Below are 144,179 nucleotides of genomic sequence, written 5' to 3' on the forward strand. Positions count from 1 at the left end.
AAAAAACATCATCCTTTGGGTACATTGGGAAAACACCCTTACCAATACTTGAAAATTATTATCTAAAATATACAAAGAACTCAAAAAGCTATATATCAAGAGACAGCGGTGGGAGCTACAGTGATGAAAACAGTGTGGTACTGGCATAAAAACAGAGAAGTCGACCAATGGAATCGTATAGAAGACCCGAATTTTGATCCACAAACTTATGAACACCTCATTTTTGATAAAGGAGCCCAAAGTATACAATGGAAGAAAGAAAGCATCTTCAACAAATGGTGCTGGCATAACTGGATGTAAACCTGTAGAAGAATTAAAATAGACCCATATCTATCACCATGCACAAAACTCAAGTCCAAATGGATTAAAGACCTCACTATCAGTCACAACACACTGAACCTAATAAAAGAGAAAGTGGGAAGTACCCTATAAGAGATGGGCACAGGAGATCGCTTCCTATGTGTAACCCCAACAGCACAGACATTAAGGGCAACATTGAATAAATGGGACCTACTAAATCTGAGAAGCTTCTGTAAAGCAAAGGACACTGTCACCAAGACAAAAAGGCAACCTACTGACTGGGAGAAGATCTTCACCAACCCCGCAAAAGACAAAGGTCTGATCTCCAAAATATATAGAGAACTCAGGAAACTAGACTTTAAAATGCTAATTAACCCAATTAAAAAATGGGGCACTGAACTGAATAGAGAATTCTCAGCAGAGGAAGTTCAAATGGCCAAAAGACACTTAAGGTCATGTTCAACCTCCTTAGCAATCAGGGAAATGCAAATCAAAACAACTTTGAGATATCATCTTACACCTGTCAGAAAGGCTAAAATAAAAAACTCCAATGATAGCCTTTGCTGGAGAGGCTGTGGAGGAAGGGGTACCCTCATCCATTGCTGGTGGGAATGCAATCTTGTGCAACCACTTTGGAAATCGGTGTTTCGGTTTCTCAGGAAATTCAGGATCAACCTACCCCTGGCGCCGCAATACCACTCCTGGGAATATACCCAAGAGATGCCCTATCATATGACAAGAGCATTTGTTCAACTATGTTCATAGCAGTATTATTTGTAATAGCCAGAACCTGGAAACAACCTAGATGCCCTTCAATAGAAGAATGGATGAAGAAAGTGTGGAATATCTACACATTAGAGTACTACGCTGCGGTAAAAAACAATGACTTCTCAAATTTTGCATGCAAATGCATGGAAATAGAAAACACTCTTCTGAGTGAGGTAACCCAGACCCAAAAAGATGAATATGGGATGTACTCACTCATAATTGGTTTCTAGCCATAAACAAGGGTCACAGAGTCTACAATTGGTGATCCCAAAGAAGCTAAGTAAGAAGAACCTTCATCTGGTGATGGATGGAGATAGAGACAGAGACCCACACTGGAGCACTGGACTGAGCTCCCAAGGTCCCAATGAGGAGCAGAAGGAAGGAGAACATGAGCAAAGAAGTCGGGACTATGAGGGGTGCACCCACCCACTGAGACAGTGGAGCTGATCTATTGGGAGCTCACCAAGGCCAGCTGGACTGTGACTGAAAAAGCATGGGATAAAACTGGACTCTCTGAGCATGGCGAACAATGAGGGCTGATGAGAACCCAAGGACAATGGCACGGGGTTTTGAACCTATGTAATGTGCTGGCTTTGTGGGAGCCTAGCCAGTTTGGATGTTCACCTTCCTAGGAATGGACGAAGAGGGGAGGACCTAGGACTTACCACAGGGCAGGGAACCCTGACTGCACTTTGGACTGGAGAGGGAGGGGGAGAGGAGTGGGGGGAGGGGGAGAAGGGTGGGAGGAGGGGGACAAGGGTGGGAGGAGGGGGAGGGAAATGGGAGGCTGGAAGGAGGTGGAAACTTGTTTCTTTTTTTTTTCTCCTTTTCTCAATAAAAAAAATGGAAAAAAATGAAATAATTTGGATTTCAAAAAACAAAAAAAAAAAAGAAAGGAAAGGCTATGGTTTAGCAGTGATTCATCTGTGTTTTGAGTTGACAAGGGGTCAGTTATGATAGCTGGATTTATATCAACTCGACACAGCTAGAGTATTTTGGAAAAGGGAACCTCAACTGAGAAAATATTTGCATCAGATAGACCTGTGGCCTAGCCTGAGCACACTTTCTTGAATGATGATTGATGTGAGAAGACTTCGCTCATTCTAGTGCCATTCCTGGGCTGGTGGTGGTCCTGGATGCTGTTAAGAAAGCAGGCTGAGTAAGCTATAAGGAGCAAGCCAGTAAGCAGCATTTCTCCATGGTATAACAGTTTCTTCCCAGACTGAAACACTACATCCTATAGGGAAGCTCTCTAAATAGGAAGGGAAACAATTTAAAGTAGCTAAGAGTTTCTCCTCTCAAACCAAGAGAAGCTGAGCTACAGAAAAAAAGAACTGAACCCAGACCCCACTACCTGAAAGAAGCGAAAGCCTGAAGAGCTGCCTGGAAGGTTCAGACCAGCTGAGCCACCTGGGAAGCACACTGCCCACCCTGTTAAGCTACCTACAGGCTGTGTGTTGTGCTCCAGGTTCCCAGGTTTACAAGCTGTCACTGCTGCTGGGGTGGGCTTTGCTGTTAACAGCTGTCTTGGAGTCATTTCTGCCCCTGTGAAATCAATAAAACCTATTGGTTCACCAAAAAAAAAAAAATACAATTTAATAAATGAGGAACAGAAATAAACTGTGTGTTCCCAGAATAAGAAACACAAATGTCTAAGAAACACTGTTAAAATTTTCAACATCCTAGTAATTAGAAAAATCAAATCAATACTTCTTTGTGATTTCTTATTATGCCAGTCAGAATGGCCATGACCAATATAACAAATAACAGTTCATGTTGGAGAAGATAAGGGAAAAGGGGGACACTTACCTTTCACCAATCTGAAACGTCCACTGTTGCCAAGGTATCATTTGCTTTCCAAGACTGATGGAACGGGCCGACTGTTACAGATAACACTTACATATCTCATTGAGTGGGGGGAAAGTTGAACAGATGCCTAAACAGTGCTCTTACCCCTATTGACTGGTCTTCGTGGAACTGGAAGGCATTCTGTATGCTTCCAGAGTTGAAAGGTAATGACCACCCCAGCTATAATTGTGTGATTTCCAGAGGAGAACTGCCTGTAAAATATGCTGGTGCAATAATACCACATAAGTTGTGGGAGTTACTAACCATTCTCTGAAAGTCCACTACATAAGTTGGAAGCCATATTGACACTGCCAAATGTCAAGTGCCAAGGTAGCCAAGAACTTAAGGAGAGATTGGCCGGGGACATAGGGGACGATTCAATACTATTTAAGTACTATTCTTCTGTTAAGTGATCACAATATGATGTGGGAGTCCCCTCTGTGTGCTGTGATTACCATTAATGAATAAAGAAACTGCTTTAGACCTATAGCAAGGCACAACTTAGGTAGGCAGGGAAAGCTGTTGTTCAGTTAGTGTTTGTAGGCAAACTAATAAGTTCTCATAGAGAGCAAAATTCATTGTCATTGAGACATGTCATGAATCAAGTTTCAAACCTCATAGCTATAGCTCAAATAGTTACTGATACTCACAACCTGTAGTATTAAAGACTAACTGGTTTATGAAAATACCGACAGCTAAAAATGTGAATTTTGAAGTCTAAGATAGTTATTATAAAACAAACGGGAGAGAAGTACAAAATAAAGGGCACATGCAGACAGAAAATTACAGTCTCTAGCTAAATCAATTTTTATTCTAACATTTTTACCATGAACACAGTCTTAACAAAGTACATATACTGAAAACTAATAACTTCTGGAATCAAGATTTATAATATCCATCCAGTATTAGACATCTTGTCTTTCTGCATGAAATGCTGTCAGAAGAGAGGTATATTGTGGAATATTTTGATTCAATCTGTCCTAATGACTCACATTTTGGAAGCTGTCTGTGCTTAAGCCTTCCAGAAAGGGGTGCGTGACAAATTGGGCAAGAAGTAAGCATCTCATTAGCTCTTAGCAAATGTCAAACTCATTTACACATTCAGAGAGTTAATGATGTGTTTGTAGATATTTTCCTATAAATTACTATTTTCTACCTAACTTTAGAACACCTAAAGAGTCATAATTTTCATTTTCTAAATCATAACAATTAAACTTTTTAAATAATTTAAGTAATGCTCAACTTGAGAAATCTGTGAGATCTATTACCTTAAATGGTGTTCTGTACCAATGATACATGATGTTTATATAGCATATGATAAAATAATTTTTTTTCTGTTTAAATTGCAATTGAAAATACATGAATGATGTATGATACTGAATACCTACTTTCAGAGTTTGTATCTTCCTAAGCATGTGAAGAGCTATGTAAAAAATGGCAAATGAATTATTTCTGTATAATTTATATTTCATAATCTCTAATTAGATAGAAATGAGTAGGTTTCCTTTATCGTAATTACTCATTTTACCAAAAGAAATATGTAAGCTATACCGTATTCCCTCCAAAATTTATTAGAATAAAGGGTAACCTGATGAAAACAAATGATAATATGTTATAAAAGACTAGGTTTATATGATACACAGTGAATAATTTAAATATCCAAAGAATCTTAGTAAAGAAGCTTAACACCAGACTTTTTTTCTAGAAATATTTCCAACTTTATCCTCTTTCATCATACTCATGAATGCTTCTTACAACAGCATAATTGATACTGTTCTTGTACGAGGGCCAGGAGTAGACATATTTTTTTATCAATCAGACTTTTATTTATGTCATAATTTCTTGATGAATCTAAGAGGCAGTTCTTTGAGAAGATAAATAATATTGGGGAATTCATTGTCAATTTAATCAAAGAAAGAAAGTGGTGACCCAAAATAACAGAAATAGAGATGATATTATAGGGAAATATAGCAACATATATCTAAGAAATTTACAATATTGTTATGAAATTCTATAAAAATCAATACTCAATTTGGTTAGAAGAGAAGAAATAGAGGAATCTCTAGATGCATCAGAATCATCAAAGTTAAACAAAATAAAAAATAAACAGACATGAAATTTCAGGAACTCGAAACTGTAATAAAAAGCATTCTGATAAAATAAAAGGACAAAGGAAGTAAACAAAATACTAAGTTACAGATATATTTATACCAGAATTCTACAAGACATTCAAAGAGCTATAAGCAATACTTCTTATGCTATGTTTTTTTTTAATCAAGAACATTTTAAGCTCCTTTTACAAATCTAATACTACTCTAATACCAAAATCATAAACATGCAATAAATGTAGGCCAGTATCTCTCATAATCAGACATGCAAAAAGTTTCAGTGAAGTACTTGCAAACTAAATATAAGAAACATCAAAAAGTTCAGAAAAGTACTAGGTATATTCAAGACTGAGGCCCAGGCATTGTTAGTCTCTAATTGTACATGTGTGTGTGTGCGGGGGGGGGGGGGGGGGGGTGCTGAGCTCTATTTCAAAGTAAGCACAACATGGAATCTTAGTCACTGATCACTCTCCCACTCTCCACCCCCTTGGGTAAGAAATCTTTGTAGAACCTTTGATCAAAGTTTTTAGATTTTTTTTTCCTCTGTTGTTTTGGATAAATGAAATATGAAAAAAAAGCAGGTTGTTCACATCTATAAAGTCTCATGTTTTTGTCTTTCCCATCTATATTGTTTGGAAAGTAGATTAATCCAGGGATATAGTAATCTAGTAATAGTTTCAATAGAGCAGCAAAATGCAACATTCATTCTAATAGAATCTACAGTGCTTTATTATCCTTCACAAATTGTCAGACGTGAGCTATTAATTATTTGTAAAGGTAATTGTTAAGACTTTCCCAGGCTTTCTGGTGTCCAACCAGCATTTCTAGCCCGAAGATTTGCGATTTTTTCCAAAGCATCAGGGTGTGTGCACTATTCTCTGCTTTGGTCAGAAGAGATGATAACTAAGTGTTGTTTTATGCTCAGAAAGACTGGGAAATTTTATTTTGGCATGGGTAATTGAAAGAAAATTTAATTCTAAAAAGGCTTCATGGCCATATCACTCTAAAAAGGTCAACAATGGACATTTAATAATAAAATTCAATAGCATTCTTTTTATACATAACTGTAAATCATTTTCTGACTCATTCTTTAAAACAGGTTGTCAGTTTGTTATCTGGCTTCTCTGGGCTTGTGAAAAACATTTATAGATCCTCCTGGAAATTGGAAGCAAACAAGTTTGCAGGTGTGAGCATGGAGATGGGGCAGGGGTGGGGGTGAGGTTGGGGGAAAGGGAAAAGGGGGAGAGGGAAGGGAGAAGGGAAGGACTAGCAACAGCTTTGGGGAGTGGGAGGGTGGAGATGGAGGAAGGGCGGATATAGAAGTAGGGAAAAAGATACCTACATTAAGGGATCCATTTTAGGGTTGGCAAGAGAATTGGCTCTAGAGGGGATCCCAGGTGGCCACGGGGATGTCGCCAGCTAGGTTTTGGACAGAAGAGGAGAAGGTTCCTGAATGGTCCTTGCCCAATTATCACGCTGATGATTATCTCGAATATCACCATAGAATCTCTCACCAGCGACGGATGGAGATAGAGACAGAGACCCTCATCAGAGGAATGGACTGAGCTCCCAAGGTCCAGTTGAAGAGCAGAAGGAGGGAGAAGAAGAGCCAAGAAGTCAGGACCACAAGGGGTTGGTCCACAAACTGAGGCAGTGTACCTGTTGTAATGGGAGCTCACCAAATCTAGCTGGACCGGGTCTGAATGAGCATGTGATCAAACTGGACTCTCTGATTGTAGCTGACAATGGGGGTTGACTGAGAAGCCATTGAGAAAGGCACTGGGACTTGTTTTTACGGCATGTTTTGACTTTTTGGGACCCTAGACTATATGGATGTACAGCTCCCTAGGCCTAGATGTAGTGGGGAAGGCCTTGGACTTACCACAGGGCAGGGTTCCCTGCCCTCTCTCAAGCAGGGTGGGAGAGGGAGGAGTGGATGTGTGAGAACAGGAGGGGATTGAGAGGAGGGAAGGAAGTGTAAATAATTAAATGGGGAAAAAAAAACAGGTTGTCAGAATTTGACAATTGCTTCTAACTCTTGAATTTCTTCTAATTCATTCAAAACTGGTTCTTTAATTTTTGTTTTCCTCCTTTTATTATTTTTTTTTCTGCTCTCAATGTTTGACTACCTACCTTTGCTATTTTATATTGTGGTCAGTTATATTTTTTTCTTTCAGCAATTTAATTATAAACTCATAAGCAACTTAAAAGAACCATTCTCTCGTCGTTTGTACCAAACAATTGAACTACATCTATTTTAAGAGATAGTTTTTCTTCAACAACAATTTCATGCAAGAATCTAACAACTCTCCTACTCTTACCAAGAATTTAGCATGGTCATTTTATAGGATTGATGAGTGTCCATAATTATTTTTCATCAAAGAAAGAAATAAAACAAAAGATTACTGAAGTGATGTGTTATTGTGTTACAGTTTTCCAAAGTGATGAATCTTTTCTCCTTGATTAAAATCATAAGCAATGGTCAGAATATAATGTTATCAAATCATATATTTTACACCTCATACTGTGCTATTTTACTGTAATACTATTAGTAGGGAAATATCACATTTGTTATTTTCTTTGTTAACTATGTTTCTAGTCTGTGTCTAGGTGTAGGTACCATGAATGAATCATTTTATTTTCCCTCTTACCAATTGCACTGTTTCAGTTAATCTGTCCATATTTCTTACACTAATGTCTGAACCAATCACATTTTTCCATAAAACAGTTTAATAGATATATGTGTAGCTGAAAATATATCCATTGTTATTAACTCTAGTGTACAGGTTCATTCAACAAATATGTGTAGGGATAAGCCCAGCCCATTAGGGGGCGTGTTTGCCTTGGGCTAATGTTTATATATAAATTTGGCGAGTGTGAGCCCGCCACCCCTTCTGTTTTTCTGTGGGAACAGGTGGTTCTGTAAGTCTATTTCCCCATTAAAGCTGTATATATTATTACAATCTGTCTGCATTCAATTACTCCGATACATTTTGGTGCCCAATGTGGGGCCTGAACCCACGACCCTGAGATTAAGAGTCTCATGCTAGGGTTTTAAAATATTTATTTTACTTGTTGACACTAGGATAAATTACATCATTTCTCTCCATTCCTTTTCTACCTACAAATTGTACAACATAGTCCCCCTTGTTATTTTTCAAATTCATAGTTTCTTTTTTAATTGCTGAATATATAAATTTATAAATATTCATATGTATATAACTATGCTTATGTGCATTCACATGTATTCCCATGTAAACATGTATATTTGTATGCATATATGGGCATATAAACGCACATATACTTACATAAGTACCAATCTAAATACATTAAATACAACTTGACCAGTTTTTGCATGTTGTGTTAAGAACGGCGGGGCTACGTCCCTGGCACCCGGCTGCCCACACGGCTAGCTTTACCCAAAATAATTACACGGAAACTGTATTCTTTTAAACACCGCTGGGCCCATTAGTTCCAGCCTTTTCTCGGCTAACTCTCGCACCTGGACTAGCCCACTTCTAGTAATCTGCTGTAGCCCATGAGCTGGCTTACCAGGAATGATCTTAACCTGCATCTGTCTGGAGTGGAAGAATCATGGCGACTCCCTGACTCAGCTTCTTTCTCCCAGCATTCTGTTCTGTTTACTCCTCCCACCTATGTTTTAACCTATGAGGGCCAAGCAGTTTCTTTATTGCTTAACCAATGAAATCAACAGATAAAAAGATGACCCTCCTCCATCATTTGTAGTTTTATATGTATTGTCTATTTGATTGGAATATGGCCTACTACATGGATGAAACAAAATTTGTGGAATGTATTTGAGAAGTTCCTGAGAAATTTAGTAAAGATTGTAGGACCTCTTTGAAGTATTGGAAGTAGTACACACTGTGCTGATATTTTAGATTGAATAAAAATGGGTAAAGGAAAAAGAATGAAAACCATTAACCTACCACTTTCTTTCTTTTCTCTACAGCACTATTGTCTAACAACTCTTGGTTGTCTCTTGGTTGTATGCCTTCCCACCAAGATGGACAGTATTCAATTGATCAGTGGAACAAAATAAGTCATTTTACAGTTTTTTTTTTGTTTCTTTGATTTTTTTGTCAAGTATCTGTTCACAATGACAGAAAAATAAATAAAATGATTTCTTATTTTCATCATATTATCTGTCTATAAAGGATAATGCAACCTCTTCCACAGTAGACAATGTCATTCCAAGAAGCTTGAATACAGTTTCTTGGCACATGACAATTCATACTCAGCATGGTATAAAATGTTTTCTTATTCCATTAAAAATTAATTTGTTTCTTTATTGGAAGAATATTTAAATAACTTTCTAATAGTCATTTGGATTTGGCTATGGAGGCTGAGAAAACTCATTATCAACAGTCAAAATTTAGGCATGCAGAATAGCCAATGATACAGTTCCAGTGCAAGTGCTAATGCTTACTTGAAAATCTGATAATTGCTGTTTCAACACTGTTCTTAGTGCAAGAACCATAATAATAAATCATGTATATTAGGTATACCTCCAACTATGAAAACAGAAGAATAATGTCCCATATGGGAGACAATCCCTCTGAGAAAGTAAATTTTCTTACTCACATTCAGATGAGCAAGAATATTATCTAAACCTGGAAAATCTTGGACGAGGTTCACTAAATCATGCTGTGCAAATAGGTTTTCATTTTAATATACTAATTGCAGTGTTAAACTCTCTTAGAAACATCTTCACAGAGAAAGTCCAAATAACATTTAAGTAAATATATATCTACTCCATGGTGGAAACAAATAGATGATTGACAGATAGGTGCATAGATAGGTAGGTAGACGCATAGACAGAGAAATAAATAATTGTTGGCTTTTGAAGAGTTCCTCAAAGATCCTTTGTTACAATATGGTTCTCAGCTGTTGTGACAGTTATAGTACCTTTTTGATTCAGAGAATAAATAGGTCATTTCAATTATTTTATAATTTTAAACTTATAATTAATAATGTAATTAATGATATTAATTATATCATTTTAATCTATGACTTAATGTAGTCTTACATCAAGTCTTAATGTTGTCTATTCATAAAGTTTTGTTATGTCAAGTGTATACTTCCTGTCACCACCGTTAATATCACTAGAGAACTGGTAAGAAGTAAATAATTCTAAGTGATATTCTGAGATTATTCATTCAGATTGCATATTTTAACAGATTTACTCCATATAATTTAAGTGATTAGATTCTTCTTACCTAAGGGTATTGTATGCATGAAACTATGCATGCTCTAATCAGCTTTTTACCAAAAATGAACTTATTTTAATATTTTTATTAATAATATTTTAATTTGACTTCTAAAAATGGGTTTGGATGTGCATTTGAAATTCAAATTGAGAAATGGAATATGTGAAAATTATTCATTTTTGTCTGCACTTACTCTTTGGTGTCATCTCTCTGCTAACTATCACCTCAATCCTTAACAACAGAGAAACTACAGATGATGTCAAAAGTTCCTTGACTTTGCCACATATACTCCAACTTTAGCATTTTTTTTTAATTCTGGAAAACAGAGATATGCATTTAGTCATAAATTTGTATTATACTTAAATATAATGCAATGACATTTAGATTTATAACATTTTGGATATTTGAAAAATAAGTTAAATATTATACATTATCCGAAAGCCTACAAATCTTATTCCATTTAACTATGATATAATATTAAATATATCAAAGTCTATCTAGACTATTTTTTTAAATCAATTTTAACAAATGAAAATTGTAAATGCCTGCCTAGACTATGGAGCTGAGCCTTTACTGGGCATGCCTGAGGCCATGTGTTTAATCCCCATCAGAACATAAGAGCGATTGACTGATTAAAAACTAGAACAAGAAAGAGGAAAGAATAATTATCTCTGAAGGGAAATATATTATTTTAAAATTTTCAAAAATTTCAACATTTTGGTTACTTCAGTATGTCTACATTTGCAGATAGATATCCTAATTTCAAAACTAGGTCTTATTGAACAAAACTTTCCAACTGCATTCTGATAAAATGTATTAACCAAACTAAGTTTCTTGTATATTTTTCTTTTCACAACTCTCTTTAGAACATTCTTTTTATTTATTTATTTATTTATTTATTAAAGATTTCTGTCTCTTTACCGCCACCGCCTCCCATTTTCCTCCCCCTCCCCCAATCGAGTCCCCTTCCCTCCTCAGCCCAAAGAGAATCAGGGTTCCCTGCCCTGTGGGAAGTCCAAGGAACCCCCACCTCCATCCAGGTCTAGTAAGGTGAGCAGACAAACTGCCTAGGCTCCCACAAAGCCAGTACGTGCAGTGGGATCAAAAACCCATTGCCATTGATCTTGAGTTCTCAGTATTCCTCATTGTCCGCTATGTTCAGCGAGTCCGGTTTTATCCCAGGCTTTTTCAGACCCAGGCTAGCTGGCCTTGGTGAGCTCCCAGTAGATCAGCTCCACTGTCTCAGTGGGTGGGTGCACCCCTTGCGGTCCTGAGTTCCTTGCTCGTGCTCTCTCTCCTACTGCTCCTGATTTGGACCATGAGATTTCTGTCCGGTGCTCCAATGTGGGTCTCTGTCTCTGTCTCCTTTCATCGCCTGATAAAGGTTAATATTCAGGAGGATGCCTATATGTTTTTCTTTGGGTTCACCTTCTAATTTAGCTTCTCTAGGATCACTAATTATAGGCTCAATGTCCTTTGTTTATGGCTAGAAACCAAATACGAGTGAGTACATCCCATGTTCCTCTTTTTGGGTCTGGCTTACCTCAATCAGGATAGTGTTTTCTATTTCCATCCATTTGCATGCAAAATTCACAAAGTCCTTCTTTTTTACTGCTGAGTAGCATCCTTAAAATGATGATGTAATTAATAACATAAGATTAATCTCATATATATTTGATCATCTTATCTATCTATCTATCTACTATCTATCTATCTATTTATACATACATATATTTATTATGTGGAGGCATGGCCTTTCAAAAGAAAAGATAATTTGGTAAATAATGAAATGTCATATAAATTACTACTTTTCAACAGAAAATAATTTGCTGCTGAGAGTGGATTGGAAATTCTCTAAATAGAAAATAAAGTCTTTGAAGAATGCACATTGATGGGCGATTGCATTTTTTTTTTTTTGGAATGGCATATTGTTCCAAAGGTAGTATAGGAGACTAAGGGAGCTCATAACACTTATAGGATTAAGAAACTAAGAAAACATTAGCCTCAAGCAGTCCTTCTCCATGATAAAGTTAAGCTGTGAAAAACCATTGAGGGAAGGGCAAACACAGGTAGCATCAGCAATATACTGAGGGAAATATGGTGATTCATCACGATTCAACTCCTTTGAGGGAGTGGGCTATTTGAGGCAGCTGACCCAGTAACCCATAATAATCCAAATAGCCTCATTAATTCACTAAGTGATATGTGGCTGGAATCAGAACTCTGGTCTTTTGTTGTCCAGTCTATCTTAATTGAAGAGAAATAGAATCAGCAGGAACCTTATAACAATAAACTCAAAATGATAAGGACATGACGGTAGAAATGAAGGAACAGTCTATAGAAACCAACATCAAGAATACAGTCATGGACTGGAGAGTATGTGGCACAGTGAAGGACAAATCAGGTCAATGAGAAAAAGAAAAGTAGAAAATACCATAGTCAAGGAGTTATGCATGGATTTTAAGGCAAATTTAATAGAAACCATGGAAATGTTCAAGGAAAAGAGTTAAATATGACCTTAAATGTATTGCAAAAATATAACTTTTTCTGCCTGAGAAGAATAAGTATAAGAAACAATGGGATAGGGAAAATGAACCAAGAAAACTGCTGCAAGTATTTAAATAGGTTGGAATTTATTTCATATCCATTGGTTGGCATCAAAAACAATTTTTTTAGTAAGTGTTTTAGGATCAATTGATAAGTATGTCTAATGTTTGGTCTTTCAAAGCTGAAGTCAACAATGTTCACTGTATAAATAACAATAATTTCTGACTTTTCTCTTTAAGTAATCTTTGCTAGAACATGTCTTCTCATCACTCAATAGTATACTTGGAAATAACAAGACTTTTATTTCCACATATTAAAAAAATCAAATATCAAATATTACAAAAGTTGACCTTAATTAAGTATATACATTAAAAGCAATTTTGAATGTTAAAATCTGTTCCTGACTGACTTGAGTCTGAGTTAAAATTTTGACAGGTAAGTAGAAAAAGGCCTTGCTGATTGCTTTATCATATCAGGTTGTACTTAGTCTGCCCCACTGTATCATAGTAAAATTACTATATTAGGAAACAGTATTGCTAATACCATCTGATTAGCAGTTTAAGCTCTAATATTGGTGAATTGAGAACAAATAAGTAAGTTAGATAATGCTTAATTTTATTCATGTGATGAATTGAAGGTTGGGAAATTTGCTTGCTTTTTCTGCCACAAAGTCTACCTCAATTGCTGTTTCTTTCAAAAGCGATGCCTTTAATGTTTCCCCCAGAAGAGAGCTTTGCTGTTTTCTCCAGAGGTGCAGAAAGACAACAGCAACTGATGTTGGATGCAGCTGAACCTGTGTAGCACCACGAGACTCAAAGAAGAGCTATGTCACTGTGTTTGTAATTTTTATTATTAAAAAATATTTTTTATTTTACATACCAACACAAATTTTCTTTCCCTCCCCTTCTTCTGCCCTAGCATTTTCCCCTTTTCATCTCCCAGCTACTCCTTAGAAGGGTAAGGTCTTTCTTGGGTAGTAAACAAGGTATGACATAATAACCTGAGAAAAGACCAAGACCCTCCCACCTGTATCAAAGCTGAACAAGGTATCCTATCACAGGAAATGGGTACCAAAAATTCAGTTCATAGTGGCACTGCCAGGAGCAACCCCAACAGATCAAGCCAATCTCAGGTTTGGTCTCATATAGGATCCTCACTGTCAGAACATAGTCCGTGAGCTCCCACTAGCTCGAGTCAACTTTCTCTGTGATTTTCCCCCACCATGTTCTTGACTACCCTTGTTCCTTCATATGATCCCTCCAGCTTCTCTTCAACTGAACTCTAGAGCTCAGCCCAATGCTTGTCTGTGGGTCACTGTCTTAGCTTCCATCAGTTACTGGATGTAGGATCTATGATGAAAATTAGGGTAGTCACTAATCTGATTTAAAAGGAAGGCCATTTCCCATACCCTCTTCTCTATTGCTAGGAATCTTAACTGGGGTCATCCTTGTGGATTCCTGACAATTTCTCTAACACCAGGTTTCTCCTAAACTCCATAATGGCTCCCTCTATCTCTTTCATTGTTATTCCCCTACATCTTTCACCCAACTTTGTCTTCGTGATCCCTCATGTTTGCATCCCCCATCCCTTCCCTTCTACCCCTTACTAGATTAAAAAAGATATCAGAAAAGGAAACGATGTCCCATGCTCTTGGGTAGGTAGGATTAACATAGTCAAAATGGCAATTTACCTAAAGCAATCAACATATTCAATGCAATCCCCTTCAAAAATTCCAATGCAATTCTTCACAGACCTTGAAAGAAAAATTCCTAACTTCATGCGGAAAAACTAAAACTCAGACTAGGCAATACAATCCTGTACAATAAAGGAACTTGTGGAGATATCACCATCCCTTACTTCAAGCTCTACTATAGAGTTACAATTAAGAAAAAAAAAGCTTGGTGTTGGTAAAAATATAAGCATGTGGATCAATGGAATTGAACTGAAGACTATGATACTAATCCCTATACCTATGAACACCTGTTTTTTTTTACCAAAAAATCAAAAGTGTACAATGGAAAAAAGAAACCATCTTCACTAAATGGTACTGGCATAACTGGATGCCGACATGTAGAAGAATGCAAATAGGTCTGTATCTATCCCTACACACAAAACTCAAGTCCAAGCGGATCAATGACCTCAACATACATCTAGTTACACTGAACCTGATAGAAGAGAACGTCAGAAGCACCCTTGAATACATGGGCACAAGAGGCCACTTCCTAAATATAATATCAGTAGCCAAACACTAAATGCATCAATCAATAAAGGGGACCTCCTGAAGCTGAGAATTGTCTGTAAGGCAAAGGACACAGTTAATAAGACAAAACAGCAATCTATGGAATGGGAAAAGATCTTCACCAACTCCACATTTGACAAAAGGCTGAAACTACAATACATATAAAGAACTCAAGAAACTAGATATGAAAATACCAAATATTTCAAATAAAAAATGGGTTACAGATATAAACAGAGAATTCTCAACCGAAGGAATTCAAATGGCTGAAAGATATTTAAGGAATTGCTCAGTTTCCTTAGCCATCAGGGAAATGCAAATCAAAACTACTCTAAGATGCCATCTTAACACCTGTAAGAATGGCTAAGATCAAAATACTGATGACTGCTTATGCTGGATAGGATATGGAGTAAGCGGAATACACCTCCATTGCTGGTGGGGCTATAAACTTGTACAGCCACAATCAGTATGGCAGTGTCTCCGAAAATCGGGTATCAATGTACCTCAAGACCCAGCAATACCACTCTTAGGCATATACCTAAAAGGATGCCCAATCTTTGTAACAAGGACATTTACTCAATTATGTTCAAAGTAGCATTGTTTGTAATAGCCAGAACCTGTAGACAACCTAGACGGCCATCAACCAAAGAAAGGATAAAGAATATGTGGTACATTCACACAATGGATTATTACTCACTGATAAAAATCAATGACACCTTGAAATTTTCAGGCAAATAGATAGAACTAGAAAAAAAATCTTACTGAGTGAGATAACCCAGACCCAGAAAAACAAACATGGTATATGTTCAATCATATGTGGATAATAGATGTAAGCAAAGGATGGCCAATCTACAACCTACAATCCGAGGGAAGTTATGTAAAAAGAGGAACCCTAAAGGGGACATAGTTGGAGGGCCCCAAAAAGTAAAATAGTTAGCATTTTCTGGGTTTGTCTGATGAACTCTCCAGAGTGTCAGAACACGTGCTCATACAATCCATTCCCACATGTATTTATAATAACAAAACAAAGCTTGCCAAGATTTGTCAGAAAAGGAGATGTCTGATTTGAGAGGAACTGTCAATCCTGTTTATTATATACCTACAACCCATTTCCTTAAACCTCTTGAAATTCACTAATCAAACTTTAAAATAATATTTCCTAACCACATGGAGAAAGAAAGGAGTGATTAAATGCAGTGGATTCTTCCAAGTGTTTTCAAGTCCATAACATCTCTGTCTGTCTCTCTCAAATTTCTTGAATATCTAAATTTTGCCTTATAATCTAAAAATGAGAAATGGTAAACATGTTATCCCTAGTGTTGGATGGCTTTTAGTAAAAGTTCCCATTTGTATTTTCTCAGCTCTTTTCCATTTTATTAATAAGTCTTCCCACGTACCATTTAACATTTCACCCTTCCATTAAGGGACTCTCTGAAATCATCTGAAGTTGCCCAAATTTACATCTAATTTTATCATGATAATTCTAAAATTGCAATTTACTTACTCACCTTTCAGTATACAAGCTTATTCACAGAAAGCATGAAAATATGTATGTACATGTATTTATGTAGTATGTCAATAATCCAACCTAATGGTTTTTGCTTCTGACAGAAAACTTGCATTTTCAGTATTCAATAAACTTGAAATATGGCAAGAACTCTGATGTATTTTGAAGGGTGTGTCTTAAACAGAGTAAAATATAAAACATATATTTCTTTCTTTATCCACTGAAATTGTTTTCAACAGTTCCCTTTCCAGCTCATGCAGTTCCCTCTAAATAGAATCCGAGGAAAGGAATCTCTTCTCAGATCTTGACAAATAAGTTACGAGATAAGTGAGCTGCAGTTTCGTTTTAGACTCAGAAAGGAGAAAGTATAATTGAATATTGGCTTCATTGAGCATTTGGGAGTTCTCCTAAAAGAAACAAAAAAATGAAGAAGAAAGATCTTTAAAAAGATTATCTGTATCTGCTGTTTATTTAGTATAGCTTTAATATATTATTTGTAAAAGAGTTATAAGCATTTAATTTCAAAAGCCCGTGCAATGACCAAGCTGAAAGAAAAGAAAGAGGAAAAACTACATCTATTATATGTCCTTTGTTCACAAGAACCAAATGTTCTGATCTGAGACACTCACCACCCACTCGTGCATGTCACTAGGAAGAAAGCGTCTGCTGGAGTGCTAGCGAAATACTTGTCCTGAAAATCAACAGTATGATTTCTTCAGGAGTACCAGACAAAGACAAGTATCGTTTATATCCTGCTGGAGCAAATGAGGTTCATTTTCTTTAAGTCTCTAGCTTATCTAAATATATGAACCTAAAGCATTGACATATTTCTGTTTGACATTAACAATGATGCATGTAAAAAGCTACTAATTAAGGTTTTTAATCAACACAAATTATTTTTCTTAGATATAGATTGTGCTGGATGCACAGAACTGGAGAAGATTATGATATGGGAGACAGACTTATTGTCACAGTTCTATAAAATATATATTAATCGTCTACTTAGCAGCCAACAATACTTACTAGAGGAAACCTTTTATTATCAGTAAAAGCTCCATTTACAAAATATATGCATTTACATATATGTACATGTGTATGTATAAATATGCATTTACAGATATGTGCATGTGTATGTATAAATGCATGCACATGCATATATGTGTGCATAATTTAGGATGAGGAAAATGATAAAAAAAATTGCAGTTGCCTTGCTAATTATAAAACTTTGATATTAACAAAATTTTTCAAGAGTGTAAACCACATAATTTATGACATTTTTAAAAGTATTTTTGGATACTGAATTAGCACTTTATGTACTAAAACAGCAATGTACTGAATGATACTTCAGTGATCTGCTTGAAGCGGTAAGCTTGCACATGGGTATCATCCAGATACACACAACAAAGTATGATACATAATCTAGCATTATATGGGAAGCTACAGTTTGGGAAGTTGAAATTGTCAGTTCTCAAGAAAATAATTAAATCCCAGTGTTCCACAGAATGATAATTGAAACTCACTTCCCCAGAAAAATATGCATGTGGGAGGAAAACAAAAGGAAGTTCTGTTGTTGCTATTTTCTAGAAAGTCGAATGCCTGGAAAGGTACAGTGTGAAATGTAAGGAGCAACACAGTTAATGACGTGCTTGGAAATTCTATCTCAATCACAGTTATAAAATAAGAGCACATTCTGCCAAATGCTCAGTGTGAGTGAAAATATTAAAATAATATTAAAAACAAAACAAACTTTTCTGAGAGATTTTTTTTTAAATTATAGGTTCAAGATACTTTCTAACACAGAAAGTTATATTATTTTGCTGTGTTCCAAACGACTGTTTTTTTTTCAATAACCAAAGCTGCTCATATTAATTAAAAACCTCCATCAATTACTATCTCAGGTATAGGGACAGCATCAGATGCATGGGTGAATTCATTATTTCGTATATGTTCTACAAATTTAAAGTAAGGACACTTGTAGCGTAAAATGGTGCATTGACTCATCTTTCAGGAATTGTCACAATTTACCTCACTATATTGTATAGTACAAAACTATATTGTATCAAGTCACAGTAAAATAAACTTTGAATTATGAATAAGTTATGGAAAAATGAAGTCATAATAAGAATAGCTTTTTCCTTAATATGTTGGTGATTTTGAACATTGGTAGTCTATAAATTGAATCAACATTATATTTTATGTTTAATAGTTCTTTTTAAAAACATATTTAATACTTAAAATCAAGTACTATCAGGTGGTTCAGAAAATTATCCTGAAAAATAGGGTGGTAAGCAAGAATTTAGGCCAATTCCTAAAGAAAACTGAGATTCCTCTAGATGACATCTTGCCATCACATATTCAGATTTTGAACTAATGCAATAATTAGAACTAAGGAGGAAGGATTACGCATATTCTCTATTCATAAATCTTCTTGTAATCAAACACTTAAACTTCCATATGGAAAAAGAGAAAAGTATGATAATAATAATTTTAGACTTGTCTAGTTTACACACCGACAAGAAAACACACAAACGCACACACATATATACACACATGCATGCACAAACACATACACACATACACACACATCTTCTCCAAATGGGCAGTGTCAACAAGCTGATACTGTATTTAGAGAATGTCTAGTTTTGCTTCTGTTACATCATAGTTTCCGAAATATTTTTTCTTTTCGAGCACAGGGACACTTTTATTATCATTGAAACAAAAACCTCCAGGAAAAGCAAGTGATAAGTCAGAGCAGCTACCGAGATAGGAAAATGTAAGAGAGATGGAGAAAAGCCATTTCATTTTAGTTTAGACAGCATGGAGGCCTATGAGAGTGTAAGAAAGCCCAGAGTATGAGAAAATTCATATAAGAAAATAGAAACGGAAAAGCAGAAGGAAATGGAAAGCGGTCGCAAAGCTCATGCCTAACACATGGTGGTGCAGGGACTGCTCTGATTTCCAGTAAATTCTAAATCAAAGGGCTTTGTGTACTTCCACACTTCTTTTCTCTATCAGGGTTCAATTTCCATTCAATGTATAATATAATTAATTATAGTGATAATTTTGCTGTGAGTAAAGTTGGCACACATGACATTAGTTATATTAATTAGTCTTTACAATATTCCTTAAGAATCAGAGCTCTTGAACAGACTTTTGTTTCTAGACTGTGATTGTCAGGGATCAGAGTCACTACGCGAGGCATCTGTGTCATCTTAATCTCTTTTTGCAATACTCATAAATCATAATGTAAAATTTTATATTAGTTTAGTATTTTTTCTGGGGGTGGTAATTTTTTATTGGCTATATCTGATGTGGAACAAATTATGTCAATTGTATCAGAAATTTCAGTATTCAATTTGATCTAATAGGCAGGTCATCTGTGAAAAAATAAACAGAAGACTTTACAATTAAACAACACCATAAATAAAATGCACCCAACAGATTTCTACTGTATATTCTACCCAAACACCAAACGTTATACTTTCTTCATGGCAGCTCACAGAGCTTTACTAAAACAGTCCACATACTGAGACAGACAACAAATATTCAGAAATGGAGAAAAATTGAAATAACGCCATGTATCCTATCTGATTGCAATGCAATAATAACACTTAAATACAACAGCAAGCAAATGCCCATAATTACCTAAGTTCATGGCACATACTGAATGATAAATTGGTAAAAGAAGAAGTAAAGAAGCAATACAATTCTTAGTATTAAATAAAAATGAAAACATTATAAAATAAGCTCTGGGAAATATTAAAAATAATTTATATTACTAAATCCATAGATTAAAAAGAATCACCAAAATGACTTAATGATGAAAGTCAAGAAGTTAGATAAACAATTATAAAACAAAATCTAGTAGATATTACTGTATAATAAAAATTAAAAAATAAATTAATAAAACATAAGCAAAGACAACAATATAAAGAGCAAACAAACCTAAGTCATGGCTCGACAAGAAGATAAACAGGTTGTCAGATTTGGATATTAACTAAAAGGAAGAAAATGATGATCCAAAGTTACCAGTACCAGAGATAATCAGGTAAACTGGATACTAATGAAATCCACAGTATTGTGAGAAAATACCACACAAACTTTATCTAGAAAGTTAAGAAATCTAAAAAGAAAATTGAACTATTTTCTAGATTCATTGACCCCACAAAAGTTAAAGCAAAAAGAGATCTAAAAATTAAACATATTCTTTACCAATAAGAGACTGAAAATTTTCCACTAATTTAAAAATTCCAAGCCTAGGTGAATTCACAGAAGTCTAATTTATTTTCAAGGGAAAACTACAATGAATATTTCTTAAATTATTGAAAAAAATAGAATAGAACAAACAGAATTGGTCCAAGATACTTCTAGAGAATAAAAACTATATATATAAAATTGTAATACATATATTTTTATACTATATATGTATGTATATGTACACAAATACTAGAATTAATGAAAACAGAGCCTGTGAATTTGAACAAGAACAAGGAAGAGTGAATAAAAAATATTGGAGGGAGGAAAGGGTAGAAAGAAATGATGCAATTTGATTATGACCTCTAGAAAAATAAGGAATAATCAAAAAATTAACCTCTAAGGAAAACAGTAGAAGACACTATATAAAAGACCTCCCATGTTCATCAATTTTTAAAAATAATATTATGAAGCTGGCCATCATACCAAAATGATTTATGGAACGAATGTATCAGCAAGCTAAATACACACAACATTCTTCAAATAAATAGAAAAAAAGAATGCTAAACTCCATATGGAACCGTCTAAAACTCTAGACAGCAAAAGCAATTATGAGTACAAGAAAACAGTGCTGGCGGGATTTCATACCAGATTTCAACCTTTATCACTGGACTACAGTAATAAAAGAAAACATGGCACTACTACAAAAAGAGACATGCAGAACAAACAACCAAACAAGACCCAAGCGTGAGTACATATAACTATAGTGTTCCGGTATTTGACAAACATACTGCACATATGGACTGCAGAATCAACCATATTTTTGGGAATAAGTAAATGTCTGAAATAGAAGAAAGAAATTAGTCCCATACTTATCACCATGAATAAAATTAAAGTCTAAATTCATCAAATGTTCAAGAGAAAAGCTTACTGAAGTCATAGTGTCCAAACTTCAATCTAATGACATATTTGTTTTTTTTAAAAAAAGAAAAGTTTAAGAGAGAACATAAACTGTCAGATGAAGAAGTAGAGATATAAAAACAAAAGAGATGTGTGAAGACAAAAGTTAAATTCATGATGCTGTAGTCCCAGTATTCCTAGCTGATTTTGATAAACTGGAAAAGACAGATGCAGTTTCACAGCTAGAGAAATTCAAAGAAGTAAAGCCCTGCTCAGCCTGTTGAAATGAGAGTATGGTATTCAAAAGTATAATCATAATTGATACCCCAAGACCCTGAAATGTGGCATATTGCTATGGTAACTCTGAGAGCCCTGCCCAGTCACTGTGTTATAGAGTGTCCCTCACACTACTTCGAAGTATAATTATCCTTGTGTGTTTATTAATAAAATTTCAGAATACTCTAAAAGAAAAAAGAGAGGATAAAATAGAACAAAAGGGTGACCTTTCCTACGATTATAATAAATCTTTGTTTTGACTGGGATACCTTTTCTTAGAAACCAGAACATACTCATTACTTCACAAATGTCATGGAACTATGTTACCATACGTTAAACATAGTTTACATTGTTTTTTCATTAAGCATGAATTTGAATGATGCATAAAAATTATCTTGATTCTATGGGTAAATTTACCTACCATTTTCATATTTTGGTGTTTCAGTTAACTCTTTGGAACTTTATGAACTGTGTTTTAGTCATGTTTAGGACTTTTGCTAATTACTCCCAGATCTATCAAGTCTAATATTGCTTCCCATTATTCCTGGCCTTGTGTCTTTCACTGGACACGGTCATCTTACCAAAGAAAATACCCTTAAAGAAAACCAACACTGTCTCCTAGTATCAATCAGTTATCAATAATCCCTCTGTTAGAGGTAGGACTTTACGCTCATATCTATGTTCCATAGTTGAGTTTCTTCCAATGGGAACTTGTGTATGTTGTGAAAACTTTGTCATGTCAACTGGTAACTGCCCTGTTCTGTCAAGAATTCACAGTTTTATTGTAGTCATCCGCCATCCCTGGCTTACACTCTTTCCACACCCTCCTCTGCAGTGATCCGGGAACACTGGGAGAAAGATATTTACATATCTCATTTAAGGATGAACATTCTGCAGTGTTTTATTATATGTGGCTTGACCGGTTGTGGTTCTATGTTTAACGATCTATACTACAAATAAATAGAAGCCTTTTTGATGAGGGCTAAGAGATGAACTAACTTGTGTGTGTAACGATAAGCCATTAGGACTCAGCTTACTATTATGTATATTTGTCTCGATGCAGAGCCGGATGCTACTTCATGTTAACACTAATCTCCTTATCTCTTTCAGCCCCAGCCTTGGCCACAATCATAAATTCCCTGGTTCCCTTTTTCTCCCCAACTATACATTTTATATTTCTTTCTCCCCCACTTTCCCTTTCGTAATGTAGACCTGCATATGGAATTCAGTAATACTTATGCTAGAGTCAATATAATGCTGACTTAAAATTTTTTATCCAAATAAATTACTTTATTATTGTTTTATTCAGCCTCAGGAAATTTTCTGGAAGTGGGCATAGGAAGCTATATTTTTTTGCCAAAGGACCCCATGAATGCCCTTTAGCCAAGTTGCTTCTAAATTTCTTGTTTCCCCTTTAGCTCTTATGATTACAACCTTCACAGTACACATTGATTTTTAGCACCATGACCTTCTAAGCTCATCTAAAGTAGGCTCTTTAATCTGTTTACAGAATTCAACTGCTTTCCTAGTCCAAAATAGCAATGTAGTCCACATTCCTCCAAAATCCAATACAGCCAAGTTTCTCATAGTAACTGTGCACTTTCTCTTGCCAAATTCTGCATTAGTTACTTTTCTATTAATGCGATAAAAATACAATGTAAAACCAACATAAGGCAGAAACTTATTTGAACTAACAGCTTCAAAAGATAAGAGACCATCGTTGCTAGGAGACATAGTAGCTAGTAGGAGGCACGGTGGTCGTAGCAGGCACGTGAAAGGTCCCATCTAACAGAATCATGAAACAAAGAGAACAAAATGGAAGAACATTGAGGTTATATAATCTGAAAGCCCACCCCAAGAGACAAACTTCCTCAAAACTGCCTGCACCACAATGTCCATTAGCCAATATAGCCAAAACAAATATATTTTACCTTGATACACCTGAATGCCCAACCTGACAGTCCTCACGTCTTCTTCCTATGAAATATCTTACCATGTAAGCATTCTCTGTTACAGCATTTTAAAAGTAGGATTTAAAATTTCATTTTATCTTATTGTCTTTATTTTAATATTCAATAAAATAAATCTTGAGGATAATTCATGTTTCCATATTTTTATTATTGTTTTTCCCTTTTAATTTTTTTTCATTCTGTTCCATTTCTTTCATTACACAAGCCTATGGCCCAGGCTCTGCCTGACTTGATTTCTCTCTGGATCATCCTAGCGTTTACCATATTTAACATTTTATATAATCTGAATTCCTCTTTTTCTAATATCTAGAGTGTGGAAAAACTAATGTCATTTAGTTTCATATGTTCTGACTCACAAATTGATAAGCATTTCTATGTACAATCCTGGGGTATGTGCAGTGACTTTTCTTTCGTGAACTGGAGAACATATTTTCCTCTCTGGAAGTTAAGAATCTCCACCAATTGGGAGAGAGGCCATAGGTGGAGTTGAATTTCGGCAGTGAGTGATGTCCATTTTCTTAGTTTAGCCCAGTGGCATAAAATGTTCCCTCAACTTCTCTCTGATCTTTCCCATGAAGCCCCAAAAGACAGTACAGCTATTTCCTCCACATTCACAACCCCGAGTGACTCATTGTTCTCCTCCCAGCTATTCTTCCAGAATTTACTGTGCCTAACTACAACTTCTCACAGAATATACAGTCTTGAAAGAAAGATCTGTTCTAGGTGAAAGACTTCTTTAGGACCCTTCTCCAAGGTCTGAGATGGCCTAGTTATGCCACACTTTTAAACACCAAATATCTCTTGGAAATACAGGTAATTTGCAGCCTGTTCATTTTTTTCCATTACCAAGATATTATATTTGTGCAGACTACTTTGACATATCAGCTTTTAATTTATTTGTTTGAATTTTGGAGAATAATATTATTAAAGGAAAATTATGAAATATGTGAATGGTATTATTTATGTATCATATGACTTATAATTAACTTAATGCCTTGTACAGGGAGGAAAAAGCAAGAGAAGAAGACAGGAGAACTAAGGGGATATCAATCCTGTCAGGATTTCTAAGCGGTTAGAAATACAGTTGTGAATTCTCATATTCATTTGAAATTAAGATAATGTTACTTACATAGAATTCACTAGGCTGAGACTATGTCATTCTTCCATAATCTAAACTTTGTACATGTCAGGCCTCTTTACCCCCAGTGATAATTCCACTACAAGGGAAATTTAATTTTAATTTAAATAAATTGAATATTTATAAACTAAAATTAGTAATCCTTATCACTAATTCTAAAAGTAGTCAGACTTCATATTTTGCCTGATTCTGTCCTTTCTCTTACAGTGAACATCTGCTAGATGTTTGGATTCTAATCTCATAAAGATCTTGTAATTTATAGCTACTCAGTAGAAGAGAGAACAGTGAACATGAAAAATCAGATATTCACTACCACTTCTGAAATATAAAACTTAAATAAATGTACTAGGTTTCTAAATCAAGTAACCATGAAAAAGACAAAGAAATTTATCAATTTTTCATGATGAAAAGTTATTGCAGTTAGCTCCACAGAGAATTTCAAATTCAAGTCACTTGAGGTCTAAAAGCCTGCTTAAGGAAAATGGAAATTTCAAGCCACGGAAAGGCAGTCTAATGCCAAAATTAATTAGTGGCTACAAATTGATAACAAAAAAGGAAAAATGAAAGATAAAGTGGAAATAAGTAGTGTTGAGGGATAAAAGTTCACCTAATTTCTAAGCAGAAGTCTTCATCCTTCTCTGTCTGAGTAACGCAATGGCTATCATACCTCTCGTGTGTTGTCTACAGTACAACTCAGAGCACAAACCCCTTCCATTTTTACTCCAACAGTAATAAACCAACAAAGTAGAAACACTTATAACCTGCTTTTAAAGCTCAGATTGGTCTGTAGCATATTAGATGTAGAAATGGAAGTAAGGGGGCCAAAGACGATTTCAGGAAAAGCTATTAACTAGTCTGCGTATTTTACTTGTAATGTGACAATGGCCTTGCTCTCTCAAGCCACCTTTCATTAAATCTATTGGCACATTAGTTTCTCAATTCTCAGTTCTGCTTGCTCCTAATGTTTGTGTTTCTCTCAGGACATTTTGTCACATGGAAATGGGTACACATTAAAATACAGGAGAGTTGTTTCCCTAACGTTAAAATTTTCTCAGTTGTATTTTTTAATGCTTTTGAAAATGCTTCCGCAGGTCTTATGACAGATATTTAGCAAATAAAATCTTATCTTATCTCCAATAGCAAAATATAATAAGCATTGGAAATATTTGATTCATTTTGGAAACAGAACTAAAATTGCCTCAACAAAGTCTTTAATTGCTACAAAGTTCTTTTAATATGGCCATTATACATTTTGGGTACAGAACATCTTTGATTATGGAATAGTGTCTGCAAACCTATTCAGATATCTTATAACATGTGGTATGTTTATCAGAATACATTTTGTTGCAAATAACATATATATATGTGTGTTTTTATATTTTATTTTTATATATTATTTGCACTAAAATAAATATTGCATTTCTAAATCTCAGTAGCCTAAAGATCTCCAATGCTAAAAATTTGTGTTTGTTTGCGACTAAGTCATGAACCCTAACCTGCACACACAGAATTGCGTTTGAATTTTCTTCCAACACGAGAACCCTTGCAGGGCCATTTTTCATGCTAGTTCACAGTTGTCAGTTTCAAATCCAGGATCTATTTCAAGGCAGGCCAGGAAAGCCAAGAACATTCTGAGCAAAGGGATTGTTAAAAGGAAGTGAAGCTGTAAGTATGTTTAAATTGAATTGTAAGCCAACTGCAACCTTATTTAGTGGAGCCCAGACCACAATACCCTGAAACTACAGTTTACTTGAGAAAATCAGAGATGCCCACAGCAGAGAGTGTTTTCCTGGAGTCCAGAAGACCAGAGAAGAAAAGCAGTGTAAATGAAGGGGTAATTTTTATACAGACAATCTGTTTGATGAACTACTTCTCTTCATTTGATTGCACTTTCCTTGATTTCTCTGCTATATACATGAAATGAATCAAAAATTGACTTGAATGTATATAATTTTAAAATAATATTACAGATTTCAAAAAACTTATATAAAAATACTCTTTGACTACTAAAATAAACATCACTTTTTACATTATAAAATAGTAATATTCTCTGACTAGTAAAATAAACATCACTTTTTCCATTATAAAATAGTAATGCAATTTAATTATTTTAATATGTGATTTCAAGTGTCATGAAAATGATATATATTTTATTTATTTTGAAAGGAGTACTTAATATTTTTCTCAAAGCAGGACAAAGTAACTCTTTGAATTATACCTCCAATTTCTCTAGACCAAATTCTAGTTCATTTCTGTGTTAGATATTTTCAAGACTTTTTTTTTTTAATGCAAGTTACAAATACATCTTGTCTCTCAGAAAGAGGAAGAAAATTAAACTAACTCTTTGGGCACTTTACAACATTATTCTAGAGAATTCAATTTATTTTACTTCTTCATGTCTTAAGTTTTCATCATCTCTATCTTACAGAACAAGGACAATGTTTTGCCTTAAATTGTAAAGTTCTATCTAGTTCAGTGCATTTTCTACCTCAGGCATTACTTGGCAACACTATGATTATCAAGCTGAATGAGAAGAGAAAGTGGCTTCTACTCCGCTGGTTGAAAAACAATGTCATTGCAATCCTATTTATTGTTGAACGTTAGCAAAGATGAACAGAAATTGTCTCTGGTGATCCAAATGACAGCTCCAAGAGTCTGAAGCCCAATATCAAAAGCACCTCATTGCCTTCTTACAATATATCAAACTGAAGCCTCAAATTGAAAATAAATTATATCTAAATGATTCCATCTCAACACATGAAACCGTAAAACACCCATGGGTCTTTTGCATTTCCCTTCTTTGTTAGGAAACCTTGTTGATTCTGATTGTCATTTATAAGAGGACAGTATAGGGCTTGAGAAAAAAAAATTTCAGTGCTCAGGGGTGGATGTGTAGCTCACCCAGAGTGCATAGGGATTTGAATTTAACATTAATCTCTAAAACACGAACAAGCACATACATACATTTTTTTTCAAGTATGACATATCAACAAAAGGTATTAAACAACACATTTTTGGTTAGCCATTCATTATAATTGTTATGAGGAATAAGGCAATTTTACTAAAATATGACAGGAAATATAAAATCAAGGTATATTTCATGATTTATTATATTTTAATTATACATATGTGTCATTGTGCGTGGGTAACCACATAATTCCAGGTGCTCACAGAGACCAAAAGAACCTGTTCCTCCAGGAGCTGGATCTCCAAAAGATTTAAAGTCTTCTGGAGTGGGTACTGGGAAAGTAACCAGGGTCTCCTTCAAGAACAGCACACGCTCTATTGATGGGCCATTTCCCCAGGCATAGAAAATTTAGCTTGTATTTAGCAATTGTGTTTAGCAAGCTAAATTGATCATGGCAATATGACAATAGGCAATGTGCTTATGACATTGCATATCATGAACACATTGAAATTTACCTTCAGATCAGACCATCTTGTCATTTTTATTTTATATTAACATATATATTATATATAGAAATATATAGATATATATATAGGATATTTGCACTATATGTTCTAATTTTACTATAAATTTTGGCAACATAAGAATTAATATGATTGCCTATAGTGCAAAATACAGATAAAATGACAGTTTTTCCTTAGAAACAGTTCTGACCTATTACAAAATTGGGTGGCCTTAAACTCATTATCCTCCAGTCACAGCCTCTAATATGCAGGAATGACAGGTATATACAACCATGGCTGTCTAATTATCAATTTATTGAATAAACAAAAGAGCAATGAATTTGTCAGATAATTAAATAATGTATAATTTTTCTATTGCAAATAATTCAGATATTTTGGATAATTATATTGAAAACAGAAATGGCAAATAAAAAACCATAACAATCTGTACATGTTTGCTGTTATTGCATGTAAACAATGACCTAAATCTGCTTTTATTTTCCACAGTTTGAAAAAATTTGAGAAGATTCAAGTTTAAGTAGGATACACTCATATCATCATCTATAAAGAGATTTCTAAATAAAAATAGACTTATCATAACAAAATCAATGTCTTAGTCATATACCGTGATGACTAATAGTACAGATTTAGAATCAAGGTGGTTAATAAATGATGCAGTAAAGTTTCTAACAGAAATGTAGAAAACCATCTCTGTGAAGATAGGACTGTGGTAAAATGCTTGCTGTAAGAGAATGGAAATCTAAGTTCAGATTCCATGTTAAAACCAGGCCCAGATTTATCTACCAATAATTCCAGTACTAGGATATAGGACAACAAGATCCCAAGAGCTTTCCGGCTTGTAGTGAGCTGAAGGCTTAGTGGGAGACATAGAGATAGACTAAACGTAACCAGTGCTGACACGTGGCCTCCAAAAGCCCGCAAACTAGTGAGCAGACAAGATTACACATGCTCTCACACACATACAAACACAAGAGTGAGAGACAGAGAAAGGCAGAGATAGACAGACTAAGCAAATATAGAATAGTTTCAACTCTGAGAACTTTTCTTGAGTTAGTTGGAATTTCTAAGTTCATCTATGGCATTTATTTTCTCCTCAAGTGATATTATTTAATATCAGCCAAGAAACTGAATTATTAAAATTTACCAGCTTTGGAATATATTAAAGCTAACTGAAGTTATTTAAACTCTAAATTTAAAACTACTTTTTATTTATTTAAATAATTATCTTTATTGAAAATTTTAGATAAGAAGAGTAATAAACACACATGTAATTATGTTTAGTTAAAATGAGGAAAATAATCTTTTAAAATATTTTGTGTGTGTGTGTGTGTGAGTGTGTGCGTGTGTGAGTGAGAGAGAGTGTGTGTGTGTGTTTTGCATGTAACTCGTGCCTTTAAGTAGGCAGAAGTCAGAAAAGGGCAACAGGTCCCTTAGAGTTGGAGGTAAAGGCAATTATGGGATGGCTGGCTTTTTTGGGTGGGAATATCTAAACCCTTGAATTCATGACAAGGCAATAATTTGTCTTTACCAAAGTTATCTTTTCAGGCCAGCAAATTCATTTAAAGAAAAAAGTGTATTATGTTATGTCACGTTGTGTGGTTTTGATTCTTATATGTGTTGCTGTGTGTATATGAATGTGTGTGGAGTGTGCTTGGATACTAAAGGTTAAAGACTAGGTCTGTCCTCTCTGCCTCATGCTCTTAGTGTCTGTTATAGGAACTCGTATTGAATCTGTTTGTAATATATTTGGAGAGACCATGGTCAGTATGCTCCAGAAATCTCTCCTTATATACCCTTGTTCTGCTCTTAGTACATTTACAAACTTTCTTTTAAACTAGGACACTGGGATCTGGACTCAGGTGTTATTCATGTTTAGCCCCTGAGCCATCTTGCCAGCCCTAGCATTTTACTTTGGTTGTATTCTAATCCATTTAACGAATAAGCATCTTAAGTGAGTTTTCAGTTTTTTATTTCAGTTTGGGCTTCTGAACTTAGCCAACATTTTCTTCCACATGGCATCCTGCCTACTGCAGTAACTTACTGAGTCTTTTCATCAACTTACCCTTTCAAACAATGCTTCACTGCTGATTACATTCAAATAAAAACTGAATGACAAAGACTCAAGTATATTAAATTGGACAGAAAACCAGTAGCCACCTGTCCTAATTTATATTTGTATTCTATGACTCATATGTCCAAGACATAATTTGTCATACTCCATAGTCAGATGCATCCCACTACTGTCTTGTAACAAACAAGTTGATGGCATGATTTTAGAGGAATGGAGACAAGTTTTGCTTCCCGGGTTTACAGATATATTAGATTTTTCTTCATCAAAATGATTAGGGAAGTTTTAGTGGCAGTCATAAGCATGGTGAGGGTGGAAAATTACACTCATGTTGTCTAAAATGTTGTCTAAATGGTTGGTGTTTTTCCTTTCTCTGAACCTTCAGAAAGTATGAATTCAGACTCATAAAAGCTGAGTTTTTTTCAGACAGCTTAGCTTCACAATTTATGAACATAACTGGTTTATCCTTTTAAAGTTGGACACATGGTTTCTTTAGCCTCTTCCATAAAATCACACTGTGGTAAGCAGACCTTACTCTGTTAGCATTGGTTTTTCTATAATTGTGTTATAGGTAGACTGCTTAAGTAGTTAGCCTAAGATTGGACTCAGGTGAAATTTACCATTTGATGCTTTAACCCTGGAGTTTTATACATAGTATATCCCAATGTATTTTTATCTAAATTAAAAACTATGAGGCTAAAATGTAAACATAAAAAAAATTATGAGGCTGTTTATCTCATAGATATGGATGCCAACTACCATAACAAAATTATTTTTGTTATTGTAAAGAATTTACAAAATATGAAATGAATAGAAAGAAATTCAGTTTGCATTATTTTCAAAGAACTACCTAGGGAAGTCAGTATGAATTCAACTTCAGTGGAGTCAGAAATAATTTAATGTCCAATATAGAATTGTTTTGAGTAGAAAACCCAGTTTGCTGATACATGTATGTTAACAACAAAATGAATTTGAGAAGAGAACATGTTGCTGTAGATAAAGATATTAGGCAGAAGGTTTTGGCTTCAAGAACAGAGAGGAAGTGACAGCTTTTAAGAACAGGAACAGGAAGAAATAGCAGAACTTTGAGATGTGTTGCATGAACAGCCTGGATGTGGGAGAAAAAAAATGAGTAATGTTTGTCAGTGGTGCCAAGGTAAAGTGGTTGAAAAATGAACTATTAAATAAACAGAAAGAGAGAGAGAGAGAGAGAGAGAGAGAGAGAGAGAGAGAGAAAGAGACAGAGAGAGAAAGAGACAGACAGAGACAGAGATCAGGAGAAGGTTGGTCAGCGCAAACCACTTGACATAATGAGTGCATTGGGGTAACTGAGATGTAAATCTTATGATTCCTTTTCTTCTATGCAAGAGAGAATAAAATAGATCACACAACTATTGTGGACAGAAGAAAAGGCTACTCTTGGCATTGCTTTGAAAGCTTTAACTTACTTAACTGTATATGTTATTTTAGCACTTGAAGGAATTCCATATATAGAAAAAAATATTACCACCTGAGTAAATAGAAATTCACAGGAAATGCTAAAGAGGTATTAAAAATGTTAATCATTTATACTACCACAGGCACTCAATTATATTAAATTAATAGTGAATGTGTCAGCTTATGTACTAGCATTTCAATTTTATTTTACTAAATAAAGTTTGCCTGAAGATCTGAGAGTAAAACAGACCCACTGGTCAGTATTACAGATCAGGTTATAGTGGCATGTACCTTTAATCTCAGTAGCCACTAGAAGCCATAGAAAACAGGTGATGCATGCCTTTAATCCCAGTGGTGCACACCTTTAATCCCAGACTAAGAAAAGATGGAGAAAACAGCTCCCAGACACAGTTTCATTCGGAGATTCCTGGAGTCAGAATCACCATTTCACACTGAGTTTGATAAAAGAGCCAATGAGTGCCTGTTTAGCTTTTCGGGTCTTCAGATTGGACCCCAATTTCCCTCTCTGAGTTCTTAATCATGTGTCAAGCTCAGATGTTTGTTAAAATGAATTATATGAAAATACAGATTCTACTCCAATCTAGAAATCAGTTTTTTTTTAAGCACACATTAAGTGAAGAAGAAGGAATGAACATGTTTCTATGAGTGTTTCTAAACCCTCAATGGAGTAAGGAAGGATAGAGGGAGCACCATCAGGAATTGTGAATCCTCTTACAGTATCATTTCCACAATCATCTTAACGTATTTGCTATCCCATGTAAAAGGAGGATGTAATAATGGATAAGAAGAGTCAAGGATCATCTGATGCTATCTTGGTTTCTTATGCCACAGTGTGTAGTCTCTGAAAGCATGGTTAGTACATGTTAAAGCATCAGTTTCATTATAAATGTCGAATTTGCAATGCTAAGGTAAATGGACAGTCTGTCATCTCTGCAGACATAAAATATCATCATCTATTTAGTCGTTCAACTGCTTTTCAAACAAATGAAGACTATCCACCAAACATTATTTAAAATATTAGGAATTGAGAAATGCATAAAGTAAGAAACCAAAAAAAAAAAAAAGAACTTTCTCTTTTGAAGCTTCCAAACTGAGTAGGGAAGACAAATAATACAAAATATGCAAATTCTATGATGTGCTACATGGTATTAAATAACATTTGGGAAACTGGTATCAGGAATAAATTTGCATGCTAGGGACCTACCACAGACTATGCTTGTGTGATTTGTTAGCCAGAAATTCCTGCATACTCAGGAGGAAGTGTGGTAACTTACATAAAATGAACAGAATTGTACAGTGAAGCTGATCAAGAAATCTGGGAAGTGGTTTTCCCCCGAAGAGTTAAGCACCAGCGTGCCGTTTTATTCATGTCAGAAGTTAAGAGGGAAAGCAGGATTTAGCCTACCTTCAGAGCAAATAATGATTTGTGTCTCTGTCCAGGTTAAATTAACATGTAGGGTTGGCAATGTTAGAGGAATGTATTTGTTTGGATCAATTCTTAGTGCAAAGGAGCTGCCGCACAGGGTCCACATTTGCCAACATGTCAAAATGAGTATGACAGCTCCCACGAAGGCATTTGTGGCCTTCTCAAAACACACACAAGAAAATCTCAGTAGCTTTTCTGTTCGATCGAGAGATATTCTAGTTAGTATGTCTCCCACTCTTGTCTTGAACTCACTATGTAGCCCACACTGTCTTTAGAATTATAATCCTATTTTCTTTTTTTTTTTATTTTTAAATTTATTTATTTATTAAGGATTTCTGCCTCGTCCCCACAACCGCTTCCCATTTCCCTCCCCCTCCCCCGATTAAGTCCCCCCCCCCTCATCTGCTCGAAGAGCAATCAGGGTTCCCTGACCTGTGGGAAGCCCAAGGACTGCCCACCTCTATCCAGGTCTCCTAAGGTGAGCATTCAAATTGCCTAGGCTCCCACAAAGCCAGTACGTGCAGTAGGATCAAAAACCCACTGCAATTGTTCTTGAATTCTCAGTATTCCTCATTGTCCGCTATGTTCAGCTAGTCCGGATTTATCCCATGCTTTTTCAGACCTAGGCCAGCTGGCCTTGGTGAGATCCCAATCGAACATCCCCATTGTCTTAGTGTGTGGGTGCACCCCTCGTGGTCCTGAGTTCCTTGCTCGTGCTATAATCCTATTTTCTTGGCCTCACCAAACCCAGGATAAAGGTATGATTCAAAACACTCGACTATTTTTTAACATTGAATGTAAGAGTTTGTTCCTTTCCTATATGACGGCAGAGAAAAAAAAAAAAAAACCATAGGGGGCTGAGAACTACTTGAAAACAGCAGTCACACATATTTTCACATCACATTGCATTTTTATGTAGGCACAAGTTTAACTTGCTATTCAATGCAATTATAACTGTGATCAGCCTCTTAGGTATTTCATTCTTTAATCTACTATCCACTTGGAGGTAATATCAGGCATCAGTTAAAAATGAACATTAGAAAAAAAAAACATTTAAAAATGCTTGTAAGTTGTGAAGAAAGGATCCTTACATAAGGTTAGTAATATAAATTAGCACAGCCAGTCTGAGGAGCAGTAATGTTGTTTTTTGAGAGACTGAAAAGAGTCTCAATTATCTTAATCTTGAGATTATATTTAAACATGTAATATTTTTACACCAGAGATTCCTGAGCTATCATATTATCATGGCTGTTGCAACACTAGGAGCTTAGTTAGCAAATAAAACTACTTTATATTCTGTAACCATATGTATACACACACACACACACACACACACACACACACACATATGAGAGTGAGAGATATGTGGCAAGGGAACTAAATAATAATTCACTCTTTAAAACAATGTTATCATGTTGTTCTTTTAGAAGGTGAAACTAGATGACATCTTGAAGAGTAAAAAATGAAGGTCACAGAAATACAAACACTAAAATTCTTTCTTCTGTGGACATTATTAAGGGTAGATTAGAACTATATTAATGCATATTAGAGCTTTGGATAGGGAAGATTGGAGAGCAGTACCCTGAACAGTTGGAATCCACCCACAGTTAAATAAAAAGCAAAACATTCTAATGTTCTACAGTGCAGAAAATTATAAAACAGTTTCTGACATTTTAAAGCTATTTGCCCTGAAATACACTGCACTCCATTCCAATGTATTTTATATATTTATGAATTATGTATTGTGTTATAATTTAATGTCTTGAATTTTTCAACATAATTTATTTTTTGTGTTTGCCATCCTAATAAATATTTCAGAAATTTTTGACATTTCCAAAATATAAAGCTCAGCTTGTTATGAACATTTTCAGACTAAGTTTCAAATTTTTCAAGTACTTTGCAAGTTGGAACGTTCTCTTTTCATTGAGATAATAGAATGGAAAAATAACTTGTATTTTCATATATGTAAATTAGAGAAAATCCAAATTGACTGTCAAGTTTCTTTCTTTCTTTAAGAACTATGTCAATAATAAATAATTTCATCATGAATTTCGCATAGAAGAATTCATTTTAATACACTGAAGTGACTTTTCTTTGTTTCACACTAAGTTATTTAGCTTTGTCTCACTTTCTGCAATCTCATTCAAATGGAGATGAATAATTTACAGTACTCAAGGGGACAGGGTAAGAGCATGTTAATTTTCCCTTAACTGATGGAAGAATTAAAAAATGTGACACATATCTTTTTAGCCATATACAAGAATTAAATTATTTTAAGATGTCAGAGAAAAATTGAAGATTCTCATATGAAATGAAATAAACAAAATTCAAAAAAGCAAGTTCCTGATAATCTTATTCATCTGTATCATGAAAAAGGGGATTTTAAACTTCTCCAAGTGATTATTGGAAATGGTGAGGAGAAAGGAAGAGCAGGGTGGTGTGGGCAAGTGTTTGATGAATGAATACAAAGAAACAAATAAACAATAGCAAGTGTCCTATTACTATATAGTACAATGGTCATGGACAATAATAAGATGTTGCACATTTTAAAATCCAGAAGGAAATACTTATATACCTCAATACATTATATATACAGACATATTAATGTTGTCTATGTACATCTGATCTCCATTAAGCATTATACAAAGTATCTTTATATTTAAACATTGCATGAGGGTTCATTAGCATTTAGCAATTTATGGTTTGCAATTTTTGAACATAATTTAAAATCAAGTGTATTTAAAAAAAACATGGTTCAGTCTTTTGAAGTATTGCCTAACAATAACAATTCCTTCATTAATATTTAGGCATATATCTTTGGTATAGAAGGTTCTTCTGTCTGTGTATTGTTTTCATTGGTTAATGAATAAAGAAACTGCCTTGACGGCCAGAATGAACAAGTGGTTCCTCCTTGCTCCATGTCCCTGTATAACTTTATAGTTGAGTTTATTTATTTATTTGGCAACCCATTTATTGTAAAAAATATATGAGAATTTAACAATTGAGCAGATGCCTATTTGTTTCAAATTTCAACCTGCATCAGAATGTTGGAAGTTCAAGATTTCATTACTTTCTTAATTAAGTTTTAGATTCTTTCTTAATATTTTTATTGATTCTAGAACAATTTGCTTTCCATCAAAGATAGTTTCTGAAATGTCTTTTGATTGTCTTATTTTGACTCAATAATTTTGCTTCTAGCAAGAATGACTGAAGACATTTTCTTTTCTAAAAACCGCAGAGAAACCCTGTCTCGAAAAACCAAAAAAAAAAAAAAAAAAAACCCTCAAGATCTCATTTTCTATTTATCCTATGGTGTTAATACAAAAAGTATCAAGATTAAGATATGCTCCATTGTAACCAGAGACTGCTCTTTTGTTCCCAGCCTCCCAAACCCAAAAATCACAAAGAAACTGTATTAATTACAGCACTGTTTGGCCTATTTGCTCAGGATTCTTATTAATTAACTCTTGCATTTTAAATTGACCCATTTCTATTAATCTGTGTATCACCATGATACTGTGGCTTACCAGTAAGGTTCTGGCAGGCAACTTTCTCCTTTCACAGCTGCATGACATTTTTCTGACGCTGCCTACTCTCTCTATATATCTCTGATAGGGTATCCCATGTGGCTTAACTCTGTTGAGTCATTGTCCGAAGCAGCTTTATTCATTAGCCAATAAAAGCAACACCTACACAGAAGGACATCCCATATCACTCCATGCTTTATAACATATAAGAAATGATGTGTATAAAGATGGAATGTAATAGCTATTATTATGCAAAACCAGAAGTAGTATCCTAAGGTCATGACTATTTGTATGTCTTCAGTGAGTTGGCTGTGACACACATTTTTCAAATTTTGAGTAGCTTTTGCCTTGGATTTCCTTAAAATCAATGAAATTATTACACAGAAGTGAATCCTTACATATATTAAGATATGACATGTACCATTATTAACAAAAAGTATTTCAATATATATTCATGCTTTGGGGTTCTTTTAAAGTCTGTTCCCTGCAATTTGTAGAATGAATAGATATCATAAGTGTGTGTGTGTGTGTGTGTGTGTGTGTGTATGTGACAAAGAGACAGAGAGAGAAAGAGAGAAGTTATTTTATTTCATGAGAGAACCAAGGATTTGTTGTGAGAGTATATACTAACATTCATACAAGAAAGTGGGGTAGATCCAGTTTGATTATTCAGTTGTATTATAATTATTTATTAATCACTTTCTACACAAATATCAATCAATATTAGTAATTGGTCAATCTTTTTTGAACATTCCAGTGAGTTAAAAAATATATTAATTAATTTTAATTCAGGCAATTAGATAATAACCCATAGTAACTTATGATAATTGATCTATTTGTTTGAGTTCCAATTAAGAGTGATCTTAATAAAAGTTATTATTACTATTAGTCTTAATAGCATTAGTGATATCAAAACAGAAACTTAAATTTATAGTCAATACTATAAGAAATGCAAACAAAATATAAAGGAAAGTATGTTATCATATATTATGTTATTCTAATGATTCTAAATTTAGATTATTTATGCATTTTAACCATAGGAATCATTACACACATGAATAAATATTAAAACCTTATTTTGCACATCTTATATTTTTTGAACAATTAATATATATTTCAGTATACCAGAAAAATAAACCTAGGCTATTTTGGCAATATTTTAGTATTTTTCTGTATAGAGATAAAGAAAACTCAGTAAAGTATAATATTTTTCTCCAAATTTATAAATACTTTAATCATTATTTTTAATATACTGTGTAGTATCACATGTATTTAATTTGACTGCATGTCTATTTTATACTTTCTACACACATTTCCTATGATTATGGGCTAAAATTTTAAAGTACAGTAATTATAAACTTTTATTACTAATAAAATAAGACAAGTATAATCAGTGCCTAGGTCAACTAACATCAAAGAAGGTTCCTCCTGAAGGAGAAGGAAGCAAATACAGAGACCCATAGTTAGTCATTATATACAGTTTCATCTTTATATTTTTATTTTGCTATTGCTCATGCCGATGAGACTAGAAGATTGGACTTGGAGAAATAGAGAGAGTGAGAATCGGCCCTCAGCCTACCTGCTTCTCTGACGGGAGAGTTTTGTGTGTTCTCACGGAGTGCCTGCAAGAGATGGAAGCCAGGACAAATCAGTGCTAGCAGGGGAGATAGGAACAGGACGGCAGTATCCTCCAGAGATGTTGGTAAAAGGGGAACAGACAGTTTAGTAGATCTTCTGTTGCAGAGTTGAAGATGAGACTGAGGGATTATATTTAGGACAGGAGCAGTGAAGGTCTACCTGCTGCTAAACTACCTGCTTCTTTGTATTTAGTGTGACTGTTTTCTTTCTTTCTTTTTCATTTTAAAACAACCTTATTTTACATACCAATTCCAGCTCCCTCTCCCTTCCTTCCTCCAACTCACCTTTACATTCTCCCCCCCCTCCCCCCCATCCCTCCTCAGGGATGGTGAGGCCAGGAGATTAGAGGAATATACATGGCTCCCCCTCACCCTAGGAAGTGGAAGTAAACTGCCTTCTAAAGAGACAGAAAGGAAGAGATTCTTTGCTCCTATTCTCACTCCTCCCACTCTTCAAATAGACTTTGGGAGCTCAGCTCAAGTGCTCAGCTGTGGATCTTTGCCTCTGCTTCCATCAGTTGCTGGATGAAGGTTGTATCCTGACATTTAAGATAGGCATCAATCTGAATACAGGGCATGCCCAGTTCAGGCACCTTCTCCACTATTGCTTAGGGTCTTACCTGGGATCATCCTTGTGGATTCTTGGTATTTCTCCAGTGCCAGGTTTTTTGCTAGCCCCATAATGGCTTCCTCAATCAAAATATCTCTTTCCTTGCTCTCATCTCTGCCCTTCCTCCATCTCTACTAATCCATTCCTTCACGTTCTCCACCATCCCCCCTCAAATCAATGTGCTAGACTTTGTTGACTCCCCATGGAAAGCCTTACCTTCTCTGAGCATTGGACTGGGCCTGGGGTAGAGGGGGAAGTTAGAGGGAATGGAGGAGGGGTGGGAATAGGAATTGGGATTGGTATGTAAAATGAGAGAAAGAGAAAAGATAGTTTTTTAAAAAAATAAACAAATAGAAAAGAAAGGAAGTGGTTCTGCATGTGAGGAGAGGCGCAAAGGCACTGGGAGGAGTAGAGGAAGGGGAATTCAAAATTGTAATAAGAATACTGAGATACGTGAGAAAAAGTATTTTTTCAATTTAAAATAGAAATGTGTTTATAAAAATTATTTTGTAATTAGAAATCTAAGAAAAATGGTATGTACTTCTACTGGCTATTTATGGCAATATTTCAAATAATTTAATAAAAATATATTCAAATTTTAATAACCAATGTACCATTGAAATTGCCTGAGGAACTTAAAGATTAGCTAGTTACAAGTCCTCCTAAGCAAACTAATGTATGTGTTTTACAGAAAGCATACCTTTAACCAATGAATAAAACCAGATTTTTAAAAATCATATATTACAATTATTTCTACTTCATAAATTATTCAGGGAAAAATGGATATGTTTGTGACGATTCTAAACCTGAAGCACCTCAAGTTACATGTCATTACTAAGACAAAAAATATGAAGTAGTACACTATTGAGAGAAGGAATCCAAAGTGGAAAACATTCTCTAGTTATTGCTATTGCTTTGTGTGTAACTCGTTTAGAGCCATGAGTTTCACAAGTAATGGTGCCAGGATGTAAAAAAGTTTGATTTTCGTCACTGACAGAAAACTCTCAGTCTTTGGATGGAGAGTGGGAACAGAATGAGCATACACTAACCCATTTCAGCTAAATTGTAACTCAGGGCTTCTGACACAAGCTAAACCAATTCTAGCAGAGGTCAATAATACAACAGGTACATTGTATTATTGAATGGAATAATAAATATTCATTATTTAAGGTGTTCAGTGAGATATTTATTAATTGTTTTGAATCAGGCTTACTTGTAAATCAGGCTTCCACAAGATCAAGATGTAGCCACAGTTGGCATTGGCTACTAGCCTTCTGCTTCCATATCTCGAGTATGGGGATTACTGGGGTGAGCAATCACCCTTTACTGAATGACATGTTTCATAGTGATGTTTTGACAAAATCTGAAAGATGCAACAGATAAAATGGTGTGAAAGTTCAATGTGATTAGAAAGTCCTTCCAGAAAGCTGAAAAACTGCATATAAAATATACATATGAAACTTTGAATAAATTTATCATTTCTCTAGGAAGCTGTCGCCAATGCATCTAATAGAAGCTGGTTTTATTTCATCAGAAAATTGTCTGGCAAAATGTTAGTAATGAGAGCTTCATTTGGAAAGTCATGACAAGATGACAAAATGGACTCTAAAAGGAGCTGGGGAGTTCATAAACATAAATGGGAAAATGAGAAGAAAGATAAGGTTAAAATTTGTTCTCAACCAAATGAAAGTTGTTACCAGTAGAAAGCAGCATCTAGAGAAAGATCAAACCAAGAAGGTGTCATAAAACAAGCCATTAGGACAGAGGTAAAATCAAAGACTGGGAAAGAGGATTCAGGCATTTCCAGTAGGCAAATGATGCTTCAGAATATTTTAAACCAAAAGTATCTGTAGTCACGATGAGAGACAGAGAGGAAAAAGGACTGGAGAGGAAAAGAGAAGGGGCACTATCTCAAAGTGTGTTAATGACATTTCAATACCCAAAGTACAGATTGTGAAATACCTTTAATAACCTCCAATATTTTGCAAGCTAGTTAAAAGGACAACATTTTGAACAGGGATTTTGAGCTGGGTTTCCCACATATGTGAATAATGCTGCACTCAGATGCCTTGTTTTCTAGGCAGAAATCTCACATGCAGACACAAGCTACCTTCCTAAGAGTGGCTGGCCAGAAAGGCCTCAGAGGCATCCAAAGTCAAGCTAGGTATTACTGCTGCTCCTTGTTACTGACCAGAAGTAGATAAAATGAAGTAATGCTAAACATGCCACACATTTTAGTAGAAAGGCACAAAGAAATCACTCTTAAACTGGCCAATTAATTCTCCCAACTGTCTATATTCCATAGTGCTAGAAGGTGCTATGCTGGCTATTGAGAAAGGACATCAATAATCTCATTCAACACTAACCCGGCATGTCATAATACCAACCCAGTGGCAATGTGCACACTAACACAATAGTGACAGTACTGTTTACGAGGATAAATAACCACCCTCTTTATTGGATTTGAGACCTATTGCACAGAAATGAAGCCATGTCTGATATAGTGTATACAGGGGTAAATTTTTCAGAGAAAGTGTCTTGAAAATATGGAATTTAGAAATCAGACATAAAAATTCCCATGTTGAGACATTCATCTAAAAGAAAGCATCCTCATTTTCCTTAAGAAGAAATATGACAATCTTAAATCTGAAAGCAAGAAGCATGTACTACTGATTTTGTACTGGTAGCCAATGAACTGAAGTTGCCTAGAAAAGGTATATTCTCTATATTTATCCCAGAAACAAAGACTAATTGAATTTATACAAGAAGTCCAATCAGGGAACTGTTTCCATTTATAAGCTATCAAAATTTCACAGTGACAGCACTTATATTACTTATCTAAAATAATAGATAAAGTTTCTCTCTCTCTCTCTCTTTCTCTCTCTCTCTCTCGTGTGTGTGTGTGTGTGTGTGTGTGTGTTTGTGCAAGTCTGAATATAATACGCTTTTCAGAGTGCACACAATAGTCAGAAAACAATTTCAGGCATCTGTCCTTGTCTTCTACCTTGTTTTTGCCAAAGTATCTCTTTGTTCCCTACTGACTATGACTAAGTAGCTGCTCCACAAGCTTTGGAGAATTTTTCTCTTCCACTTCCCATCTCACTCTTGGAGCACTAGGATTAAGAACCCCTGCTACCACATCTAGTTTTGGATGTGTTGTGTGGTGCAAACTCAGAACCTCCCACACTTGTGTGGCAAATCCTTTATGCACGACATCATTTACATAGTCAAAAATTCTTCTCTTGTAGTGTAAAATGAAGGTAGAGCCAGAATTAGGACTTCTTTGAGGAACTTAGGAGGAAATGAACTTTTAAAAGTACTAAATTATCTGCAGCTTAATTGTACAGCAGTATGAGCACAGAATAGAAGGCTCTGGAAGACTTTGACTCTGACCATTCATGTCCATATCATTATTTTGGAAATACGAATCACTAATATTTCTAAATGCTATATGTAGTGAGAATAGGACATTTCTAAAATATTATCATTTGCTGATCTGGTTTATGGCCAAAATTAAAAAATGTTTCTATATTATGAAGACTTCGTAAAATTTGAACTTGTCCTCCCTAAACCCATTTTTAGAGACAAGTTCTCATTAAGTAGACATGGTTGGCCTGCAATTTACTCTGGAGACCAGCCTGACCTCAAAATTAGAGGTCAAACTGTTCTGTCTCCTGAGTGCTTGGATTAAAAGTAAATGCCAGCATTTCCCAATAGTTTTCCCTTCTTAGTATTCACAAAGAGAAATATGAGGAAACATAACAGCAATTCTGAAACATCTAATTATTGCAAATATTTGAGACTCAGAGGCACAGAAACAGATATAGTTCATAGTGTTACATTTTGGTAGAACCCAAGCTTATAGTGGGTATAGGAAGAATTGAATAGTATAGTTGCCACATAGAATTGGGGGGAGGGAAAAATATTCTTGTGTAGATAAGATGTCAAGATTATGCTGTCATGAAGAAAAAGAATTAATCATCTTTCAAAGAAACAATTTCTTAAGACTTCATTTGGAGGAATATTTATCTCAACGAATAGAATATATATTTGTAGATGAGAACTGGATGCAAAATAGGTGTGTACAAGAATGTTCTACAGGAGTAACTGAAGGTGACAACGGCTGCTGAAGGAAGAAAAATGAAGTTAATGAAGCTAAATAACTGGCTTAACAGAGTTTATTTAGGAGTATAAGAATGGAGGATGAAAATAAGAGAGCAGAGCTGGGAGTTAGAGGTGACTCTACACATATAAAGTCTAAAGGAAGCTGGGATGTGGATATAAAAGGAAATGTAGACCATTTGTCTCAGGTCTGCGCTTCTCGAGCATCCTTAGTATGAAGTAAGACTATTGGAAAAAATACATACTTAAAAAATAATATGTTGCTACAGTATTGAAAACAGCTTGGTATTGGCATAAAAACAGAGAAGTCGACCAATGGAATCGAATAGAAGACCCTGACATTTACCCACAAACCTATGAACACCTGATTTTTGATAAAGGAGCTAAAAGTATACAATGGAAAAAAGAGAGCATCTTCAACAAATTGTGCTGGCAAAACTGGATGTCAACCTGTAGAAGAATGAAAATAGATCCATATCTATCACCATGCACAAAACTCAAGTCCAAATGGATTAAAGACCTCACTATCAGTCAGAACACAGTGAACCTGATAGAAGAGAAAGTGGGAAGTACTCTACAACACATGGGCACAGGAGACCACTTCTTACATACAACCCCAGCAGCACAGACATTAAGGACCTCATTGAATAAATGGGACCTCCTGAGACTGAGAAGCTTCTGTAAAGCAAAGGACACTGTCACTAAGACACAAAGGCAACCCACTAACTGGGAGAAGATCTTCACCAACCCCGCAACTGACAAAGGTCTGATCTCCAAAATATATAAAGAACTCAAGAAACTAGACTGTAAAAGGCTAACCAACCCAATTATAAAATGGGGCATTGAGCTGAACAGAGAATTCTCAACAGAAGAACTTCAAATGGCCAAAAGACACTTAAGGTCATGCTCAACTTCCTTAGTGATCAGGGAAATGCAAATCAAGACAACTTTAAGATACCATCTTACATCTGTCAGAATGGCGAAAATCAAAAACACCAATGATAGCCTTTGTTGGAGAGGTTGTGGAGAAAGGGGTACACTCATCCATTGCTGGTGGGAATGCAAACTTGTGCAACCACTTTGGAAAGCAGTGTGGCGGTTGCTCAGGAAATTTGGGATCAACTTACCCCTGGACCCCGCAATACCACTCTTGGGAATATACCCAAGAGAGGCCTTATCATACAACAAAAGTATATGCTCTACTATGTTCATAGCAGCATTGTTTGTCATAGCCAGAACCTGGAAATAACCTAGATGCCCTTCAATGGAAGAATGGATGAAGAAAGTATGGAATATATACATATTAGAGTATTATTCAGCAGTAAGAAACAAGGACTTCTTGAATTTTGCATACAAATGGATGGAAATAGAAAACACTATCCTGAGTGAGGTAAGCCAGACACAAAAAGAGGAACATGGGATGTACTCACTCATATTTGGTTTCTAGCCATAAACCAAGGACATTGAGCCTATAATTAGTGATCCTAGAGAAGCTAAATTAGGAGAACCGAAAGAAAAACATATAGGCATCCTCCTGAATATTAACCTTCAGCAAGCGATGAAAGGAGACAGAGACAGAGACCCACATTGGAGCACAGGACTGAATTCTCAAGGTCCAAATCAGGAGCAGAAGGAGAGAGAGCACGAGCAAGGAACTCAGGACCATGAGGGGTGCACCCACACACTGAGACAATGGGGATGTTCTACTGGGAACTCACCAAGACCAGCTGGCCTGGGTCTGGAAAAGCCTGGGATAAAACCGGACTCTCTGAACATAACGGACAATGAGGACTACTGAGAACTCAAGAACAATGGCACTGGGTTTCTGATCCTACTGCACGTACTGGCTTTGTGGGAGCCTAGGCAGTTTGGATGCTCAACTTACTAGACCTGGAGGGAGGTGGGGGGTTCCTTGGACTTCCCACAGGACAGGGAACCCTGATTGCTTTTCTGGCTGAGGGGGGGGGGACTTAATTAGGGGAGGGGGAGGGAAATGGGAGGCGGTGGCTGGGAAGAGACTGAAATCTTTAATAAATAAATAAATTAAAAAAATAAAATAAAATACAAATGAAAAAAAAATAATATGTTGAGGTCAGTGGTGATGGTGCATGCCTTTAATCCTAGTATTCAAAAGGTAGAGGGTCTCTGTTTTGGGGACAGCCCAGACTACACAGTGAGCTACATTACAATCAGGGATATCTAGAGAAACTCAGTCTTGAAAAGACCACAAAAGAATAGAACCCAATATGATAGGAGAAAAAAATCAATGTAGTGATGCCTCACAATATTCTGCTATACTCAGATTGGTACCTAGCCAAGTTGTCATCAGAGAGGGTTCATGCAGTAACTGATGGAAACAAATGCAGTGACCCACAGTCAAACATTCGCTCAAGCTCCTGGGAATCCTGATGAGTAGGGGGAGGAAGGATTATAGGAGCCAGAAGTGTCAAGCACACCACAAGAAAACCCACAAAACCAACTTAACCTGAGCTCCCAGAATCTCACAGCATCTAAACTGACAACCAGGGAGGTCTGCATGGGACCAACATAGGCCCTCTACATATATGTGACAGTTGATAAGCTTGGTCTACTTGTCTGACTCCTAACAGTGGGAGCAGGGACTGTCCATAAGGCTGTGATTGGCTTTTGGGAACCTTTTCCTCATTCTAGGTTGCTTTGTTCAGTCTTAATACAAGGGGAGGTGCTTAGTCCTAATGCAACTTGGTACGCCGTGTTTTGTTGATATCCTTGGAGGCCTGCTCCTTTCTGAAGAAAAGTAAGAGGAGTAAATGAGGGTGCAGAGGGCAGGTAGGGTGATGGGATGGGGATAAGGAGGGAGGGGAATCTGTGGTCTAGATGTTAAATAAAATAAATTTAATTATTAAAAAGACAAAAAGAAAAAAACCAACTCCAGTTATCTGTGTGCATCCTGAAACAACCTGTTTTACATAACTTTTCTTCAACATTGGATTCAGGTTTACTATAATTTAATTCATAAGTAGAAATATTCAAACAGAAATTATTTTAATGTTTCTAATTCTATTAGTGTAGACAATTTTCATAATTTTGACTTTAAATTTTATTTCTCTAAATGAAATATTTTCCTTGAATTAAATTAAATTAAATTTCCTTAAATTAAAAATTATGTTATATATAAGAAATTATATATTGAAATTATTTTCCATTTCAATGTTAATTATGTATGTTGAATAAGGTATGGTTGAGAGACTTAATTATCTAATCCCAATACCTCCCATTTATTAGATGAACTAAAACAAATGCTTATTAAAACAGTAGATTAACAATAAATTCAAAAGGATAATTTAAAAGTGATATATTTTTTTCTTTATTATCACAAAACAGGCAGTGTCTTTTCTAAAATAGATTAACACATGAAGGATACACAGAATCAATGACAAAATTGACTACACAAAACTTGTAATTTTATATCACAGAATTATATAAAACATAGCACCAAACCGACCAGATTAGAGAAAATATCACTAAAATGTAAAAAAAAGAATACAAACTGTTAAGAATGTTTGCTGAACATATAAACAAGAATTGAGTCCCTAAGTGACCAAAACTACTCACAAATCTATAAAACAGCAAGAAACAGTTAAAAACATAATCCACAACAATACAGAAAATTCACAGAAAAGAAAACATAAAGGCCAGTAATAATCTATTTCACAAATATGTACTGAAAACCATGACTACTCAAAAGTGCTTGGCGTATCTGAGAAAGCAAAGCAGGGACAAACCCGCTGCACTTGAGTACATTCTGTTGTGGTGGGTGGTGATGAGAACTCATCACCTAATAGAGACATCTAATAGAGAAGGAGTTAACCCCCGTTTACAACTGTGGACAATATTACTGAAGACCAAACATCCATTAATAATCAATGATAAACTCCAGCATAAGCTATTTAAGCTACTACTGTTTAATTGTGATTAATCAAAATTTATTTGATAATAATCTTCAGTTGTTTTGTGCATTGGCACTGCAATTTGAATGTAATTCTTGGATTTTTATCTAATGAATCTCTCTCATCTATTTGTAATGTAGAAGATAAAATAATTTATTTACCGTTTTAGCTTATCCTGGGATACCTCTGTTTATTGTAAAACAGGTGGGAAAGTATCTAATAACACAAAGCGTGAGTTTTCATAGTGAAAATCAATAGGGAAAAACTCCAATAATGAAGACTTAATAAAACATAAAGTTGGAAGGGAGATAATTTGGGAGAACTAAGAACAATTAGAAGGAGGTATTGGCAGGTGAATATGTCCAATAAATAATATATAATTGCATACACCCAGAAGCTACTAAGGGGTTCTGGGATTTTCAAGAGAAGGTTGATAAAATACAGGTACACAGGCAAATAATGGATAAAGAAAGATTTAGTATGATGGAAGATGCTAAGGAGTTATAGGAGAGAGTATTTGAAGACTCTCACTAAAGACATTTGAAAATGCCACATGAAAACCTACTGTAAAACACACCCAATAAATAGACAAAAGCATGTATAACAGGTTGTTTCTGATTTTCAGATTTTTTTTTCCAGTTTCTAATAAGGGAGAACATCACCTCCCCACAGATACTATAGGCAATCAAATAAAAAAGCCAAGTGCAGGATATGGGTTACTTATTTTTGTTTGTTGGTCAATAGGGTCCCATACAACTCACCAAAATAATGGAAGCTACTTTCATTACTCTTGGGTTACCCTCAAAACTCCATAATAAGATCACAATTCTGAAGAGCTCACATATTTGTGTTGTAGAACATGACAAAGGCAAGCTTCTGTTCAGCGCAAAACACCATTCCTACTGACTATTGTTCATAGCTCTGTACAGTGCTTGTGAGGCAGAAAAGCAAATGACAATCACATCTACTTGGGACTTCTGCGAAGAGCAGTTGTCACTGGTTTGAGAAGCTATACCTTCTGCAATAAAGCTGTACGTCAATGAGATTGTCTTTAAATTTGATTCGGAAATGGCAAGCTATTGAAAAAGCTTGATAAACATGATAACATGACAGCCAATTGAAATGTATAACAAGCTGCTGTAGCATAATCCAACTTCCCTAATACACACAGTGCATGAAGAAATGCTTATTGCTCTATTTAAGGAGAAGGAAACTGAAGCATTTTTTATAAAACCTGCTTACATTCACTGTGCATGTAACTGACGCTTTGAAATTAAGCACACGGGATCAGGGTTGATGGTTCACTACCATTCACACATTGGCAGGGACTTCTTTAGGAAATAGAGCCTCTATGCCTTCTGTTCTAGAAAGACAGCTAGAAGATTATGATGCAGCAGAGAGTTGGGAATAGTATTCTATACTAATATAAAATGTTCTCTTATGTATCATTTCCATTGCACATTTTACTGTTTTACTTATTAAGTTCATTTCTGATATAAATTCAACTATTTCTGATTGCAGACATTAGTAACATTTCAGTAATTCTTCTTGTAGACTGAATTGCAAATTAGCATTCTTACCTAGATGGATGTTTCTTATTATCTAGAACAGAGACTATTTGATTCTCTTCTATTCAAATTACCTTCTTCATTTTCAGAAATGCTAAGAAAACACCAATCCTTACTGGTCTTTTACAATATCTCTCTTTATTTTTTTAAAAAAATATTTTATAAAGAACAAAAAAGATCTCTTGTATATATTCTGTACATAGTACTTTGTATATATAAGGATGATTTTTAAAATTATATGTAAGACAAATAAAGCATGTTCTCTGCCTTATCCTCACCTTAACTTCTCATATTTTTTTAAGTTTTACTTCTATATTTATGTTTATGTTTGTGTATGTGTGTATGCTTCTGTGTATGTGTCTGTGTGTGTGTCTGTGTGCATAGTGTGGTTTGTGTGTCTGTGTATATACATATATCTGTGTGTGTGTGTTGTGTGTCTGTGTGTATGCTTGGGTGTGATACGCTTATATATCTGTGTATGTGTGTGATGTGACGTGTGTGTGTCTGTGTGTGGTGTTGTATGTGTCTGTGTCTGTGTGTGCATGCACACACAAAAACATACAAAAATACCAGAGACTATAAGATAGTGTGAAATCCCTGGGTCAAGGGTTACAGGCAGTATTGACCTGCCTAACATGATTTCTGGGAAACAAATTCCAGTTCCTTGTAAAGAGTAGAGAGATCTCTTAACTTCTTAGATGCCTTCCCAGTGCCTCTAATCTTTTCTATATGTATCTATGTGGGAATGAGAACACATAAGGCCAGAAAACTACAAAGAGCCCATAAGAACACATGTACATACTCAGGATTTAAAGAGGAAGGGCATAACAGATATATACGCTAAAAAACTGAAGAAGTCTTGGAGATGGAAGCGTTTAAGTAATGATGGTGGTTAGGAAAAAGTAGAAAGAGGGAAAGGAACAATTAATCAAATTATTAATATTCCATAAACTTAAACATGTACATAATAATTTTAAAAGCTCATATTTATGTTATGTTTTCACTGTAACTTTTTACATAAGTTTTATTATCTTCCTTTTTATCCCTTTTCTTCTTTTTTATGTATATATATACAACATGTTATATCTAGGTATAGTCCAAAAGTTGAAAATTAGAAGAAACACAATGTTTACCTCTCTAATATGCCTTTCTAAGATGAAGCTTCTCATAATTGCTGCAAATGGCCTAGTTCAGTTCTTCCCTGAAGAAAAAATGTACACATGAACTTTTGTTACTTCTTCCTTTGCTGTTACATACCTAGATTGGGTCCATAGCTCAGTTTTTGTAGATAGTGCAGCGCAAACATAGATAAGCCATAATATCTGTGATATGTTGTATTGGAATTATTTCTGTAAATACAACAGAGTCATGTCCATAATTATTGGTAGATCTTGGTGATTTTTGAAGAAGGCCTTTACTGAGTTACACTTTTGTGGAATTATTTTATAGTTCGTTTAAAATAAATTTATATTCTTATTTATTTATTTATTTATTTATATTGGTGATTGTCCACAATTCTTTAGGTTTTTTTCTCCATTTTCTCTTTTATTGCACAGAAGCTGTTTGATTTATAAACCCCATTTGTTTAGTACTGAAATTGTATGCAGAATGAAATCTTATTCAGAAATTATTTACCTTTGCTTTGTGTGTGTGTGTGTTTACCCATCAGTCTCAGAATTCTGGATCTATCCTAAGGACTTTGATCCATTTGGAACTCAGTGGGTAAGGCTCTAATTTCTTCCCTCTATACTCTAGGTATTCAGTTTCTAGCACCATCTGATGAGGAGGAAGTATTGTTGTCTCTAATATATGATTTTTGCTTTTGCCAAAAGTCACTATCTACATCATAGCTAACAAAGTTCCGCACTCTCGGGAATAAAATACGCAACAGGTATGGAAATCTAAAGAAAGCATGAATCTTGGGGTATTTTGTTTTCCAATGTCATCTCAAATATGGCTATCATCAAGAAACCATCCTTCCTTTCCTGAAATCCAATCACACATTTAATCTCAGAAGCCACACTAATTGCCACAGAAACTGGGCAGGGCATTCCTTTAATAACAGTGGTGCATGCCTTTAATTCTGTCCCTAGAGAGGATTACAGAATGGGAGGAAACAGCTCTCAAATTTGCAGTCTACTCTGAAATTCCAAGAGGCAGGATCGCCTTTTTAGACTGAGGTCAAGGTAAGAGTCAGTGGCTGGCTGTTTTGCTTTTCAGATCTTCAGGTTCACCCCAAATTTCTGACCCTGAGCTTTTATTAATCGTGATTCAGTCAGTGTTCTGAAGGAGGCAAGATCTGAGCTGTTCCTCTGTCAGGGGACTAAGGAAAAGAAGGTATAATCTGAATAATCAAGCAAAGACATGTAAATTAATGGATGATTAGGGGACACAATAAACTACAGAATAATTGCATACTCACTAGAAATTGAGAGCAAGAAGAAATATAGAGGCAACATTTTAGTCAAGATTCCTGCTGTTTCAGACTTATTTTGGAAACAGAATATTAAAATAATATAAAAGGACTAAATTGGTATGGTGATATTTTGTTTGTGATCAAACAAATAAAGCTTGCTTGACGATCAGAGTGAGGAGCTAGCCACTAGTCATCCATAGAGGTCAGGCAGTAGTGGCACATATTATAACACCATTAACACCAACACTTGGGGGCGGAGTCAGATGGATCTCTGTGAGTTCAAGGCCACCCTGGGATACTGAGATTGATCCCGTCTCAAAGACAAATGGAGCCAAGTTTTGGTGGCTCACACCTTTAATCCCAGTACTTGGGAGTACATGCCTTTAATTGCAACAGTAGGAAGGTGGAGACAAAAAATGGATATGGCTGGGTGGAGAGAGGAGCTGAGGATATTCAGTCTGAGGGCTTATAGAGACAGCCTATCCCATTCAGTTTGAGGGTTCATCGAGACAGGATCCTAGCTCCTTTTGTCTGAGGATTCTGTAGAGGTAAAAATTCTTTCTAGTGGCTGGTTTATTTGTCTGAGGATTCAGTAGAGGTAAAAATTCTTTCTAGTGGCTGGTTTATTTCTCTGATCTTTCAGCATTTACTCTGATATCTGATACTGGGTTTTTATTATTAAGACCAATTAGAATTCGAGCTACAATTAGCTTGGAAGCTTAGTAGTCCATGACTGACACCTGATTATAAAGAAAACGCTTGGAACAGGATGGAGACCAGCTTCACTGTTGGAGTGTTGGTTAGTGAGACTCACCTGCGAAGCTACATAATTGTGTGTGTCATCTACCAGAATGGTAAACTCACCAACAACAAGGGGCAAAGGTGCATTGAAGAAAGGGACTAGTGTCAAAGAGTAGATCAAGAGCTGAATCTTAAGGGCTATGGGAAGTACAACCTTTAATGCAGGTTGAATAAAGTAATCCGTATTCACGGTGTGCACTCATTCATTTGTGCCTGGACACAGTAGGTAAGGAGGATTTTCAATGGACAAGTAAAACACTGTTATTTTTTTTTTTTTTTTTTTTTAAAGATGGCTTTAGCTTCATAGGCTTTCATCTATTCTATTAATTTATGTAGTTAATCTTTCAGTACTATGATGTTTTCATAACTATAGCTTTGCAGCATAAGTTGAAATTAGGCATAATATTTCACCTAGTACTTCTTTTTATTCCACATTACTGAGACTATGTGGAGTCCTATGATTCTAAATGAACTTTAAGAGTTTTAAAAAATATTTTGGTAAATGAAGTTAGAATTTTGATGATAGTGTGCTTTACCTATGTAGATTTGTTTTTGGTGGTGTGGCATTTTCACAATATTAGCCATGTCAACCCACGGTCATGGGAGACCTTCCCATCTAATGTCGTCTCCAATTTCTGAATGTATTCTTCTAAATCTTTCATTTCAGTCATCTTTCACATCATTTGTTCAGTTTGTTTCAGTATGCATTTCTTACCTACCTCAGGGATGGAAAAAATGAACCACTTCTTTCTGATTTGCTCTTTCAGCTTAAAGCCCTCATGGTAAATAAGTCGTGGTGCTTGCAGTATGTAGCAGCTCTTGAAGTAAGTGCATCAAAAATCAAGACTCGGAGAACACGTGTTCCCCTTCTCTCTCTGCCCATGTTTTACTTTACATTCTGTCCAGGACTCTAGGCCATAAAAAGTGCTGCCACATTGGGTGGAACGTTTTATCCTAGTTATCAAATCTAAATTGTTAATCACAAGTATGGTCAAAAATGAATTAATCCTAAATAATTTCTGGTGTGGGAGGTCCTTCTGTCTATGTGTTGTAGAAGCTGTGTTGGTGTGTTGATAGGGCAGAACTTAGGTAGGTGGGGAAAACTGGACTGAATGCTGGGAGAAGGAAAGCGTAGAGAGGAAGACACCATGGAGCCTCTGCTGGGGATAGACACGCTGAAACTTTCCTAGTAGGCCACGACCTCAGGGTGATGCACAGATTACTAGAAATGGGTTGAATTAAGATGTAAGAGTTAGTCAATAAGTAGTTAGAGCTAACAGACCAAGCAGTGTTTTGATTAATATAGTTTCTGTATGATTATTTTGGGTCTAAGCTAGCCGGCAGCCGGGAGGGATAAGCAGCCCCTCCTCCAACAAATTTCTAGCAGGTATGTGGAAAACCTTCTGTTGTTTGAGTAATTATAGATCATATAATATTAATGATATTTAATAGTCATAAATACTCTTTTTTTTACTTTTTTCCTCCTTTGAGGCAATTTTTTTCAATGTACTAGAGTGAAATTTATTGTGCTCAAAAAACAAAGAAAAAAAGGATGTTCTTTTATGTTATGCTTCAAAAGTGTTCATTGACATATTTAGATAATACACTGTGTTTTTTCAGTTGGATTCATAATAAGTGATACATAAAAGGTGATCAGACAAAGAAAAACAGTGCATTCATTATGTCCAACATTTAGTACGTGTGTTACTAACATTCAAAATTATGTTTTGGAGCTGTAGAATGACCTATTGCCAATGACAATCACCATAATGTGCTGTCCAAAGACTAAGCACATCCATCTTCTCTAACTGCACATTCATTACTCAACATCAAGCCGTTTTCTGTCTCCTCCTTGCTTGTGTTCTTCTCAGCCTCTGCTAACTATTCTTCTAAGAATTAAGCCCTTAAAAAGGATACTGATAATTGATCCTGATCTCTTCATCCAATGCCTTTTAAAAGGACCCTTTTCAGACAGCACTATGCTAGTCATTCTTGCTTTGAGTTTCAAGCCCTGGATGTATTTTACAATCATGTCATCTCTCTCAGGTTACCTCAGGACTTTATAGGAAACAGACCTTAGTAGGTTTTAAGTGGCTACCTTTTTTGGGGGGGGGGGTTAAGACAAGGTTTCATTATATAGCTTGGATGATTTGAACCACAGTATGTTGATCAGGCTGGACTTGTTTTTAAGTCAAGTATTTAATGCTCACCCAGATGATCAAGCATGAATAGAGTATTTCATGAGTATTCCTTTTCTCCGTTTGAGTCTTTAACATATTATTAGTATGTATCATTAAAACCAGATGCTAATTTGATCAAATAAAAATTTGAATATATCTAAGTACCTGGTAAGGTTTATAAAGCAATTTTTAAAGGCTATCCTCTATTATCCTCACTGATCATACATAAATGTAAGATACCTAAGCCACATTTTCATCATATTCTATTATTATAAAATTATATTTGATGAACATAACTCTTCATTTTTTTTAATTAAAAATTTCCACCTCCTCCCCTACTCCCATTTCCCTCCCCCTCCCCCCACTCCTCCTCCCTTCCCTCTCCAGTCCAAAGAGTAGTCAGGGTTCCCTGCCCTGTGGGAAGTCCAAGGTCCTCTCCCCTCCATCCAGGTCTAAGAAGGTGAGCATCCAAACAGATTAGGCTCCCACAAAGCCAGTACATGCAGTAGAATCAAAACTCAGTGCCATTGTCCTTGGCTTCTCAGTCAGCCTTTGAGGCAATTTTTGAAGAATTGTTTTTCCTTATTTCTTTTTCAATGTGTTCATGATTGAAATAAGAAAATTGTTGAGTTTTGTTTTGCTTTCTAATTTTGTATTTGTTCACTTTTCAATGTGATTTCTGTTACTGCTTTCCAAACCCAAGCTCCCAAAGTCCAAATTCTTCCAACAAAAAGCATGGCCAGGCCGATTGTAACAACAGGTACAAACTTCTGTCTTTGTTAGAGTTTCTATTATTGAGACGTGACACATTTACAGTGGCAATTCTTACAAAGAAAAACATTTAATTGAGGTGGTGGCATTATAGTGGCACATGGCATTATGAAGACAGACATGGTGCTGGAAAAGTAGCTCAGAGTCTTATATCTTGTGAGCAACAGGAAGTGAACTAAGACATTAGACAGTGTTTTCAGCATATAAGAGACCCAAAATCCTGCCTCCACAGTGACATACTTCCTCCTCCGAGGCTATACCTATGCCAACAAGTATAGTGTCACTATACTTGGGGACCATATTCTTTCAAACCACCAAACTGTTTGATTAATGTGAAGATAATTAAAACTTATAATATAAACATCCTTTTCACCATAACTATGGCCTATGCATGTTCCTTTTGCATTATATGGGTCTCCACTGAAAATATCACTTCATTAGAAAACTAACTTATAAATATGCTTGCTTTTATTCCAGCATTATGTAGCAATTTCCTCTTAGGTTCATGGATACTCAAGAAGCTGTCTGAAGCAAGATGTTTTAAGATTAGGAAAATTCAACAAAGAGACTTATCAAAACCCAAGAAGTAAACAACTAAACTATCTCTGGAAATCCCTGAAATTTACTAGATACATGAGTCCCTTCTTCTAAAAGTTTATGTAAGTTGTAACAGCTTATGAGGATCAAATATTAACTGAACTGTCTGAGTCTCAGACCAGTTAAGTTTCCTGAATGCTTCACTCCCCATCTGATGACCTGCACATATGTCATGCAGTCAGCTCCAGTGTTCCAGATTTCATGCTGGCGTAGGCTTTTGGTAATTCAATCGCCTATGCGTTATCTCTGTTCCTGTATGTAAACCCTCAGCCATATTTCTCTAAATAACTACAGTTTAGCTCATTGATTCATGAAGTTGGACTTTTGTGCAATGTACTCCTGTACAAAGTACAATGGGATCTGTACTTTGGTTTATCACTGGTTCTGTATCTGTGGTGGGTAGTTGCTTATTCATGTATCCTCAGGAACAGTGTGGCACAATACATATTAATATATAAATTATATATTATAAGTTATCTTTTTACTTTCGAAAAGTATGTACTGTATTAGTATCTTTTTTCTACTAAGAACCAGTGACTGGAGAGACCATTAGCTCTCCAATAAAGCTATTTAAACATAAATTTTTGCCTCGTTTATTTCAATGCCAATATTAAGATCATGAAACAAATGTAAAATGAGGCTAGCAATGCAGCTCACTTCGAAGAGGGCTTTTGCAGTAAAAGCCCAGGGTTTTAATTCTAGCACTGCATAAAAAACCAGTTCTGTGTGTGGTGCATTCAGGTAATCCCAGAAGTCAAGAAGATCAGCACCTCAAGGTCATCCTCAGGAAAATATGATGAGCTTGAAGCCTCCCTGTCTTACATGAGACCCTCACTCTGTCTAAAAAAAATAGAATTTTCATGTTTTTAAGATACCAGAACCTCAACTGAATTTATTAAATGATTCTCATTGAAAAAGAAGCCTCTTCCACCTCCCTTGAGACACTAATCATTGTTTATGATACAGTTTGGATGTAATGAAATTACCTTTCATGATAGAAGCAGAGAAGTAGGAAGGAGGGCTTCATGGCAAACACATTTTATTTTACTGTTTTTTCATGGAAATGCCAGAAATATCATTGTGAGAGTCAAAAACCCATTTCTTAAAAATATTAAACTAGTAAAGTGTGAACTGAGAGGATTTCAACATCTTTATAAATGTATCCTTCAAATTGTTACATTATCTTCTATAATTGATACTACAATTAGACTGCACCCCATATGCGAATAATTCTTTTTAAAGATATATTTTATGAACTATATTAAGCACTAGCATTGTTGTCATTTCAAATGCAATAGTCATTTTAAAATTATTTGCCAAGAAGTAGATTTACATCGAGATTAGAAAATAATGACAGTAAAAGCTTCTAAGCCGTTTTTTAAAAAAAGAATAAAATACACTACCTGATGACTTTGTTCTGCCACCTATTAAATATGTTGGAGACGGAAATGTCTTGTAATTATTTCCTTTGACATAAACTGTGCTGATCAAAGCAGCATCAGTACTTTGGGGGTTTTCTTCCAGACATTTATTTAAATGACATCAACTTGATGTAGTGTAAAACAATAAAATTGGAGAATAAACAGAAAATGGAGCAGAATAAAGAAGTCTACAAAGTAGTGATTCTCCACCTTCATAATGCAGTGGCTCTTTAATACAGTTCCCCATGCTGTAGTGACCCCAAACAAAAAAACCATTTTTATTTTTATTTCATATTTAATATTGTTACTGTTATGAATCATAGTAGAGATATCTGTAATTTCTGATGGCCTTAGATGACCACTGTGAAAGGGTTTTTCAGCTCACAAAGGGATCACGAACTACAGGTTGAGAAGCATAGCCATAAAGTAGTCAACATTAAATTATATACAGGGAGTGAATCTACACTACGTTTGCCAATATGTGAATTTTAACAGGTTTTGAGTTTGTATTTGTGTGTGTGTGTGCATGTGTGTGTTTGAATGGACAGTATCCCTCTTTAGCACATGGCTGTGGCAGGCTTTCTCCTCTCCCATTTCCTCTGCCTGGCCAAAAACTTTTAGGTCACACTCCTAAAGCTAGCCCTCAAGATCTATTTCCTTTTTTTCTCCACTTTCTACTCCTGAGGCTAACTCCAACATCCAAGTATAGAATCACTGAAGTCCAGCAATCAAAAGCCCCCTTTGGTTCACCTGATTAACAAGCCCAATTAAAGTTAAACACCTTATCCTAACACAGGATTTCCCCCTTTACCTTCATAAATCCTATTTCCTTATGTGCCAAGTCTGTTTCTCTCTATCCAAAGGTATCATTTGTTTCTCTGGAACTCCATTTCCCCAGTTCCTTGTTCCCTATCTCATTTACCACTGCTGCATCCTAGCCCATTCTAACACAGACCTTCCTTTCTTTTACCCTTGAAGTTTACATTTCCAAGATGATTAGCTGACGTTTTCTACCTGAGTCAAAAAGCTTACTGTGTTTTCCAGCTTAATAAAGAATTTCTCAATGAAAATAGGTGATTTGGGTGTGTTTTGTGCCTAATGTGGTATCCTGGATGAAGCCCCTGCAGTGTGGGGTCCGCTTCCCGCTTTACCATTCAGTGTGTGTGTATATGTGTGTGAGAGTGAGTGTATATGTGCGTGTGTGTGTGCGCGCGCACACAAGCGTATGTATGTGTGTGATTTGTGTACGTGCATTTTCATGCATGCAGAATCCAGAAGAGGGTGTCAGATATTCTTGACCTTAAGTTACAAGCCGTAGCAAGGATGTTTAAACTGGTAAGGACAATATAAACAGAAGTCTTTTAGGACTCTTAGTCACAGAACTATATCTCAAAGGCCCTGAAAATGATACTGTCTGTTTCGTTCTTGGTAATATGGGTTAATCTTGGTGTTAATACAATTGGGAAAGTTTGAAAAATCAAAACTTAATAGTAGTCTAGGAAGGTGAACATCCAAACTGGCTAGGCTCCCACAAAGCCAGAACGTGAAGTAGAATCAAAACCCCGTGCCATTGTCCTTGGCTTCTCAGCAGTCCTCATTGTCCGCCATATTCAGAGAGTCCGGTGAGGACTTTGGACTTTCCACAGGGCAGGGAACCCTGACTGCTCTTCAGACTTGAGAGGGAGGGGGAGAGGAGTGGGGGGGAGGGGGAGAGGAGTGGGGGGAGGAGTGGGAGACTGGGAGGAGGCGGAAATTTTTTTTTCTCAATAAAAAAAAAACTTAATAGTAGTATCTGATAGCTGTTTACTTTAATCGTACTTACAGCAACTGCAAGTGTCCTTGGTAGAACTATTATACTACACACATAACTCTGGCCAAAGTCAATTATCTAACCTCATGTTGTGATACTCAAAAACCACAATTCTCTTGTAATCAAATTCTGTTTCAAAAGAGAATACTTTCAAGGGAAAGAGATATATAGGAAAGAGAAAATGGATGTTAGAGGGAACTATTTAACAGGAATTAATAAATAATTTGATTGTGATCATAACTGACAGAAATTATGAAATTGTTATAGGAACTGGAATAGACTTATAATTAATAAAAATTAGTCCAGATCACTTTGAAAATTAATTTTCATTGTAAATTTAATTATCCTTAAATTTATTTGTAGTGTTTATCATGTATTTATTTTGCTTGTAGTTGAGATGAGAACATATCAGTGTACGTGCATGCCATGACCTTCATAGACTATTAGAGAATCACTTCCAAGTGTTGCTTCTTTCCTTCCTGCTGTGGACTCCGGATATTGAAATCAGTGGCCCAACTCAGTGGCCCTTATATGTAGCTTTTTATATAAAACTATATAATATGCATAAACAAAAGCTTAATCTCAAAACAATTCTTCTAGAGAATAGTTTTGAATTGAAAACATCTATACTATTAATGAATTATTAACTGAAATAACCAAGCAATTTTATGGAATGGAATAAATCTACTCTACAATTGCAATTGTCCTTAGAGACACATATCACATCGCTTCAATTTTTTGGATACTTACACAGCTAAATGTACATAGTATTATAAAAAGAATATCTTTCAATTAACACTGTTTATTAATTGATATAAAGGAATGCTTTATTAATAATTTTATTTACTTGGTTTTAGTTAGTTTTAATGTTTATTGTGTATCTTTAATGTATCTTTTTATAATCTGTGTGATCAATTAGTGATTTATCATAAAGACATAAAATTTAACATATTCAGATATCTCATTATTTATTAATGTGAATAACAAAATAGGAAATAATTTGTTTTGGCAATAAGTCTTTTGATCAGAACCACATGTGTATCATTTTAGACTTTTGCATTTACTTTGGCAACTTTTACATCCATAAATGAATTTAGCTGTCCATTTTCATTCCAGGTGTGGAAGCTAAATGCTAAGTACTTAATCACAGCTAGCAGCAGATGGGAGGCATTTGCTAACAGTGGGACCAAGATCCTCAGTGAGCTATTTATTATATAATATCGATATACTTTAGCCTTGTAGTCCTAAAATCAGGTGAAATATGATGGATGCAGGTTGGAAATCTGCATGAAAGATTCACAATGTTACTCTTTAAACTTGGTAAAGAATTGCTACCATTTAAAAAATAAATGATAAAAGATATTTCCTCAAACATAATGAAAACGAATCTGTACATTATTGAAAATGGCCTACTTACCCGTTTTGTTCAAACTAATAAAAATTGAGTTTATGCATACTACTGAGTAGAACTAACCCAATAACATGAAAATGAAATTGTGTGATTCTAATAGGACACTTGCAATAGACATAAAAGTATAAAATATTCAAGGAAAGGCAATTATGATCTTATTCCATTATGTATTCTTTAGTCTCTGGGGCTGCATTGTATATGCACTGATTTTACTCGCTAATTTTACTCTCAAACTTCTAAAACCTCACTTTAAACTCCAAAATCCCATTAGATAGACATCATAGCATACTTTAACCCCTCAAGTGGCTAAATTTTGTATGTCTTAGAGACTCTGAAATCAGAAAATCTATTCTATTATATTTCAATTTGATTATGTTCTCTTATATTTATCAACTTTTAATTGCATTATAATCATGAACTCACATATGGTTATTTATTAAGCTCTCACTATTTTTCCACCATTATACTGGACTATCATCATCTTGTGAGTATAAATATTTATATTTTGCCCAATGTTTAAAGTCACATTTATTTCATTTTAATATGTGTTATTTTTCACTTTTTATGTACTATACCATTGCTTTTAAATCATGTTCAACAAACATCTTTTAGCCATTCACCCTAATATTATTAGGCTCAATAATACTATTTTTATAATTTTCATTAATATATTCTTAAGAGACTGTCATTTTTTTCTTATTGAAATTTGCCTACAATAAATGTATCTTATTTTGTATATTCAGTATATTTAAATACCCTATTTTCATATCTTTGAAGCCTTAAGCATTGTGAGTAACTTTCCTGGCTTCTCTAAACTATGTGCCCAAGACCTTTTCTGCAATTTACACCTTGTAATGACTTATGCAATTGTGGTTATGCATCAAGTAAAGAAAGAGTTTTATGGACTTAGGTTTAAGTTGAATGATTCTCAGCTTTATAATATTGAACATATAGAGTATACATATAGAAGGATGCACAGAGTCCAATTCCATACATATGAAGTATGGAATTACAAAAATTAAAAAATAACATATATTCCTTAAGGATGAATTGTAGCAATGAAGAACTATTGAATGTTTAATAATATCAATACAAAAAATAAATTAATTCTTACTTGAAACAAGTTATTCTTAAGAAAAATGTAAGTAGTCATGACTCAGGAGTATGATTTAACGCTGTTCCAAATACAACATTCAAATTATATAAAAACCTCTTGAGGATTATATAATTATAGAATAAGAAACATATGTAAATCAAAAAACTTTTAAAATATGGGGATCAGTTTAAAGTTATAGAGAGTGAGGGACCGCTCTGTTGTAGGGCTCAGATGCTATCTGATAACATTCTCTGATTTTCAGCTTGTGTAAGCTGAAGACTTGCTAACCCTGTCTAAAATTTTCCTAACAAATACAAGGATGTTAGACTGAACGTATTTACCTGGATAACGTATGGCATAAAGGACTAAAGATAATCTAAGAAAAGTTAGCTCTATATCTTCAGCTTTCTGACTTCCCATAATCACGGACATTCTAACAAACTGATTTTCTTCATAGAATATTTCACATTCATGCTGGAAGTCCTAGTTTTTTGTATAAAGATGTGTAAATGCTTTGAATCTGCAAGGGGGAAGGGAAGTGTTGGTCTTTTATAAGAGAAAGCTATAAAAATATTTTTTGATATGTTATTTTAATTCAGTTCTTAGTTTCAATATCTGTGCTATAAAATTGATAAGCTATTGATACATGTATTATTCACTTAAAAAGCAAGGCATATTGAAAAATTTTAATAAAATGGATATGAGCACATACAATGCAGCGCACTGCGCCCCCGTGTCTGCGCTCTGAGCACTGGCACCCAGGTCCCGAGCTTTGGGCAAGGAGGCTGGAGGTTAAAATACACAGACACACACAGACAGAGAGAGATCAACACGGGTCAACCTTGAATTCCCCAAGAATGCCCCCTTTTTGTGTTTAGGGGCAGATTATATAGAGATAGCCATACCCCAGGCAAACCCACCAGAAACCACTCTCGTGCCATCAGGAATTCCTGAAAGTCTTGTGCTCAGAGCAGCTGTAGGCACTCAGATGAGGGGATTACAAGAAATTCAGGATCTGGGGTCTCACTGCTCCCAACAATACAATATGTATTCACACACATGTTAAATGCCAGAGCATATTAAAATAAATCCACGAGATAAAAAATTTGTATGAGCTCCTATTAGAATAATTTGAGTGATGTAAGTGGTAATTAATCTTCAATTTTTAAAATTTATGTCATATTCTGGCTTATATATACATTCAGGATTCAACATGATAAGTCATTTAAAAAGTTAAAGATCTTGAAGTATATTGCAAACTAGTAACATTAAAGAAACACCATTTCTGCTAAATAGCAGTGTATTGTTAATCAGATTTTTAAATACTACTCTTATTTTAATAGTAATTAAACAAATTGAAGATTCTTAAATAATGTTTAGTAAGCAATTCATTTTAGTATAAAACCACTACGTTGTTTAAGAAGCCTAGTTAACTTAGAAAATGCATTCATTTCATCATAAAAATATGTAATTATTCACCAGAAAACAAGGTTTAGACAAAGTAAGTCACAATAAATTACAACAAATTCTACAAGAAAGTAAACAACTTTAAAGGGAACACTGGCATATATTTTGAAAAGCGAAAACATCAGAAAAAGAATTTTTTAGCTTGCGCACAAATCATTACTTGACACACTTACAAGCTCACATATTTAAGTAGCACTAGTCGTTGGTAGATATTAGATAAAACAGAAACAATTCTCTGTGGTACTTTTGTTCTTGAGTAGGCAATGGCAAACTGTAAGATTTCTATGCACATTGCATTCAAGTTTTCTCCTGAAACAGCTAATGAAAATGTTATATGTTGTAGAAATTAATTTATGGATGCTTCTGAAGCCTGAAAGGCTCTAAATTAACCATGCTTGAAGGAGAACTCAATATTCTAATTCATTAAGGCTTCCAGCTGTACCCAAGTAGAGGGCAGGAGACAATATTCTTGTGTATGAAGACTCCCAGAGCAAAACTCTTTTTTAGAGTCCTTTTTTTATTTTAATTCTCAAAGGAAAGAAATTTCTTTACACCTGACCAATGATATTCAGCAATTTGTAACAATAATTCTTTTTAATCTACAAAATAATTCATTATGCATGAATTCTAGGAAATAGCTTGGAACTTTAACATTGCATTTTTATGCTAAGAAAATATAAAACAAACAAACAAAAAATGCTTTGCCACTATTGAAACAGCGGATACACCTTTCCTAGTAGTTTAATAATGTAGCTTGCAGGGTCCAGTTCTTGTTACGATCATTGATGCCATCCACCTACCTCAGCAGCCTTAATAGCACCTCCAAGTACAGTGAAAGTTTATTTCATAGCACAAATGCCATGCCCGGTACATTGTTCATTAGAAAGTCATAGAGGGCAAGTGAAATATTACTGATATGTTGTTAAAAGATTATTTTGTCAAACTGTTTTCTAAAAATGTTTGTATATATCACTAGAGAGATATCTTCCATTCACATTTTTTTAAATTTTATTGTCCTTTTTCTATTAAGAATTTTTTAATACAATCTTATATCATTTTTCATACCTACCCCATTTTCACTCCTTCCCCTCCTCCTCTCCCACCCTTTCCCCATTGACTCCTCAGAAAGGGTAAGGCTTTCTGTGGGGAGTAAACAAAGTCTGACCCTTCATTTCCAGGCAAGACCAAGCCCCTCCCACCTAAATACAGGTTGAGCAAAGTATCCTTCCAAAGACAGCACGCTAATATACACCAGTTCAAGCACTAGGGATAAATCTTGGTCTCACTGCCAGTGATCACGCGGAAGAGTCTAAAAATCCAAAGTGGTGGATGTCTAGAAAGAAAACACATTTTTTGGACACACAATTGTAACTGTACAGATGAATTCATCTTAGCTTTGAGTGTACTCAAAAGACCTGTGAACACTCAAGCCAGATAAATTCCAATATGGACAGAAGAAAGGTGTATAATGTCCCACTAAGAATTTATCATAATTGTTTCTGAGAATGGAAGAATGCCATTTTGAAAAATATATCTTCTGGTGAGTCAACCATACTCAGTATAATGTAAGACCACACAATCAAGAATAAAATTGCAGGGACTGGAGAGATGACTCAGTGATTAAGAGCACTGGTGGTTCCTCCAGAGGTACTGAGTTCAATCCCCTAATCTGCAGGCAGAACATTATATACATAATTGATAAATTAATTAATAATAATAATGAAAACACCAAAAAAGTTAAAAATAAATACAAGGGCAGCAGCACAAATTGAACTTAGTTGTGTTTAAACAATAACAAAATAAAACAAAAGACAAAACAAAGTGATAGAAAGAAAAGAAAGGATGGAACAAAAGAAGGAAGGGAGAGAGAAGAAGAAGAAGAAGAAGAAGAAGAAGAAGAAGAAGAAGAAGAAGAAGAAGAAGAAGAATAAGCCATAAGTTGGGGTTGTTGTGAAGGAAAGTGAGTCTCAAAAGCCCTGGGCCATGGACTAATATGGCCAGAACACATTGCAGAAAGTACCCAAAAAATAATAAACATACATTATTTTATTTTATATCGGTTTAGCATCTGCTGCAAGCAGTACCTGCAGAAGCCAGAAAAAGGGATTCAGATCCACTAAGAACTGGCTGACAAGTGGTTGTGGATCACCATGAGGGTATCTTGATTATTGTTTCCCTCCCTCTACTTTTTCCAGTTCTTCTCCACCCCACTTCCACTGCAGATTTCTCATTAGAAAAGATCAGGCTTCTAAGAGATAAAAATCAAACATGAAAATGTAAATATTTTCATGATACGATGAAGCAAAATCTGTATTATGGAATTTGGACATGTCAACCCAACAGGAAGACAGGAGTCCCAGGAATAGGCAGAAATGTCAGAGACCTGCTTTTCTTCATAGTCAGGAGCCCCATGAAATGACTAAGTTGAAAACTATATTACAGACCTACATAGAACACCGATTTGCTCCTTTAGTCTCTGTGAGCTCTTATGTGCCTTACACACTTGACTCAGAGCACTTCGTTCCCCTGGCGTCCTTCATCCTCTTCGACACTTACACTCTTTTTGCCCCCTCTTCTTTGGGATTCCTCCAGCTCTTAAAGGAGGGATTCTATAGAGGCATTGCATTTAGACTCTCAACACTCCGATGCATCACTGGTTGCATTCTTGGTTTGCTAGAGTTTAGTGATTCTAACCCACTCAGGGATGCCAGAATATAAAGATACCTTTTTAAAGTAAGAATGTAAAATCAGAAGATGGGGAACACTGCAGTGAAATATTAAACTCTGGACAAGGCAACAATTCCTGTACCTAAAGTTCAGTAATACTGGCAGAAGATGTAGTAGAAAGATTTAAAGAGCCAGGGAACAAGGAGGTTGTTTTGAGATTCTTTCTCTAGAAATGCCAGAAAGGCTGTATCCACGAGACCTGGACACGGTGCATGCCAATGAACACACCTGAAAAGGAAGGGAGAAACTTTCAGGAAGTACATGGTAAGGGCTTGAGGGAAAAGAGGGAGGAGATAAATGTTGCAATAAGATTCTAATTTCAAAATACAAAAGCTTGTAAAAAGTAAAGATGGGGAGGAGGGGTGCTCCTGAGGAACCACTCTTATCTCAGGAACAATAGGCAATTGATAGTTGCTGGTTGAGGTACATTCACTTTTCTTTAGTATTGACCCAATGGTAGGCTGCCCGAAGTGCATATGAGTAGCTTTAATAAGAATCTGGTGTGATTTAAAAAAGAAAGCAGGGACATAAAACTGTGAGTGAAGCTCTCTGCTCAACTCTATAGGGAAAACACATAGATCTTCTCCTCCAAACTTCCTTCCCCCAATTTACCCTCTCATCCCAAATGCCATTTCCTGAAACCAGGACACATAGGCCAGAAAAGCAGGTAGGAATACTGTATATTTTCTATTTTTCCAAATGTAATCCCCCATTTTTACTCTGCTCTGTGCCTGACCACTTCCTGCAGCCTCCCTCTCCTCTCTGTCTCCTTCTCTAGCTAGTCAAATAGTTGTTTCTTTGAGAACATCAGTAAGTTTGACAAACCTGTAGTCAAATTAATTAATAAAAATCAGAGAGAGATTAACATTAATTAAAATAGAGGTGACAAAATAGAAATATTATCAACATGGATTATACAATCCAAATGATTATAAGACATATTTTAAAACCTGTATGACACAAAATTGGAGAGTCTAATAGAATATATAACTTTCTTTATATTTGCCACATACCAAAGTTAGATATTGATAAGGCAAGCAATATAAATAGACCTATAACTCCTATAAAATAGAAGCAGTCATTAAAAGTCTGCCAACAACAACCAGAGACCAGCACCAGATTTTAGTACATAATTCTACCAGACTTTCAAAGAAAATTTAATGCCAAGATACCTCAAATTATTCCATATAATTGAATCAGAGCAAATATTGCCTAATTCAATTTTACTCCACAGTTTTCCAGCATGTAAAGATACAGCAATGAAAAACGAAATAGAATTACAAACCAATTTCATTATGGTATTAGATCAAAATTTCTCAATAAAAATCCTATAAACCAAAACAAAAAACATATCTAACTGATCAAGCAGGCTTCATGGGAGAGATGCAGGGATTGTTCAACATACATGAATCAATAAATATAATCTGTAGTAGGAGGCCACTTGTTTATTTGGGCCGCCCAGAACCAAAATAATCATACAGAAACCATATTATTTAAGACACTGCTTGGCCCATTAGCTTTGGCTTCTTTTTGGCTAACTCTTACATATTAGTTTAACCCATCTCCATTAATCTGTGTATTGCCACGCGGCAGTGGCTTACTAGCAAATTTCCATCCGGCTCCAGTGTGGCCACATGCCTTCTCTCTAACTCTGCCCTTCTTTCTCCCAGCATTTAGCTTAGTTTTCCCTGCCTAGCTCTGTTAGCCTATAGCTCTGCAATAAGCCCAAAGAAGTTCCTTTATTTATCAGTGGAGAAATTCCACATCAATAATCTGTTATATAATCAAACTAAAAGACAAAAATAAAATGATCATCTCGACACAAAGAGAAAAGTTTTTGACAAAAATCTAACACTTCATCATAAAACACCTCAGAAGATTAGTGATTAAATGTTCATATTTCAAAATAATACAGGGAGTTTGCATGAAGCCCATCAATTTTATCCCAGAAAAACTCAAAGCAATTTTACCCAAATCAGGCATAAGCAGATCTTGTCTCCTCTTTGTATACCTAGTCAATACAGTAGTTAAAAATCTTAGCCAAATCAATAAGACAGATGAAGAAAAGCTTTTTATTAAAAAAAAAACCTTTATGTTCCTTTTATGTGGACTGATATTTTTCCATGGATATCATTTCCCCCGTGACTGTAGTTACAGACAGTTGTAGCTTCCATGTGGATCTTGAGAATGGAGTCCAAGTGCTGTGGAAGAGTGATTACTCTTCCACTAACACAATGCTCTTCACTGCTGAACCTATCTCTCAACCCTAAGGGAGAACCCAGAGATGGAAAAACACGGAGACTTATGATAGAACCAAACACAACTGAAATGAAATGATTTCTAAAGATTTTCTATTGTAGGTGCCTAGCCCCAACAATCATCAAAGAGGCTTCACACATTACTGATAGGCAGAGCTCAGGCTTGTGAAGAAGAGAGGGAGGAATGATTGTAGGAGCTATGGGATCAATGGCACCACAAGAAAACCTACAGAATCAACTAACTTGGGTTCATACGGGCTTACAGAGACTGAACTTACAGCGAGGGAGACTAAATGGGACAGACATAGGCCCTCTGCATATACATTACAGTTGTGTAACTTGATTTTCTTGTAAGACTCTTAATAGTGAAAGAAGTTGCCCATCTCTGACTCTGTTGCCTATCTGAATGCATTGTCCAGTATTAATAGAAAAGGAGGTAGCTGGTCTCACAGAAACTTCATATACCATACCTGGGTGATAATCATTTGAGTCCCATCCTTTTTGCAAAGAAACAGAAGAGGATGAGTAGATGGTGAAGCAGAGAGGAGATAGAGAGGGGATTGGGAGGAGCAGAGGGAGGAGAAACTTTGGATTGGTTCTAAAAACAAATAAATAAAAAAATTAAGTAGGTCAAGGAATGCAATTTGGAAAGGAAGAAGTCAAATTATCTCTATGTGCAGGTGATAAGGTAGTATATATAAGTGACCTTAAAAATTCCATGTGGAAACTCCTACAGCTGATAAATGCATTAATTAAAATAGCAGGGTAAAAACCTAATTCAGAAAACATTAGTAAACCTCCTATTTACAAATGGTCTGAGAAAGATATCCAGGAAAAATTAACCAACCAAGTGGGAGACTTCTAAAAATCTAAGACGTTTAGTAAAGAAATTGAAAAATGATATCAGAATTTGGAAAGATACCCCATGCTTATTAACAGGTAGGACTGATGAAGTAAAAATGATCATCCTATCATAGCAATCTACAGATTTAAAGGCATCATGTCAGTATTCTACCAAATTCTTCACAAATCTGAAGAGATCAATTTTCAACTTTATATGAGAACACAGACACACAAAACATCCGAATAGATAAAAATATCCTGAATAATAAGAGAACTGTTGGAGGTATTGCCATCCCTGAACTCAAATTGTAGCACAGAGTTGTAGTAATGAATGCAGAATGGTATTGGCACAAAAACAGACTTATTGTTCTATGTAATATTATTGAAGGCCCAGACATAGATATACACACACACACCTACAAACATCTGATTGTTTTTATAAAAAATCCAGTAATATATACTGGAAAAGCGACAGTATCTTCACAAACTAATGCTGGATGTCTGCATGTAGAATAATCAAAACAGATCCACATTTATCACTCTGTACCACACTCAATTCTAATTTAATCAAAGGTCTCAATATAGACTAGATACACTGAACCTGATATAAAAAACATTGCACAATAGCCTTGAAATCATTGGTACCAGAAAAGACTTCCAAGAACAAGAAACCTTTTACACAGGCACTAAGATAGCACTTAATAAAATAATAATGAGAAGTTTCTGCACAGCAAAGGGCTTTATTATTAGGGCAAAATAGCAGTCTACAGAATGCAGAAAGATTTTACCAAGTACCCATCTGAGAAAGGGTTATTTCCCAAATAATATAAAGGACTGAAAAAAATAATATCCAGAAAATAAAACACAATAATCCCAAAACATTATGGAAATGAAAATCAAAACTACTTTGTGACTTCATCTTTTACCAGTCAGAATGGGTAAGATCAATAAAACAAATGATAGTTTATGCTGACAGAATGTGGAATAAGGGGTACACTTATCCATTGCCAGTGGGAGTGTAAACACTTAAGGCCACTGTGCAAATCAAATCAATGTGACAGTTCCTTGGGAAGATGGGAAGAAACCTACCACAAGATCTGGTTTTGCCACTGTTGGTTATATATCTAAAGGATACCTCATACTACTAAAGAGACACTTGCTCAACCATGATCTTTGCTGCTCTACAAATAATAACCAGAAACTGGAGACAACCTTGATGTTTGCTAATGGATTAATGACTAAAGTAAGTATGCTACATTTGCCCCATGTGATCTTACTCTACAGTTTAAAAAATGAAATCAATATATTTACATGTAAACTTATAGAACTAGAGTTGGAAAATTTGAGGGATATAATTCAGACCCCAAATAGACAAGATGTGTACTTGATTATATGTGAACATTAGATGTTCAGCCAAAAACAAGCTACTTACAACCCATAAACCACAAAGGTTAGGTATAGAGTAATGGGCTAATGGGGAGGAACAGTTTTCCCTAGGAAGGGATAATCAAGTAGATGGCCAAGAGATCCTAAGGGAACCCCCAACAATCCAGGTTGTTGAGAAGACTAGAGGTTTCTCTCCACAAACTGACAGCAAGACCTCATTGCTGAAGGCAAACCTACGAATTTCATCGAACATGGAGAAGATGCGATGGTACCTACATAGAGCCCTCACAAGTACTGTCAGGTGTTCTTTGTAAAAGTAGGTTCTCTGAGCTACCTCCAGTAACAGATGGAAGCAGTTGCTGTGATCCACAGCCAAACAGAAGACTGAGCTCCTGGAGTTCAGTTGAAGAAAGGGAGGAGGGATCTTATGAGCAAGAGGTTTAAGTTTAAGATTGTGAAAACCACAGGGATAGATGACCTGAGCTAGTGGGCACTCATGGACTCTGTACTGACAGCTGGGGAACCAGCACGGGCCCGAGATAAGCCCTCTGAATGTGGGAAACAGTTATGTGACTTGATATCTCTCTCTCTCTCTCTCTCTCTCTCTCTCTCTCTCTCTCTCTCTGTGTGTGTGTGTGTGTGTGTGTGTGTGTGTGTGTGTGTGTGTGTGTGTTGAAGGGGTACTGGCAATGAGACCAGTACTTATACTACGAGCTTTTTTTTTTTTTTAGCCCATTCCTTCTGATCAATACATTTCTCAGCCTTGATACAGGTGGAAGGGCCTCAAACTTGCCCAACTTGTTATGCCAGACTTTGTTGACTCTCCAAGGGAGGCCTTACCTGCTCTGAGGAGTGGATGAAAGGTGGGATGAAGGATGCAGGGGGGAGAGGAGAAAGAGGGGAACTGGGACTAGTAAATCAAATGAAAAAAATTTAAATAAAAAGAAGTTGGCTCTACAGGCTGCCTAAGGAGAAATGTAAACATGAATTGACCTATAAACCTGTCATGTAAAACAGTGTTCTACTTGCAAGATCTCTTGTAGGAAGGCTTCTTATTTGTTCCTAGCAGCTCAGACCATAAAATAACCACTCAGAAAGCATATTATTTGTGATAATCTTTGGCCAATCACTTAAGTGTATTGCCAGCTAGCTCTTACATTTAGAATTAACCCATTTCCATTATTTTATATTTTCCCACGAGGCTCGTGACCTACAAGCAAGTTTCTAGCTGACAGCTTGGGTCTCTCCCCTCTGGTGGCTACATGGCATCTCAAGACTCCTCCTTTCTCCCAGCATTCAGTTTAGTTTTTCCCTCCTAGCTCTACTATACCCAGTCAAGGCTAAGGCAGTTTCTTTATTCATTAACCAATAAAAACAATACATATACAGAACTACTTCCCACAGCAAAGATATGCTAGTGCAGGGATAGCACAAAGCTGTGGGAATAGTAAATAGAGATCTATATGGGTTTCTATATTTGGATTTCTACCAAAGTACATGTGATATGATGAATCAGAAATCTATGTTTAAAATATTATGCACCCTTTAGAGTAATGAAATGAAATCTATAATTTTCTTGATAAATCTAAGATCATCATGGAAATTAACACAATTTTTCATGAAGAAAGTATAAGGCATCATTTTACATCATTATTCATTAATTGATTCAAGATATATTTACATACAACTCAGGGATTACTTTCAAATTATATAGACACTAAGTATAATGTAGCAATTAGAACATACATGGTCCTTTCCTGTTCTGCCAAAACACAAAAATCATAAGATGAAGACTTATTAGCCATAGAGTATCTTTTGTAAATCTTTAGTTTAACATGAAACAAAGAAGTAATTAAGAATTTAATTATTTTCTTTTTTTCTTACTGCATTGGGACTGTCCTAGGAACTCTGCACATAAGTTAGAATTGTGTAGCTTGGTCTTCTTGTGGAACTCCTAACCATGGGAACAGGGGCTGTCTCCAACTCTTTTATTGGTTTTCAGGACCCTACTTTTTATACTAGGCAACCTTACTCAGTCTTGATTCATGGAGAGGTGTTTAGTCTTTCTGAAATATGATATGCCATGTTTTGTTGATATCAATGTGAGGTCTGTCTTTTTCTAAATAGATATGGAGGATGAGTGGATGGGAGAGGCAGAGAGGAGGTGGGGGAGGAACTGGGAATTGTGACCTCACTCTAAAATAAACAAATAAATAAATTTATTAAGTTAAGGGGAAAAAGAAACCTTAACTTTTTTTTTCCTTCTTTTTTTTTTTTATTGAGAAAAGGAAAAAAAAAAACAAGTTTCCGCCTCCTCTTAGCCTCCCATTTCCCTCCCCTTCCTCCCACCCTTCTCCCCGTCCTCCCACCCTTCTTCCCCTCCCCCACTCCTCTCCCCCTCCCTCTCCAGTCCAAGAGCAGTCAGGGTTCCCTGCCCTGAGGAAAGTCCTAGGTCCTCCCCCCTCTGTCCATTTCTAGGAAGGTGAACATCCAAACTGGCTAGGCTCCCACAAAGCCAGCACATTAAATAGGATCAAAACCCCGTGCCATTGTCCTTGGCTTCTCATCAGCCCTCATTGTTCGCCATGTTCAGAGATTCCGGCCTATCCCATGCTTTTTCAGTCACAGTCCAGCTGGCCTTGGTGAGCTCCCAATAGATCAGCTCCACTGTCTCAGTGGGTGGGTGCTCCCCTCGTGGTCCCGACTTCTTTGCTCATGTTCTCCCTCCTTCTGCTCCTCATTGGGACCTTGGGAGCTCAGTCCTGTGCTCCAGTGTGGGTCTCTGTCTCTATCTCTATCCATCACCAGATGAAGGTTCTATGGTGATATGCAAGATATTCGTCAGTATTGCTCTAGGATAGGGTCATTTCAGGTTCCCTATCCTCAGCTGCCCAAGGAACTAACTGGGGACATCGCCTTGGGCTCCTGGGAGCCACTTTAACTCTTAATTGAAAGTTTGTTTTTCTTTTTCTTTTCAGTTCTGACTATAAAGAACAAATATTTGAGAGGAAACAGAAAAAGTAGATTAAATAAATCATCTATGTTTACAACCATGGAGTAAACAAATAAGTATTCTTTTATAAATAGAAATATGGAATATAAACAAAATCATTATGTTAAAGCAATAGAGAAAATCTGAAAGGAGCAAGGAATTTTCCCAAGGATAAAATATGACTGTGAGAAGAATTAGAATATCTCTATTTAAGGTATTAAAGAATATGAAAATAACTAAAGTCTTAGTTACTTTTTTTATTAATACGAAAAGAACCAATGAGAAATAGAACTTACAAAGGAAGACATTTAACAGGGGTTTTGTTTACAGTTCTGGAGAATTAGTCTAAGACCATCATGGCAGGGAATATGGTGGCAGACAGGCAGATATGATGGAGCTTGGGCCCCAGGTAAGATTTTATACCATGATGCTCATACAAAGAAACAGAGTGGAGCAATAACTGGAAGTGGTTCCAGCTTTTGAAACCTGAATGTTCACACCTAGTGACATACCTCCTTCAACAAGGCTATACCTCCTAAAAATTAATTCCACCTACTAGGAATCAAGCATTCTAATATGTGAACCTATGGAGGTGATTCTCACTCAAACCACCAGAACTTAAAAGAATGAGTATCTTCATGTATTCAGACTCAGGAGCTGGAGATAAAACTAAAGTTTAGGAAAACAAGTGGTACCCACGGAAGCCACGTCTATATAGACCAAAACACTATAAGTGTAGATTAAAGATTAAACAGTAGAAAAATGGGCCACTTAATTGAGTTTTCAATTCAATAAAATTATATTGGAAAACTGCTATATAGTAGAAAGACCCCTCTTTTAGTAGGAATTATTTAATGTATATTTTGAGAGAGATTTCTTATTTTTCTTTTTATTAGACTACACATTTTTCTCTGCCCCCCTCCCTTCCTCTCCTCTCCCCTTCTACCCTTCCCCGTGACTGCCATACTCCCAATTTACTCAGAAGATCTTGTCTTGTTCTTTTTCCTATTTAGATCTATGTATGTCTCTCTTAGGGTCATCTTTGTTTGCTAGATTCTCTGGGGTTGTAAATTATAGGCTGGTTTTTCTTTGCTTTATGTTTAAAAGCCATTTATGAGTGAGTACATATTATATTTGTCTTTCTAGGTCTGGGTAACCTCACTTAATATGATTTTTTTCTAGATCCATCCATTGACCTGCAAATTTCAAGATGTTATTATTTTTTACCACTGAGTAGTACTCCATTGCTTAATGTACTACATTTTCTTTATCCATTCTTCAGTTAAGGGGCATCTAGGTCGTTTCCAGGTTCTGGCTATTACAAATAATGCTGCTATGAACATAGTTGAGCACAAGTCTTTCTGGTATGAATGAGATTCCTTTGGGTATATACCCAAAAGCAGCATTGCTTGGTCCTGAGGTAGATTGTTTTCTGTAGGAATATAATTTATCTTCTGGAGAATGCAATGAAAAGAGGCATGAGAATAAGGGTGATAAGCTAATAGAAAGTGACATGTGCAAAATAATCATACAGACTGAAATGCAAAGTAAGTGCCAGTAAGAATGCAGGGGCATAGACACATCAATAATTCTGCTATTGGTATTTATAGAGTAATGGGGAATAAAGAAGTAGGCCTAAACTTAGGATTTTTTATTTGAATGACTAAATGGCTTATTAGATCCTAACACCATTTATGGAGTCAGGAACATTAAGGATGTTTAAGTATGGAAGCATATGTTTCATCCTTTTAACAGTAGTTTCTCTGCTCGATTTTAGCAAAGGCTGGTGGATAAAGGAACAGACATTAAAAACTCTTTATAGTGATAAAGATTATGAGAGTGATGGACATGGGGAATGATATCTAGGACTATGAAATTGTTCATGTGTCAAGACTGTACATTTTCTTGCTTACCTTCTTAAAAAGCAGTACATAACTCATATCAAATCTCATTTTTTTATCTTGAGAGAGTTGTGTCATATTTTTCCCCTTGCCACTAAATAATTGCCAGATGTTGTTGAAAAATTAAAGAGTTTATTTTAAAATACTATTTAGGAAGTTAATGAGAACAGTCTTTATATAGTTCCCTGTTTCCATTTTATAGTTTAATTGCAAGCTCTTTGATTCAGCAACATTTAAAAATTATGTCAATGTCACTGACAATAATGATATGCTTTATCTGTTGAATAAAACTCAAAATATATTGTGACACAAAGAATTCAAAAAGATGTATTCCAATGGACATCACCTGTGCTGATAGTTAATTTCATGATAATAATCAGGTTTTTTTACTCATTTAATATTATGTTCACTTGAAAAAAACATAGTTGGCATAATATGAATCTTCTATAAAACAGGGAATTGGTTCTTTTGTTTGGAAGTACAATTTGTCTAAATGAGACACCATCTGTTCATATTGAATGAAATATATTCTGGCAAATAGAAGCAACCTTTGAATCATTATGTTTTCCATTAACATAGCAATAGGTTCAAGTTCAAGATGTTCAAAACTGATGTGTGTGCAGTTTTAATTGTAACTAGGAGACACAAATCTGCAGTAGATGCATAACTATCTGGTCTTTTGTGAAATTCCATTATCACTACTTGCGAGACTTGCTAAACACTAAAATACAAGGGTAAATTAACATCACGATCACATATTGGAATATTCTTCTAACATCTTTGGCAATTGGGAATGTCTCATTCTTTTTTTTTTATTTTTTTTATTTCCTTGTCTTTGTTTCTGATAATATGCTCGACTATCTAAACTAAGTATAAATATACATTTTTAAAAAAGACTGATTAAGAAAGTATTAATGATCCACAAACTTGGAAAATTATTAAGTACTCCTGACTATGGGTCAATCAAACATTTACTTTTTTCTAGGTTTTTTAACTGTGAAGTTTTTCTCCACTCTTTTGAGATACAAGTTTTCTCAAAGTGTATTGATAGTTTTACACTCAAATTTTTCATATGGGTTCAGGAGGTTTTCTTTGGACCATCAAAGTTGATGGCATCTATACCTCTCATCCTTTGAAAGAGCTAATTGGGGAGCATTTAATGCAATTTTCTTCATCATTTTCTTACTCCATCTTCAAGTCATCCATCCCCTCCTTTCATTCCAATGTAATCTTTGTTGCAAGAATCTGAAGAATGTTGTCATGTGTTAATTCTGAGGAAACTTTTCTCTGATAATATAAACAACATATATTAATTATAACATTATTAGAATATATTACTTTATAAACTTTTGTAATATGTTTTTGTATATGCTCTGAGAATACTTGAGGTGTTATTTGTTTAATATTATGTATCATATATGAGATTAAAATTAAAAATAATATAATATTTAATGTAAGATCTCATATTTACGCCACTGTTGTGTATTCCTGTCCTAAAACTGAGGTTCTAGCTAAACACACATGTGAAAAAGTATGAAGTTCATTAAATATATAAACTGACATATTAGTGACTATGATGGTCAATAGTAAAAGAAAACTTTGATGAGTCTCAGTCCGTGGCACTCTGTACAGTAGCTGCAGCTCCTTTTTGTTCTTCACTGACAGTAACAAGCTATCTCTTTGCTTTTCTGCCTTTATAGTACAGTAATATGATGACCCAGATCTTTAAAATTACTTGATATATAGTAGTAAATGGTTAATAAATGAATAGTCCTTAAATTCAAATTTCAGCCACTGAATCAAAAGTTTAGTCTTCTTAAACTGTTTTACTTTTTAAGACTAACATGTTATGGTATACAATATAGAATAATGTGACTTTCAATAAAATTAAGAGTTTTCCTTTGAAGTTCTTGTCTGCAAGCTTCATATTTTAAAAAGCAATAATAGTATTTGCAAAAATAATAATAAAACATATAACCTTGAATATGCCACAGTGGTGAATTAGATTGACATATAATTTACCTCTTCTCCATAAATAGTGAAAGCAACAGGATAGTGAATAATATTTGTGAATGAATGACTGACAGAGAGTGGTGAAATTGAGCTGAAACCTGTAAATTACTCGAGATGGAATAACAGTACAGTCAGCCAAAGAAATCCCATCAGCAATTGTACCTCCATCTGGACATCAGGACATTCATTACAGCGGAGAAAGGGTGAGCTCAGTAGACTCCATTGCTGGAAAACCAGTGTTTCTAGATGCAGGAATTTTATACTGACCCACTTAGTATAGGCTCACCTATTCAAATTTTATTGAGTGTCACATCTAATTGAGATGCTAGACTAATCCTCTTCAAAGACAGACAGACTGAATGAATCAGTTCTGCATTAAAGCCATTGATTGGAACTAAAGAAAATATAGAGACTTCAACTGTAGCCTTCAAGAACCAAACACTTGATAGCTTTTTAAAATGATACTCCAAGTAAAACCTTTAGTACTATTTTTCTAAAAATAAAAAAATCAGATTGTAGAATGACTCAATTTACTCAAAACACGTGAAAACCTAATTAAAATAACAATTCATTTGTCAACAACAAACTTACAGATTAACACGTGGAAAACATATTAACGAAAATATAAACAACCAAGAATAAAATACACAACAAATAGGTCTTACAGAAATTAAGAAATGAAATACTGTTAAAAACTGAGCAAATGGGAGTTCATTAACTCCAGCTGGACTGGGAAGGAACAAGCATAGGACCAAACCTCTGAGCGTGGTTGACAGTTGTATGGCTAGAGCAGACTGAGGGGCACTGGGATTTATCTTTACTGCATGCACTAGCTTTTTGGGATGCTATTGTCTTTGGTTGGATACCTTGCTCAACCTAGATAAAGTGAGGAGGGCCTTGGCCCTTCCACAAAGCAATATGCCTCACCCTGTTTTAGGATTAGAGGGGGATGTGGTGGGAGGGTTTGTAGAGGGATGTAGAAGGAGGGCCCCGCTTGTTTGACCCAGCCACCTGGCTAGCATAGCGCCAAAATAATCATACAGAGACCATATTCATTAAAACACTGCTTGGCCCATTAGCTTTAGCTTCTTATAGGCTAATTCTTATATTAATTTAACCAATTTCTAATAATCTGTGTATTGCCACGTGGCTTACTAGGTAAAATTCCATCTGTCTCTGGTGGCTCCATGGCATTCCTCTCTGATTCTGCTTCCTTTCTCCCAGCATGCCATTAAGTTTTCCACACCTAAGTTCTGCCCTATCAACAGGCCAAGACAGTTTCTTTATTCATTAACCAATTAACATAGACAGAAGGACCTCTCACACCAGAGGGAATGGAAGAAAGGAAGGGAGTGGGAATTTGGATTGGTATTTTTAAAAAAAAATCCAATATTTTTTTAAAAAAAGCTGAGAGAATTAGCAGTTGTAACATTGCCCTTACAAGAAATATTTCCATGAGTCCTAGCCTTGAAACTGGAGGAAATAACTATCACAGCTAAATCATGTGAAAGAATGAAACTCACTTGTTTATTTAGAATTATAAAAGAATATTCAAACCACAGCACAGGAGAAAACAAAAAAAAAAGGTAGAGAAAGTTATAATAAAGAACATATATGTATAAAAACAATTTGAAGAGAACTAAATATTACTTATTAGTAATAACTTTGAATGATAACAGAATAAATTCTTCAATCAATTTCTATCACATGGATAAATACATTTGAAAAGAATATCTCTAATCCTATCCTCCATGTATGAAATCGTTGCACTAATAAAGAGATATATAGGTCACCAATGAAGAGCAGGAAAATGATATTCAAAATAAAGGGGAAAAAGCAAGTGGTAAAAGTTTTACTAATCTCAAAGAAAATGATCTTCAAGTTAAAAAATATTAAAAGAACTAAAATTAAACAGAAAAAAAAATGGACACTAACTGTTTCTTAAAAATATCAAACACATACATGCTGCTAAAGTTAAATCACACAGAGCAATATAATACAGCGTGATCTAAGACAAGGCAGATCCTCTTGACTAGAAATATTAGCAACAAATATTAACTTTTAACATTTAATTCAGTAGAGATTGCATGGAACTCATTATCATTCATAAAACATTTCATCCAACATTTGCAGAAAGAAGTGTTCTCAGAAATAGACGATGTTTGTTGTATGAGACTGCTTGTTTGTTCCCGGCTGCTCAGCCCCAAAATAGCCTCACAGAAACTGTATCAATTAAATCACTGCTTGGCATATTAGTTCTAACTTCTTATCAGCTAGCTCTTACATATTAATTTAACCCATTTCTATTAATCTGTGTATCGACACATGGCTGTGGCTTACCAAGTAAAGTTTCACCCTGCATTTGTCTCTGAGGAGACTACATAGCTTCTCTCTGACTCTGTTCTCTTTCTGCTAGCATCCCGTTTAATTTTCTCCATCTACCATTGTTCTGCCCTTTTATAGACTCAAGCCAGCTTTCTTTATTAACCAATCATTTTCACAGAATACAGAGGGGAATCCCACATCACACATGTAAGGTTAAATACAACTCTCAAAAGAGTAAAAATTAAACATCTTTAGGAATAAAACTAGAATTCAATGAACATATAGAGGTGAGATGTTTCAGGTAAGGACTCTTCCTGCAAAATCTATAGATGTGAGAGTTAGCCAGTAGGAGGCTAAAACTAATGGGCCAAGCAATGTTTAAAAGAATACAGTTTCCGTGTAATTATTTCGGGTAAAGCTAGCCATGCGGGAGCCGGGTGGCGGGTCACAGCCCGCCGCAGCTCCTACTACAAAGTTCCATAGGTAAATACAAACATACACACACAATTGAAAAGGTTAATTAACAAAAGGGACATTGGAAAACATACAAATACTTTTGATTTGTCATGGGGTTAATGAAGAAATCTTAACAGAAATATTAAAAATTAACAGTTTGACGCAATAGAAAAGAAAGCAAAATTCTCCAAAACAATGGGAAATTGAAAATAAATATTAAGAAGTTTGCAACAAAATTTACCTATAGCCAGAAAAAGAAAACCAGATTTGAACAGCTTCACATTGCCACAAAAAGAGTTTAAATGCATGAATAAACCAATAAAAACATTGGGAGAACTAAAGGAATAACGGGAATCAGAGAAAATAAGTGAATAAAGAAACTAAAAATGAAAATATATATCAATGAGACCCATGACAAGAGAATCAGGCTATGGTTGACACTTCTTGAAAGGCCAGGACCCAAAGGCTATATCTTCCAGAGACCAGAATAGAAACAAACATAACTTGTAAATATAAATAGTAAATAAAATGATTCCTATGATCATCTGTTAAACTAATTGATCAGTGCCTAGAGCAATAATCATCAGAGAGGCATCATTCCACAACTGATGTGAGTAGATGCAGAGACAAACAGCCAAACACTAAGCAGAAGTTCAGCAACACAGCAGAAGATGGGGAAAAATGAGAGAAATGATTGCAGGAGCAAGGAAAGCATAAGTGTGCAATCCTTAGAATCAGTTTATCAGGCCTTATTGGCGCTTACTGAGATTAAAGTGACAGTCCTGGAGTCATATGGGCCTAGGTCCTCTGAATATATATTATGGCTCTTTAGCTTAGTATTCTTGTGGGATACTTAACAGTGGATGTGGGGGGCTGTATTTAGACTCTTTTTTTTTTTTTTTGCTTATTTCTGGAACCCTTTTCTTCATACTGGATTGCCTAGTCCAGCCTTGCTATGAGTGTTTGTGCCTAGTTTATTGTAACTTTTTATGCTGTGTCCATTGATGTCCTTGAGAGGCCTGCTTTTCTGAGTAAAATGAAGATGTGTATCTGGGGAGAAGTTGAGGTATGGAGCAGTTGAGGGAGGTGAAACTGTTGCTGGGATGTAATGTATGAGAGAAGAATTTTTTTAAAAAAAGAGACCAACGAAAGGAAGAAGAGTTTGCAAAAGACAAATATAGAGGATGACGATTTTAGACAAGCTAAGATACAAATAAAATTAGGGATATGAATGGGGAAAAGGGCGCTGATCTCTCAGAGGCACAAAGAATTAGCAATTATAGCGACCCACACACCAAGAAACAGAAAAACCAAAATGTGGATTCCTATATACATAGCCTAACACAGTTGTAGCATAATACTATAAAATCTCCATAGATTAGCAAATGTGATGGAACTGAGTCAACAGAGAAAATCCATATGACAACAGACCAGGCAGGGTGACTGCTTTTTGTTTGTTTTTATTTGATTTTTTGATTTTGTTTTGTTTCTTGTTTTTTGTTTTTTTTTGGGGGGGGGGGTGTTGAGATAGGCTTTCTTTGAATGATCCTGACTGTCCTGGAACTTGCTTTGTATATCAGGCTGGCCTGGAAGTAGGAGATCTGCCTACCTCTGCTTTCCAAGTGCTCAGAATAAAGGTGTGTGTTACCAGTATCTGGATTGGCTGGTTTTTTTTTTTTTTGTTTGTTTGTTTGTTTTTGTTTTGTTTTGTTTTTTTAAAGAACATTTAAGTCAGATTCTTGTCAATTAATTTCAGAGCACTTTTCTAAATGATTCTATGAAACTAGCCTCAAATCAAATTGTGAGAAAACAAAATGAAGGAAAGAAAAAGAAAACTATAGTTAACAAACACAATGGGCATAAATGGAAAATTCCAGAGGAGGAGGTGGGGCAGAGGGAATGAGAGGAGAGAAGAGGAGAGGAGAGTAGAGAGAGGAAACTGAGATCTGCATGTAAAATAAATGAATAAATTTAATTAATAATTAAATACTAAAACACTGGATCAGCAGCAAAGAAACACAAAAGTACACATCATGATCAAGCTGTGCTGATTTCATCAGAGGCCACCAAACTAAAAGGAAGTCCTCAAAACAGACTTTTCTCAGAAATCAGTGGTGAGACAATGGCCCAGTCAATGAAGTGTGTGGAGTGAGTTTTGTACCCAGAACTCATGTGGGATAACTCAGGATCCAGTGACGTAATGCCTCCCATTCTCTGTGCATATCTGTAATCATGTGTGGAAAGCACCACATAGAAATGCAAGCATACACAGAATTGAAATCGTAATCCTTTCATAAATAATAAGAAAATCAGCACAGGATTTTGTGATATACGGAGTGGATCCAATGTTCAAATGCCCATACTACATTAAAATTGTACAATGAATGTTGAAAACAAAAGAAAAATAGAGTCAGTAAGTTAGTTTCTCCCTTGTTAATGTGGCTCAACAGTTGTCCAGTTGGTTAGGTTGGAAGAAGCACAATTCCTGCTGCAGTGACAGGCTGGCAAGGAATACCAAACAGTACACTATAAACACGTTCCTTCCAAAGCCTAAAACTGGGCAGTAATCCCAGGTCAGCAGATCCACAAAGAGCAAATGCTTTGGGAAAGAAAACAACAAACAAACCTACACACAACACACTCCTCAAAACTAGGCTATGATAGAAATCCATCCAACTCCAACTAACCTAACATTGAAGGTCAAGCAACCTGACAGATAATCAAAAATCATAACAATTATATGAGAAGCATCCATTTTTGTTTTCAAGTCAAATAAATGGCAAGTGAAAGGAAGAACAGACAGAGAGGATAGAAATTACAAGAACAATGATATAACAAATGGATAGAAATTTTGTTACATACATATTATGCAACAAAAGATTTAACAGAGATATAAGGAATCCACCCTTCACTCTGAATATAAACATGCTTCTGTGGACATCTTAAGGCATGTGCTCCCTTCCAGACATAACTTTCAACAGATAAGAAAATATAGAACATGGGCCTTCTCCCTGTGTGTTGTGTCCCTATGCTCAGCTTTAAATGGCATATTGATTTATTTTATAAAATAAAGCTTCTTAAAGTGTGTTTATGACACCAGTTTGGTCATATAAGTTAAAGCCAGATATTGTAAATAAAGTCTTACTGACTGAATTATACCTTTTATGAACAGTGTTGCCATTACAAGGTTGCAAGACAAACAGCTCCAGTTTGAGATCATGAATGTTATCCCCATTTTTCTTGAAAATGTCAACATAATCTATGTTGCTTTTGTTTTAGATTTACAGAGATTTCCACACTATCCAAAAGCAAGCCAGTTGTTTCAAAATAATTTAAACACTTCTATAAGTGGAAAACACTCTTTTATCACTGGGTGGATTGTTTTAGCATAAGTTTCTTGTTTCTTTTATTTATTTTTTTTTGTTTTTTTTTTTTGCTTATTTGGGCCTTTTTAAGTAACACTGTATTCTCTCTCTCTCTCTCTCTCTCTCTCTCTCTCTCTCTCTCTCTCTCTCTGTGTGTGTGTGTGTGTGTGTGTGTGTGTGTGTGTGTGTGGTGTGTGTGTGTATGTGTGTATGCAGTTCTATGGTATGTGTTGAGGTCAGACAACAACTGTGGGAGAAAAACAGATCTCTCCTTCCATCATCTGTCCTTTTTCTTTCTTTTTTAGTTCCTTAATAGAGTTCAGGTCAGAGGACTCATGGTAAAGACATGTACCCACCAGGCTATCTGTTCAGTTTTTATATTTTTCTTTAGTATATTTGACATTGATGAAAGAGATTATTTAACAGTATAAAACCTGCTTTTGAGTTATTTGATCAGGGTGATGGTGCATCCAGTCACTCAGGAGGCACAGACAGGTGAACCTCTGTGAATTGCAGGATACCCTGAAGAACATAATTATTACTTCTTCTACTACTACTACGAAGAAACTTTAAATAAAATACTTCTTCAGGACCTAAGAGGATAGATCGGTCAGCAGAACATCTAGAAGACAAGCATATGAACTTGTGTTCTAATCTCCCTCATTCTTGTAAACAAAAGTTGATGTGATAACACATGCCTCTTACTCTAACCATTGAGGAGGTGCAGAAATAGATAAAGAGACCCCAGAAATTCATTAGCTAAACAAGTTAGTTAAGTCAATGAGTTTCAATGAAAGACTGATTTTAAGACAGAAAGCAATTGAGGAATAACATTTGAATTCAGTCTCTAGTTTCCAAACGCATATGAGCACACAAAAGCATCTGTTAACACATTAAAGATAATCTTTGAGAGCAATCAAGCATATCTATGTTCTATTGAGAAATGTAGACACAAACTCCTCTTAGAGTGTCATAGTCCAGAATGAACCCAAGTTTGAACTCTCCACCACTCTCGCAATACCTTTCATCTAGGATCACTGTCCTAACTATGTTCTATCTGATGGATGTATCCAGGCCTTCAAAATTGTCTATGTTTGATTGTCTCTATGTCTTTATGGCTTTACAAACAGGGTAATTTGCTTCATACTTACTGATTAGCATAAAATCATTACAAGAGAGGGGATGAGAGAGATGTTACGGAAATCTAACAGAATTTATGAGGGAAGTGATTATAACACAGCTTCCACCTAACTCAGAATAGTAAACCACAGTCAGGCCACAGCCACGGGTCTGTTGAACATTTGTGGGGGGTATTTATTGTATAAATTTGCTTTCAACATTGACTGTTTTCAACATGTGTTTACTACAGCACATAGATATTACTTTGCATAGTGCATAGATATTTCTATGCATAGTGCAGAGAAGAGAATATAATTTAAGATTAAAGCTATGCATTAGTTTAGGACCTATAAGCTGCTGAATGTATGAAAAATCCAACACAGGTAACATCAATTGTCATACCCTTCCCTTCATGGCAGTTCAAACGTAGACTGAGTATGTAATAAAACAGCAGGTAAATTACATATTCTAAAATTATCTGAGTGAATTATGAACTTAGCTGTGAGGTACAACATAAGTTCTGTCTTTTTAGTGAGGGGCAAGAGATAATTTTATAAAATTGTGTCACTATAACACTCACTGTAAAAAATACATAGACTAAACACACAGATACGCAAACACACACACATTAAAAAAACTGCCCATGTACAAATTAATTTTGAGTCATTTACAAAAACATATAAGAAATTTATAATGCTGTCTCAATAAACGGAATTGATAAGGTATAACAACAGATGTGACTATTTTATATCAACCTCATTTTGGTCAGTTACTATTTTATCTGTTAAGAAAATAATTTTTTTATTTAAGATAACTCTTTCTAAAATATAAAAAAGACTGTAAATTGTAAGGACACAATTGATTAACTTCCAAAAAGTTAGCACAAGTACATAACACTCAAAATTTACATAGAAAATTTATAATAGTCCCTCATTTTCTTTGTTTTATCTGCAACTCCTAAACTACCATACAGAACTGAGAAAGTCTTCAACAACTTTGCTTTTATTTTAACCTAATGTAGATGAAATTGTTGACTCTGGCATTCTGTGCTCATAGTTATTGGGAGATAATTGTTCCATTTCAAATTGTATAGCTTTTATGAGAATATTTATATAGCTTGATAAGCCATTGTTTTGAAATAAACCAATTCCAAAATGAATGAACATTTTGTGGTTCGGTTTGCTGAAAATGATGAGTAGGGCATTTTCGAATATTTTGTACTGAGTATATAACAAAAAAATGTGGAATTTTTAGAACTAAGTGGGTGTTCATATTTTGGACTTAAAAATACTGTTACATAGCCTTCAATACTACATTTGTGCTGACTCATAAACAGCTACTTAGTGAGTAAAATACATGCTGTTTTCTTACTTTCAGTATTGTAGCAGTGTGGATCTAATTGTGTTTCCTTGAAGGGAACCAACCCTGAAAGCTTCTCTCCTGTTTATTGACAATTTAAAATCCCTGTTTGACTCAACCCAGCCACAAAATCTGTGATCTAAATTCTCCCGGCCTGTAAATTAAGCTAGGGCAATGGTGGCACAAAGCTTGAGAGAGTTACCAACCAATGTCTGATGTGACATAAGGCCCATGCCACAAGACCCAACCCATGCCTGACGCTGCTTGTGTGACCAAGAACCTAAGACTAGATATCCCTGAGACCTATTTAAAACCAAAGACTACTGGTGGTAAAAAAAAAAAAAAGTAACAATAAAATAATTCCTAGTGATAATCTACTGTACTCATAGATCAGTTTCTTATTCAGCTATCATGACATATTTTCCCCCTGCAGCACATGGGAAATAATACAAAGAGACTCAGAGCTACATAGAATGCAGAAAGAAAATCCTTGGGACACATAGTTCTAAGTGTGGTGTCTTCATCAAATCCCTTCCCTCAGAGCTCAGAGAAAAATGATGAAAGAGAAGGCAGAACAAGTGCCAGAGACAGATGGGATGGAGGACATCAATAGAACAAGGCCCTCCAAACCAACTAAGTAAAGCTCATCTGAGCTCGCTGAGACTGAGAAAACACGCACAGGACTTACACCGGTCTGCATCATGTCCTCTGTGTGTATTTTATAGATTTTAGCTTAGTAGTTTTATTGAACGCCTGGGGTTTTGAATGAGTGGGTCTCTGAGTCGTGTGTCATGTTTTGGGGCTCTTTTTCTTCTATAGATTTGCCTTGTTCAACCTAAATGTGATAGTTTATGTTTTATATTATTATATTGTATTATGCTTCATTGTTATTGCTTAGAAACCCATTTTTTTCCTAATAATAGACAGAAAGGGAGTGAATGGTGATGGGAGAGGAGGTGGGAAGCAACTGAGAGGAGTGAGGGAAAACTATAATCAGGTTATATTGTATGGCAAAAAAATCTACATTTAATAAAAGGGAAATAAATTAATAATCTACACTTAATAAAAGGGAAAATAAAATGAAAACACGAAAATTTAAAAATAGAGCCCCCTTGGAAAATATTTCTACTCCATTTTGTCTATTTTATGTTTAGCTTATATGCTTCTCCATAGTTCATTATTTTTCATAAGTGTCAGTATTTTCTTTTGATCTTCCTTTCAGATTCTTGACAGATAATTCCAACTGTGGACTGGATCTGACTTTAGTACATATTTCTATCTCTCCTCCCCATTCTTCTCTCTCTCTCTCTCTCTCTCTCTCTCTCTCTCTCTCTCTCTCTCTCTCTCTCACTGTGTGTGTGTGTGTGTGTGTGTGTGTGTGTGTATGTATGTATGTATAACTGTACTATGCCTCTGTGCAGTTGTACATGAATGCTGATGGGAATTTTTACTATCATTCCCCAAACACCAGCTAAATATCTCTTTTCTGGCAACTGATGTTCAGTGAGGTCTGAGATTCTCTATACAGGCTAGTCTGGCTGGTGAATAAATTGTAAACTCCTGTGCCTACCTCCCAGTTGCTAGAGTTAAAAGCATCCACTACCACAACCTGTTTTTCATTAGTAGTCTGAAGATTAAACCATATTCCTCAGGCTTGCAGGACAATAATTCTACTGACTGACCACTACCTCCTCAGCCTCTATATTTTTCTCGTTATTTTATCAACATTGTTTGTGTATAATTAGTAACTTTATTTTAATGAGAGATGACATTTTAAAATGGCTACATAATAGTCTCACTGTGTAAGACAACATGCTCTCTCCTTTAAAATGGGAGAGATGAAGCTGATTATATAAATCCAAGAGGAAAATATGGTCGGTCTGTATGGTTTGAAAATTTTGGAAAATAGCCTGCATTTGCTTCCTTCACAATCATTTATGTTTTAAACATTGAATACATCCTCTCACTCAACTGGTCCCTGAATCTCAAATATCTTTGGGAAAAATGAGTGTACTGATAATTTCATATGCTGCTGCATGTACCTTCAGAGTAGCTTATTCCATATATGCTTGGGTTAAGGTCCCACCACCGTTATTTCCCGTCTCCTACTAAAAACCTGCTTAAAGTTACAAATTCACAAAGAGAGCCTTCATGAGATTGCATGCAATATCACACCCTAGCTCTGATGTTCTCCTGTCTCTGGAGTTTCAGTCACTTCTCTTTTCATCACTATTGGAGATTCCAAAATTATCAAAGATGGGATATTTCTGCTTATTCTGGTGGGATGGTTTGAAGAAAAAAATATTTCCCCAGAGGCTTATGTGTGCGAACACTTGGCTCCATATGGGTGGTGCCGTTTCCGGAAGTTAGGGCAATTTTAAATAATGGAAACTTGCTGGAGAAAATTCCCTATTGGGGCAGACTTTGATCATCGTCTCCCCACATTTCTAATTCTCTCTCTCTCTCTCTCTCTCTCTCTCTCTCTCTCTCTCTCCTTTGTGTACCTTTGATTGATGATATGCCATATTTCTTTGTCTCTGCCATGCCTCCGACACGATGATAGTCTCCGTAAATGTAAACCAAAATGAAGAGTTTATTAACTCATTTTGGGTTATGGTGCTTTATCACAACAACAAGAAGTAACTAACTCATGATGTAGGATTTCCCTCTGTATGCTATGATTACCATTAATGAATAAAAAACAAAAACTGCTTTGTTCCTATAGCAGGGCAGAACTTAGGTAGGCAGGAAAGACAGAACTGAATGCCAAGGGAAAAGAAGGGCAGAGTGAGAGAAAAGCCATGGAAAGCCATGGAGCCACCACCAGAGACAGACACTAAAAACTCTACCCAGTAAGGCACAGCCATGTGACAATATACAGTTAATAAAAATGGGTTAAATTAGTATAAGAGTTAGCTAATAAGAGGCTAGAGCTAATGGACCAAGCAGTAATTTAATTAATAGAGTTTCTTTGTGATTATTTCGGGTCTAAAGTAGCCTGGCAGCTGGGAACCAACAAGTGGCCCCTCCACCAACAAATTCGCTTGCTGTTTTGACTTTTCTCCAATGGAAGGTGGTGCAAATCACTTTACTATGGTATAGCTTAAATAGAATGTATCTACAGTTTGTTGTACATGTCTTTCTTTTAGAATTTACAGATATGACCATCTTTGGCTAAATACAATTCCATGTGAGGATAATATTTGATTTTGAAACCTAAATCAGTATAGGAATGGACTTATGTGTAGTACAGCAGCTATGGATTTTTTTTTAACCACTACCAGATAGTCTGTAATCTTTATTTATTCACCTTACGTGATGTTTGTCCTTCTGGACTACTTTAGTAGGATTGTAGGTATTTTCTCTTTCATAAGGCTATCGGGATATTGCTAATTCTAGAAAAAAGTAATAAGATAGGGGTGATAAGAAAGAGAACTAGGTGATTATCTTACTAGGAATAAATAAATAGAATAATAAAAGAAACTCAAATTATAAATCCCAAAGAACAATATACAATGTACAAGTAGGACAGAGTGAAAGATATCAAGTAACTCAACAATATGCTCCCTCCATCCTGCCGAGAGTGACACTTGATTGTGAAAATAGATCTGGATAAACAGGGAGATGAGGAAGACAGGAAGCAACTAGACTCTGTAAATTTACTGTCATCTTCAAGTAATTGTTTCTCCTGTGTTATTAAACAACATTTGTGAAGTCATATTGATTTGAAGCTGCTAAAGAAAAATAACTTTGGCCCTTTGATTCTAATGTTTAATTTTATCACAACATATATTCTTGTTTGTGGTTTTTATTTCTCACTGTGGTGTAGCTGCCTCCTTTATCCAGAGATCATATACTACTTTTCTTCAGAGGTTGATCCTTGAACTATTCATGTTTTGGATAGTTACACTTCAGGGTGAGTTATCAAAGTTTATGTTACTTTGTCTTATTTATTGAAATGTTTGCAATATCATGTATGGAGTTACAACTTTTTGTACTGACAACACTGAATTTTTTAGTAATTTAAATTAAATAGTGCTTATAAAGTTAATGCAAGCATGAAGCTGAAAATCTATAAGGAAATTTTCACATTCATATCTATTTCTGATCAAACTCATTTCATTTGCTTTGCTACTCATCCATTCTTCCACTTTTCTTGGGGTAATATCAAACAGAAAATGTAATATAATTGATTTGGGTTAACATGGCACTTTTTGTTTTTAAAAGTTTTATTATTTATGTGCATGTGTGTCTGTGTGAGTGTCTACCATTTGAGTGTGGATACATAAATAGGTATTTGGAAATAAAATCAAGTCCTCTAGAACAAAAGCACTCGTAAACATTGAACTATATCTCCAGACCCAGATCTATTTTTTATTTTGCAGTTAATTTACATACTAAAATCCTTAATGTATAATTTATAAATGCAATGTTTTTAATGATTGAAATTTAATTATAATGTCATGCACTTCTGTGCATGAGTGTATATATATATATTAGAAAATAAGCATTTAATACATAGTTGTTTGTGATTTTTGCTATTTATTCTTTATAAATACATTATAGTATCAACTATTTGCTCTTATTAATAGTGGAAATGGCAGTAGAAACACACTCCATGTGTTTTTTTTTAATTGAGAAAAGAAAAAAAAACATAAACAAAAAAACAAGTTTCCACCTCCTCCCAGCCTCCCATTTCCCTCCCCCTCCTCCCACCCTTGTCCCCCTCCTCCCACCCTTCTCTCCCTCCCCCCACTCCTCTCCCCCTCCCTCTCCAGTCCACAGCGCAGTCCGGGTACCCTGCCCTGTGATAAGTCCTAGGTCCTCCCCCCTCCGTCCATATCTAGGAAGGTGAACATCCCAACTGGCTAGGCTCCCACAAAGCCAGTGGAGCTGATCTATTGGGAACTCACCAAGGCCAGCTGGACTGTGACCGAAAAAGCATGGGATAAAACCGGACTCTCTGAACATGGCGAACAATGAGGGCTGATGAGACGCCAAGGACAATGGCACGGGGTTTTGATCCATGTGTTTTTTGAGTGATATAACAGGATATGATACGTTAGAGAATTTGTGAAAGCAAAAGTAAGCTCACAATTAAGGAGGCTGTAAATCTATGGTCCAGGATATAATGATACTTGAGTTTGCTTGTGAAACATGAGGCCCTACTGTTGGGTCTGCCCGTAACAACCATTTCAGGACAAACTGTTCTGCCTTTGCCCTCTATAGAGCAGCACTGGTCCGATTATCTGTCCATGTCCTATATCCAAGCATCACTAGATTGGAGATTAGATAGGAGCAAATTAATTCTGGAAAGACATTGGTATTCACACAATAGCATAGAGTGTGAAAGATATTTCCATTTTATTTCACTGTGTATTTTCAGAAAGGCTGGTATTTGCCTTTGATCCAAGAGATAGGGAGACTGAGGAATGAGAATTAAATGTGCATGGTGATCAGGATCATATTAATGTACCAAAATATTACACATGACATATGTGTCTGTTTTGTTTTACCAGCATTTTTATGATAACTTATATTATGAAAAAATACTTTAATTTTCAGGCAAAAAAACTACACAATATATTTTATACTGAAATCTCAGCATTTTCTATACTTAAGTGGTTCCAAACAGAGTGTGACATTAACAAGCATTACACTAAGCCCTGAGTCTTCCCTCACAAAATTCCAAACTAATTTGAAGCCTGTGCACTCCAGTTGAATGAGAAACAGAATTATCTACAGGGATATTCGGAACACTCTGCACTCTGTCCCGCTCCTGACACACAGCTTCATATATTCAGAAAGACTCCTCTCTGCTCCCAAATTTTCTCTGGGGAGGGAACAAATGGATCCCTGAATGCAATGCCAACATTTATCTGTGTAGTTTAGTCCCTAAAATATATCTTCTGAGCTGCAATTCATGACTCCCAAGAGGGACTAAGAGCCTGGGGGAGCCTTCAGACCACCACATGCAACAGAATATATGGTGAGGCAAACTCTGCACTCTTAGTTCCTCCTTTGGGAAGAACAGTTAACCCGTGGGTCAAGATGCCCCCAAACACCTGGCAGAACTCCCGTATCAGAACTGATATATGCAGTGTAAACGAGCTGGGTGATGGATTCGGAAATGAGATGTAGGGGTACAGATGGTGATTAGACCAGCATGTACCACAGACCCTTCTCTAAGTTTAACATAAAACATTTAAACGAAGCAAAACAAGTCATCTTTGCACTGTCTCTCTGAGATTAAGACAAGGGTTGTTTATTTTCTGATCCAAAATGTTGTGCCTCTTCTGTTTTGTGAATGAGACTGGATCTATGCTAGATGCCTAGGGTCTACAGAGGAAAAGGAACGACAGTTGGAAAAAAGGAAAGGTTTCTGAGTTCCCCAAATTTCTCCCTCTGTTCATGGTGAGAGTCTTCTCCTATGTCAGAGCTTTACACAAAGACTGATATTAGTTTTATCAATTAATTGTTGAGATGATAGATTTTTTGTTGCCCCTATTACCATAAAAATGTAGTTTTTCAAAAACTCTTACAGTGTGTGTTTTTAACATACACACACATAGAATGATGCCCAGTAAAATGATACTGCTTCTGAATTTCATTACAAATTCATGAATATATCCCACAAGACAGTAGGCTTTAATGTATGACCAATTGTAATTTTATATTTTATCTTTAGAAAGCATATCATATGTCAAATTTGATTAAATTGATTTAGTTTTATTTTGTATGCCTGGGTGTTTGCATATTATCTGTGTGTCTGAAATAGATTTTTTGATAGTTGTGAGGCACCATGTGTGTAATGGAAATCAAAACTGAGTCCTCTTGAAAAACAGGCAGTGATCTTAACTGCTAAACTGTCTCTCTAACTACATGTAGTAAAATTCTTAACAGTTAATAAAAACTGCTTTCCAGTATAAGTAGTGTATGTAACAGTACCAAAGAGTCCTAAAATTTTAATTCCAGAATCTGCTTTAGTAATTTCCAGTGTGCAAACAGAAAAGTTTTATTCACATAGCAAAAATGACATTTATATATAAGATTGGGATTATAGGTAATTATGCTAACTATTGAATCTACTTAATGATAATAATATAAAGGAACAAAATTTATATCTGAATAAAGCACATTCAATGATTGTTTTTATCCAAATTTCCCTCAGAAGTAAATAAAAACTTAAAGAAAAATTAAAAACAAATTGTTTCAATGCTTTATACTTTATCTTTTGTAAGTTAATAAATTTAATTTATGACTCAAAGCAAGTAGTCTTTGATTGACTTGCAAAGTTGTTTTACATCTGTGATATTACTGGAGAAATATCATAGATGTAGTCAACCATAATATTTCAATAGACAACTCGTTGTCCATTAGTTCTTTGATTATCCTATTCTAGTACAGTGACCTAAAGAGTATATTCCCTAACCACGCATTCACACTACCCACATGAATTGTTGTTATTCCCACACATATCTAAAGAATGATTAGTTAAAGGTCTAAAAATGATTGATCATAGATTTGGAGCAGGTACTAAGCCAGATACATTTTCCATGTCTGTGTTTGTACATATGTTTATGAGTGTGTGAAGGCGTGGGTACACATGTGTATATATGCACAAAAAGGCCAAAAGTAGTTGTCGAAGTCTTTCTCACATGCATTCCACCTACCTTTTAATGCAGGCTCTCTTAGCGAATCTATACTATCCAAATTCGACTAGAGAGACTGGCAGGCAAACTTCTAGGATACTCCTGTATCCATATCTACAGGGTTAGGATTGTGAACATTTGCTGCTCTGCCTAACTTTTATGTATGATCTCAGTTTCCAAATGTTAATTAATGCTTGTACAACAAGCAACTTGTCTACTAAATTATATAGCTTCAGTCCATAGATATGTGGACACAGGTTTCTGTACTACCCAATCCCACAGCCACTCATTCCCAAATAAACACAGAGATGAGTATATTAATTATAAACTGTTTGGCCTATTACTCATGCTTGTTACTAACTAGCTCTTACAACTTAAATTAACCCATAGTTCTTATCTATGTTTAACCATGTTACTTGGTACATATTCTCACTATGGCATTCTCATCTTTCATCTTCTGGGTCTAGATGGGGACTGACACATTGCCTTTCCTCTTCCCAGAATTCTTCTAGTCTGATTGCCCCACCTAGACTTCCTGTATGGCTGCTAGCCAGTTAATATATTAACAAGCCGCAAATCTTTGTGATGTATAAGAGCATTATACCAAAGCACAGATTCTTGTAAAACATTCAGAAGCACATAGAGAGGGATAACATGTAAAGATGAGCTAGAGAGTGGATTAATGCCTTTTAGGCTGAAAAAAAAAGACAGAGGACAGAAGAAGCCAGAATTCTTCCTTAGAGAGTTCGAGGGTCTTAATGACCTTAATGACTCCTTGATTTTAGGTTTTATCATACAGACAAGGGGAAATGCAGTAAGTTCTTGTCGTCTGAAAGGTTCCAGTTTGCAGTGGTTTATTATGACAGCCTATGAGTAATATGTCAGATACAGTTTGCTTGTGAGGTAATCTCACATAAGATGAGGTAGATTGATGTTTTGTAATATTCACTAGAAAACTTGACTCAGGTGAATTGAAAAAGAAAAGAAAACGAGAATTTTAGCCTACCAGTAGATGTCAGTTATATCCTGGACTCCTCATTAAAAGTACAACCCAGAGCCAGTCGGTGGTGGTGTATGCCCTTAATCCCCGCACTTAGGAGGCAGAGGCAGGTGGATACCTGTGATTTTGAGGTCAGCCTGGTCCACAAGAGCTAATTCCAGGACGGGCACCAAAACTACATAGAGAAACCATGTCTTGAAAACCCATCCCCCCAAAAAAATCCAACCCAGAAATAAAATTCAATTCTCCATAGACCAGTAGTCTTTTCCTGTTCGTCTCACAAACAAACCAAAGGTTCAATGATTGCCTCTTTTCAGCAGATCATCAGATCTCCTAAATGAATCACCTCCTTCTAATTGCTCTGCTTTTTGACCCATCTGTAAGTTGTTCTTCAACATATAATCTATGTATTCCTTTCAAATTATAGATTGGATTATGCTTTCTCCCATTTAAAAACTCTAAATATCCTGTATTTCCTTCAAATAAATTTTGGACTAAACTTATCCACACTTTTTAACCTCATGTTCTTAATCTCCAATTTTAAATTCACTGGAATTCCTTCTACACCTCTAATATGTCAAGGGCGATCATATCAAATCCCTGCAGCCTAAGTATGCCACAGCTGATGCAAGTCCATGTAAAACTTTAAGTAAGGATTTTCATTCCTGTAAATTCTTTCCTAGGTGAAAGAAAGAAATTAGTAATCTCCCCTCTACTCAAAGAACTTTTATTATCTTCTATTGATAGTCTTTTTTTATAAACCAAGATGTATCCCCTTATAAAGGATGTATGATGAACTTATTTTGGTGGTTATCATTTATATTCTTATCCTCTTAATTAAAATCTTAGCTTCATTAGAACAGACCTATTTTTGCTGATGTGCTTGCAGAAGTTCTATTTCACTGATGGATTTCACTAAATAGCGCATGTGTTTCTGGAATTGATAGTGGATATTTTTGCCACCAACTGCTTCTTCCATTCTGCAGTGGTGAAGTTATAAAGAGAACTGAATCATATGAAGAAATAAGTGAGTCAATTTTCCTAAAATAACAATCATGGCGTTTGTTACATTCCTTTGTCCTTTTCCTTTGGACATTCTTGATCAAGATCTATAAAGACACAGCTTGATGAAAAGGGATGTCTGCTGCCAGCATATGAAGAGACCCTGGCACAATAAAGGGAGACAAAATACAGAAGAAAGTTAAGGAACAAATAAGAGAAGCTGCAGAGAGATACAAAGTATTCTTGATATCTAGGTATAAATTTGCTATTTTCAAACTCAACCACGTTCAGACCACTGTTTGAATTAATTATTTTACATAATAAGTTAATTCAGATTTTCCATAATATTTCAAAATATGAACAGTCACTGTGGAGTTCTAGAAAGTTTTATTGTCTCATTTCTATGGTTTTTCTCTAAAGACTCTGACTATGAGTCTTAATGTGCCTCTGATACTTATTTTGCTGAGGTGTCTTAACTGATTATAACAAGATACTCTATTCTGCATTACCAAACATTATATCACTTATTATTTTTAATAGCTACTCACATATTTCAAAATCAAACTTTCCTAATGAAATTTCTATTCCTATCTCCTTACCCCTGTGAGATAGGGTTTCTCTGTGTAGTCCTGGCTGACTTGTAACTTGCTCAATATATGAAGCTGACCTCAAATTCAGAGATCTTTTCACTTTTCCCTCTTTACTACTGGGAGATATGTGTCACCACTGGTGGCTAAGCTCCAATTGTTGTACTCATTTATATTTCATCAATAATCCATAATTTTTGCCTGATAAACTTAACTTAGAAAAGCCAGATCATGTCACCTAATATTTCACCTTTAAGCCCATTAGTCTCTACCCCTCCCTGTGCTATGAAATGTATGTTTTTCTCTTGTAACTTGGATAACTTAAATTCACAGTTTTGTTTGCTCTGGTGTAGCATGGGCAGACCTGAACTTTTCATTTTCCAAAGTACACAAATGTTTATAGCTTCACATTGCCCTACTTTTCACATTTGCCTTCTTCTTAACTTCAGATAACTTTTATCTCCACATTCGTTTCATCATTTAGTTAAAATTTCCCATCCACTCTGAAACATACAGATCTTTAAGCTCATTTCTTTCCCGTGCTATTTATTTGTTCATGTGAGCAATGCTCCAGAAAACATTTGTGATATTTTCTGATGCCACCAATGACTGTTTTGTGTCCTCTATTTGATCAAGATTCTGTGTCCTTTAAAACAGTATAAAGCAATTTATCGTTGTGTTTCCCGAAGCTCTCTACTCTGTGCACATATTTAATAGTTTACTCCAACACTGAAAGCTCCCCGTGGGGTATAAGTCACCCAGTAAAACGTCCTTGTTTCTCATTTTACTTATATTTTAACTAAATCTTTCTGTATTTCATACTCGAGTGGTTACATGGAATCTGAGCCTAATTCAAACCTTGAGGACACAGAAAACATATATTGTTCTCACAGTTCGGTGAATATTATTTATGTGATCTTTCCCTTAGTATCCTTTACAACTTTAATGCATTTATTCACAAGGGAACCAATGTATCACCAAAGTTGTATTGCTTATTATTATAGATTTTAAAATACATGCTCTTTCTGTAATTATGTTAATAATTATCTTCAAATTTAATAGAGTTCTAAAGTATGAAAAACATAAACAGCATGAGTATCAAAATTTTATTTTAAATGCACACTTATCAATTGAACATATATATATATATATATATATATATGTGTGTGTGTGTGTGTGTGTGTGGTCATATATATATATATATCCTATCAAGTGTAAGCTTAAAGGTCTTCTATTCATATATATTAGTAACAATATGTTTAGTATTCTGATGTGGGTTGGTTTCATTAACAAAGCAACCTCATCTTACCTGATAGGGAAGATGAGTAACACAGAAATAATGGAGAGGGAAAGTGTGAGAAGTATCCACATATCTGCCTATTGAGTGAGTTTTCACAATTATGCAGACAGTTTTGAATCTGAAAAAATCTTATGCAATAGCTAAATCTCTCAGCATTCAGTTTAGGTTTCCCTGCCTACCTCTATTCCCTGCACAGACCCAAGACAGTTTCTTTATTAACCAATGGTATTCACTGCATACAGAGGAGAATCCCACATCATGCCTCTAATCCTAGAATGAGGAAGGCCAAGACACACAAATAGTTCAATGACATCTTAATGTATATAGCAGTCAAATATGCACAGTGAGAACCTATGTCTCCAAAAATTTAATTACTACAAAGAAGCAAACAAGAAACTAACATAAAGAAACTAAGAGTTGGAACAAAACTTTCACAGAGATTAAACATTTTTAGTAATATATATATATATATATATATATGTATGTATATATATATATATCCACTTTAATAGAGTCATATTGATTGCAAGAATTAAAGGTGTTCTGAGAATTTGAAACATGATAATAGGAATACCAAACCTAAATGTTAATAGAAACATCAGAATAGTAAATAAAATTGAATAATGAATACATAGTTTAGAGTTTAAAATTAAATCAAGAGATAAGATTTTAAAATCATGCATACAAGATGTGAAGCTACTCAACGTTGATTATAAAGGAAATAGAATGGAGAAAATTGTCCAGAAGTTCACCAGAATTTGGATTCATATCATGTAATTAAAAGATACACTGAGCTAATCACTACTGATAAGCATAGGCCATGCTATGTATACTTGAACAAGCAGAGTTTTGTGGAATAGAAGAGAAACATGTATAATAATATGACTTAAGTAACTCTCTGACAAATATGTAATGCCACATGCAGGGGCTAAGAAGACACCTCAGTGGTAAAGTATTTGCTGTGCAAAATTGAGGACCAAGTGTCAAGCCATGTGTCAATAATCCCCATGTTGGAGAGGCATAGACAGACAGATTTTGGGGGATAACAGCCCAGCAGGGGAACAACAGTTTCAGTAAAAGTCCTTGTCTCAGAAAGCAATGTCAATAGTTCCTGCAGAACAAAAGTAAGGGAGATAGTTGACTTTCACAAGCATATGCACCTGCACACATATACCCATATCTCATGTATAGAGGATCCCTTGTTACAAATCATTTCAGTTTTTCTATTACACTGGTGGAACAGTAAAGCACCAAAGCAGTCCATAAAATATTACAATGAAAGTATTTCCAATGGAAACATTTCACAAAAGGAAAGTTGGGTAGAAATACGTGATAAAATGGATCATGATTTTAATGATACTCTTAAACTCCTTCTCCAAAGTGAACGTTTTAGTCAACAACATTCCTCAAATAGGGGAAAACACCGCAGAAGAAAATCAAATAGTGGTAAGGGAAGCAATAACACAATGACAAGTAAAATCCTATTGCAGTGATGAAACATGCCACACAAGAATTTTTGTACATAGCATAGGAGACAAGGTTGATTTCAGAGGTATTTAATTTGTGGCAAACTGAGATTAAGATTGGCACAGCTATCAAGCAATACTTTTATAGTGAGTATCAAATACAAGGTGAACCAGGTCAACACTTTTTTTTTTCTATGTCTTCTGGCTGTTTCCTTAATAAAATCCTTTTGCTCCCTTTATACATCTACAAGATCACTTAAGGCCACCACGTTTATCACACTGAAGCTTTTTCTACCTCTGGTGAGCTAAAGTTAAACTTACCTGAAATTAAAAGTTATTAAAAACCTCATTTCTGTTGATAATATCTCTTCATTGATGTATAGTACTAAGAGTGGTCCAAATTATTGTAATAAAAATAAGCTCACAATTTAAGGTTTAATGTGTTATTGCACCTTTTTGTGTGGTTGAAAACATACCAATTTTGACTTACCACATACTAGGTTCCTAATTTATACACAGATTTGTGAAAATTAATATCCTTATTCTCTTTCTTTCTTTTGTCTGAAATAGGAATGATTGTAGTCCTTAACATATTTGTGTTTGGCTTATTAAAATTATTTACAATTATATATATGTAGATATATATGTAAAGATATATAAAATATACATATATAAAACACTTTGTACTTTTTACTTAGTGTTTTAAAAATGAAATATATTTGATTATATTATTTCCTCTTCTCAAACTCCTCCCAACACACACAATGGGCTTCACGATTTCGTGGAAATTCTTTGACTTATTAATTTTTCTCTGTTATCTCTCTGTTATCTTACAGAACAAAGAACAAAGTTCAAAACCAATAGAGAAAAATTAATAAGTCAAAGAATTTCCCCCTAATCATAGAGCCCATTGTGTGTGTTGGTTTACTACTCATGGGCACTGAGCCTACCATAGAGTGTAAATGGTAAATCCAGTGAAACTCCATTGAATACTTTCCATTTCCCAGTAAGTATCAACTGCAGATAGCTTCAGGATTATTGGTAGAATTTTTTTTTGTATACTTTCCTGGCTTACATTTTGGATTTTTGTGTGTCTTTAATTTGTTCATGACTTGTTGTGTTGTCACAGTCTCTGTGAGATAATACGCTTATCAGTTCTAATGTGCCTAGAAGACACTGTTTCTTTGGAGCCATGCCACTCTGGTTCTATCTTTCTGCCTCCTCTTATTCATAGACACCTGAGACTTGAAGGGAGTGTCTCCTCTATAACGTGTTTAGAACTGAGTACTCCAAAGTTCTCAGTGTCTGCACATGTTTCAGTTGTTGGTCTCTGAATTACTCACCATTTACTCCAAGGAAAACGTTTTTGATGGAGGCTAATCTATGATGTACTATTCCATGAGTATACCAATATGTCAATAGGAATCATTTTATTGTTGTGTTTCTTTAACAGTTAATACTTAGGGGAGATTGGGGAGTGGGGGATGGCTGGGAGGTGAAGAGGGAGGGGAATCTGTGGTTGGTATTTAAAACACATAAAAATGTTATTTAAATAAAAATTTAAAAATGAAAAAGAGATTTCCTCCATCACAAGAGGAAAATATAAAACAAATAAAAAAAGACCAGCAAATCTTATTGTATGCAAAACTCTGACCTACAGTTGTTTCATTTTTCAGAATCTCAGCAATTAAGGATTATTATACATAACTATAAGTTTCTTTGTGCCTTTTACTGCTACTTTATATGGCAGAAGTTCAATTTGCAGTACAAGGAAAAAATCATCCCCTTTTCTGGTAACACTGAATGACCTCAGGTGTTCTAGGCCATACTATAACGAAGTTCATGGATATACTAAAAGACAGTACCCATTGGGTATAAGAGAAAATGCTGGCGTGGTTTCCTTGACTCTTTGAGAAAAGCAATACAATATGCTATTATGAAACTCTAACTCTTAGATCATCTACAAATTAAAAATCTATGAATCACACTTGTCAAAATGTATTCATTGTTCCCTGTCTCTGGCACAGTGGTTTCAGTCTGGTATTTGACTACAATATTCTAAGCATTTTACACACCTTCTGCTGAGGATGCACTACTTATACTCTTAATATAGCTGGATATTCGAATTTGTTAGAAGACTTTACAATTTAAATAGAAAGGGTAGTATTCGTAACTTTCAAATCGAATTATTTGGGTTATTCTAAGCAGAGAGATCCCACTTCTGGTCACACATGAAGGTGTATTTCCTTTATAACCAAATGTATTTCAATAAACTGAGACTTGCTGAAATTTCGATCAGAGTTAGCAATCTTGGATGTCTCCCAAGGTTTTGAATTTATGACTTGTTCTGGTGAAACTGAGGCTGCCAGTCTGCAGAAACCAGATGAACCTGCAGGTATATTGAGGAGCTCAGAAGGTTGAGATACAAGAATAGTGGTGTTGCTGATGGTAAAGACGATCCCTCAGATGCTTCTAAGACTCAAATCCCCCACAGCAGCCAGACAGCAGATAATTCTCAGAGACATGAAAGTCCTCTTACAATATATTTATGCACACTGAAGTTTCAGTTTTATTTTCATAAAAACCTAACAGTAACCTATTTTTAAACACAAAACATTTTTCAGAGTTCACATTCGTGTATAAATTGCTTCTGACATCGCTCTTGATTTGCAAAGAAACAAAGGCACAAATGGCACAAGTGTCTTTCCCCAGAACCAGGACTAATATGGATGCCAAATTTGTGATATGAACTCAGTAAATTTGATTTCTATGCCGATGCTTTTGAAAAAGTTCCAGAGATTCTGAAACCTACAGTCCAAATATATATATATATGACATGAGAAAATGAACATTAACCAAGTCACAAAATGGAATGCCTGTTGAATATTTAATCATTTCTAACCATCAGTTGTTAATTTTAGTTTTTGTTGTTTTCATCTTCTTTTTCTGATGGACTGAAAAATTTTTAAATAGGAAGTTCAAGCTAGTTATTGCAAATATGCCAACCATATGGCATTAAATCAGAAGTCTTATGAATTATTTGGAAGCTTCTTTTGATCTCGGATGTGAAAACAGCATGATCTCATTTTGTGTCAATCTTCAGGATTTATTTTGGAATCTTAACCTATTTAAAATAACTTCCATTTTCTCCACTCCTAAAGTCAATTTTAGAAGGACCTTGAATCCTTGGTATTTGTCATTTGCCAAGACACTGTCCTTTTATTTTGGCAACAATTGTCCAATTAAAAATAAAAGGACATATTCCAGTATTTGTGAACAAAGTTTTTCAGAAAAGGAAATACAAATGAGAATGCAGACTTGCTAAAGAAGTGGTATGTTATAACACCCCGTCTACTGAGACATTATCCAGAGAATTATGTTCTACAGAGAATCATGTAGAATCTACCTGGAGTCTATGGGTTCAAAGGGTCATTTGAAAATAGAAAACTTTCAAATAAAGGTCAATTATAACAAGAGGATTAGAAATCTATCATATTAAGTGTGCTTGCAAGCATAATTTGTTTGCAACTTTTAAAGTATAAATGAGACAAGATAGCTACTTTCAAATATTTGCAGTACCACCTGTCATGTGGAAGACCTTATTTTCTGTGTGCTTTGAGATAACAGAATTGAGATGGCAGCATAAAAACTTCAGGTTGCATGACCCACAAACACTGGAGAAGGTGAATCCCCCAAAGATAAAACTGTCAGAATCAGTTTGGTAACTTATTTATTATTTCATGTGTAGATCATTATCTGATGATGTGTTTGTTGCTAGAATTGCTCTAAATGAGCTCAATAACTACCTTTGTTGAAATTTTAATTTAATATAATATCAAGTAACAAAAGAAATAATATAATTTGATGAAGAATAATCCAAAGATAAAAAGGATCATGTGCTGAGAAATGCCATGTACAAGTGATACATGAGCCGAGAACTTATTATGAGAATAGGATACCTATTTTCAAGGAATTCCATTGAATCCTCTCCCCAAATTTACATATTTTTGGAAACCCTAAATGTAAGTGTAATTTCATTTGAGGATGGAAATTTGGGAGGAAATTAGGTTTAGGTGAGGCAATCAGTGGGAAGACATCAAAACAGGAAAAGATGGAAAGGGACGTACTCAGCTATAACCCTTACTCTACACAACCCCACTAAAAACACAGGCATCTAATGTCCTCCACCAGAGTATAGTCTGTACATACAGTCTTTACCAATCACTAATGAAACTTCTCTTTGTAACAGACCAAGAACGTTAGAGAAAAACACAACTGATCAATATGCAAACTGTAAAGAGCAGTCCCAATGAATACAACTGCAAAATGTTCTCACCCCTTAGCCTCAATCATAGCAGATGAAGGTGCAAAGTCCGAAGATCTGATATTTTTTTCTCAGACTGTGTCTCTTAATAACAACTCAGCTACATCCATGAATCTCATCAGCATGACGGCCCCATTAAAATAAGAAGATATCGACAAAAATGTCAAACTCTATGCAATAAGGTCCACATGATCTCACCCCTACACAGGGAACTATTGGCAAGTGAGTAAAACTGAGAGTAGGAGCCTTGGTTTTCCCCAGAGAGAAGTGCACCAAGTGACAAACTGTCAGACCTGGAAACATACAGATAAGTAACATATGCTCTCAACAAGTTATAATTGGAAATACACATATGTGTATACAAATACATATATACACACAATAACAGTCGATGTTGAAAGGATGCCATGTGTATACAAATACATTTATATACACAATAACAGTTGATGTAGAAAGGGTGAATTTGAAGATCAGGTAGGGGTGTATGGGAGTATTTGGAAGGAGAAATATTGTAATTAAAATCCAGTCTCAAGAGTAAGCAAACAAGCAGAGTTCTACACCGCATGTAAGTTTTCTAAAAATGGTTATTACTCCCCACTCAAACAACTTACAAGGAACATGACCCAATAACATTTGGACATACGAGAAATAACATCTCTGAAATAATTCTATCCCCACACACTAACTGTCTGAAAAAATCAATAAAACACTGAGTAGAAATCACCCAAACGAATTCAATTAGCTCAAGAAATGTAGGGAAAGACACAATATAATAGCTATGATCGAAGGCACTAATTTGTAGTAATGCTGCACAGCACTAATAAATCACTGGAACAAGTAATATTCATTCTTTAGGAAACAAAAGAAAAATTACTAAGTAAGTAATCCCTACTTTAATTCTATGAATATATGTTTTGTAACCACTTTTCTTCTTTTATGACTTGAGAGCAAACATATTTCCAAAAATTTTCCTAAAATATTTCAGATAGTTTTAAAGTTCTTCTACTCATTTGTCTATCATTTAAAATTTTCCTACTGGTGTATAGAATTTCATCTACACAATGTGTACAGCCAATTTGTGGTATTTGCTAAACCTCTTTTAGTATTCCCAAATAACACACGCAGATTTTCCTGTACTCAGCTGCAATTGTGTGGTATAAACCAGTACTACTGATTGCTCTAGCTTACTTTGTAAACTATGCTAGTATTGATTCTTGTCTTTTTGTTGTTAATTTGCTTTGGCATGGTTTAAGTTTATTTCTTATTCTATGCTCCAAATTGCTATGTTACATGTTATTGTGCGATGACTTAAATTGTAATTTAGGAGAAAGTAAAAATAATAATAGTGCAATTCTAACACATTAAATAAAATGTTCCTAAATATTTTATGTTCCTTGGGGCAGTGGAGTTGGGAGGCCAGTTACTTACTTGGTCTTCCAGCTGGTGTGAGTAGTGTCTGTGCCTCTGTCATCTGCTGGGGTTGCTGAAGAGGGCTGGAACGGTTGGGGGAGGGCGATATAAGACATGCAAAGTATGGGAATGTGATAGATTATGTTCAGCAATATGGGGACTTGGCAGACAGGGAGATTAATGGAAGAGATATCTTGATGGGTGGTGCAATTTGGGGTTAGAGAAAAACCTGTTGCCAGGAAATCTCCCAGGAATCCACAAGTTTGACCCTAGCTAAGATTCATAGGAGTAGTGAAGAGAGTGCTCGAACTTGCCTTCTCCTGTAATCAGATTGGTGACTATCCTAAGATTCATCAGAGAGCCTTTGTCCAGTAACTGATGGAAGGAGATAGAGAGATCTACAGCCAAGTGCTGGGCAGAGCTCCGGGACTCCTGTTAAAGAGAGGAAGGATTGTATGAAGCAGGGACATCAAATTCATGACAGGAAAACCCGGAGAAACAGATGACTAGAGATTGTGGGAGCTCATTGATTCTGGACGAACAGTTAGGGATCCTGCATGGGACCAACCTAGATCCCATGTGTTTGTGACAGCTGTGTAGCTTGTTCTATTTGTAGGACTCCTAGTAGTGAGATGAGGATGTGTTCCTGGCACTTGAACTGACTTTTGGAAACGCAAGCTCCAAGCTGGGTTGCCTTACCCATCCTTGATGTAGAGGAAGGATCTTGGTCCTACTTCAACTTGATATACCACGTTCTGTTGACTTCCAGGGGGGAGATCTGCCCTTTCTCAAGGGAGACAGGGGAGGGAGTGAATAGGGAAGAGGGGGTAGAAGCGAGGTGGTCGAAGGGAACAGGAGGAAAGGAGGCAGCAGAAACTATAGTTGGTATGGGAACTATAGTTGGTATAAATGAACAAATTTAATAAAAATATTTTATGTTCAATTTTTGTGAACTAATCTTTAAATCAATATTTATTTATTTATTTCAAATGATCATATTCTTATTCTATAGTAAAAAGAGAAATTATTTAAAGGATGACCAAAAATTTTAAAACCAGAGAAGTTTAACATGTTGCAATTTTCCAAAATAATGCAGCAATCCTTGGTTACATATTTTGAAAACGTTGTATATACATAACACTTAGATCATTTTACACTTCCTACTCCTACTGGATAATAAAACATTTAATCACAATGTATCTGTGACAGACGGACAGATAGTTAGATAGATAGTTGTAATTGTACTTAGTAAAAATATAACTAACTTATAAATTTAATACTAACACTGGAATTTTTTCTAGGTAATAAGCAATATATATATATATATATATACATATATATAAGTAGTGGCTAACTGAAGCATTTTGACAACAGGGCAAATAGTAACTGTCGACTAATTAATTACAGGTATAGACTTTGAGAATGCAGTGGTAAGATTGGTGTTTAGCCACCCAAGTAAGTTCAATGTAAATTGAATAAAATTGATTTTTTCATGAAAAAAAGACACCGATTTTAAACTGTCTATATTTCAAGATTCATAAGTTGTATGATAGTCTGAACTTTGAATCTTTCTAAATATGTCTATATCAATCATTGTCATAAAGTGTATTTTATTATAGAAAGTTTTATTGTTATATTATATTATCTATTATTGAGAGAATCATCTAATTTTTTTTTTAAAAACTTACTTTAAGGAGAATAGATTAAGGTAAAAGGCATAAAACACAGTTGATAAAATACCACATCAACATGGAACTATATTAGAGTTATAATGATATATTGATATCAACAAAAGTCTACTAAATTGGGCATGAAGCTTCTATATCCATATTACAAGTGAAGGTATAGCAACCAAAGGACCCTTGAGGAAATGTATAAATATTGATAGAGCTGTTGTCATCAAAATTTGTACATGAATCTGATATTAGGTTAGTGGATAAAGCTATGAAAATGAGCTACAATTTCCAGAAAGAAGTAATGTTTTCACTGGAATTTTGTGAGAAAGTAAGAATTATGAAAGAAAATATAGATGGAAGTGCTTTCCAAATTAATTATGATATGAAAAGTAAAGACAAGGCTAATAAATACCATAACTCTCTCCAGAGAAGATTAGGTAATTCTCTGAACTCATGAAGGTTGGGGCTCTACTTTTTAAAATTATGAACATTGTCAAAATCCTGAAATATGAGGCCAACATCCAACAGCTCCACATGAGCAATTTTTGTTTGCTTGTTTGTTTGTTAAGAAAAATGCTATCACTTTAGTTTGTTGTCTGCTTAGAAAGCTTATTTGTTAGGGGCTAAGGGTACAAACTGGACTTAGTAAAAGACATTATATAATGGGGGTACATTCATTTATTTTGCCATGAGTGTCAATGAAAAGATGTTTGGTTTCCTGACTTACTGCTTCTAAGAGTGATTTGTGTCTATTAAGATAAGATGAGGCTGCTCGCATGATACACTTTTTTAGCAGAAAGTTTCTTCAACCTGGGACAGCCACGCAGTCATAAACACCTTTCTGCAGATCCGAGAGAGAACATTGGTCTCTAAACCTGCGGCAGCTTATCTGTGGGACTTGAGGAAGCTGTGTGTGTGTGTGTGGGGGGGGGGGGGGGCGTCAATGGCTCTCACAGTTTTTTCTCAAGATTAGACAGCATGTTCACTGGGAGCACAGCAGGTGACAAGATAGGCTTGAGGACTGATATGAGATATGAGGCAGAAGTGGAATTACACCGTTAAGCACCTAATTCAGAAAGCTTGGCAGGATGCCAAAATGGGCACATCACCACAACTTGCCTATGAACTTATTAAAAATTTGAAGGAAAATTTAATAATACTTATAGAAATTAAAAGTGGTAATCCAATAGATTCATACCTTGTAATACAAATTTGTCCATTGGACGTTTTAGAAACAAGACATACCAATGACTTCCATACTGTGCAAATTTGGGTGATAACAAAATATATGCACATGTATCACACAATTTTTTATAATTATTATTTCCAGTTTAAAGACTAGTAAATTAAATGATCTTCATATATGTAAGAATCACATAAAGTACTGGAGTTGTGTAGGTACAAATTAATATCCCCAAAACACAATAACATTGTTTGTACATATATATGAGGCTATTAGTAAGTCTAGTATTTCTTAGAAAATAGTGAAACTATATCCATCCCCACCAGCTTCTGATGAAACAATTGAAATAAAGTTTATATTAAAGTATAACCTTCTCTGGGAACACTAAAATCTTCATTGAGGTATTCTTAGATCTGTGATATATTATTATTTATCATCTGTTTATTTAAAGGATACTCATTTCAAAAAAGCTCAATTTTATATATATATATATATGTATATCCTATTTTCCAATATGAACATATGATGTTATTTTTGTAGAGAGGAAAGTTTTCAAACTTTAAAGAAAATTAATATTGAATAATTCTAGGGTAAATCAAAATGCTGACTGTAAAAAATAAGAAAGAATAATAAAATATGTAATTCTATTTATTTAAACTTGCAAATAAAACTTTGCAGCAAAGTTAGAACCAAAATAAGGAAATATTTGGGGCAGAAGTCTGCAGGCTGTGGCAGCTCGGAAAAAGGAACAATAAAGCTCTGTTTAATTTTTGACATGTGGCAGTCATGTAGGTGTTCATTGTAGTAAGGCATTTCATATACATGCTATCCTCACATTTCTTTGTATGTAGAATATGGTTCAATTAAAAAATATAGAATAATGCAAATACATTTTGTTTTGTTTTGTGTTTCAAGACAGGATTTCTCTGTAGACCAGGCTGGCCGTGAACTCTCAAAGATCCACGTGCCTCAGCCTCCCAACTGCTGGGATTAAAAATGTTGGCCACCACCGCCCAGCTTCCCACTTTAGTCTTTTATGTACGTAATTAAATTATAATAATAGAAGAAAATTTTTGGACATGTGTATGGTTAAAGAACTATCATTTAATTGTAAGTACACATAATTCATGTCACAACTAATTAATAAGATGGAAAATATCACCATCTTTTCAGATAAACCTGCACGCCCATAATATAAAAAAGAATAAGGTTAATGGAGTAATATTATCTAATATCTGAAGTAGAAAAATAAGAGAATTATAACTCATAATCAAAAATTTACCTCAATGATAAATTTTCTTTTCCACTCTGTTTTCACTTGACATACATCTCCTCCTTGTTTATCTGTACAGAAAATGGTGAAAGCAGTGAAAGTCCACACAGTTTAATTTCAAAGCTGTGAGAAGCAGACTCAGTGTCAAAAGCAGAAATCATGAAATGTCACTGGGGACAAGAAAGTATTTTACAGCCATTGAAGATTTTGTTTGCAGGAGTCAATATTTCTTTGTGATTGAGAGGTTAAAAAAAGAAAGTAAGAAAAAAGTAAAAAAATAAAATATATATGAAAAGGACTCCAAGATTGAGCAAATTGTCAACAATGCACAACTTGAAAGCCAAACCAAAACAAATCTCAATGATAACCTAAGACCTAGTTAAGGCCCTGTGATGAAGTTGGCTAAGCAAGAAGGACATGTGGGTCCCATCCAAGCACACTGAGTCAACAGTGCTGTAACACACATATAAACACTGGATAAGTATGTTTTTTAAGGTATCGGGTTCATAAGAATACTGGGAACCTTCCAAACTCATGTCTGTGCTTTCAGCGTGACAGAATTGAAATAAAGCAATAGATGGGATTGACTACAGTACACACACAATAAGCAAATTAATTCATAAATAAAATAAGCATAATCAAAATTCATTTAGCATATAAGGCATAATCAATATGGATTTTATGAAAAATGAAACTGCACAGCACTAGAACCAAAGTCGAAATGACTTAAATATCAAAGAAGCTCAAGCATGTCTACTATTTTACTTATATAATGCCTAACTACATTCCAAATATCAATCCTTTAACATGCAGAGAAGTGTAGTCCTCAGCTCCCATCAAGGAAACCACCCTTTGCAGCAGATAGGAATCATTATAGAAAAACACAACCCATCAAATGCCAAGCTGCGGTGCCTAACCCCAACTGATACATCGACAACACATCTCATACACTGAAGATTCAGCTATTTTGAAGTAGAGAGAGAAGAATCATTGTACAAGTCAAAGGGAGGAATTTACTTTAAAATTGTGTTTCTAAGGGATGTCATAAAGTGTTAAAACATGACTGACTGAACAAGATATAAACAGACATTAACAATAGACATGCTAACATGAATGGAGATGGAATCTTAGAGTCTTGAACCCTACACAAAGAGCTAACAGGAGCTAAAAGATGCTGAGAGTGGGTGAAGTAGTATTTCTTAGTGAGCACGCTAGTTATTTTTCCAATGACAAATTATCATCCCTGAAAACATACATACAAGTAGTATTATACAGACTGAGTATGTTGTATTTATGAACTTAGAAACACAATTAGACCACACACACACACACACACACACACACACACACACACACGCACCTCTTCCCATAAGTATTTGATAACATTATAAAGAAAGGGTTCCTCAATTTAAAAGAGAGCAAGAAGGGGCATATGGAAATTTTTAGATATTGGAAATGGAGCAGGATCACATATTTGGCTTAGGATCTTTAAAAATTAAAGATAAAGGAGCATGAACATTAAAAACACAAATATTACAAAAATATATATTCACTAGCAGATCAAGCATAGCAAAGAAAACACTAGTTATGACTGTGGCAGAAAATTTAAGAATTTATGATGTCCTTGTAATTAATATGAAGGACTTTAAATGCTTTGAAATTATGGAAGAAGTAAATGTTTTCCAGTTTTCTTATGATAATGTTAATGTTAATAATAATGTAAAACTGCAATTCCACTTAAAAATACACCCCCAGATTGTTAATACATATATTAGAAATACATACATAATATAGTTGTGTGTATGTCATGTACATCATACATAGATATATATATATATATATATATATATACAAACACACAATTGAAATAAATAGATGATATACATTTGAGAGACTTCAAGGCAAGAACATGGAAAGAATTAAAATGAGGCTAAGGAAGGGGAATATGATGTATTTAAATTGTTATCTCAAGAATAAAGACCATATTAAAAATTTACAACCCACGGAGTTTCTTGTATACAGTAAGAGATTCAGCATTTACCATCAAAGTCTGTTACGACAGGCATTATCTTCATAAATGAGGGATTTTGCATAGAATGTTGTGATAGAGTATCCCACAAAATAAATTTGAACTATGTATTCATTGCTGTGGACATTTCTCACAAAATCTTTAGCTTAAAGGGTCATATAGCATCCCTCAGTTCCCAAGATACCATATTACTGCTCCATAGCTTGAAATAGGTAGTATGTATATCTCACTGGTCAGTGAGACCAATGAAGTCATTCTCTTTAGAAGTCTTGAATTATTAAAACACAGTCATGTCTAGACAATAGAATGCATCTCATTTTTCAACAGTAGTAGTAGAAAGTGAGACATAGGGAGATATGATAATCAGTCTGTAACAACAGTATAATGTATGGTAAGTAGATCATGGGAAATCTTCATAGAACATCTACTTATTTATTCATTATTTAACAATCTTTGCACTTACACAGATATCTTTTATATATGTATATATATATATATATATGTGTGTGTGTGTGTGTGTGTGTGTGTGTGTGTGTGTGTATTTAAATTTGCATCATAAAATAATTCCTAATTATGGTTTCATCTTCCTCATCTCCTTCCAGATACTACTCAGTTCCAAACCATCCAAATCTTTCCTTCATTTTCTCCCTTTAGAAAGCAACCAAACAAATAAAAGAAACAATAAACTATAATTTTAAAAAGTACAAGACACACAAACAAACCCAGCAAAACAAAAAAAAATAGAAACTACAAAATACAGGAAAAGACTAGTAAGATTAAAATTAAGCCACAAAAAGGAAGCAGTTTCTACAAAACGACATTGAGTTAGTTTTGTGTTGACAATCTACAGCTGGGCAGGAATCTACCCTTAAGTGTATTTATGTACCCAGTGAGACTCCATTGGATAAAATTAACTTTTCCTTTGCTAATGGTTGTCAAATGTAGATACCTTCTTGGTTGTGGATGGAAGTTTGTGTCTCCTTCCTTCTCTCAGTCCTGGGACCCCATTGGAATTGGAGTTATGCAGATTTTGTTCATGCCATCACAGTCTGTGTAAGTTCAAGCATGCATCAGACCTGTTTTGTCTGGATCATACTATTTCCTTGGTGTCCTCTCTCTTCTCTGACTTCTAAAATCTTTCTGGCTCTTCTTCTACCTAGTTCTGAGCTCTGAGGGAATTAGTTTGATGAAGATTCCCTTTTTAGGGCTGAGTCTTCAAAAGTTTCTCAGTCTCTACACATTCTCCAGCTGTTGATATGATTATTAGTCCAGATCTATGCAGGAAGAAGCTTCTCTGATGCAGGCTATGTGACACTGGTCTATGTGTATAGCAAAATGTCGTTATGAGTCATTTTATTGCTATGTTTCTTCAGTACAATAATAATTTGATTTTCCATTAACCCCGTGTCCTGCATGGTCTCATATTCTTGGCTGTCTTCCTGATCAGTGTCAACTATGAGTTCCGTCTCATGGATTGCACCTGACATGCAATCAGATAGTGATCTGATTACTCCCCCCACTATGATTATACCACTTTGCACTAGATTATCATGCAAGTAGGTCATCATTGTATATAGCAGTGTATGTCTCTGGGTTGATGGTTACCGTTCTTCTCTCATAGTATGCTGAATACCTTCAGTACCATGAACACTAGTCATTAGCACTTCACATATATATCCTGTCATATATTTCTAAATATTAAACCCCCAAATTAGCTGTATAATGTATGATTAAAGTTTAATTTATTAATATGAAGCTAGAGATAGCCTTGCAGAATTATAGACTCTGATATATTGTTACCATTATATCACACAAAAACTGAAATAAATTTCAGTCAAAATTCAGCAGTATAATCCCTTGTATATAAACACAAATTTCAAAGTTTCAAATCAAAAGCAAAGAAAGGGTTCTGGAGCTGCTTAGAAGGTTCTAGGGGGTATTATGGAAGCATGAGGACCTGAGTTCAACCCTGAATCATTTAGATATTTGTGCATGACACGCTGATCTGATAACCTTAGCACTGGAGGAGCGGAAAGAGTAGGACAGCTAGTGCTTCATGATGCACAGCTTGAATGAGGTTCAGTCAGAAACTGTCTTAAAGGATTAAAGTATACACTGACGGAAGAGGGTAAAAGATAGATGTCCTTGTGTGACCTCCATGGCCATGCATTTGTGTAGATGTGCACATAGTCCATATATTTGCATAAAAGAATAAACAGGTTGACTTTTAAAAAGTCAGTATCTTAAAAGTTATCTGGAATGGTTATCTCTTTGATGAGAGATGAGTCATGACAAGTTTGGTATGTTTTCTCTCATCATTCTGAAACATGCCTCCTACCTACAGTCAGTCCTTAGCAGTGTCATGCCATGATAATAATTAAATAGTAAATTTTAAGTTTTTTAAACTTATATCTAATACAGACTTATAGCCTCAGAACTTTGTATATCAAGTCTACAAACCAAAACAGCTCAGTGCAATTCTCTACTTAAATGAACACTATGCTATTCAGGTACAATGGGTCAAAGCCGGCTCCATCAGCAGTCTTCATATTGTTGATAAATGGCAACACTGCCAAAAATAATAAATAACAAAGAAAAGTAGGTAAAAATCACCTTCACTTTTCTCATTCATTTTTATATTTACCCTCTAGGTTTTCTTTCAGCATCATTTTCTCTGCTATGCACTTTTATATTAGTATAACTTTAAGAGAAAAACAATTGTTTTGTTCTTCTTGACTCAGCATCAAATATCTTGTGGGGTTTGTGTGTGTGTGTGTGTGTGTGTGTGTATGTGTGTGTGTGTTTCCTATCCAGAGAGGATAGTTTTCTTTTAGTTCATGGAAATTACTTATCTTTTTTATTTTGAGACCACTTTCCTAAATATCTTTTCAGATTGTAATGTCTCCTTATACACCAAAGCTGACTAGCATTTCCAGGCCCAAATATCTACATTTTGTATAAAGGAAAGGAAGTTTCACATTTGAGTTGTTTATTATTAATACTGTGTTCTCTGATATGTAACAAATTTTATTATAAATATCATGTCAGGATTTTTTTTTTGTTTTTGTTTTTGGAGGAGGGTAATCATTTACAGCATTTGCGACCAGATACGAAGTGGTAAATAATTTGGTCATAATATCACATTCAATGAGCCGACAAAAAAATAAAACGAATATGTTAGAAAGAGCCAGTAATCCATATACATTTGTGATTCATCAGACACTGGAAATAAACAGGAAAGAGATCAATGATATATTTCATAAATAAGACCCATTGCAGTTTTCTGGTTCTTTGTTACAAAACATAATCCATGATTTTCACTAACAAAGTAGTTATATTCAAAGCTGAAAATACTGAAAAGAGTTCACATTGTACATGAGAGTCCAACAAGAGGAAATGCCGCTAGCTGATTTAAACCCACAGTGAGCAATTTTAGCATGCAGTCTTATCTGAACCATTTCTTTGGAAAATGAAGCATCTAGTTTTCAGAGTTTAGCGCAAATGCTTGGAAAACACACACACATACCTTGTCTTTATTTAAGAAACTAGCATGGCATGCCATTAACTAAAATCTTTTCTTTCATCTTGACCCTTAGTATCTGTCACACAGTGCACAGATTTTGGAATTTTTGTTATTCTTATGTCTACTAACCATATTTTGGGCATTTTTGAAAGTATTTTTATTTTTCTTCTAACACATTAAATCAATTTTTATTAGTAAATGTTCACCTTTTAAAGGAAGCACCTGTTTTTACTCTTTTCCTTAAGTTCTTCTACCAAGTGATAAATACAACCTTAAAGTTGTCTTGATTCAAGGATATTGTGGAAGACAATAGATTAACTCAACTTTCCAAACTAGCCTTAATATTCATAGTATCTTAATTGTTCTCAGCCTCCCAGCCTTTCCCATGAAGGGAAACAGATACACTTACATATTCCCATTATTACCTTTTAATATAAAACTTATACCAAACAGTAGTCAATACTCTTCATAGCAATACATAATAAGAACCACACAAAGTAGGTGCAGCAATTACCATACACTCAAGGTTTCTCTATTGTTTTTCCCGTAAAGTTCACTTACCCATGTCTTAACTTTGATAGTGAACAAAATCAATGTGTTATATTTTAATCTCAATTTCATATTAAAGAATTAGTCATATTAAAGAAATGTATATTTTGCCTTACATTACAAATAATATAAACTATATTATTTATAAGGCTAACTTCTTATTGCAACATTTATTTGTTGAAAAAATTATGTTAGCAGATTCTTTATTACAGCGAGATACACCTATGACTTTCTAGAAAATATTTTGATTACAACCTTTTTAGGATCATTTATTTTAAGGCATTCACTTAGGTTCCTCTTAGCCATTGTGCAAAAGCTGAACACAGGACTTAAAGGAAAACAAAACGCACATTTTCCAAATTGGCATGTATAATCCAACTCCTTATGTTTCCCACATAATTTCTTTTTTATTAAAAAATCACAGGAGGCTATTAATAACTTTCTTAGGAATTCTATACTTGTATTACTTATTATATGTTATATAAAATTAGAAATTTATATTATTTTATTTTTCAAATACATTGTGATTTTAAAAAGTAAATACAGATACTCTATGTATAAATATTGTATTCAAATATTGGCTCATTTTTCTCATTCTTAAACCTTAAAAAATTCTCAAACTTTAACAAATAAGTTGTTTATGTGGAATAACAGTAGCATTATTTTTCAAAGAAAAGAAGCTACAGTTGTATTATATAAGACTCACTAATAGGTTTATAAAAGCACTTATAATTCTTGATCCAAAGTTCCAGAAATACCAAAATAACATATCTTAAGGCATCCAAAGAAAAATATGTAATATTAGGATAGATATTTAATATTTGATAAAAAAATAGGAGCTTTCTTATCTTATATGATTAAAATCTTTTATATGACTTTATTATGTTAGGGGCTGAATATACAAATATTTCCAATAGATCTTTCTATTCTCTATATAAAGAGTATACAGTTTAGATTCATTGTGAAACAGCACTCATTCTCTCAACATGAATACACCATCAAACTTCCTTCAGAGACTTCTAAGAAGATTGTATGATGAGTTTTCAGTGTCAACTGGATTTCTCCCTAAGGTGTTTGGAATGCAGACAGTGAGTGCCAAATGAGTTAGAGATGTAGAATTAAGCTATGAACTTAGATAGGTATACAATTTCTGAAACTCATAGGGAAAAGGCTGTCATGGTCCTCAAAGTTGCTATAAGGTAACCATGTTCAGAAAAGAGATTAGAGTATATTCATACTAAGAAAAAAAAAGAGATTCAAGCGAAGACTGAGTTATACACTTCTAAGTCAGAAGGAAACTGAAATACCATAACAATGACAAATAATCTCCTACATGAATACAATATGTTTGCATCTTCCAAAAAGATTGACTTCATAGCTAAGACTCAGGATTCAGGATGGAAAAGAGAGCTCTAAAATCTACCTTCTGAAGACTATGTGGTTGTTATTCTGTGAACTAAAAACCACTGTGCCTACATGCACAGAGCAGAACCCGGCAATATTCTATTCTTGGGGACAAATGCTCAAGTTAATACTTGTTGGGCTAGGAAGACTCTACTTCCTCAGTGGGAAAATTAGATAGTTTTCCGTGGTCAAATAAATAATCTTCTATACATGATTACACAAGCAAGAGCAACTAAATGCACTATGCCATAAACAAACAAATGGCTGTAAACTATGAAAAGAACTTGTTGAGAAAAGGGATCGGTGAATGAAGGAAATAGATAAAAAAGAATAGTAGTGAAAAATATACACAAAGTACATTATGCAATGCATATGCATGTAAAGTATGTGGTCTTAATGAAAGTAAGAACAAAAAATAAATGAAAAATGAAAATAATGTTAGAAATAGTTCTAGGTTTTGCTAGTATTTTTTCGCAAAAATGATTTAAAATTAGCTATCAGTGTCAGTAAATAATCATCATATCAATAAAATCCACAATCTATAAATAACTTTGCATACACTGATGAATGAAATAGTGTTTTTCACAAGCAGTTTATACCTCATACAAACTGTATAAGCAAAAAGAACAAATGCCAAAATGGTAAATAAAATAAACATCAAAAATAGATCCTCACATGGAGAATGGAGTTTAGCACAAAGTCATACCACAGGTGAGGTTCCAGACACAACTGATGAGGGCAGAGCATGCAAAATGTGAGGGCTTGTTCATCCTCCAGGAGATGATTCTAAATCCATTTACATTTTCACAGCACTAAGTGTACACAGTGGATTTGAAAAGCAGTCAGGAAGTGGAGAGGGAAGAATGCTGGGGATAAAAGGAAAAGATTATGCATGAGAGAAATGTACAGTGAGTTTAAAGAAAACACAAAATGTGAAAGTATGAAATTATCAAACTAAACAGAGCTAAAAGTATTCGTGATGCCTATGAACCTCAGAAAGTTTTTAATAGAATCTCTTATATTCTTAAAACTATTGAAGAAGCCACCAGAAAATGGAAAGATCTCCTATGCTCTTGGGTAGGTTGAATTAACACAGTAAAAATGGCAATCTTACCAAAAGCCATCTATAGATTAGATGCAATGCCCATCAAAATTTCAGAAAAATTCTTCACAGAAAAGTGGTATTCAGCTGGGAGGTGGTGGTGCCCGCCTTTAATCTCAGCACTTGGGAAGCAGAGGCAGGTGGATCTCTGTGAGTTTGAGACCAGCCTGGTCTGCAATAGCTAGTTCCAGAACAGGCTCCAAAGATACATAGAAACCCTGTCTTGAAAAGAAAAAAGAAAAGAAAAGAAAAGAAAAGAAAGGAAAGGAAAGGAAAGGGAAGAGCAGTACTCAACTTCATATGGAAAATCAAAAAAAACCCAGAATAGCCAAAACAACCCTGTACAATAAAAGAACATCTGGAAGCATTACAATCCCTGACTTCAAACTCTATTACAGAGCTACGGTACTGAAAACAGTCTGGTATTGGTGTAAGAACAGACAGAAGGATCAATGGAATCAAATCAAAGACCCGGATATTAATCCACACACCTTGGAGCACTTGATTTTTGACAAAGAAGCAAAAGATATCAAATGTAAAAAAAGATGGAATACTTAACAAATGGTGCTGGCATAACTGGATATCAACATGAAGAAAAATGAAAATAGACCCATATCTATCACCATGCACAAAACTCAAGTCCAAATGGATCAAAGACCTCAACATAAAGCCAGCCACACCAAACCTTATAGAAGAGAAAGTAGGAAGTAGAATTGAACACATTGGCACAGAAGACCACTTCCTAAATATAACCTCAGTAGCACAGACACTAAAAGCAAAAAATAATTAATGGGACCTCCTGAAACTGAGAAGTTTCTGTAATACAAAGGACACAGTCAGCAAAACAATACAACCAGCCTAGAGAATGGGAAAAGATCTTCACTAACCCCACATCAGACAGAGGTCTGATCTCCAAAATATACTCAGAAACCAAGAAATTGATCATCAAAAGAATAAATAATCCAATAAAAAATGGAGTACATGCCCAAACAGAGAACTCTCAACAGAGGAATCTAAAAAGGCTGAAGACAATTAAGGAAATCCTCAACATCCTTAGCCATCAGAGAAATGCAAATCAAAACAACTCTGAGATTCCATCTTATACCTGTAGAATGGCCAAGATCAAAAACCCTGATGAAAACTTATGCTGGAGAGGATGTGCAGTAAAGGAAACACTCTTCCATTTCTGGTGGGAATGCAAGCTGGTATATCCATTTTGGATGTCAGTGTGACAATTTCTCAGAAAATTAAGAAAAAAAAAACCTAACTCAAGACCCAGTAATACCACTTTTGGGTATATATCCAAAGGATGCACAATTATGCCTCAAGGACATGTGCTCAACTATGTTCATAGCAGCATTGTTTGTCATAGCCAGAACCTGGAAACAACCTTAATGTCTCTTGACTGGAGAATGGATAAGAAAAATGTGGTACATTTACAAAATGGAGTACTAAACATCAGAAAAAAAAAATACATGTTGAATTTTGCAGGCAAATGAATGGAGCTAGAAAACATTATTTTGAGTGAGGTAACCAGGACACAGAAAAACAGTTATCACATGTATTCACTCATAAGTGGTTTTTAAACATAAAGCGAATAAAGAGTTCACAAATCACAATCACAGAGAACCTAGAAGACAATGAGGACCCAAACAAAGACTTACATAGATCTAATCTACATGGGTAGTAGAAAAAAACAAGATCTTCTGAGTGAATTGATAGCATGGAGACTTTGGGAGAGGGCTAAAGGGAAGGGGAAAGGCAGGGAGTGGAAACAGAGAAAAATATAGAGCTCCATAAAAAAAGAAGAAAAGTGAAAAAATTGCACTATTTGAAAAGCTGTTTATAATGTTAGTTTTATCTATAGATATTACATTAGAAAGTATAACACTAATAATCAAAATATTTACAAATTTTACTGATTTTCTAATCATACTAATTAATACAATTAATGTAAGTGTCAACAGAAGTATCATATTATGATAAATATATCAACAGAGCAAAATTAATTTATGAGTGTATTGCTGTACATTTTTTTATGAATGCCATTAATGCGAAACTTAATGAGGAGCTGCTGAGTTTCACTTTGTTTTGAAGTTTGTCCTCATTAAATTGAATTAAATTGATCCAACGATCTGTAGATGTGTATTTGAAATCACAATAAGAGTTTCTAGAATAGTAGGTATGTTGGAGGAAGCTACTTGTTCATCCGGGCCACCAAGCTATCTTAGACCCAAAATAACCACACCGAACTTGTATTAATTAAATCACTGCTTGGCCCATTAGCTCTAGCTTCTTATTGGCTAAACTCTTACATCATAAATCAACCCATATCCTTTATTTTGTGCATCACCACGAGGTCATGGCCTAACAGCCAAGTTTTGACATGTCTGACACTGGTTGTGGTTCCAAGGCGTCTCCCTGACTGCGCCCTTCTTTCTCCCAGCATTTAGTTCTATCTTCATCTAACTAAGCTCTGCTCTGCTATAGATCCAAAACACTTTCTTTATTCATTAATGGTATTCAAGCATACAGAGGGAAATTCCACATCATTTTCCCTTTTCTGTTTAATTAAAAAAAGGCTTTATGTTTAACATAGTAAAATTACATATAACAAAACAGTTATCAAGCAAGAATTACACTTACAATATTCATATCTACTTTCAATCTATTTTCAACTTTATCAAAGACTCCAGGAGGATATAATATTACCTAAGTAAACAGAAAGTATATTGTAAGCAACTTTAAAAATTCTAAAATTTACAGAGACATCTCCCTAGCTGGACAGTCACCCAAAGTTCTTCTGTACAGTTGGGACATCCATCTTCAGCCTACAGGCCCATTGTATCCAGCAGAATATTTTATGAAGCAGGAAATTTTAAAAACAGTTCTACCTATATTGGTAGTTTTCAGTCATTTTCTTCTGTGTCCTGCAGAATGTCTGGCAGACTCTTTAAACATTGTTTCTGACACCCATTGGTGTGGTGATATAATTCCAACATAAATTATTAATAATCAATATAAAACCTTTTAAGAGGATGTAAAAATTTACCCAATATTATGGGAAGGAGACTAGATATACATTGTTTCTGCTGTTATGACTTGCAAGAGTTAGAGATCTATAAGATCTAGCTCAAATCCAAATGGCACTAAAATAAGAAGTTGTTCCTATTGCTTTATGTTTAAATCCTTTCCAAAGAATTCCAGGTCAGAAAAAACAGACAGACCTTCCCAATCTTGGGTTTTCATCCAAGTCAACTACTAATTACATGATTTTGATCATGTTAGTTATTTTCTAAGTGTTATTTTTTGCAGGATGGGGATTTTCCTAGAGCTTATTAAAGCTATGCCATTTTCATTTTCAAAATGATGAAAATGAAAATTAATGCCTCCTTAAGTTTTAGTGATTAGGAGCAAATAGCAACCTACATATAACATTTATCATTCAAACCTAGAAGTTTGTCTGGGATTTTACAATAGTTAAAGTATTTGCCAGGCAGGTGTGGCTCAGCTCTTTAGTCCCAGCACTTAGAAGGCAGAGGCAGTTGGATTTCTGTAGTAGGAGGAAAGGGCTGCATCCCGCCGCCTGGCTAGCTTAACCCCTGAAATAACCACACAGAAATTGTATTAATTAAATTACTCTTTGGCCCATATGCTCTAGCCTCTTACTGGATAATTCTCACATCTTGATTTAACACATTTCTAATAATCTGTATATCACCACGAGGTTGTGGCTTGCCGGGAAAGATTCTAACCAGCGTCTGTATCAGGCAGGAGAATCATGGTATCTGCCACACTGCCTTTCTTCCCAGAAATTCTGTTCTGTCTTCCCTGCCTACCTGAGTTCCACCCTATCAACTAGGCCAAGGCAATTTCTTTAATAACCAATGAAAGCAACATAAATACAAAAGGACCTCCTATGTCAGTTCTCTATAAGCTTGCAGCCAGCCTGGTCTTCAGGAGCTAGTTCCTAGACAGGCTGCCAAGCTATAGAGAAACTCTGTCTTGGAAAATTGGGGGAAAAAAAAGAAACCAAAAAATAATTATAGTGTTTTCCATGTCACATGGAACTTTTAGCTGACAGAGACCACCGCTGCTCGGTGTAATTTATGGAAAACCACATAATTTCCCAAGTGTTTCACATTTAGACAATGTCTTCTTTTTACTTTTTTAAAATATATTCTTTTCTTATTTTTTTTAGCTATTCCAATTCCTATTCCCTAATGTGATTCCCAAGATTAGGTTAAGGCACATGCCTTTAATTCCAGCCCTCGAAAGGTAGAGATAGGCAAATTTCTGTGAGTTTAAGGCTTGCTTGGACTACAAAGTGAGTTCCAGGACAACAAGGGCTATTATATATAGAAACCCTGTCTTTAATAATGATATTAATAAAAATAATAATGCTTTACCACAAATGTTTTAAACTTAAAAAGATTTTAATATTACCCTTTTATTTACTTTGATCTTTAGATGTTTTGAAGAATTAGACACCTACAAATAAGAGTTTGTCACCATTGCAATTCCACTTACATATTTACCCCGCAGACTGATTGCAACTCAAAAGTAGGCACTGAATTTGCATGTTGAAATGAAACTTGCCTTCTTATTGATATGAATAACATGTTCTGTCAAATTTAAAAATAATCTGTTTCTTTTTTTGTTTTAGAAATTTAAATCTCACAGTAAAGAGAAAACTGCTTTAACATTTCACATAGTGCTAAGTCTGCAAATGAGGCGGTGTTGGTGTATGGTTACAACTACATAATGTGTTTAAATTAAAGAAACTTTTCTTAAATGTCACAGGAGAAATTGTGCCTGTGGTAGTAGATGCCTGTCATCCCATGTCATGGGAGGCAGAGGGAAAAGAATGAATGTGAGGTCAGCCTACACTACATAGAAAGACAACATATAAAAATATGGAAAAGAAAGAAAATAATAGCTGTTCAGCGAGTCTTATAATAACATGTCCTAGAAATGATATCTTGTATACATGTGGTAGGGATGCATGAGTAAATTACAATCAAAGTTTACAAAAGATAAAGCCAGGAAAAACACCTTCAGTAAGTGTGTGTAGTGAAGTAACATATCTGCATCCAAAACTAGTTTCTAGCTAGATGAACAAAACTGTGAAACACAGATATGCAGTATATGTGTATATATACATATGTAAATACAATCACATTCCTAGAATGCATTCACCACAAAATTGCTTATTTAGAATAATATTAGAGACCCACTTCTAACACAAGGGGTAGGATGCTGAGCCTCTGGTGCATCCATTACTTGGTCAAGAGAAAAAAGAGAAAACTATTGTATGCAGAAGACTGCTCTCATTAGGATATAGGATCTCTATAGAGCTATGACAGGTCATTCCTCCATATTATATACATCAACTCAGTTGTAAATTTCAACTTGGAAGATTATTTGGTAATTTATATATTAGGATTGAAAACAGCAAAAAAAATAGTTTGAAAATGACATACTTCAAAATATTATATTGCAAGAATAAAATTTGTACTGTAATAATATTTCATGATCATGGTTTCCACTCACTCAGGAAGAATAGATTGTCTTGTAGAAATGGAGAATTCTTACCAAACAGGAATATTTAGAATAATATAGCTGGCAACTTACATGCAAAATCAAGGAAATGAAGGAGTTGAAGTGGGCACCTTTTTTTTTATAGTTTTGTTGTTGTTACGTTTCCTTTAGAGTTCACATAGAATCCCAAATCTCATATATTCTGAACAATTTTATACGAGAGTATCTTAGAAATACTTTGGGATAAGTGACTGTGAAGTCTTACACGTGTTTATAGCTTCATTCATTATAGTTGCTATAGCCTCATTTCAGAATGTATTTGGTTATGCCATACTAAGAAGTTTGCTTTACATTTTTTACATTCATCTTAAGGATGAAGAGGTGTGTGTGTGTGTGTGTGTGTGTGAGAGAGAGAGAGAGAGAGAGAGAGAGAGAGAGAGAGAGAGGACAGAGAAGACAGAGAGGGAGGGAGGTGAGAGGGAGGAAAGGAGGAGAGAAAGAGAACAGAAGAGAAATAAGGAAGGAGAGGCACTTCTAATGACAAGATGATGGATTTCAGGCAATTGGAGAAAATAGTGATGAGAGAGGAAAGTAGGTGGTGAAAATGTTTAAAGTTCACTTTTGTAAATGCACGAAACTGGAGAAGTATAAAATATATAAAGAACTTAACTTAGGAAAGAGAGGATGTCTATCTTTTTGTTTAGGCAGCAAAAGAAATTTATTGACCTCTGATTGCATCTTTATTGACATAAAATTACCAGCTGTATGTAACTCCTAATTTAAAGAAAATTATTTACCATTGAGGCATTATTATGTTTTGATACATGATAATTATTTAAAAAGTCTTTCTGCCTTTGTACATATGTGTGTTTAAGTTTTATGCACATTTTTGTATTAGTTTGTCTTGATTTTTATGATAAAGTTTCTATGAATTTTTTTAATCAATTTTTAAAAACTTTCTATGAATTTTTTTAAATCAATTTTTAAAAACTTTTTCATCCTGGCCAATCCTCCCCTCCATCCTCTATTCCCACTCACTTCCCCTTCCTGCCCCTTTCCTTTCCCTCAATCCATCTCTCCCCCATAATCCTTCAGAATGGGGCAGATTATATTGCCCATCCCACTGGCTTCGGGATGGGCAATATAATCAGCATGAGAAATAGGTTCAAAAGAACCAGCCTAAGCACCAGTCACAGCCCTTTCTTCCATTACCAGTAGTCCTAGAAACAGATCAAGCTCAAGAGCTGCCACATATATGCTGAAGGCCTAGAACGGCCCAATGCAGGCTCAATGATTGTTGGTTCAGACTCTATGATTTCCCATAAATCAGACTAGCGCTTTCCGTGGGTTTTCCTGCCATGTTCTTTACTTCTCCTGTTTCCTACAATCCTTCCTCCCTCTCCTCAGCAAACTTTGCCAGACGGACAATCAATCACAGGAGTAGGAGAGCTTCCCTTACAGCTGAAACAAATTGGCTATTGGTAGATTCTCTAAGAAGAATCATTGTCTTTAACTTTGCATCTACTGCAGAGCCCACTTGATTCTAAAGGAGATGCAAATCCATGATGACACACAAGGCACTAGTTAACTGGGTCACAAAACAACAAGATTAGACATAGTATGAAATAGTTTTAAAATGGGGAAGTAGAGGTGGAAGGGGACGAGAGACGGTTAGTGTGAGAGAGTAGTCATTACACGTGACAGAAATATAAAAAATTGCCAATAAATAAATATTTACTCTTATCTTTAATTTATGTATATATGTGCTTTTCCTGTATGTGTATCCCTGCACGATGCACACACAATGCCCGCAGAAGCCAGTAGAAGTCATTAGACTCTGGAGCAGGAGTTACAGATGACTGAGAACTGCTCCGTGGGTAATGGGATTAAAACCCAGATCCTCTAAAGAGCAACAAAGTCCTCTTAAGTGCTGAGCCATCTTCGTTCTCCCTCACCACTGCAAACATTTAATAAACAAACTTTATTAACAAAAACATTAAAATTGAAAGATGTTACATCAGTTAAATCACCACTTTATTTTGAGCACACAAAAATAAATTATACAAATACTTTCATATCAGTTTTTCTTAGTATTTAATAAAACAAAGGCCCAAGGTTATTATCTAATTGTCTTTTCAAAAGTATTGATATAATAGTCAGAGGAGCAGTCATCCTTTCCTTCTCTTGTATAGGTCCAAATTCAAGTCATCAGGCCTGGTAGCAGGTGCCATTATCCACTGTGCCCTCTTACAGGCTCCATAATCCATTTTACTGGCTCTTTATTTTGTAGCTTTATAAAAACATCTGTAAATTCACAAACTTATATTTGATTTTGCTCTTAACTAGTAAAACTTTCTCATGAGCATATATATAAATTCAAGAAAATACCATTATCCACTTCTCTTTTTATTAGTCTTGTAGCTTCTGATCCCTGTTTGCTTTTTTTTTTGCAAAGAATTGCACTTTACAGACAAAATTATAATCCTATAAAAATGTCACTGATGCTTCTAAAAACATTTATTACTTTCAGTAAGATTGAAATCTTACCAAAACTAACAATATATAATTATATATGCTGATAATATATGTTCTTATATAAGTATTTTATCTATAAAATTATGTGTAATAAATTCTGTCTAGTAATTATACATATATGAATATATGTATGTATTCTAATTATTTTCCAATGCAGTGAATCAAACCCAGAGCCCAGCCTTGAGAATTCCAGACAATGCTACTCTAACTGAGGCATATAAAATTTTTCTTCTCGCAGTCATTGATGACAAAGTTGGATTTTACTGACTTTTGTTTAAAAAAAAAAGTAAAGGTTAAGAATTTCTTCAGATTTTGTGACCCAGAAAATTACTCACTAGAAAAAAAAAACATTTTTCTTCTTACAGTTTAGACATGAGTAGCAGATACCTCCTTTGTAAAACCATGACAAGATGGAGACACAGGCTCTCTAAATTCACCTTCAATGCCTTATAAAATTAAGAAACAGTAACTGTGTGTTGGTTTTAGAATTCTATGTTTAATTCCCATTTGCAAATTATCATTTAGAAAAGGAAAATAACTTTGCATCTAATGCACAGCCCACTAGATTCTAAAGGAGATGCAAATCCACGATGACACACAAGGCACTAGTTAACTGGGTCACAAAACAACAAGATTAGACAATAGTATGAAATAGTTGTAAAGTGGGGAAGTAGAGGTAGAAATTATCTCGACTATCCCATTCCTTCAAGTTCCCTTCAACCCTCCTCTTCTCCTCTTCCTTCTACATCCTGCGCCCCTGCTCCCAATTTTGTCAGGTGATCTTGTCTGTTTCCAGTTTCCAGGTGGGTCTCTCTCTATATATATTTAACTTAGCATTTTTAACTGAAAGAAAATATGTAGAGATTTTAAAAACTTAATGTTGATGCTGATTCTTATAGTGGATAAATTGAGGAAGATTCTAGTAAAGTTAACATGCTTCTGAGAGGTAAGAATTAGTTCCTAGGTTATACATTTAAGATGAAAACTCTGGGTGATAGGGTTTCTCTGTTACTAAATACTTATCTACATTTGTAACATACATACATACACACACACACACACACACACACACACACATATATACATACATGTCACATATGTTAAAAATGTATGAAATCAGTGAAATATAATATATGAGCCCTGATAGACTTCAGGTCTTAGGCTGTAGTAATAGATGCGGCGGGGCTGCGTCCCAACACCCCAGCCGCCTGCTAGCTTATGCCCAAAATAACAACACACAAACTGTATTCATTTAAACACTGCTTGGCCCATTTCTATCTAGCCTCTTCTAGGCTAACTCTCGCACCTGGACTAGCCCATTTCTAATATTCTATGTAGCACAGCTAGGTGCACTTACTGGGAAGATTCTAGCCTACGTCCATCCTGGGTTGGAGCTTCATCGCGTGTGTCTGCCCAGGAGCCAGGAGCATGGCGTCTCTCTGAGGTGTCTGCTCCCAAGAGGAGAGCTGTTGAGTCTCTGAGCTCACTTCCTCTTCCTCCCAGCATTCTGTTCTGTTTACTCCACCCACCTATGTTCTAAGCTATAAACCCAAGCAGTTTGTTTATTACTTAGCCAATGAAATCAACAGATTGATATATGACACACCCACATCACTTCCCCTTTTTTTGTTTAAACAAAAAAAGGAAGGCTTTAACTTTAACATAGCAAAATTACAAATAACAAAACAGTTATCAAGTAAAAATTACAATAATCTTTATCATAACTAAGGAAAACTATAACTATAACTAACTATTCTTAACTCCATCAAAGACTCCAGAAAGATACAATATTACCTAAGCAAACAAGAAAAAAGCAACTTTTAAAACTCTAGAAATGACAGAGACATCTCGCTGCCTGTACAGTCACCCAAAGTTCCTCTGTACCGTAGGGCATCCATCTTCGGCCTACAGGCAAATAGTTTTCAGCAGACATTTTTACAAAGCAGGAAATTTCAAAGGCAGTCACTATCTGCTTGTCCTGAAAAATGTCTTGCAGACTCTTTCATGAATCAGGAACCCTGAAAGACCATCTCACCTTTAGGCAAGTTTAGCAGTCCTCTCTCTGTGGGTTTTCTGTGTCCAGTTTATGTAATAGTCCAGGGCAGAACAGTTTCTTGCCCAAATGGCTATCAAACTCCATAAGGATCCTCTTCAATGCCCATCTTCTTCTTGAAGTAGAATGGTGCTGCCAGGAGCAGAGTGTCTCATTGTCATGAAAAGTCCTAAGTTATTAAAACATTTAAAATGCAATATTCTATAATCTTTGAAAAATATGAAGAATGCCTATCTAAAATATATCTATGCACATCTAGAAAATCTTAACTAACATGACTACAAACTTGACTATTATGATTATCTATTAACTACCTATATACATTACATTTTTAAATGAATTACACAATCACAATACCTTAATAAAGATCAGAAATACATATACATATAACAAAATTTCCCTTAAATCTCTATCAATAAAGCAAAATCTATACTAATGCAAATTATTCATACCTATATCATATCCCCCTTTAAATATAAAAGAACATTTATAAACCAAATTTGGGAACATGGGCAGAGTTTTTTCTCTCCAAACTGCTTCCTGCTGAATGGGGGCGTCGTTAATTAGGTCTTTCATGGTATAACCTGTGTGCTAGTTTCATCTCAGTTGGCAGTTGAGTGAAGCAATTTTCTGAAGGTGTTCACACCAACCCTTCAGGAGGGCGTGGTCCATCATACCAAATCGGAATAGAAGAAATGAACAGCGTCTCATCCTCTGTGAAAACAAAATAAGAAACTCCTTTCCAAAGTATCATATCCTTAGATCCAAATTCTAAAGTCAAGGTATTTTCAAAATCTCTATGTTGGATTAGTTCAGCAGCATTTATAAACAAATATCTTTTAGTAGCTTTTGCTCTTTCCTCTGCATTCAAACAATTCAAAGAGAGCATAATAGCATACAGTATCAAAAGTCTCTGTGTATTTTCCATCTTCGTGCAGCTTTATTTTAATCTCTATTTCATTTCTTTTTACTTCTATTTTATATTCTCTGTATATCTTTCACCTGGAATAACTCTGTGGACCAGGCTGTCCTTGAACTCTCAGAGATTCGCCTGACTCTGCCTCCCAGGCATTCAGAATTAAAGGCGTAAGCTACTACACTTTGAACTCACAGAGATCTGTTTGTCTCTGCCTTCTAGACACTGGGATTAAAGGTGTGTGCTACCACACCTTGAAGTCACAGAGGTCAATCTCCCTCTGCCTTCCAAGTGTTGGGATTAAAGGTGTGTACTACCACACCCAACTATACTCTTTTTTCCTTTTTTTTTACTTTTAAGGACTTTTAATTTTTAGCTTACATATATTTTTAACACACAGTAAGCCATTTATAAATTTTCATTGTCTTTGAATCTCTCTTTAATATATATCTCTCTTTTGCTGAACACATGAGTCTTCAATTTAGCATGCAATATCAGTAGGACTAAAGCCGTGGCTTTGCTGGCTAGATGTAACCCACTCCTTAGCTTTCTGCCATTCCAACCTTGTGGCTGTGGTAACGGCCAGAGCCGCATTCAGTGCCACAAGTCTACAGTTTTTCAAGGTCCTTGCCATCAAACAAGCTACAACAGACAACACTCAAGTCCTCTCTCTGTAGCCGGCCCTCTTGCTTCAAACAGTCAGAGTTTGCCCTGACAGGACGGCCCAGAAAGCCGGCATTTTTAAATGGCGCAGCGTTTTTCCTGCTACATCTGAAAACCGAAAAGCATGCGTTCAGCTTTTCTTCAACACCGTTTAAGTGTTTTATGGCAGGACCTCTTAAGAGCTGCAGGGTTTTGCAGCTAAAGCTGAGTCAGGAAGCCTCTCTTAGATGAAAGTGCTTGCTTGCCTCTAGCAAGCAGAGTAGAACCGAGAAATGGCAGCTACCAAGAAAACATGGTTTACTCTTTCCCAAGCTTTATCAGGCTTTCAGTGGATTCAGTTGTCCACACGTCTGGGTGCCATTTGTAGTAATAAGAGCGGCGGGCTGCGTCCCCAACACCCCAGCCACCTGCTAGCTTATGCCCAAAATAACAACACACAAACTGTATTCATTTAAACACTGCTTGGCCCATTTCTATCTAGCCTCTTCTAGGCTAACTCTCGCACCTGGACTAGCCCATTTCTAATATTCTATGTAGCACAGCTAGGTGCACTTACTGGGAAGATTCTAGCCTACATCCATCCTGGGTTGGAGCTTCATCACGTGTGTCTGCCCAGGAGCCGGGAGCATGGCGTCTCTCTGAGGTGTCTGCTCCTGAGTAGAGAGCTGTGGAGTCTGAGCTCACTTCCTCTTCCTCCCAGCATTCTGTTCTGTTTACTCCACCCACCTATGTTCTAAGCTATAAGCCCAAGCAGTTTGTTTATTACTTAGCCAATGAAATCAACAGATTGATATATGACACTCCCACATCATCAAGCCAATGGTGAATATAAATATTGCTGTTAGAAAAGCTGAAATGATACTGATATTTAAAATAGACTGTAATTTAATAAAATTTTCTAGTTATGATAAAGGAAATATGAACATATTGGTTAATTTTAGTTTTCTTTTTTGGAAATACATATTTGGTATGTTTAGCAAAGAAGTATGGCTATATCTGTTTATATTAAAAAGTATGAAAACATATTGGCCAAGAAGTAAGTGTAGAAAAATGATAACTTTCAAATGCAGATTTTACACATACAAATGTTTATTGTGTTATTTGATACTTCTTTGAAAGTTTAATAATGCTTAAATTACTGCTTTAAAAAGAAAGAGTAAAGAAAAAAATAAGAGAAAAATTGAAAAGTTACTATGTATTTAAGACTTTTATGAAAGAAAAAGAAATTATCAAATTCTCCTTAAGGATTTAAATCATCCTAGAGAGATACATGCATGATAATTTTGGGGTGAGATAGGCAAATTTTAATGAAATAAAAGTGCTTTAGGATGCTCAGGCAGTTAGGAACCAAGCTCACTGCTCCAAGGAAAACCACTCTATTTTTTTCCTAAAATTTATACTAAGGTATTTTCAAGCCATGGAAAAAATAACAAAATTTGTTTTACTGACTACTCACTAGGCCTTCTATTATTATTTTATGTTTGTATTCAGTCAACGTTTTAATAAATTCACTTTTTTAAATGCAACTTGATGTTACAGAAAGACATTTTCTTTTCCTAGGATTAAGCCTTATGAGCATGAGTGCAACTGGAGATCATTATATTATGTAAAGTTTGTAGGCAGAGACTGCTCAATCATGTCCTATCTGCTCTGACCCCAATAATCACATAGAAACTATATTAATGACAACACTGTTTGTCTAACAGTTCAGACATTTACCTAGCTAGCTCTTATAGCTTAACTTAATCCATTTCTATTAATCTGTGTATCACCATGAGGCTGTGGCTTACCAGGTAAGGTTCTGGCTGGTGTCTTCCTTCTTCAGCAGCAGCTACATTGGATCTCCTTAATTCCATCTACTCTCTCTATCTATCTATATCTATATATATCTATATCTATATCTATATCTATATATATATGGTACCTTACAAGAATGTACATCTCTAACAATAATTATTTAAAGGTTACTGTGATTGTTTTACTCTGCTAAGCGATTGGCCAAAACAACCTTATTCACTAACCAGTAAAAGAAACACATATACAGAAGAACATCGCACATCAAAAGTTAGCTGGACTCGGGTTATATATGTGGAAGCTAGGTGAAATAGTCTAAGCAAAGGCAGCATGAAATAAAGGGGTGATTGTAAGAAGAAAGCAATCAAGAGTTTGCAAGAAGGACAAATATGACTGAATTGTTATGTGTATTATGAAAATTTCATATTACAATCCATTGGTACAGACAAGATATATAAGCTAATAATGATAAAGTTTAAATTTTATTTGTACAAAAATATAAATCCAAACCAATAATATTGTTGTAATAAAGAATATATGTTCTAAAGGTCAATAACTGAGATTACCAAAGTTCTTTCTTGAAAATATAGACACAATTATAAAAGCATCATAAGCTATTATAAACATAGTGGCTACTTCTTATGTAACTTGAAATATAGGGATATTAAACAATATTACATGCATGACTTTTTCATTCAACACAGTAGTTTCATTAACTAGTTATTATTCTAATTTGCTTATGAAAATGAAGCTTAAATGGTTGTAGCAACCTGTTTCATTGTAGAGTAAAGGATATTATACAAATTCTTTATCCTGTTCTTTTTATCAACATAGCTATGGTACCTTACAAGAATGTACATGTCTAACAATAATTATTTAAAGGTTACTATGATGTGTAACATGATATTCCATTGTTGTGAAAGCTGTTGATTTTATCAGCTACTTAATATTTTATCTTTCAAAAGTATTTCCTGTCTTAAATATCTCCCTATTTGGACATGTGCTTGGTTGTTATGAACTCATGGTATTTGTATAATTGATATTACTAATTACCTGTTTGACTATTGGGCTAAAACTGCCTAATCACATTGTAGACTAAAAATTAACAATTCAATTTCTTCTTAAATTAAAATAATACTATATATTTCAACAAGGCTTTATGCTGAAAACTAATAAGATTGCTTTGATAATGTCTCTACTATATTTCTAAGTGGAAGAAAATAGAATATTTAATCAAGGGTCCAGTATAATACCATTTGGTCACCTAATAAATATTTAAATAGGAATAATAAGGAAATTAATGTATGAGGTTCTTGTCAAAATAAAATGTGAAGAAAAGATTACTTGGTGAGGACAGAGATAACTCAGTCTAAATTAACTGATCTTTTAACCATAACTTGTCTCGTAAGTGATTAATGCATCTGTTTGTATACATTTTAAGTATTTATTTCTAAACACTTTTGGGAATATATTTAGCAGTCATATCTCACTCTTTTATTGGGTTTTATCTCTGTGACAAAAATAGATAACTTTCTTCTGTACAGCAATAAAATCTTTTTCTGAAAACTTGGCTAAATGTGGACTAGCACAGAGAAATATTATTCTCATTTTAATGTCAATGGTGGTATGAATATATATTTAGTTAACACACTCTCATATATTCTAAGATGGCATGAAATCTATCAGATAAAAATATCATCATTCACTTAGTTTAATATTATTTCTATGCCATTTTTTGCAACACAGTATCTCTGATTTGTTGTCCCATAATTTGAAAATATTCGAAGTTCAGTCAAGCAGTAACAAACATATTTTAGGATATTTACACTGTAGCCTAGAAAACCACATCCCACTAGACTAACCATTCACTGGAAGCATAAATTCTAAACGGGCATTTGCAGGAGGAGAGCTAAGATGGATGCTATTCTCTTTCGTAACATTATTCATATTTGCAAAAGTGAACTTTGGTTTCCTTCTGGTTGGTTTTATTGCACTTTAGATAACTTGCAGTGAATTCTGTTCTTCATACACTTGATTTGTGAAGAGAGATATAGAGTTCACTTCAGGAGAGAAACTCATAAATCCTGAGAAAGTCAGAAAATGATAAAAAATGGCAAACAACAACAAAAAAACTTGTGCCTAAGAGATATAATCACTTTATTTTCACAATGATCTATATGCATGCCCCTTTATTTGTGAGAAAGAGATTCAGGAATTTTCCCCAAATAAAGCTTTAACAGAACATTGGTTGGAGGCACTGATTGCGCTCTACGCAGAAAATAGGTTTTATTTTAACTAACTTAAGTGAGTGAAACTATTGTATTCTATTTTATTTAACAATAGTTTAAAATGCAAAGGTTTTGCATGAATATAATCAAACAAATGAAAACATGAAAGAATGATAGAACAATTGATGGCATTGTTTCCTCTGTTTCAGTATATTATTTGTCTGTGGTGTCGCAGAGTTATAAACTGTAACTCACTTGATCCTGTAAGTATGAATTTGCCCTCTGAGACCTCCAGCACTCTGATCATCCATCTTTCTCTCCTACTCGTATCTAAGCTCCATCTATTGCAACTATGTGTTTTCCAAGGCTCCAGTTAGTCAGAGCACACTTCTTGTTTGCAAACTGAGCAGGGCTGAAAACTTTAAGTTAAAGAGAGTAAGATGCTCTCTTAAGTAATATCATCATCTAACAGAAACAGTTTGAGGTCCAATAGATCTGGAATCCAGAGTCCTTCTATTAAATAATAGTTTGTTCTCTCACATTTCATTTGAATTCTGTAAAAATTTGTCAAGGAATATAAAAGTTGTGGATAGGAATCCTTATTTTATGTTTATTACAATCCTTACATTTTGATGTTATTTCCAGCTGTGGATCTATGCTTTGTTTCTACAAAAAGTTTCCAAATCATGAATCCTGCATTTTCGAGTCATGCAATAAACCTCAGTTCCTAATAAGTAATGAACAAATTTTATAAATATATGTCTTGTCATCTGAGTCCCAATAGATTCTTGAGTGTGGTTAGTCTACATAAAGCTTTAAGAACTTCCTCTGTCTGCAACATTGGCAAGCTTAACATCTCTAAGAGCTGCACTAATTGAACTCTTGGAACCCTTCCCACTGTCCTTTGCAATATCCACAATTCTTCCAATACTACAAATCTCACGTTGAAGGCATAACAAAGATAGCTGGCTCCACAAAAGCTCAAAATGACTACAGGAAAAATCAATATTTCAATGGAACACAAGAGTCTCAGATTGATTCACATGCCCTCACTTTCTTGTGGCAGTGTGCCTTTCTTGCTCTCCATTTATAGCCAAGGGTGTGCCCACAGAGAAGTGCACAAGAAGAAACTCTAACAACTATATAAAGTGACAATTAACCAGAATTCCAGTCTACATCAATTTATACTAATTGCAAAAGGCTTCTAGTCTAGAATAACATTTTTTGATGAGAAGAAACTTTCCATTAATTATTCAAATGACAGAAATTGCAGTAAAAGAAAATAGATTTTTGTAGGATAAGATGGTTGTTTTATTCTCAGAGAATGATGAAAGATTTAATATTTCCCCAAAGAAGAGTATTTAAATATCACAAAGCAAAATTTTGGAAGCAAAATAAGAACAATTTAGTCCAGAACATTTCTCTATCTTAAACACTATCCTTGAATACCAATGGTAAAGAAAACAACCAAACCCCTAGGAAAATAAGGAAAAGGGTTCAAGTCATCAGACTTCCTTGGTGTCTTTAAGTTCAGGTGATTTTAGCATCCTGCCTCTGAGAATGGCTTTGCCCAGACTTCACACCTCCTGCCTCCTTCCTTTCCTCGCATCCTTCCTCAGAGAGCTTTCCTGATTTTCTATCTTCCTCAATGCAATCTTATAGTCATATATATTTCACTTGGAAATATTTTTCTGACTTTAAATTATAACTCTGGCAGAATTGTATCAATTCTGTCAACTTTGCTTCTCCTCAATAATCAATAGAATACTATCATTTGGTAAAAGGAGAAATCTAGACGTCATTTCAATCACACACACATTCAATCAATGGAATTTTTAGCAATAATACCATTATAATGCTAGCTGCTCAATCCAAAATTCCATGTCCATGCACTCTCATTACCAACTCGGCAGAATCAATATAGCATGCTTTGCAAGCTGAGATGATTGCTTCCTAGCATCTATGTTAAGTTACTTACTATTTCTACTTACTTATATTTTTCCCATCTATTCTTTGTGCAGTCCAAAACGTTGAAATTTAAAAAATAATAATCAGATTATGCTGCTTGCTGCCAAACAGGATGTTTTCTAACACTATGCATGTTTACTTTCACTGATATAACAGAATCAAGAGGTTTAGGAAGAGACAAGTTTTCTCATATATCCTTGCATATTTGTATGACATGTAAATGTTACCCAATTGAAGGGTAATTGAAGATGTATGTGTCACTTAGAAAGAATTTGGTATACATATAGCTGCTTGTCTGTCACTCCCATACAGGTGTATAATGACTTTAAAATAGCCCAGAGTCACAAGCTACCAGATGAGAATTCATCTTTACTTATATTAGACCAGGCAATTCATCCTGGGCTGTTATAATTAAAATCCACAAAAATATGAGAAATTAAGGCCATTGCATGAGTGAATTCTTAGTGATTTAAGTTAAATTCTGCAGACTCCAATTCTATGTCCTGTAGTAATATTTCATTTGCTTTTTAATAAATAAAGCTTGTCTGAAGTTCAGAGAGCGAAACAGCTGCACTGATCAGCCTTATAGACCAGGCAGTGGTGACACACACCTTTAATCCCAGTTAGCCACAATAGTTTGCCATAGAAACCAGGCGGTAGTGGTGCATGCCTTTAATCCCAGCACTAGAGAGGAATATAAGACAGGAGAAGACAGCTCTCATAATAGTCTCATCCTGAGATTTCTGGAGGCAGGATCATCATTTCAGACTGAGGTAGAAGAGCCAGTGGCTGGCTGTTTTGCTTTTCCGACCTTCAGGTTGATTTTATTTATTAAAATACAAATGAAATTTCACTACAATGTCCTATTCCACACTCTTCTACAATGTGGCATTTTTAAAAAGAGGTGTAATGCTCTGCTATCTTTTCTTTGATTCTTAAGCCTATCATCTCTAAAGCAAACAATAATACAGATTCCTAGCACTGGGCTATCACTTCGTTGGGTTGTATTATGCTACTAGTCCTCAGAATCTAGCTATCATAATTCATGCAACATAGATTAAATTAACCCAAGTGGAAAGATCATACTTTGGAGCCATCGAGAATGTAATGACAGAGAGATAAAGTTGGCAGCAGCCTACAGGATTAACAAGCTTCAGGCACATCTGTGTTCCCATGTACAGCAAACTCAAACTGAACCAGCTGTAACTTCTCCTTAGCAACTAACAAAAGATTTCAAGTTATAGAAAAAGCTCTCTGTGATATTTATCATAGTCTTCTACCCCACAGAATAACAAATTATAAATTTCACAAAATGACTATGAATTATTTTTGTAGTACCCCACCATATTAGATCAATGGGAACAAAGACAGTAAAAAATTTAAGATTGTCTGGAATATTAAGAAATATGACTGAAAAAAGTAATCCAAACAAACATGAGTTATACATCATGGAAAGTAATGGATACTTCGGAAGATAAAGAGCATAAAGGGAAAAGCAAGGGGCAGTAAAGATTCATTCTGGGTTTCAGGTAGCACTACTTAGAAGAATCCAATAAGCTAGCAAAAATTTTTTCTAGCAGAATTAAAACTGCTCTGGACGAGTAACTGCATTGTGATTCTGAGCCATCCACCCCTTCAGTGGTTATTGTAATTATCCCCTCCCCATTCAACCAATAAATTCTGGGTGGATTGGGGGCAATAACGTGCCTCCTCTATTCCTCAGGCATTATTTCAGGAGCTATACTTAATCAGAAATAATTAAAACAACACCTAAGGGGCATTATCCATATTATGTAATCAAGATGATGAGATATTGGTCATTAATCTTGTTCCTGATAGCATGAAGAGATAAAAGTTATGAGAATTCATAGTGCAGGCAACTGTAGAGAGCAAGGGAAGTAATCAGAAAACAGAGGAAAAATCATGGAACCAAAATATTTAAATTCTGATACTCTTCAATTTGAGAGTGAAGATAAGCTCTAAAGTCGATAGAATGAGATAGGAGCGATGTATCAATATTCACAACTAATCTAAAGGCATTTTATTGTTTCCCCATTTGATTATTGGGGGTCCTTGCTTTACAGTCAGCTACCATACAGTGAAATACATACATGAGCTGATGATGTAGTCTTTCAGTGAATTAGCACATACAGGAATAAAGGGGCTCCTAAGTTCTGATTAATATCCAATCACTACTGCTATTTGTGTTTCCTTATAAGAAGGGTCTTCCCATTGCCAGGTCTGAGTCCAGAAAGTTATATAGCAAAGACAAGGCTTCTTAGACAAAGATTGCCTCTGAGAATTCAAAAGCAATTATTGCTGTTTTATGGCAGAAATCTTGAAGTAGTCTGTCAGATAACTAGAACTATACTTATACATTCTTTCCTTTCTTAAAATCCTACACAGAATTCTCAGTGAGTTAGGAAACAAACACAGACCCACATTTATTAGCAGAACTGAATCCAACCCTCTTTACTTAACCTCTGATCATATTCCCAAATTCATTGCCTTTCTCAACTATTATTTTAAACTATTCTGAAGATTGATGAGGTTCCTTTACCTTCCAAATGAATACAATTTTCTCCCAAGCAGAACATTTCTGACATTGATGTCTAGAATTCAGTTGTCATCCTAACTCTGCTTCCCTTGCACACATACATTTTTATAGTACACAATTCCATTCATTTACAGTGAAATTATCTCTCAAGTTGACTACATTTATCTGTGACTACTATAGCGCTATACTACTAGATTTCAATGTCATAGAAATTATTTGCATGTATATCCAAGGAATAATACACATTATTTATTAAAAAAATATATAAAATTAATCCTGATTGAATGGTAGACATAACTTTTATTTGATACCTTTTCTGATCATGTGGTGAAATTAATTTATTACTCTTACTTAACAGGACAATAGAAAAACTGGAGAATTTTAACTTTTTACTTACTATGTGGCTCAATGCAGTATCAATTTAACAATTCAAGTTTATTAAATATTTTAAAAAATGAATTAAAAGGAGAATCACTAAAAGATAACTAATCAACATACCTCGGTATCAACATTGATGGATATATAAGTCAAGAAAACATAATTGAGAGAAGAATTCTTTAGTTTTCAATGACTCTGCTGATTCCATGACTCATGGGTGCCTGACAGGTATATTTACAGCTCATTATATTTGTTAAAAATGTGGGTAAAATCCATGGTGCACGACTTTGGACACACTGTGGATATTCATCCCCTTCTTCTTTATTGCTATCTCTCATCTTCTGACTCCATCAGACAATCTTGGAACTTTGTCCTTCTGCCAGGCAGCTCAATTTATGATAATTTTTCTATCTCCTCCTTACAAGCTGCCACACAATTCTTAAGGCCATATGGTTCCAGAACAATTTATTTAGAACAAAATTTCACCCCAGATGATACGTTAGTGGAGATATCACATTTTACTGTTTACTTTAGTTAACATCCATTGACAATGTACAGTCCAAATATTACATATATCTTAAATTATATCAATGCAATTACCTTCTCCTAAAAAAAATAGGCTAGCATTAACTAATGTAAAACTAACAAGATAAAAATTTAAATGTGACTGATTCAGAGTGACAAAGCTTTATCTTTATACATGCAAAATATGTTTGAATCCTAAAAATCATTTTTATTTAAGTGTATTTTTGTTTCAGGATATCTCCATTTGCATGCACTATAACATATAACCACCATAAATTAAAATATGCAAAAATAAGCTTATTTCATTCAATACATGCAAATACTACCATTTCCTTGTAATTAATAAGAAATGAGTTAACTTTTTAGTAGCAGTAATCTGGTAGCTCCTCTTTATGAGACCTAAGTGGAGAATGGGGAGATTTCATTAAACCTTAGTGATAGCAATCTAATTCAAATCAAAGAATTTCCCAACCATACTTGGTGAGGCCCCTGTTGTTATTTGTAGGAATCATTTTTACATACCATGAGATAATTTCATTTTGTATCTCCTTGGTATTTGATCTATTCCTAATATGCCACAATATTCTCTGTAATAATCAAATGTATTTTAATCAACTAGGTATAATTTTTCGCTGCTCTTTCAAAGCACACAGAACTTAATTTTGTTGCACATATTAGCTTTCTAAAGGTAGATATTAGGTTTTTCTTAATTGAAAATAGATTCTTCTCTAATACAATATATTCCAAACACTGTTTCTCCTCCCTCTACTTCCCAGTAGCCCCCGCCTTTCCCCTTCACAGAGGCACTCCCCTTCATTTCCTCCTCAGAACAGAGCAGGCCTGCAAGAACCAACAGCCAAATATGAAAATGAAGATACAAGTAGACATGGCAAAAACCCTCATACCAAAGCTGGACACAGCAACCCAATAGGAGTAAAAGAGTCCCAAGAGCAGACAAAACGTCAGAGATATACCTGGTGCAACTATTAGTAGTTCCACGACACCCAGCAAACAGCTTATGTACATAACATATAAGCAGAGGACTTGGTAAAAACCCATTCAGGCCCTGGGGTTACCATTTTATGTCAGCCCTTTATAATAGTAAAGAATTCTTTAAAATTCAGAGTAAGTATGAATCTAGACTTTTCATATAACCAATGGAGAAATTGAAATCACAAGTCTAGGTTTTGGTTTTGATATATTTACACATTTTCTAAGCATTATCCAAGTGGAGCTACATATTATAGTGTATCTGTTTTTAACAAAGAAAAGAGATATTTGAAACTCCTTACTATATATTAATTTTCCTCAGTTTTTTTCATAATTATTTACACAGTTTAATTTATTATGAGTCTTTCCTTTTGCAATATTTTGGAGAACAATGGAAAATTATTATTTAGAAATGTAAAAATTCCCACCCATGATGTGCTTCAATAACTACAGAATCTGGACAACAGAAGCAATGCTGACACCATTTAACGAGCCTGTATCTACCACTAGGAGGTCATCTGAAGTGTACTTAGATAAGTAGTTTGTGTAAGCAAAGCAAATATGCAAAGTCCAAACTGTAAGGCTCCCCTCATGCTAATACAGAGGCAGGGAAGAATTTCTGACTGACCAGTCAGGAAAATTAAAGATATTAAGTAAATAGGAAGCAGAGATGGTCAACAGTCACCAGGAGAGGTGAGAAAGCAATAATATACAAAACAGACGAATTTAAACTGCTTTGAGGTACATAGATATTCAAACATCATTGCAAATAATACCACATTATTATAAACAATACTCAATTTCAGAAAATAATTTACATTTTATCCATTGGGAAATTCAAAGAAATAGGAATTCTTCCTTCAAAACATGCATAATCAAAATTCTGGTTTAGAGAAAACATCAGAAAACAATGCATTAGATATATAATGTAAGAAAAGGTTTAGAGGCAAATAAATCACATGAACGTTTCCTTAATTCTCTGGATGGAAGGTCATGGGACCCTTGAGACTGTTTTGTGGCAGTGTAATAGAAAGGAGAGGACAGATCTGAGCCATTGTGTGAAATAAATTGAGTGAGCTTCCTGAACAATTGGAAATAGAAATAGAAAGAATAGCTAGATGTATCCATGACAATACTCTGGGGTGTGCGGAGGTGATGGTTGGCAGCAAATGTGAGATATTCATGTTATCCATCAGTTATCTATGAGCAGCCTAAATACTAATAGAAATGTGTTTTCTGCTAATTCTCAGTTCTCAGATTATATAAAAAGTATGAAAAAATGCTTGTGATTTTGTATTATCATTTTTGATTTATAAATAATGTGCAAACGGTTGCTATGGAAAACAGGAAAATGTTTCTCTTTGTGCTCTTCCTTCAGATGACATTCAGCCCCCACTGCAATACTTCCTGTATGTTAATACTATGTTGAATAATTGAGAGATCAGGTTAATAATAATAGGGAAATTATAATTCAAGAAGCTTTTGGTAGAGTGAAATATAGACTTGATTTTTTATATATATATATATATATATATATATATATATATATATATATATATACACACACACATATGGTGTAAGATTGAAAGATTTAGAAGTATCACCACACAGGAAGTAATGAAACAATAAGATGGTGGGTTACTAAGAGATTAATGAAAGGCTTGAATTCAGGAATAAAACTTGAAGGCATAAAAAATCTGTCAGAAGTGATGAAGGAATAGATTAAAATAATTTGGAGGGATATCAGTCAGATAACTATAAAGATAAAAAAAATGAGTATGAAATAACAGCTAAAACTCGTCCCTAGAGGAGATGTCAATTAAAGTCAAACACTGTATCATTAAGAAAAATGAATGGGAATACACATCATATCATAGTTCAAAAGATGCTCCTTGTATATATGTACAATCAGTGAGCTCTCAAAATGACGTTAGTAAAGAATGCCTTCAGAAAAACTTACAAATTAAGTTCAGGTGTTGGGAATTTATAAAAAATGGTAGAAGACAATGAGATTTTTAACTCAGTATGTTGCTTTGAATTCTGTGGTAGTGTCTACTATAATGTCTGGATTTGCTTTGAAATTAAAAAGGAATAATAGATATGACAGAAAATAGGAGCAATGAAATATTGTTTTTCATATGAATTAAAATACAACCTTGTAAATAATAACTCTATACTAGTATTTTAATGAATTCATGATCATGCATTTCAGAGATTTCATACAAAAAAAATCTTTGCAAGAAGCCTCATGCCTTAAAAAATATATTTACTTCAGAATTTAAGTCAATAAGTTTCACAGGCTTTATCCTTTGCCATATTGATGAATACTGCCATAACTAAGGAGGAAATGTATACATTCCAGAAAAGGTTTTCAAGTAGCTATTATTGAAAAAGAAAATTACAGTAAAGAGAACAGCATTATCTAAAAGAACAGGAGGATGTTAGTAAGAATTTTTATAGAGGAACATGGAAAACAAAGGGGGAAATGGTGCTTCCCAGTGCATACATGTACTTCCTTCCATCTTACAGCTCTGAGATGTTTTCATACATTTGGTGTGGTATAGTCAATAAGAGTTCTGAATTTCTGTAAAATAAAATATAGAAAGAATGCAATAAGACATGAGCTCAGCTTTCAAAGAAAGCACTGATTTGAACCAAATACAGCTAAAAGAGGAGGAAAATAAAAATTATAAATAGGAAAAAGTATAATATGATCCACAAATTCTTTGTTGTGCAACTTTCATGCAATCAAATCAAGTTAAATGTCTCACTAAGAAAAGTCATGCATAAATGTGCCTTTTAAACCTAGAATATACTAACCTATTGTTTTCTACATAAGTTGAATAAAAACTAATGACAAATTTCATCTCGAATCCAACTAGCCCATTCTAGCATATTTAAGTATATGCATTTGTTAAAATATTGGTCAATTTTATGCATTTATATTGTTAAATAAATTCTAACCACAAACAAATTCCAGAACATTTAGCTTTTACTTAGAATAATTTACTACATTAAAGTTTATGTATAATCAGTATATAAGGCTATTAGTACAAGTAAATCTATCAGTATTTCTGTCTTTGATAATATAGTGCCAAAGGTTACTTCAGGGATTTTTAAATACTGTTTTAGATGGGACAGATTTTATGTATAATACAGAATGAAACTTCATTATATGTTTAAAGAAAATTTACATTATAAATAAAACATGATTTCTTGTTTAATTCTGGGCAAAACTTTGTTTCTGTAAAAATCATGTCAAAAATGTCAATATTTTTCTCTTATGTAAAAAGGAATTTTAAAATAGAAACATAGAAAACAATTTATCATTCAGATGTGTGCTTTTATATCTACTAATCTTTCTCTTTTCCTATGATGACATAATATGGCAAATTTTTATGGAGAAATATGACAAGGAAAGTGATATAGGTATGGTGACATATGGTTAGGCTGCCATATAAGGTTCATTGAACACAAGCACTGAAACATGAAGCACTCAATCTGATACCCAGGATAATCATCAAATCATTGGAAAATGGGTATTATGCAGCCAAGGTACATCAGATGAAGAGGTAGTATATTTCCTCAATAACTCAGAGGCAGCACAGTGTGAGAGTATACCATTCTCCTCTGAATTGAATGCAATCTAATTTACTTTTAGAATAATCCATTGAATATCTCAATTACTTCTGTTAATCATTGAATTATTAGCACCATGGTAAACAAATCGAACCTGATGGTAAATGGGAGGTTATTGGATGTCAAATGCCTTAAATGTAAATGGAATTTAGGTATAAACTAATAACTTTAGGTAGACTAATTCATAGCTAGATTTTCCAAAGCAATCAATCTATGCGATTTTAAGAAGCTGGATAAAATAAATGTTAAGACAAAATAAATTTAACAAAAGTTCATTTGACAGAGAATGATAGCACAAATCAGGAAGCAGTGTAAAGGTTCAGAGAATTTCCATGTTAGCAGTGTGAGAAGGGAACCATGAAGGGGTAGGTGAAGAAGGAAAGTAAAAGAATCATTTCATCCATGGGGATTTACCTTGTTTGTTCAGTGAGGGTCCATAATTATATAATTGATTGATTGGCTTGTGGCAGACTGTGACTGTCAAAGTCATATTTTTTCAAGTCAGTAATGGAAATTGTTTCTAGATAAACTCCCATTTGTGTTCAAAGAGTTCTAGAAATGAAAATATTCTCGGGAATATAGCCTACTTTTTAACTGCTTTCATAGTACTAGAAATGATCCATTCATATTCCATGCTTTTGAGGATGCACTTTAAATTTCTTCTGGTGCCATGAAAGATTGCCTTTTTAAGATCCCATACTTCAGTGGTCTGGAAAAATTCTTAGCCCTGATATCTAGTTATATTTATCCAAATGATCTTTGTTACTACAATCTTTAAACCTTTGAACAATTTGCAAATTATAAATAAAATAAATTCAACCATTTAAATGTCAACACATGCTCAGAGTAACCTTCCTGATCCCCAATTCTTCAAAGTATGGTATTTTGATGCTCTGGTATTGACAAATGTATCACCTGCTCTTGTCTAATGTTCCCTGAGCCTTGGGTACAGACTTGTTTTGCAAATGGATTCACTGGGACTGGACTCTTCAGCTCTCCATTTGATTTTTTGGGCTTCCTGTGATTGTTGTGGGAGCTGCTTCAGCCAATAGCTTTTAAGATACCAGCCCACTTTGGGCATGATCTCATGTACTGTAAGTGCAGACAAAAAGTGTGTTCTGCCACTTTTTCTGCTGGATTTGGTTCCAGTTCCCAGTGTAAGTATAGGACTGCAGCTCTCTACCCCTCCTGTGAGCTCATTCCAAAATAAATAAATCTTAGTTACACTCCATTCTGGGCTATTGTGGAATTCTTTGATACAACTACAAAATGGTGCCAACGTGGGGCAACTACATCCACATAAAACCTGAGAGAGCTTGAGAAGAAATTCTAAGCACAAAAGAACAGATTTAAGCACAGCTGCTTAGTAGCAACATTTTTTTTGGGTGGTCTCTGTTT

This window comes from Microtus oregoni, unplaced genomic scaffold, assembly GCF_018167655.1.
Source record: "Microtus oregoni isolate MIOR12 unplaced genomic scaffold, Mior012 000001F_ref0000356, whole genome shotgun sequence".
Classification (NCBI taxonomy): domain Eukaryota; kingdom Metazoa; phylum Chordata; class Mammalia; order Rodentia; family Cricetidae; genus Microtus; species Microtus oregoni.